General features: G+C 40.3%; 1 protein-coding gene across 4 annotated transcripts; it reads left to right on the top strand.

Moving 5' to 3' along the window:
- The first annotated feature begins 31,549 nt into the window (after positions 1–31,549).
- On the top strand, positions 31,550–115,560 carry runx1t1 (RUNX1 partner transcriptional co-repressor 1). Of its 4 annotated transcripts, none has more exons than XM_084738534.1 (11): positions 31,550–32,698; positions 83,570–83,707; positions 86,985–87,226; positions 91,512–91,601; positions 97,414–97,595; positions 102,059–102,321; positions 103,768–103,856; positions 105,242–105,437; positions 106,147–106,215; positions 109,452–109,642; positions 111,239–115,560. In XM_084738534.1, the coding sequence occupies exons 1-11, from the start codon at positions 32,671–32,673 to the stop codon at positions 111,557–111,559; spliced, it is 1,809 nt and encodes a 602-aa protein (XP_084594660.1). In that variant the 5' UTR covers positions 31,550–32,670; the 3' UTR covers positions 111,560–115,560. The 4 variants fall into 4 exon arrangements, with proteins under 4 accessions (XP_084594660.1, XP_084594658.1, XP_084594657.1 ...); XM_084738532.1 differs by having other exon boundaries at positions 31,551–32,698; positions 103,768–103,865; XM_084738531.1 differs by having other exon boundaries at positions 31,552–32,698; positions 109,410–109,642.
- Positions 115,561–144,179: the final 28,619 nt, after the last annotated feature.

The following is a 144,179-nucleotide window of genomic DNA, read 5'->3' as shown; positions in this document are numbered from 1 at the left end:
GAACTTTACTAAACACTTACTTCCAAAAGCCAAGTTTTTTTATTCTTAGTTTTCCAGAGCTGAGACAACAACAACAAATACCAGCAGAGCAGAAGCATTTTTAGACCACAAACCCTAATAATAAGAAGTTAAATTTAGCAAAAATGTGTAAATATGATAACATAACATATAGACTTTGCACAAAAACTGATGTGTTAATACATGTGCAACACTTGGTGTGTGTGTGTGTGTGTGTGTGTGTGTGTGTGTGTGTGTGTGTGTGTGTGTGTGTGTGTGTGTGTATCAGTTTTTATGGTCTGTGTTCTGACATCTGTTTTGGGTGAGAGGGCTAAATGGCTCCTGGACGGGCTCAATGACCAACTGTCTGTCCCAGAGCGCAGAGAGCTTGACTCTGTGACCGCTAAATCAGCCCAGCTGAAAAGCTGCCATCCAGGCTGGACTATGCATGTGTGTGTGTATGTGTGCGTGTGTGTGTGTGTGTGTGTGTGTGTGTGTGTGTGTGTGTGTGTGTATTTTATGCATTTATCATGTTGTGGGGACAAAAATCTGTTCACATCATCTATAGTGACTAACTTACCTCCCACGTGGGCTACAAAATCTGGTCGCTATGAGAATAAACATCTCATATGTTAACAGGTTAAGGTTTCAAGCCTGGATGAAAACATGAGGAGGGTTGTGTCTGCAAGGGCACTCAGAAAAAAGCCTATGTCAAATCAAATATGCAGATCATAAAATCTGATCCACTGTGGACAGATGATCCACTGTTATGACCCCTAACTGAGAGCCAGGAAAAAAGAAGCAGAAGATGCAAGTGTTATATTGAAGGCTGGGGTTTATGTTATGAGCAGCAAATACTGCTTAGTTTAGATTTAATTTTATTGTTATTGCACAACAAATACTGGGACAACAAAAAGCAGTTTAACGTCTAACAGAAGAGCAAAAAGCAGCAAAGTGCATAGCATATACAAATGTATAGGGTCAATAAATATAATAAACAGTGAGGGGAAGAGAAGAATATGTTAGGATACAATATGAACAGTTTTATTTGAATATGCTAAAATGCATACTAGGTTTGTCGCAATGCCAGAATTTAAGATGAAATACATGTAAAAAATGTTTGATACCTCTTTTGACACCAAGGCAAAAAGAAACAAAAGTCCTAAGCGCACTAAAGAGGATGTTCTTTTTCTTTTTTTTTCATTAACAACCTGTACACAGTACTGGTCCAGAAAAAGTCACTGAACACTGTCTGGTTTTGCTGCAAGTCAAATTCAGGCAGGACAATATGGAGACAGAACTGAACTGAGGTCTTGAGTGTGAATCTTTTTTTTAGCACTTGAGTACTTATTAAATGTGGTATTGAAAAAATATTTATGTGCGATACTTATCTTGCCTTAATACAAACAGTATAAACATCTGAAGCTGTTCTGAGCATACAGTTTACGTGGCTCAATGACTAAGTGAAGGCACTCAGGTAAAAATGGTCTTAAACGTAGAGAGCACTTACTGAGAAATGTTTTTGTTGTGGCTCAGTGTTCGTTCTTGATCTTGAATGGCTTAATGAATTAAAAACACTTTGACCTCAAGGTAAATTTATTAGCTGTTGTGAGGCTCATATAATGTGATATTCGTCTTGTGATATGATCGAAAGCTCCACAGCAGCTACTACATGGACCTTGAGGTGAGATTGTTTTGTCAACTGTTGCTTTCAAGGTCAAGAACGAACAACAAATCAATAGACCAGAATCAATGTTCCACTACGGGGTTCAGTGAGCCCCCTGAACCAATGCAAACTACGCCCATGACCAAATGTACATCACAAAAAGCATACAAGACAAAAGAAAGAGATACAAAACACGCTGACATACTAAAAAAGAATCATGGCAAATTATGGCACCTGTTAGAAGCAATGAACGTCCAAACAGATTTTAAAGTATTATTGAACCTGTCAGGTGAGGGTAAAAACCCCAAGTTAAGTGATTGCTGAGCTCAAGCTCCATAAAAGCTAATAAATGGACCTTGAGATGATATATATTTTATCTTCTAAGATTTTGTGGGATAGTTTATTTGTTGGTACTGTAGCATGGTGAAAATATGACGTTGACAGTAGCCTGATTTGCCCTACAAATTATCACGTTATGATAAAAGAAATGTGTGTGTGTACAACTCGCATGGTTATATGATACCATAAAGATTTGAATACAAATACAGTGTGTATAGAAGGAAGTCAAATAAGGAAGAAACGGGAGAAAAGATAGGTTAAAGGGTCGAACGTGGTCATAAAGAAATAGTTATCTCTCTGCTTGAGTGGCACTTCCTTCTCTCTCTTATTTTCTCTCCTGTCTGCTCATTTTGCAGTGGGAGCCGCAGTGGTGGGAGAAAATGTGAGATCCAGATGTCGAGCCTTCACTGCAGATGTGTTCACTTAGAGGCCAAGAGACGCTAATCTGCCGTGCCGTGCACACACACACACACACACACGCACACATACAGACAACCCCACACACAAGCACACGCATTTACATAAAGCCATATTTTTCAGAAAGAAAATCACAGGACTGTTCAAACCAAATTTAAAACCAAAGGAACACAAAAGAAAAAAATGCATCAGACCCACTTAAATCTGTAGAGCAGAGTCACAAAAAGACGTCTAGATAGACCCTGCCTTCACCAAGCATCAAGGATTTTTGGTACAAAGACGACTCTCTGCTGCATTTTATTTACTTAACAGTCACTAACCTCTGACTACTTACCGGCCAAAATAAAACACACACACACACACACAGAGCAACCCTAATGGTTTTCAAAATGGCTGCAAATATTAATGTTTCCTCTGTTCACTACTTACATGCCTCGTAGCCCATTATTGTAGAAACAAGCTGCATTGGAGAGACCTCGGCTTGCCTTGTCCAAGGACTTGATGCTAATGAAATGAGTGGGGCATGGCAGCATTGAACCACTTGCATTAAGGCCATTACAGAGAAATAAAAAATGGGAACAACCAGGCACAGGAATCCAATTCCCACTTATGTTTTGTGACCCGTTTTCACTGTAACAAGCAATGGACTTGTTCTGGTGAATATGAAGATTCGAATGAATAAATGCTGTACCGGAAAAAGGCTTCATTCAACTGCAGCACAATCACATATTTAACATCTTACAGTGACTTTTAGTATAATGTGAACCTCTTTGTGTACTTCATGATGCTTTTACATGAGAAATATGTAATATATTTACTGTTCTAAATCATAAAATGAACATATGTCATCAGAGATTAAGGAAACATGCTAAATTGAACTACTGTCTTTTCTAAGAGCAATGTTACACAGTGGCTGTTAATGTTTGCTCATTTCATGTTTAGTAGAGTTAAAATTAATGCAGAATATTTGCTAAATAAGTGAATGTCTCTTTATGAGTTGCTACAAATAATCACTACTCTTTTAGAGGGAGTAGATGCTTGTAACAGTTAAATTGAGCAATATGTGAACAGAGTCTGGCAGGCAGTAGGAGAATATTGTAGAACCTAATAGAATTAAGGCTACAACATTTCTTTTCATTATCAATTACTCTCTCTTTTGTTTTTATGATCAATTTATTTGTCTAAAAAAATGTCGGAAAATTTAGATAAATATCTTTTGCAAGCCCAGGGTGATGTCTTCAAATAGCTTGTTTTGTCCGACCAACAGTAGATATTATGTTTCTACAGAAAAAACAAACAAACAAAAAAACAGTAAATTGTCACATTGGAGAATCTGGAACCACAGAACATTTGTCATCGATAAAGTACTTAAACAATTCACCTATAATCAAAATTATTGACAATTAACATAATCAGTCAGTCCATCAACTAATTATTACGCCGTAAATAGAATAAAACCATTTTCAATACCCTGTTACATCATTGTGAAGAACTTTTTAAGGTTTATTAGGATAAAAACTGCAAAAACATTTTAAATGTATCTGTTTCTGTTTGTTTCATTTAGTAGTATTTTGCCTTATTATTTGTTATGGCCTTTTTTGACAATAAAACTGCGTTGATAATCCAAGGCTCCGTTTTTCCTCAGTGTGCAGTGTATGGTTAGTGTGTGTGAGTGTGCTGGGGGTCATCAGTGTGCACCAACACATCAGTGTGTATGTGTGTATAGGGGTGAATGGGTGGAGTTATAGGGCAGCTTTGAAATATTCAGTAGAGAACAACAAATTGACATCAAGGAGAAAAAACTAATTCTCATGCATCTGTGCGTGTGTGTGTGCGTGTGTGTGTGTGTGTGTGTGTGTGTGTGTGTGTGTGTGTGTGTCCTCTGGGCCTGTTGCTCATTATTCATCCTTGTGTCCTCCCGGCCAATGATTATTGATCTGGCCATGTTAAGTATGGAGAAGGCACCTTATGGTGACAGCTTGACTGGTGCTGCAGAGCCTTGATCTCTACTGAAGGGAGCAGAGAGATGAAGGGAAGGATACGCTGCAGTGTGATCTTGGAGGAAGATATCTGGGGGTTAGAGGTGCTGAGAAGTGTTTCTGTATAGGGCGGTTAGTGTGGGACGACTTCAACCGCATGTGTTAGAGGGTCTCATAACTAGACTGTCGTGTATGAGTGCTTGCATTTCTGCTTTTTTGAATACATTGTACCTTCGTTGGTCAAACACTCCTTCGCACACATTTGTAGATATTACAGATGTCCTGAGCTGATTTACTGCAGCTACTCTACTGTGTTTTCTCCACCTCAACATGGTGGTGTTAAAGCACAACTTCCCGTTATCACAGGTGGCCCCAAACTGCAAGGATTTAACTGTACGAAATATGATTTGACTGTGGCAGTGAATGACGCTTAGGTTGGCAAAATACACAAGGTCACTAAAATCCAATGCTAATTATCATTAGTAAATTAAGAACAATGTCAAAAACATTCATTCAGCATTGTCATGTTTTAAGCAATAGCTAGCACAGTGGCTAAGAGCAAGAAGCTGCAGGTTACATGAACTTCAGCTAATTAACATTAATTCGGTGAGAAACCTGATAAGAGGCCAAAGTTAAATGTGTCTGTTGAATAGTTAAAGTGCTTTCTGCAGCTGATGTCTGCACTCAGCCAAAAAACATCTGTGTACTAACAGTATTTGGATCAAGTCACAGTTCTTACTGTTATGTGTAAGAGTGAAATAATTATTTCAATAAATAAATATAAATAAGTAAATGTAGAAGAACTTAGAATGTGTTGCCAAAACAACTTAGTACATACAGGACATTGCCATTGCCAAGTGTAGCAATGAGAATTTAGAAAGAGCCAAGGAGGCAGAATGAATTGACAGGGCTACAACAGGTACAACAGCAACAACAGCATAATTAAAGAGTGAGCACTTGTAATCTTATGTAGAGCGCCTCATTGTTTTCATGAAATGTGATTGGTGACATGTCAGTAAGTGATGATCAGCGGATGGAGACTTCTGCTCGAGTTACAGCGGTTCTCCACTCGATGTTTCATTTGTTGATTCAATTACTCGAGCCTTACAGCCTGGACTGCCTAATGAATGTGTTGTGAGTGCACGTCGTTCATGGACAGCTGAGCCTGAAATAATGTTTCTGATGAAATGAAATTTATCAGAGATACAACTCTAACAGCAAGCTATTGTGTTTCTTTCTCCTATTTATCACAATAATCAATTGCTTCTCATGAGGGACTGTGTCACAAGCCTGTCGGCTTCGTCATTCACCAAATGTCTTGGTCACCGGCTCACTCGCTGCCTACTCTGACACTGAACGGTTACTGCAGATGAGCCTCAAAAGGATGTGAAGCATAGTAACTTATTTGTGGCACTTTTAAAAAAAAAAAATGTTAGTTTAAAACTCCTTGTTTTTGCACATAACCTTTGTTAAGTTAAGTTTTCATTCTCGTTACAAACCCTGTTTGCCTCTCTGTTTTGTTCTGTTTTCACTTGGTGTTTCTCCGTAGCTGGATTCATTGAAGTACAACATGGCCATAATTACATATCTTATCTTCACTTGTAAATTTATTATTATTAGTTGTTGTTTACATGTGCAGCAGTTACCAGTGTTCCTTTCAAGACAATATTCCAAGCAAGGGCCCTTTAAAACCACCTAACCTCTGGAGTCCACAACATATCTTTTGATTTAAACAGTGGGTCCATTATTTTTTTTAAGTAATAATTTCTTTAAGACTTTCATATCATTCTCTTGCTTCTTTGTGGTGTTTTTCCATGTGACCTGCGTGATGATATAAACCCCGCGGGCAGAGGGAGGGGAGGGCACTTTAAATCTTTGTTTCAAACCCTGTTTGCTTCTTGTAGATATTTTTTCACTTGTTGTTTGCCCCGTAGCTGGATTCATTTAGGTATAACAAAACTATTTACTGAGTAATTCATATAGTTGCACATCTTGAATTGTTTTTGTTTTTATTATTGTTGTTGTTACATGTGCAGCAGTTTTGTTCTGTTTCTTTTCACTACAATGTACCAGTCAGGGATCTTTGAAACCACCCAACCTCTGGAGCCCAATAACACATCTTTTAAATTAAAGGAGGGGCACACAACTCCTTATGGCTAATAACTAAAACACAACCAGAGAGGGCTTGTCTTGTCTTTACCAAAGGGGACACACAACTTCATACTCATATTAGCAAACTGTGCAGGGAGTGAGAGGCTCACACAGGTAATATTGTCAAAGGGTTAGAACAAGATTTCATTGAAATGCATCGTACATGATGGTCTAGATCTACAACCACTGGTATACCCCAAACTTATCCAGCAACAAGAAGGGTTTTACTTTGAAGCAATTTCTTTTTACCCTGTGGAGAATCTGTTTTTAACTTAATCATTGCTGCTTTGAAAAGCTATGAGTCAGATCTCCTTTGAATTGTTTATGTCTGAGAAAAAGCTGAATCTATTTATGACATCTATTGAATCCATTTATTTCTCTCATTGTGGTTGGATTGCTACAGATAACAGCCCCACTATTCATTCTGTTGGTTTAGGATTTGGAGTGCCGCCCATTGGCTTGCATCAGTGCCCTCCTGTTTGTTTTCTCCACAAGAGTAGATGAGTCAACTGATTGGCAGTCAGAAGGCATGCTAGATGATAGCACTAAACCTTGGCTGGGGCTAGCTGTTCAATTATTCACAGAAAGAGAAAGGAAGAAAGAAAAAGAAAGAAAGGGGGAGTGTGGGTGTCTGTGTGCGTAAAACAGAAAAAATGAATGAGAGAGAAATAAAGAAAGGTGAAACAGGGCAATATAAATGCCGAACATCACCTGGTTTTAAAGTCCTAACTAGAACCATAAAGCGTTCTTTGGCTTGTCCCCACAGAAGAACCCTTTTCAGTTCCTGGTAGAATCTTTTATAAAGATTTCACTTGGAAGCTTTTCAGAGGATTCCCTGCTAACACAAAGCAATTTCAGAAACGTTGTTGTAACGTAACTTTGTGACTAATGTGACGTTGTAACAACCTATCAAGTGAAATTCCACAGTTTCGTCGCAATTGTGTTCTTTTAAAGTTTGTTGGTATGCTGTCCTGACGATTCCACCACTTTTTGGAGATGTGATGTTTTAGCAATGTTGCGGTAATGTCATTATTTGAAGTGCAAGAAACGTAATGCAGAGGATGTTCTTCAGCGCTCAGTGCTAGAGAAAGGTGGAAGAAGGGTGGACCTAAGCCCAGGATGCAGCAACTGCCCTGCAGCCCCGACAGTAAAATAAAATCTAAATCTAAATCCTTGCAAAAGAAAAAGTAATAGCTGTAGGCTTCTTTACATTTGGTGCTAATTTGCCATTTTCAGCGTGCAGGTTGCTATCTCAGAAGTTGTTGTTGTCTTCTATGGGTTCTACAAATGATGCAAAAATGATTGAATCCTATAGATTGTACATTGAGGTCATCCTCCATTTCAAGACTTTATCTATTACTAATGTTTAAATTATGAAAATCTTTTAATACTCATTCTTTCAATAATAACCAGAGAACTTTCTTTCAACAAGGACTCTCTGGATAAAGAGGGTTCCTGAAACAGTCTTTTTACAAGCCCTCTATCCAAAAGGGCTTATTCAGAAGCAAATGAATCTGGGTAAAATTCTTCTTCTGGAAGAACACGTTTGGGACTCTTATTTAAGAGTGTGCCAACTGAAAGAGATCTGTTTCTTTTTATCACCCACCTTCATTGGTGCAAGCACTGCCTAATGCCTTAATCTAGCTGCTAGCCACTGCCACCCACCACAGCATGAGGAGGACACACAAACACAATAAAACAGCACTACCTCTGCCAACGCCACACACACATGCACCAACACACACTCCAAGCAGCACTCCAGCATATGGGTCAGATCTAATCGCAATAATTTCATTTCCCCCCTCATCAGCTCCAAGCCAGATAGACTAAGTCCCATTTGTAACCACTGCAGCGCTACTGGAAGGAAATATGACAGATAAGAGGACTCTTGTAATAAGCCGGCTGTGTGGATCTGATAAATGAAGAGAGCTTTTGCCAGTTAGCTGGAGAAATATATTGTGGAGCGGCAGAAAACCAAGTGTGGTAGCTTGAGGATTCATAAAAATAAATGGGGAAACAAATTAACTTTGTTGATTAGCGGCAAGATGGAGGAAGCCGCTTGGAAATGACTCGACGCCGCTTGGGAAATCTGGAGAGTGCAAGGCGGCGTTCTGATATCAAGGAGAAAGAAAAAAACATAGATGTGTAAGATACAGTAAATCCTCGTAGGCATCTTTTTGACGACAGTCACTCCTCCTCTCTTTCAATAACGAATCTCTTTATCTCTCTTACACACACACACACACACACACACACACACACACACACACACACACACACACACCACACACTCATTCTGTTAAAGAAAATCCACCCTTTTCAGCTGTTCCTGGTTAAAAGACAGATGTGCGGCACTGCTTGTGACGGAAAGTGTAATATCTGTTTAGATCATGGGCCTGCATCGTGCCCATATGGTTTTTGGTGGGAGAGGTGGAGCCACTCAAGCGGAATTTGAAACGTAAATAGAACAAAGGATTGTGGGAGGTGGTTAATTTCAGCTGTTTCCATGGCAGGTAAGCTCCGTCGGCAAGGCTGTGACGTTTGTTTGTGTGCCTTTATTTCTCTACACAGCATGTAAAATTATGTTTGACATGCTTTTGCACAGTTCAAAATTATACATGAAAAAGGCTTTAAAAAACTGCAGTATCACTGCTAGATTTTAATAGCAGGGCTGGAGGAAACGAGGAATTGTTTGAATATTATTTTACAGCTCTGAACAGTCTCTGAAAAGGCTGTTTGTCTTTCATGCAGAGAGTTCCTCGATCTTTTCTGCAAAGAGTATTCCAATGAAAACAGGTCAAAAGGAAAGTTGAGGAAGTTGTCCTCGTGCCGGGCCTCTCTCTGGAGGAAATGCTTCAGTGCATCTCAGGGAATCATCCAAGCGAGACCCAACATATAAACAGTCACCTTGTCAGTCACCTTGTCAATCAGTCTGCCAGTCAGTCAGTAAACGAGAAGGCCAGTCCACCATCCAGCTTACCACCTATCCAGCGAACCATCTCCTTCCCTCATACTCAGCCATCCTCTGTTCTCCAAACTTCCCAACCTCAACCAATCCCGTGTCTCCTCCACTTACTGATGCTTGGTAGAGCTGCAGGTCAGGACCTCCTCCCTCCCTCTCTAGACATGGAGCTCTGCATTGCTGGGTGATGGTGATTTCTTTTTAAATTTTCTTTATAAAATCAGATTGTGTTAACACAGCTCTGTTTAAAAGAAAATGCATTTTTATGCAATAAATCTGCAACTGCAAATTACTTTACATAATGCTGACAAAAATAACATTTTCTGTTTACATAATAAGGAATTCTTACTGTTCACATGAGGTCAAAATCTATGTTTAAGTATTTTTATCACATATGTATTGTGCTATATGTGACCTACACACCATTATCTGACAGAAAAGTAATTTTGTAGGTTAGGTAGTTTAATGGTATTTCAGAGATTTTCTTTTCCTGGAAAACGATTAAAAACTGTTGATGACTCATCCTGCACTCGGGGATATGCACCGAATTAGCGTCCACCATTTTCTCATTTATGACACAGTGGAGCATGAAGGGAGAATACATCCATTTACCAAAGTGGACTGAAGAGTTTCTTCTTTCAGAAGCTGAACTTTAAAAATGTATTCACTGATTTGGGTGACACTGGATCATATTTCTACAGAGAAAATATTTTCTGGTTCCCCTCTGATGTCCACTAACTGCTCATCTTCACCTATCAGTGATTAAATTACAGAGCTTTCCTGAAGGACAGATGGCTTTAGCTTTCTTGCTAAAGTAGCTAACTGTAACTGTTAGCTGTCAGCTACTGTTAGTGGGCAACATAACTTGGCTCAGCAGCCACCATGACCACGTCCAGTCACCGGGATGAACACAGCCTCCGAGACGATACTGTACGGATGTTGTTTTTGGAGTCTGCTGATGGAAAGATAGCTTTCCTTGTTGCTGAAGTAAGTTAGCTAACTGCTAACTGCCATTAGCAGTTGACTCAGCACTGGGGCGCTGGCAGCCAAAATCAAACAAACTCAGTACTGTAGCCTTATTCCCCGTTGTCAAACTGACCTCCATTGGTCTCTGAGGCTGTTTCGGTCCTGGTGTGGTCGTGTTAACTCGGGGCTCCCAGTCCAGGAAGAGTTAGCTAATAGGACCACTCTCTTTCCTACATCCATGGACTGCTTTAGCTACATGGAGGGAGGGTGTAACGCACCGCACTATTGGCTACTGTAAACATTGATCAGTGTCTGCAACAAGTCCCTCCCTGGCTGCCTGTTTTTACAGGAAACATGTAAGTAATAAGCATTCACCTAGCTGTTCCTTAATGTACCTGGCAAGTCACAAAAATGTTGACGCTTTAAATGTTCACTGACAAAATATTTAATTTGCCAAAACAGGCAATCTAGCAATGTTCTATCCAGCCATAGTTAATGCCGAATTATTCAAAATTTGAGTGCCCCGGTAGCTCAGTTAGTTGAGTGCATGCTTCATATCCAGAGGCTAAGAGTCTTCAGCAGCAGCCATGGGTTCAATTCCAGCCTGCGGCCCTTTGCTGTGCGTCTTCCCTCTTCTGTCTCCCCCATTTCCTGTCTGTCTGAAGCTCTCCTAATCAAATGAAGGCTAAACTTCTCAAAAAAATCTTAAAAAATTATTCCAAAGTCAGCAGTGATTGAGACTTGACATTTGTTTTACTATTTTTAATTAAAATGAGGATCTTTCTCTTACCTCAAAGTGCTTTTGTTGCAGGAGTCTGGACACAAACCCCATAAGTCCTGCCCTTTGTACAGCTGCCATCCACCACAGCCACATCCTATATTGTTTCAAGGAACATCTGTGAACATACTTTAGGCAGGAATTACATTGTCACCACAACATAATAATGAAAACAATTTAGTTACGTATATACAAACAAGACAGCGCTGGTTGATGTAGTGACACTAATCTTTTTTTTCTTCATAATATACACTCAGATTTACCCAGAAAAGATCAGTGTTGCAGTTGAGTCTCAATTCTAATTGAACTGAGACTCAACTGTAATAATCTGATGATGAAAAGTATGAAAAAAAAAAACATTTGGAAAAATATTTATAATGTGTTGAATATTTTAAGCACTGATTTATCTTGACGTGAGCAATTAACTTGGAAATGCTAAAAAATTGCTCATATAATAATGATGTTTGTCAAACTTAATGATTAAAAAGCTCTGCCCTTTGGGGACATTATTTATTCTGCTGCATATTGACAGACATGTCGGTGTTTAGGTGCATAATTCTTATTACTTAACCATCAAGGCATATTTAGTCAGTAGGGAAGCTTAATGTTTTAACACATATCCATCTGATCAGCACCAGATATGTTTTTATATAAACTGCACATGGTATATATATTATTTAAGCCACTTCAACTCGCTGCATATCGATTCGGAATCAAATTAAGAAAAAGGAGAAATTGTTTCTGTCTCTTTTCTGCTCTTTTGAAAAAAAAAAAGTGAGTGTGCTTGTGAGGCCACTGAATTGGCATAATTACATGGGTTTAAATGCAAATTTACAATGTGCTTATTAATTCTATTCTGCACATTTCAAATGACTGACTGCACTTAATTAAATCAGATTGATTAGACCTTTTCTAGACTTTCCCTTTACAACCACATAATTATGACAAATAGAGCCACTTGACACCAAATCTACAGTAGAGGACTGAGCTTTCTTTCCTCTGCCATTCAGGGTCTTTCAAGTCCTGCGTGGGGATCTATGGGCAGGTCACAATAACATTGAAATGGGTTGCTGCGCTATCCTGAAAGAATACTGTTTGTTTCTAGAAGGGATTAAGGCCACTGACCTGTTGTTAGCATTTTAGCTAACCATACATGAAATTATTACATCAGCCATCTCCTCCACCCACACACAGCATTGTCATACCCCCACTCCAGCCTCAATCCTCTGGACGTATTGTGCTCGTTCCATTTCATGATGTTCCTCATCAACACACCCACATGTTCTGGTGAAATGGGTGACCGCACTGGTTAAAGGGATAGTTCAGGTTAGCTTAAGTAGGGTTGCATGACGTACTAATCAATAGTCAGCATATTAGCAACAGCAGATGCTGGTCGGCGCATCCCCAATTTGGAGAAGCAGAGAGGAGAACATGGAAGCTACTAAAAGGTTTTTTAGCGACTTTAAAAAGGTCAACCTAAAAAATATCACTATCAGATTAAGTGTATGGAATATTTTCACCAGTTTGCTTTGCCATCAGACAACCTTTTCTGATGGGAAACCGTCACTGCCGTCACTTTTTCCAAACCAACCAAACTCCATAGGTGAAATTATTATTTTTAACATGCAGAATACAGAAGTTTCTAGTCTACTGCTGCTTTGATCTGTTAGTTTGTTTGTGTCATTGTGTGACTTTGGTGTTTAAGAATGATTGTTCGGATTCACAAAAGTCACACAAGAGCACAAACAAATTAAGTGACCAAGGCAGCAGCAGACCAGCAACTCCCATGTTCTGCAAGGTAAAATGACTGATTTACCCTATGGAGTTTGGTTGGCTTGGAGAGAGCAATATTTGGCTTAAATAATGGCGGTTTCCAACATAAAGCAGTGAAAATATTCAAAATATACCAAATACTTAAAGTGATATTGATTTTTTTTAGGTGGACCTTTTTGAAGCGGTTTAAATATCTTTAATTGATGAACCCATCTATAGAAGTTTATCACTGAACTTCCAAGCTGGTTCTCCTTACATCAAACAGTCAAAACCCGCAATGGATAGTGGTTGTATGATACTGAGTTTCCTAAACTGAGGCCAAAATATCTAAAATGATAAACATTAGCATTTAGAGTCAAAAACTAAGCAGTTTCTTCAGCTGGATATGATTTCTCACTGTTGCATACAACAATGGTAACTCTTTTAAGGTGTGTCCTTAATGACATTGGCTGTTTGGGCTGGTTGTATTTGCTCCAACTTGTATTTCCTGCAGTGTAATGAGCATACATCATGTGTGTACATCACAGCGTCCTTCTCAGTGTGAGACAAAGGAAAACGCCCCAAACTAGCAGCTTTCTCATGATTGTGGTCCTTTGTCTAACACAGTCTTGCAAGGTCTAGTATATCCAAATGGATTTGGGGGGGGAAAAAGGTTAAGTGCATAAACTTTTTAATATTCTTTTGTCAATGCAGTTACACAGCTTGAATATTAATAATTCCCAAACACTGCTAATGGTGAGTTGAAGACAAAGAGAAATACGAATAATAATTAAGTAGAAGAAAAAAAACAATATGCAGAAAACACATTCAAAGAAATGTAATATTTAAAAAGCAGCGCCCCAGGACCTGGCGAGTTAATGGCTGAAAGGGCTCCTGCTCCTCAAGTGTTTTTCTGAGCTTTGATTGCAATTTGGAGAAGGAATTATCTCATCGGGGTGCGTGGGTGGAGGGAGGTCGGATCTGGCTGTGAAGTGCTTGTCATTACCAAGATCTCTCCCCTTCTATTTTCCCTCGTTCCCTTTGTCTAACTCTTTTCTCTTCCACCCTTTGTCTAAATCCTCCAGTTGTGGTTGTTCTGCAACTGCAGCTCGACAGTGTCAAAATATTAGCGAGTGTGTAACACAACACACATACAGTATTCCGGCTTTGTGTTTTTATATTGAAGGGATAGCTTGGATTATTTCATGTATGAGGTACTTGGTAGTCAGTGTGTTAACGACAGTAGATGACAATCAATGTCAGTTAGTTAAAGTGTATGCTATATTCAGAATATTTTCACCACTTTACTTTGCCATCAGACTGCTGTTGTTTGCTGGAAACTGCTGTTATAAAGACTACCATATATCGCTCTCTCCAAACCAACGAAACTTCATGGGCAAAATCAGTCATTTCACGTTGCAGAAACACAGGAGTTGCTGATCAACCACTGCCTCGAGCATGGAAGCTAAGCAATGAACTACTGTGGACAAAGTCAGGAACAAGATGGATTTTAGACACTTGGAAAACTTCCATCTAAATAAATGCAATGTCAGTTTAAGTGTTTTCTACATTTATATTTTTTAAGTATTTACCTGATTGCCAGAAAGTCTTTTCTGGTGGGAAAATATAATTCCCTCCAAACCAACAAAACTGACAGAACAAGGCAGCTGCAGGCCAGACACTCCGATGTTCTATGAAGTAAAATTGATAATTTGGCCTAGTTGGTTTAAATAAAGCAAATTTTGGCTAATATAATGATTGTCTCCCATCAGAAAAAGCTATCTGTTAGCAGAGTAAAGCAGTGAAATTAAATATTGCACACATTTAAACCAATATAGATTTTTCTTTAGATGGGCATTTTTTTAACTGGCTTAAATATTTTTCCGTTGACCCTGTAGTCAGCAGTACATAACAGTTTCCATGCTGGTGCTGCCTCTGTTTCTCCAAACTGGGCCATGCCATGTACCTCATACAACCCCACTTCAAATAATCCAGACTATCCCCTTTAACTAATATGCTAAAAGACATGTAAGTTTGCAGGCCCCAGGATATTTAAATACCATCAATTTCCTCTTCTCGTGCAGGAAATCTAATTATTGAATTTATTAATAAATTATAGGGAAATACAAGCAGGAACATAAATCCATGTATCTACACACACACACTGTCACGGTCACACACACATGCGAACGTGTACATGCATACAGAACCTGTCTCTTTCATCACCGATGCACCCCATCAAGACAGGTTCATTTTCCACATTTCTTCCCCCTCCCTCTACTCCATTGATTTGACAATCACTGTGTAATCTCGGGCTTAAATGACTCTTTTTAAAAATGCCGTGGGCACTAGGGTCATGATATTTCCCCTTAATTACTGTGCCACATTATCACCATAAAGCACTTTCCACCTCTCTCGCACTTCTAATTACATTGTTCCGATTGCCGTGACACATCCTTTCATTCGCTGATGCACTTTGCAAGCGAATGTGTGTGTGAGCGAGAAAGGAGAGAAAGAGCAAAAGAGGAAGAGAGACAGCACCACTGAACGCCTCACCATAATGCAAGCAACATGTCTTCATTAAAGAAAATCGTGTCCACACTCACTGAGCGCTTGTGATTCAAAGCCCTGACAGTTGCAATAAAATAAATATTTATCTGAATAATCAGGAAACAGAAATATTTTTCTGAATACTACAACTGAAGACACACACGGCGTGCACAAAAAAGGCTAAATTATGAATAATCAAAGAAAATAAACATCTACCAACAAAACACTGTGGCTGTAAATCTGCATTGCTGGATATGTGTGAGTAACAATTCTGATCTTATTCTTATTGTAGTAATCTCATTTCTCATTCAAGATGATTTCTGTGATTTTTGCTTCATTCCTCAGCACAGCATAGTAGAAACTGGCAGGAGAAGCAGGAGAGAGACTGAAGGCTTAATGTGCGACTGTAATGTAGATCTCCCAGGAATACAGCCATACCTGTCTAATATCATCAAATGAATGACATGTTCAGACAATGAAACTGTAAACACGATATCCACAAACAAATAATTAGAGTGTCAATATGTGAATTGATAATGTGAGCGGATGGATTTTTCACAATGAATTGGTTCCTCTGAGTGTTCCTGTAATTTTAGTTTTTTTGAGATGCATCACATCCAGTAAGCAGTTTGAGCAGTTACAAGGGTGATGTTATCCCCCTCTCAATTACTTAACAGCACAGAGAGTGCAGGGTCCAAGGGGTTCTTTAGCTGAATATGTTGGTCTAGTCTGTGTGACTCATTGATCCTTTATCTGACTGAGGTCTGTGCGAGTTAGAACCTACGGTTCCGACCACGGCTCTGAAATATCAGCAGCCTGTGAATTGATAAATCCATTATGCTGCCTGTGGTGCTGAAGTGGCAGGGGGATTTGTAACTGTGCCTTTTTCAGTTCTGCACTTCTGTCAATGTAGTCTTGGATCTTAAATATTCTCAAAACTATATACTATAAATACTTATTTCTGCACTATACTATATAATTATAAAGATTCACCTTCATGATCAAAGTGGCAAATATCACTGTGTACAGGCAGGGGGCACTTCTATTGGGCAAAAATGAACCAGTACATTTAAGTGAAGGAGGGACTTATGTCCAAATCTGCCTCCTATTATTTCCCCAAATCAAATCAAGTATTTGAGTTGTTTTAATCTTCATAAATCATAAATTAAACCAGTGGTAACCAAACCAAACTTTGTTTGACCCCATATCCTCGTCAAACACACTCGAGTAGCCTTTCACTGACACCACCTCCTGTGTTCCAGATTTGTTTTATCAAGTTTATTTTAAACTGGATGTTATTTAACATTATAAATTATATAAAGATAGATATTCTTACAATATACACTCAAGTTAGTTATTAAGCCTGTCCTAATCGATGTAAATGAGGTGAGCAAAATAACAGAAACACCTGTCGAGCTGCAGCCTGCAAAATGATCATAAAATTAATCAATGCCTCTCAAAACAGTTTCAGCCAAAATTGAACATTATAATCTTAAGGTAGGATTCATAGGAGGACTGTTATATTAGATTGCATTACAGTTAGCTAATATTGTTTAATTAATATACTGGCAATTGAGAGTATTTTATCTACAAGACATAGTGTAGTTCAGTATGTTTGGCCAGGTTTATATTTGTACTGCTGCTACTTGGAATAACAGATGCGGCGTGCTTTAACCATTTATCTGTTACTTTTAGCTGTCCGCTGCTTAATTGTTTTCACTCACTCTCAATCACAGCATGTGGTGTTCAGGTGTCAGCTGACTCAGGATGGTGGGAGGCATGTTTCGTACAATCGTCTTATCATAGCTGCTAATTTACTGGTCACTGGGGGAAACTTGGGTGTTACAGCAGCCCAGAGACAGAAATAAGTACAGATAAATAAAGAAACTTACACAATAAATCATTATAAGTATATGAAATTTTAAAAAGGAGATAAAATACAAACTATACAATAGCAATTAAAGTCAATCTAAAACCAAAAGCAAGACATCAGTTTAAAAATAATTCCTGTGTTTATTTTCCTCCTTAACACAAATATGTTGATTTATAAAAAGAAATTGTTAATATTCTGTATTTATTTTATGAAATTAGCAGCTGTGGAAGTACCCCCTGTGGCACATGCAACCCTGGAGGAATCACTGATTTTTAAATTGTTAACCATAGAAATTATGTTCAAATTCATAATTTAAAACTAAGCTTTACAGTACAATAGAAATAACTACAGAGACTGCATGTTGGGCTGGGCCTTCCCATTTTAAACACCCCAACTCCCACCATCACCCAATTTTACTTGTCACGGTGTTCACAAACCATTATGAGGTCTTTGCCGTGGTTTCAGTGTGGGATGGGGGGAAGGGCTCGGGGGCTGTGCTTCCACCAGGTGGGCTCTTTGCTAAATGGCCGCTGTTCACTTAATGTGCCCATTAAAGTCAGTGAAGTGGTGATATTGCTGGACAACCCTTTCCTGTGTCAGTGCGGTGTGAACCCTGGTGCATTTCTTTTACTCTACTGCTCTGTCTGCCTGTCTGCCTGTCTGCCTGTCTGCCTGTCTGTCTGTCTGTGCGTCTCCCTCTTGAAACCAAACCTATTACGCACCGTCAGTACGAGTTCTGTTATATGTAACTCTTCAACACTTTGCATTTCCCCAGTGTGCTCAAAGTGCTATCACAGAGCAAAGTGTGGCTGGTTTATGTAGTGGGGAGCAAAGGAGATGGAGACATTTAAGATCATCTATTAAATGAAAAAAAAAAAGTGCAACACTTTAGGGGCTGTTTTAATGTAGAGTATACTGCATACAGTAGGTACACTGACAGACACAGACATGGGTATATATCTGTGTGTTAAAGGAAGAGGGCTGCAGGAAAAAACTTAAATGGAGGTTTGAGTGTTTTGTATTGAGCGAGAAATCAACAGGAGCAGGAAAACAGCAGATCGAATGATGTTTTGTGTGTTTAGAGTTGAAGGTCAGTGCATCAGAGCCATTAGAGTTTCCATTTAACATGTGAGCTAAAGGCTGTGCCTCAAGTAAAAGTAATATATGGTTACATGCAACAAAACCTGCCTTTCCACGTGTCTACATCTATTTCAACAACTAAATGGTCAAATGCAGTGGTCTCATATATACGCAATGTCTTCTCAATAAAAGATGACATAAGCTGCATTATTATTTTGCAATCTTTTATTCACAGCGTGAGCATGTGCATGCAGTTTAGGATTTTTTTTTTAATTGAAAACATTTGATGTTAGTATTGAAATCTTAAAATCTTACATATTAAAAGAAAACTCTCACTTGCTCACCTGCACAAATTACAAATTGTAAATTTGAAAAGTTATTTTACAAGGGGTTTGTGTGTGTTTGTGTGTGTGTGTGTGTGTGTGTGTGTGTGTGTGTGTGTGTGTGTGTGTGTGTGTGTGTGTGTATGACTTTTAAATTTGCAAAACCTAATTTGGTTTATCTGAATAATATTCAAATCTGTGCTTTTGCAGAAAAAAAGAATAAACAAACAGCAGTTTGATTAATAGTCCACTGAGTGCACAATAAAAAAAAAAGATTTATTTTTTTTATTTTATTTTATTTTTTAAAAAAAGAGGTATCTTATCAAAAAACAACCTAACACCATTTTGACTGATGTAAAAATTAACTAATTTAGGAAAATAAATAAAAACAGAGATATCTGGTTTTGCAAGTGAAGCCTTAATATATTTGCCATTAAAAGGGGCTGGATGATATGGGTGAAATGTATTATTATTGATATTTTTAGGCTATTCTGCGATATACAATATACATCTCAATATACATTAACTCTAAAATAACATAACAAATTATTTACAACAGCTGCTTTCACAAAATATTAACATAGTAAAATTTTTGATAAATACTGAGTAAAAGCATATGAGAGGAGAGCGACAACAGAAAATTACATCACTTCACTGTAATGCAGCCTTTAAAACCATGAAACAACAACACTTATGGTATATCACGATATATAACGATACCCAAAAGACATCTAGTCTCATATCACAATATTGATATAATACTGATGTATTGCCCAGCTCTACCATTAAATGCCTTGTGGGGTCTTTCCACTCAGTTAAACTGTGCTGCACTGATTGGCATTTCCATTACCACTTTTATAATACCAAGGTGTGCCGAGTCACACCAGAGACGGACTGAGTAGGGCGAAGCATCCCGGACCTGTCTCCACGCCAGCGGCAGTGTCTCCTCCCCCTCAAACAAGTCTGTGTTGTGACACTTAACTCATCTGTCTTTTAAAGGTGTCGGCTCTCAGTACTTTTATAGCTTGTAACTGAATCTCTGTTATGGTTTGTACTTTCAGGTATCCGCTTTATATTTACTGTGTCATGTTCACCTTCAGCTGTATACGAGTCATGTTAATTTACTGCTGATGAAAACCCAACATTTCAACTTTGCTGCTATATAAAAAAGGATTTTAGAAACAAAATAATAAGGGTCTTTTACACTGAAGAATTTACTGTAGGAAATTAAGTGTTTATTCCCCTTTTACCGCCAATTGACTCTAACTAAGCTGATCTTCAATTAAACAACACATATTCAAGCCGATAGCTCTGTTTTAATGGAGATGCAAAATCCTTGCTGCGCTGGGCTGACGTGCCAAGTGAAACCAAGTCAAGCCAAGCCAGCACGTGTTACACTGCAACAACAGAGACACATACAGAGCTACCAAAAAATGTGAATTCTATGCCCGCTATTTGGCGAATATCACAGAAAAATTTGGTCTAATATTTTAGTATAGTACTGGATGCCACAGTCAAGAAAAATGAGGCAGTAATCTGTCTGTTTTGGTTAATGAGCCTCAGGTCAACTATAATTAACCTAAATATGGAGTCAGTGCTGCGTGTTTTGGTCAATCGTTCTTGACCTGAAGATAAACAGATTAAATAGTTACAAACTAGCTAATTATCTCTGCATTGGGCCTTTTTTTTCTTTTTACAGCTTCAGTTCAATTTGATTAATTTGAAATAAAGTCTCAACATCCTCATACATTAAAAAACCCAACTTGTTTTATTTACCCCACAGGAAAAAAAGATATACAACCAATAATCTTTAAGCGTACGTAGATCTGAGTATCCTACATCATCATCAGGTGGATAATTGGCATTCATACATTCCCATTATTGACATGCTTTTGCCATATGCTATTACTCTCCTTTGAAATGGAAAATAAAGGTATATGGCTCTTTCATGTGTTACTATAGCTACCATATTGCAGCTAACCATCCACACTAACATGGTGTATGCATTACATGTATCATCATGCCATAGGTACTGTCCAAGGTCACATATATGCACAATATCCCCTCATATAATACAAGTCTTCACTTACCATGATGACTTTTTCAACGTATGCGATGATGTGGAAGGAGATGGATCGCTTGAAAGGGACGAGAAATAGATGGATGTGGGGTGAGGTGGCAGAGTGTGTCCATTTGTCAGTGTGTGATTGCATCAGTGTGTGTGTGTGTTTAAGTGTGTGCATGTTGGAAGCATCAAAACAGGGGTGAAAATAAATAGAGGTGTGTGTGTGTGGTTAGTGTGTGCCTCCGCGCCTACGTTTGAGCGTGCGTCGCTCTCAGCCTTTGATGACCTTTGCGTGTTGCCGCTGTGAGCAGAGTGACCCGGCTGTACTCATTAAAACCAATGGAACGGATCGTTCCCCGCTAATTGTTTTCCACTGACAAATGGCTCCTCTGACTCCTGAAGACTGCTGCAGGGGCCCTGCCCGCCTCGAGCACACTGACTTCACTAATGAGAACCGCCGGTCTGTGAGTGTGTGTGTGCGAGAGTGTGTGTGTGCATTTGTGTATATTGTATTTGTGCTGCCAGCCTCCCTCGCTGTGCACTGGCATGTGTAAAGTCGGAAACACTGCTACATTAGGCTCAACATAAGCCATTAAGGCATTTTTCTCTTGTCAATCACCCTAACACCGAGATATTGTTAACACATTAAGTATTGTATCTAACTGCTTAAAAAGTCATTATTTACAGCAGAATACTTTCCATAGAGTGTAGAGACGGCAATTATTTTAGTGAGCTAAAGGTAATTTTGTCCTCATTTAGACTTTAGGTAAAAAATTTCTACTGTGTCAGCTTTAGTTTGACTGTGATCATTAAAAATCAGGTAAAAACAATCTGTCCTCACAGTGTAACTGCATTCAAATTCAATAGTTTTGTTTCAGTCATGAAAAAACATGTACAGGATTATCTTCTGTCCAACACATCCTGCAAGTTGGACTCACAAGTCAGTCTCTAAATACTTTGTTCAATAGAGACTGAGGACAATCTCCCAACTTTTGTTGCATAAACAATTAGAGTTTTAAGACAAACTCCGTTGCCAAACCAATCCAGAGTCTTTCAGGTGGTCATACTGGGGCGTTGACTTGTACATAGTACTGAGAAGAATGGGGGAAACATTGTATCTGGTACTCCAAGTTAATGGAAATACATTATCATGTCCTCTGCAGTGACACATATTATCTGACGTCCCTATCAGCGGGGCTACATCACCGCTAAAAATCACTGATGCAAAAATAAAACTAAAAAACTAAATAAAACAGTTCTGACACCACTCTGGCTGAGGTTTGGTTAGGTTTAGGCAAAAAAAACAAGTTGGTTAGAGAACGATTTTTTTAATTATAGGGAAAATCATTGTCATGGTAAGAAGAAACCAGAGTCAACAAGCATTCAAATATTAAATGACATTGTTTGTCCACAGCCCATGGTTGGGCTTCAGAGTGACTAATGATCTGCAGAGGCATTAGTGCTGCCAAATAGTTAGAGTAAATTTATCATTATTCTGATATGTATTATTACTTTTATTTTTTTTGTAGATATTTTCATATGTAAATGTGCCCAAAACTTCACATTAATAAATCAATCAAATTAGAAAATGCATAATTTTGTAGATATTTACATGTGAATATAACCATACCAATCTCACACTTCAGGTAGAGACAAACATGACACAAGATGGATCTTTTTTTCTAAAACAAGAGATTCTCGAGACAACACTGCACCCGTAAAAGCTCCAAAGCATGTGGAGAGGAAATATGAATACAGTAAATCCATGTGTGCTGAATGTGTTAAAGGCCACAGCCGAATTTATGTTTTATCCTTTTGTGACTTTTTTTTTTTTTTTCATTTATTTGGAAAGGTGGAAATTTTTCAACAATCAGAAGTGGGCTTTAAGTAACAAAAGGTTGAGCACACAGATGCATTTTCTGATCTGGCCAAGGCCGTCACAAATCACTGTTGAAAAATAAATCTGTTTTTTGATGTGACAACATTAAGGTTAATGTTTGGTTAGATGTAGGCACAAAAACAACTTGGTTAGGAGTAGGACTTTGTTAAGGTTAGAGAAACATTGTACTTGGGGTTTAAATGACTAGTTCATTAAGGATACGGGACCTTCATCGTCATGGTTACAATAATAACCACGTGGTTAAAGCCGCTATGAGGAGCTTTCACGTTGTGTTGATCTTGGAGGCCCCTGTGGACAAAAGCAGAAGTGTTTTCACCGCCATAACCACAAAATATAGCATCAAAAATAAATTATCTAAAGCAAGTCTTCTCTTTTATGGGTAATGTACTTTTCACAGTGCCTGAGGAAATATAACTCAGGCTCTACTGCTTTGCATTGCGTAAATAATTTCATCTGATTTCAAGGTGAAATAGCCAATCTTCTCGCTGATGGTCTGATTAAGTTATATAGGTTATACAGACGCATCAGTATTAAACTGAGGCTGTTTCATAACCAGTTAAAATCTCCTTGTAGTATATTTAAGGTTCCATCGTTTTCTAATCTTTACATCGCTGCCACCTCTTTCATTTATGCTCCATCTCTTTGTGCTGCATCCCACCACACACGCGTCTCTTTCTCCCTGTTGTCCCTCTCTCTGCTTCCACCTGTTCCATGGTCCACTGGATGACTGTGAATCCTATTAGGGGACACCCCCCCAGCCCCTCCCCAGCCACACTACCTGGCACTAATCCATCAGAGGGGCAGTCAGCCTGTGCACCGCGCTGCCGCCACCCATCCCTGATACCCGCCAGTGCCCAGTGCTGCAGCAGAGGCCCCAGCTGGGGGACCGCCAAAGCTCGGTCGTTATCAGATGACGGATAGCTTCATATCAGGTGTGTAAAGCGGGTGAGCGTTGGCGAGGGCCATCTGGACGATGATTTGGGGGAAGTTGGGAAGTCGGGTCCGCAAGCGAGATATAGCAAGGTGGGTGATGATGATGGATGGGGCCAGGAGCATTGCCGCCAATCACAGCAGCCTTTGGCAGCTATTATACATATGTGCGTAGAAGAACTGTTTCACAACCACATGACTATGCAGGCATGGTTGGACACTAGTGGTGATATAGCTATTTATTTCTCATGTGCACACAATCTCACTAACTTCACCTCCATTCCACTCTTCTGCTCACAATAATCATTCCTTCTCTTTCTTCCCTTTATCTCTCCTATTACAAGCTCTTCCTTCCCCTGTCTGTATAGTGCATTTGCTGCTCTCGATCCAAGAAAAAAAGTCCTAAATCTCATTCTAACATGCTGTGGCGTTATTGTAAATTCAACATCTGAAGTGTGAATATTCCCTCTGTACCTTTACATGAAGTCTGGGGAATGTAACAGGCTCCCTTAGAGGAAATCTTATTTGGTTAGGCAGTGTGAGGATATAATAACTTAAGGACACACTGACTTTTTATCCATTGGCAGATCAAGAGCTCAGACTCTTTGTTGTCAGCTCATTTAGTATGCATTTGGGATGAATTGCTGTTTCCCAGGAGCCTCTGGTGCAGCAGTTTAACAGGTAGATACTAGACAACACAAGACATAAAATATGCAACATAATATAAGGACACGACGAAGACACAAACTGACCCTTTGCTAAGCCCCTGCTCTGGGCAGCAACTGTCCAATTATAGATTAGCAACTATAACTAAGCATCACAGGGCTGTCGAGCTTTTTCTCCACATGTCGAAGCTGTGTGCGTGGCATCTTTTTTGCCGTCTTTAAAACATGTAAAAACATAAGCTCCAGCCAAACTTGTGTGAGATACCACTGCATACAGCAAACTTATGGCTTATTCCCAGGAGGTTACATTTGGATTTGTTGTGTGGTGGGTTTGCGGGCCGACGATGATGCGTCTCTCTTTGGCTCACTCTCTGTCTAAACCAGGTTATCTTAGCTCTTACCCCAGCTCTCTTCCTGGTGCAGTTGCAGTCTGGCTGGTCTTGCTGGCTGATCATCTCAAGATCTGCTGCACTTGTTTCTATTCCTGCACATCCTTTTCTGACGCAGCTGTTAAGTAACTTAACATATTTCAGACCCTTTTCGGCTACAAATGGGAAGCTGCTTTTGTTTACTTCTCTGGAATCAAATACCTCGTGTTTCAGCAATTACTGCCAATTTACATGTTAAATCTGCCACAGTTATCACTGCAAACTGCATGTGTGCAGTGCAAGAATGGAAAGTTTGACAGGCATAGCAACAGTAACTAAGGAGGGCAGGGTTTATTGAAGGGTCAATTCCTCAACGCTGTGCGTCACTGTCATTTTAATTTGAACATAGTGCTGTTGTAGACTACAATTTAGTTTGTATGTACTTACCTGTGGCAGCATGTCAGTCTGTTTGAATCTACAGTATAATACAGTTATCATATCACCACACAAAAATAGGGGAAATGAATTTGTCATGCAAGAAAACATCACTTTCTCACCATTGTTATGACGATCTTGTGAAATGTAAATGAATGCAACCTTTTCCATTACGTGCATACGTGTAAAGGCATTAAATGTGTCCTTGTGTGACAAGAATAAACACTGAAAGTGTGCTCTGAAGTCGGTGAAAGAACACACTTATGTTTCTCAAGACAAAGGAGTAACGTTAGGTGGTTAATTACTTTCTGAGCTGACAAGTATAGTTACATCAATTGAATTCCACTGTACATTTGTTTTGCCAACATCAAGAGGCTCAGAAGATGATTCATCAGCTGGGTGACATTATAACAAAGGGATTAGCACAGCTGTCGAAAGGAAGCTACAAGGGTAGGAATTACAAAGGGCAGAACCTTCACAGAAAAGGAAATGCCCATATTGCATTTTCATAAATGAAAACTATGGGTATGGTGGGAGCTCCTGAACAATTTATGTGTATGAGCAGTTAATTTTACATGCCTTTCTGTGTTGTGTATAAAACCCCAAGGATGCATAAAGTATACCTGGCTTCTTAATTCACCCATGCTATTGGAAAACCCTCCTGAGATGTGTTGTAAAGGTCTCATTGACTGAGTACACTTCCAGTTGTTAAAACATGGCCTCGTCTTGGCAAATTAATTCACTTCATCATCCCCGGTGTAAAATCAGGACTCAACTTTCAGAGGTTCTGCTCACTTCAAATAAAAAAAGCAGACTTTCTTCCAGACCAACTGACGAGGAAAGCAACAGAACACTTTTCGCATCTTGGCTGTCAACTTTTTTTCTCTCTCACGACCAGAGGGAATGCAGGAGTGACGAGACGGGGAGGAGAGGGACAGGGACACAAAGAGGCGGCGCAGTGTGCAAGCAAACAGGGAGATGTGTTTTTCACGTGTTCACTTCATATGCACTTGGAAAACTACAGCACCTCAAAGGATTGTGGGATACCCTCCAGGCCCCAGCACAGAGGCAATGACAGACATATATATGTCTGCCATTTTGGGATTTGATGTACACACAGACAATACAGTGGGGATTTTTCTGTTTTCATCTTTTTTTCTCTACTTTCACATCAATTCTACATCATATATAAATGTGATAAATGAGATGACACCCTATGTGTTCGCTGACGATCACTCATTAGACATGGATTTTGTCCTGTGACATAATAAGACGTCCTTATCGGCAGTGTGATTTGAAAGTCATTGTCTCACATGTTTGCATGCTGTCAGGATATTTAGCCAGTCGTCTTCAGAAGTTGCAGAGACTCATTTACATGCTTATGGAGGAAGGCAGGGTTGTCAGTTTTCGCCCACTTAGTTCTTCTCCTTTGCTACGAGCCAGACGGTGGGTTGAATTCCATAATACCCCAGTGTGTGAGTAAGATCCCTCTCCAGACACCGTACCTGCATAAGATGCTGCACTGCAGCTGCTATCCCATCATGCAGCTCTGTCTCTATTCCTCCCTCCCACAGTCCCTCTCCATCTCTATCTCTATCAGAGGAGGGTAGGAGATGTTGTTTGATAAGTTGACTTTAATTTACTGCTTTTCAGACTTTCTCCATGAGTTGTAGAATAATGTGTGGGATTTTCTATTTATATTCAAACATTTTATTATTTAATGACAGGAAAAATGACTGTATTTTATTATATGAATTATTATATTATATGGATATCAATGATGGACAGTACCAAAATGTACTTAAAGCTAATGTAGTAACATTCCTGCATTAAAATGTCCAAAATGCATTATAGAAAAGAATAGAATAGAAAAACACTTTATTGTCTACTATTTATGTACAAATGGCAGAGATTTGTCTTTGCTTACATGTGCAGAAAAAGGCGAGCACATTTAAAACATAACATATCCCATCCAAACAGAATACATTAAAAAACATTTACATATAGGTAGCACCAGGTGTTTGATGGTGAGGACTGAGTTGAGATTAGGAGATAATAGATGTTAAGTGCTGCGTGCTGAGGTCATAGGCTGACTTCAAAAACTGCCTGTTCTTCCTGATAAAGATATTTTATGCCAACTGTAGATGCTTTTCTTTGCACAGGGGACCCAGCACCTTTGCCCTGATGGCAGTAGCTGAAGGTGGTGATTTGTAGGATGGCGGTAGACATCTAAACTTTCTTATTTCTTGGACTGCTCTGCCATGGTGACAGGACAGTCGGGTTTGTTTGCAGCCTGTAACTGTTCTGCCCAGTTGAACTTTACATATATTTTGTTGAGTTGTGTACATTATCTCAGATGTTTCCATCAATGTTCATAAACAGATAAATCCATAATTTATTCAAGGTAGTTGGTACTAGCTGCAACTTCTAGGAAAACACAGGATACGCCAAAGAGTGAGTCAGCAAGTCCGCGACCGTGATTTAATCTTTAATATTACCTCATCCATTAACATTATTTCTGCCTGAGTCACAATCAGATTTTCAGCAATGGTGGTTGTTTAAAAGTGAAAATAACAACTCCCATGATCCCACGCCACATCACAAAGTCATCAAACTACGTCTTTTGTAGTGTTTTAATGTAAGAAAGACCCTAAACTGTCCCTGTGAGTGTTTTACTTTTCAATATTATTTGGTTATTTTTGCTGATGCATTAATGTGTTAGCATTTTACGGTTGCAGATTTCAAGACCCTACAATTATACTCATATATACAAAGACAAACTTTTGGACTCAAAAGCACGAGCCAGAGTTAAAAGTTCAGTCTTACTCAAGGTCACAAACAGGCAGAAGAGAGGGGCAAATTTATGTACTCAGTGATCAAGCAAAGACCAAAATGCAGGCAGAAATGATGGATGGCTGGAATGCTAAATTGAAAGCACATAAGATGATCCAGTGGAGAGAGAGTGAGAACAGACTGGTATGTATATATACTAATCTGACTACTGGGGAAGAGGGAACAGGTGTGCAGGTGGTGGTGGTGGGGTGGGGTCATCATTTTCATACAAACCTTCCTGGGTTCAACTCCACTTCTTCACTATTGATGTCTTAATCCAAATGCTCCTCACAGATCAGAACATACAGCCCTAATAATCTGCTTTTCCTCCGTTGTCTCTTGTCTTACCCTGTTGCTTTTGATGTTGATGGTCGGCTGCTTCAGACTTCAGGCTACGTTGATCCAGTGCCAGATAATTATGGGGGTTCGAATGGCGCTTGTTTACTGTCAACTCCCAGCTTATATTTGCCTCATTCTGGCTTTGTCCCCATGAATGTAATATGAGTGCATGTGTGTGTTGTGTGTGTGCGAGACTGTTACAGGTGGCCGCCCAGTAGGTGGGAAAATGCAGGAAGTCTGCTTGTCTGTGTCCACATGTATCAGACGCAGCATGTTTTTCCCTTTCAGAGGCGAGGTATCCTGTGTGTGTGTGTGTGTGTGTCCTCACATGTGTGTGTGTGTGTATGTCGCCGATCACACTGGGCGGCTGACTTCCAGGAACCCCTGCAGCAAAAACAGGCACTGTGTGTTTCCTGCTCTCACGCACCGTTATCACAGGACACACACACACACACACACACACACACGGATCATTGCCCTATTCTCTTTTCCCTTGCAGGTTTCCTCAACGCCTATCCTTATGCCTCCGGCCGTCAAGATGTTTCGTTGTGATTGTCATGAGAGAACTTGAACAAACCAGAGGACACAAATAGGCGAGGAGTGACGGCATCCTCGCAGCCCCGCTGGCTTCTCTGACCGCGTGAGGTTGCTCAGTTGTTACCTCTGCGCCCACTCTGACCTTTCTCATGTCTGATTCAGGGACCACTTTTCCTCTCAGACGTGTACTCAATCCTTCCTCCTTCGTTTCATTGTGAATCGTGTTTCTTCTCCTTTTTTCTTATCTTTCAAAATTCCCTCCCTCCCTTTCCATCCCTCACCTTCTCCCTCTCATATCTATTCACACATCCTGTGTAGCCCACTGCCTTTGTCAGAGAGTGACAAAAGAACCCAGACTGGAAAATGGAAGTAGAGCACAGGGTCCTTGCTCTGCGCTTGTGAGAGTGCCAGAGACTGTATCTATCCATATTCCCTTTGAGAGCACAATGCAACCCACCCTGCTGAAGCACTCCAGATAGGGAGAGATGTAAGGGAGAGAAAGATGAAGTGAAAGAAAGAGGAGAAATGCACAATGGCACTGTTGCAAACAATTGCCATTAATGGCATCATCTTTTCCCCACAGAGATTGCATTGAGGGAACAATGAGCTCCACGCTGATGCTACGCTAACAACCCACTGGATGTTTTACATACAGTACAAGACAGACAAAAGCAGAAGATGTTACTTTAGTTGTGATTAAGTATATTACAGTAAAAATATCATTTTGTTGGTAAAAACACAGAGTTAGTTGTTGTTTTTCAGGTGTATTAGAGAACATATAACTTGCAGTGGGCTGTTTTTAAAGGGATTATTTGATATGGGGTTGTATGAGGTATTTATCCATAGCCAGTGTATTACCTACAGTAGATGGCACTCGACATAGCCCCGGTTAGGAGAAGCATGGAGGGACACCAGCATGGAAGTTAAGCAATGTACTGCTGTGGACAGGGTCAGCAACCCTGATTCTACTGCTATCTCTTAGTTCGTTTTTGTTATTCTGTGACATTGGTGAATCCGAACTGAACTGTTTAAAACACACAAGTCAAATAACAACGCAAAGAAACTAAAATGTTGAGCCAGCGGTAGTTTGGTTGGTTTAGAGAGCGCAAAATTTGGCTCATATAACAAGGTTTTCTTGTCAGAAAAGGCTCTCTGATGGCAAAGTAAAGCAAGAGCCATATTCTAAATATAGCATACACTTAGCCAATATTGAATTTTTTAAATGAACCAGTTTTTAAATGGCTAAAATACCATTTGTTGCTGACCGTGACCACAGCAGTACACTGCTGCTCAGCTTCCATGCTGGTACTCCTCTCTGCTTCTTCTAACTGGGGGCATGTAAACCGCAATCATCAAAAGAGACCACTTTAAAAAACCTGAACAATGACAAAGGTCATGTGTTGCAAAAGATATGTTTCGTCCTTGTTGATAACACCACCATGATCTTAATCTGTTTTAACAAAAGGCTTACAAGTATATTAGCATTGCAGAATAGAAAAGAATAGAATATTTGAATTTACGAGATGTTATGAACGGGCTATGGTGCATGACTTGTTCAACCATGCAGTTCAAGTGGACCGGTTGTTATCACCGAGTTGTAAACGTAGCTTCTGCTCTGTGCTTTCACTGGCTCTGCGGGCGAGATGACTTCCAGATGGTCCCGGGAAAGTGTTTGCCTTAGGTTACTGCAGGCCAGCCTGCCTGTGCCTTTTTCAGCTGAGGAAAAGATAGAGATACAGTCTGTGTGTGTGTGTGGGTGAGTTCAAACATGCATCATGCAGTTCTACTTTTTGTGTGTGCGCGCACACACACACACACACACACACACACACACACACACACACACACACACACACAAAAGCCAACCACCTCCTCAAGCACTCAGCTGGCTGGTTCTTGTCCATGACACTCCACTGCTGTCTATGAGAGGGGTTCTCAAAGCAGGGTCCATGGACCATTAGGGTTCCATTAGGACACTCCAGAGGGTCCAAAATAAAAATAGATGAGTAAACTAATTTATTCTATGTAGCTGAATGGATAGGCATGAGTATTTCAATGTTTAGTATACAGTACTTAGGAAGAAGGTGCAGATAACACCACTGAAAGAATCTACTTGTAGTCTTTATTTTGAGCAAAAACACATTCCAAACTTTATCTACAGCAATATGAGGTTTCATCTGTTAGAGTAAGACAAATCAAGTGGCTATCTTCCAAAGTTACCACCTTTTTTGTGCAAAATTCCCGTTCAGTGGCTGATTTCACCGAGCATGGCTGCTTCGAATCCCGGCTGGACACTATTTGTGATTCCGCCAGTAGTACCGCGGCCCGTGTCAGAAGTGTCACGGAAGGAGCTGTCCACTCCGCTCCCTAGAGAAGAAGTCAAATGTAGGAACGGCATAAAGAGTCAATTTCAAAAATAAAATACCCTGTGCAGACGTTACACAACTGACACAGACTCACTGACAATTATTAACAGTCAAATACCAACTGCACTTTGAAGGAACAACCGCTAACTGATTCCATGCAGTCCACACAGATCTGATGTTTTCATCTCCTCAGGGGACGTTTAGTCAAATGTAAAAATTTAGTAAGACAAACTGTCATATTCAGACCCATCACTTCTGTATTAAGTGCAGCCATTAGTGACAAGAGAAACAAGTAGTGAGCATGCAGATTGCAAACCCCTTGTCTCCCTCTTCTCTTCCAAGTGTGCAGGAGAGCTTAAAGTGGCTGCAAAACTCACAAAAATGCAGGAGTGTTTGGATTGTCCATTCTGGGCTACTGTAGAAACATGGTGGCTCAACATGGCAGCCTCCACGGAAGAAGACCCACTCAATCTAAGATAACGAAAACATACCAGTTCTTGTTTTCAGATGATTATTCCCTGATGAAAACACACTTATATAATATAATATTCGATTTCTGTCATTTTCTCAAATCTAGACACTGGACCTTTAATCCTTCACTAATATGCGATGACACACATTCTGTCTCGCCCTTGGATAAAATCCTCAGGGGTAGATAATCTCCCTGGGAGCCCTTGACGTGAAAAAGCTTTGGGAGCCAGTGGCACAGTAAAAACACTTCGACTTGACCTGACCCTGCGTTTTTCCAACCTGTTTTAGGACACACACAGATGCTGCTGCTGGCTGCTCGGCTGCTGCCCAGTCGCCGCCTCCTCCTCCTCAGCAGCTTCAGTCCCGCCCACCGCCACCTGGCTCTGCTGCGCACCGCCGACTGGAGGCAGAGTGCCGCTACTCCTCTCCTCTTCCCCACTGACACGGAGAAAGAAGCAGAAAACAAGGAGCCCCGTGACCGAGGGTGTGTGCATGAATTCTCCTCGTATTCACAAAACACGATTTGTGCGAGCCAGACCGACTCGACGTTTGAAGGATTTTGGAGGAAAAGTGGGAAAGACGAGTGCCCTGCGCACTATTACTGCATCCTCCCTCTCCATCTCTGTCTCCTCTCTCCTCCTTCTCTTCTCTTGCCTCTGCGCTTTTTACACTCCCGGCTCTCCCATCCTGAACATCCACACTGACTGATCACTTATTGCGAGGCGTGAGCTGAACCTTCTTCTTCTTTTTGTCGGAGTTTGAACCTCATTTCCCAGCTGCTGGAAGTATACACCGCAGAAGCCGCGGAGAGCTGGCCGGACTCTGTAGCAGCTTTCGTCCTCCCGATACGAGCGGATCATCGAGGAGGGGACCCTGCGCGGAGTCAAAAGGACTGGAAATTATTTAGCCCTCTCACATCAACGTACCGCATGGTGGGAATTTCTGCCTCTTTTCAGTGTAAGTGGCCTCTTTCTTACTATAGTCTATTTCCCTAATAACGCCTTGGCTTGGAGTGTTTTTGACCTTATATAGACATGTGTGCGCAAAATTAAGAGGAGAAAAATTTGAAAAGGCAGCTGATACAACTTGACATTTATGATTTGTGCTTTGTTTTATTTATTTGAATAAAGCATGGTGCCTTAGAATAACAGATGTGAAGCGAATTGTGCAAAAACCCACCGTGCATATAGTCAACAATTAGATTTTTTGCTTTAAATATTTGTTTTTGTTTTATTTTTATTGCCTGAGATGATAAAGCAAACGCAGAAGCGAACAATGCGTGTTGTGCTGTGCGTGATAGTGTATGTTATGGTTACAAACACATTTGATTCTAATGGACCAGAGGCTGAGCAGTGAACATTGATTTTTCTTTTAATGAATTTACAGCCATTAAAGAAATTGGAGTTGAAGATCGACTATATATCCAAACATTACATCCTATCAATTAAAATTCAGAACATTAAAATACAGAAACTATTATTGTACCTTAACGGACAACGAGTAATTTATTCATTTTTGTGTTATCAGAGGAAGAATTAGCTCCGTTTGTTTAATCAGTGACACCAACCTGCAGCTGTCTCCGTCTCAGTAAAAAGCAGATATCATTTCATGAGCTTGTACGCAGGATGGGGAGTTGTTTTCGGGCAACAGGCAACTTGAGATCACGGATGAAGTTTGGTGACTTCCTTTCGATCTTGTCGTCACCTTTTTCTGGGGGCGAAGCAGCAATCACATCAGCGAAAAAAACCTGCAGAAAGCGTGAACACTCAGACTTTAGTTTAACAGGTTTACAGCGAGGAGAGTATCACCTCTCTTCAGTACGGGATAGTCAATAATGTGCCACGGAGCGCAGAGAGCATGCACGTTTTTACATCAGAAATTTAATGAAGTCCTTTCTCGATATTACTGAACCTGCTGGCAAATTTTCACTAGTTTCTAAAAGAAATAAATTAATATTTTGCCATAAATCATTTTATTCAGATAAATTGGTTGTTGATGTTTTCAGTTTCGGTGGAAAGCTGTTTTTGGATGCATCCCTCAGTATTTAGTGCAGATCCTCTCCTCCTGCTCCCTCCTCGCTTCAGACTTTGTATTTCAGAGTTTGCATTTGAAAACATCCTCCGGAGCTCTGTCACAACTGTCAAACGCATATTCTCAAATCCATGTGAAGTTTCCATCTCCACCCGCTGCGACTTTGTCATCATCATAACCTTTAAGCGCAAGAAAAAAAAAACAGAAGCAGATTCTTTTTTTTTAATGGAGTGGCGTAGGGTTGAAATTAAAGGGTTTGGGCTATATTTTAAGTCCAGTGGGAATCTTTTCCCCCGACTGGGAAAAGAGCAGACATGCGGGTTGTAGGGAGGGAGGCTGCTGGGGCACAACCTGCTGTCGATGCCGCGACTGTTCTCACGGCTCGGATTAAAGAGGGAGGAAAATATCTCCTGGAAACCCACAGAGCTTTGGACATTTTTTACGCATGCCAAATAGTCCCCATGCAAAGCTTTGGAGGCATGCAAGAGAGTGATTGTTAACTCCCCTCAAACCCAAGTTAAATACTATATAGTAGGTAAAAGGGAGAATTGTTTGTGTGCATTTTGCAAGAAAAAAAAAAAACAGTAGGGGAGACTGGGGTTAATTGTAACATGCTTAATTTCTGCAGTCAGAAACTGTTTTTGAGGTTGACTACAAACCTACTTTTAGATGTACAGTGTTTTTCTTCTACTATCTAAAGTTTGGAGCACAGTAAAAATACATTTGCATGAATTATCTACAGGTTGTTGATTAAAGCTTAACATGAATAAACTATTCTAATTAAGGTGTTGCTAGGCAAGATTTTATCATGGCTACAAGATGGGAGCAATCGCAGCACTGTGTTACAATTGGCCCTGAGCCACATGGCCCAGTGAAATGTTTATCTGTGTTGACATACTTTTGATTTTTCACATAATTTAAATGTAAACTTATTATTAACTCAATTCAAATAATTATAAATCTAGTTGCAGCTACAGTAGTTTGCTTTGAATGCATACAATGTCTGACATCTAAAAAAACAGAACCTATAAAATCAAAACTTAAGTAACATTATTAGATACATCAGCAGTAATGTGATTACTTCGAGGTGTGCAGTTGCCCCAACGACTGCTACGATTAACCCCACAAAGAGGGCAATTTTAATACTCTGACGTCTTGCATTAAATTCAATATTTATTTTATTAGTGTTTTTTATTATTTGCATATATGACTGGGACAATGCACAGCTCCTTAGCTTTACCAGAGTTAGCTACAAGCTCATTTTCATCTGTAGTTCCTGAGCAGGAAACAGAGAATAACATCTCTGCTAAAAAAAAAAAAAAAGAAAGAAAAGACGAGAAATGCTAACACTGTAGTATAAAAATACATTTACAAGACAGAACATTTTCACAACGACAGTGACAAGATTTCACAACATTTAGACACCACAGCAACAAGAACAAAATTTTACAGCATTAATATTAATAGTCTTGTACTTATCAGTGACACTATATCAATTTTATCATTAATTAGTTCACATATAAATGTGTCTTATATCAAAAGATGACAAGTGTTTCAAGTAGTCTGTGAATTATGAATGAAATGTTAAAATGTTACAAATGCACCTGGTCTCCCCTATATGATTATTTTAAAATAGGACCTCTGTGAATCTGTGAGTATTTTTGTTGGGCTGTTATGATGCAGTTTACAGGATGTTTTTGATTAATTGAAGTGATCCAAATGGAGATTCAGTATTATCAAGTTTTATTAGTTTTCATTATTATTTAATGATACATGCAGTGGTTGGAATTGGTTGCCCTGGCCATCATTTATTGTGTCATCTGTTGTTTTTCCCCCATCTTGAACCACTGGGACTTCCATTAAAGTAGTGACTTGACTGAAAAGACCATTACCTGGAGTGTGTGTGTTTACAGAGATAAAGACAGAGAGAGACAGACGGAGGGAGGGAGAGAAGGAGTAAATGAAAGGTAAACAAAGCTGGTGATGAGGGGAGAGTAAATGATAAGTGCTGTTTGCAGGTTATCACTGTGTTTGTGTGTGCGGTTGTACATGTGTGTGTGTCCGTGCACACTGTATAAACAGGCTTGTATTAACGTTAGCTACTAACTCTCTGTGGTCCGGGCTCTGCAGCATCAGCTAGCACTTCCAGGGGCCATCTGCCCAGCCACCAGCCTGCCTCACACCTGTTCTCCCTCCCCCTCTCCCCCCCCCCCCCCCCCCCCCCCCCCCCCTTCCTCCTCTTCCTCCCAGTTCTCAGGCTATAGGGTCAAATGCATCAGACCGCTGCTCACAGACACGGACATGGCCTTGCAAAAATGATGGCAACCATTTTATTCTGGCTTTCACACACTCACACACACAGAAACACACAAACACTCACATACTCCTGTTTGACAGGTTGAGAAAGTGACGCTGAAAAAGACTGTGTGTGTCGTCTGTCAGTGACACACACAAACACACACACACACTTTAGCTTGATTATGTGCATTTTTTCCTTTAGTGCTTTCTGATGCTAACCACTGATAATAGCTTTCTAGTGGTTTATGTAGCATCCAAACACAGCTTTTAGATCAGAGCCTCAAACAATGAATCACTATTATTTCAAAGGAAAAAAAAAACACTGGTTTTCCCTTTAGCAGAAAGTCATATTGATGCTACGGTGCTATGATGTAATTACAAAGCATTTCTTTTAAGTATGACACAGAGGCGTTTGGATGCAGTCCAGGTTTTCTATACAGTGAATAAGTGATGATGACTCAACAGAGTTAATATGCTGGCTACATCATGAAGCCCCCCTGCGTACTTCTGTATCAGCTGGGAGGCTCTACTTTCTCATGGCTATACAAATATTCTTCCACCAAAAGGGAGAAAATTTGAGCACAAAACGATCAGTTAAATCATCTATCTTTTTTTTTTTTCCAAATCAGTTTTGTCAGTTTAGATTCTAGTCTGCAGATCACAAGCTTCTTCATTTAATGACTGGAAACACTATAGGTTATAAATGATGTATGCTCTCAAGTAGGGCTGCAACTAACGATTGTTTTAATTATCGATCAATCTGCCATTTTTTTATTGTAAATCGAAATTCTAAATCGAAAATCGATCACCAGTTCTCTCAGTATTTTTTTTTTCTCTCACTTTATCAGTTAGTGGATGTCTGCTTGCTACATTAAGAGTTTCTGCAGATTTCAACACATTAAAATAAAGACTGTTTGAGACCTTTTTAAGACCATTATAAATGTCATTTAAGACCTATTTCAGGACCATAGAAGCAAAAAAGCACATGTGCCATTTGCATTGGTGTTTATTGGTTCAGTGTTGGCCTTGTTTGTAACTGTTACAGCATTATCAATACAGTTCATATCAAAATTGTATTTTAACAAGGCATTTTAAGGTCTAAAATTCTTAGACTTATATTTAAGACCTGCAGAAACCCTGTGTATAATTAAGATTATGGAACAAGTGAACTGAGTTGAGTTCAGTCTGTAGGGATTTTTGATATATCACTCAATGAAAAACAAGAAAAACATGCAATGTTCATTACTTTGGTTTTGTTTTCAAACAATCAAACAAACCCCAGTAACTGTCAATTGCATAAATGCGTCTGAAGATAAAGATGACACTTGATGGAGTGTTTTGAAATACGGACAGGTTGCATTTGAGGCTAATGTGCAGTCAGGGGGCAAATGTCAGCAGCAGAATTGGATACTAAAACCACTGTTCCGTGCACTCCTTCAAGATGTATAGATCTGTTCTGATTATTCAGAGCTGTCTCTTACCAAGTCCCAGAGTGAATTATAGATGGAATCTGTGTGTGTGTGTGTGTGTGCAGGCACGTATATAGACACACGCACATGCCCTTGTAGATCGATAGGCCCATTGATGGTTATCAGCGAGAGGGCAGTTCTCTTCACTGCTTATTGAATTTCATCACCCATGAAAGAGCAGCAGTGGTATAAAAGGAGTGCGTGTGTGTGTTTCTAAGGTTGTATATGTGGGGTGTGTGTGTGTGTGTGTGACAGAGAGAGAGTGTGCAGGCTCTCCGGCAGGCATTCACAAAAGCAAGAGGTCTTTGTTTTATTGTAGTTGTGAGTTGGCCTTTACAGGGGCTTATTTAATGTCAAAGTCAACAGTGAGCACTACAAACTGATTTTATTGGCCTTGTTCGTATTTTTACTCCAGATAACATGAGACTTATAGGGCGAGTGGAGAAGAGGCCAACAGGGCACAGTCGGGCAATTCATCAAGTTTCATGGACGATGTTAATTCTTCATAGGTTTTTACACTTGAAGACATTTAGGAAACAAAAGGGAAATCATATCAGTTCCTGAGTACGACCGAAGCTGACTTCTTCTTCTTCTTCCCAGTGTGCACCAACTGGAATTTCAACATTGATTTCTAGCTGAATTCAGTCAGAAGGTCTCAGCCTTCTTTTCACCCTCTTTTCAGCCAGCTAAAAATGTGTGTCACAAAACAGAAATTTGTTTAATCGGTCTGATCAGTTGTTCAGCTGTGGGCTGAAACAGAGACGACATTCATCAGTGTAAAGACATTTCTCCAAAGTCATTGGTGAAATCTGGTCTAGATGAAGAGATGTCAACGCTTTTAATGTTTCATATTAAATGCCATAACATACAGAACAATATAGGCTTTGTGCTGCTGAAGTTTCCAGGACACTGTAATGGGAGAATTTGTCTCTGTTGCAAATCCTGGTGAAAAGTCATTCACTTTTCAACCTGTTCTGAACACGATATCTCAACAATGCCTTGACAGAATTTCTTCAAATTTTGTACAAATGACTCTCACTTGGACCAAAAAAAGACTTGATTAGATTTTGGTGGTTGAAGGTCAAACATCAAGGTCATCTCTGGAATACCTGCAAGGAATCTCTTCAGTTTTGAGACAAACATCCACACTGACTCAAAGATGAAGTGATTAGATGTTGGTGGTCGAATGTCAAGGTTACTGTGACCTGACATAACATGTTTATGGCCATAACTCAAGAATACATGTGACAAAATTTAACACAAATGTCTAATAGAATGAATGAATGGTCATTTTATATTTTGCATCCAGTAGGTCAAAGGTCAACTTCACTGTGACATCATAATGTTCAGCTCTCTGCCCTCCTCTGTAAAAATAGTGAAGACAGCATGTTTCTCACTGGAATTGATAAGCTGAAATCATACATGTCAATACAGTGATAAAAATACACTTAATACATTTTAATTAATTCCTTTAAAGTCCTCAACACACATATGATATGAGTCTGGACAGACATGGTTGTAAACTGCAACTTGACCGGTTGGCGGAGGCACACAGCCGCGAGGTGGTAATTCTAGTTTAAACATTTTTTCAACTGAAAAATGCTCCCTGGGTTCCTTTCCTCAGCTGAGACAGAGACAGCTGTCCTAGCAGTGTCGTTAAAGACGGACAGCTGGGAAATGTAGTTTTTCAGTTGTTTAGGTAGACAGCTCACTGTATCTACATTATAGTTCCTAGAATAAAACACACTGATAGACGTGCGGGACAACATGAAGACAAACACACACACACACACTCTCCCTCTCTCTCTCTCTGTCTCTCTCTCTCTCTCTCTCACACACACACACACACACACAGTGCTTTCTCAGTCTTCTGTATATAGACTGGGATTGAGTTGCTAATTAACTTCACTTTCTCAAACTGTATCGCACACAGGCAGACTGCCACACACGTACACACACACACACACACTCACACACACGCACACACACACAGAATCTCTCTCTTAGGCTCCTTCTCATGATGTCTTCCCCTCGCGCTCTGTCTCTCTCTCTCCCACTGTTTATTTTCCTGCCTCCATCTGGAGTCGGCTGATATTGTAATCGCCCTAATGCACATTGCCTTCCCCTCACACACACACACACACACACACAAACACGCACAACACACACATACGTACAATGTGCCATCCTGACAAGCCCCTTTTCTTATTCCAAAAGATAAGCCACTGGATGTGATTCTGTGACTGTGTGTGTGAGTGTAAGTGCACATGCAGGTGTCTATACGGTGTGTCTAATGAATACAAAAGGACACACACAAAAGTGTGTCTCCTCCTGCACTCCTGCCAAAGGTAACCGTATTGAATAGGCACTTCTTAGTGATGTGGAGCGGCGATAATGTGGCCGAGTGAAGATGTTACCCGTTATCGCTCACCTCCTCGATATTCACCTGTCACCCAATTTACATTTAAAAATTAGACACAAGAGAAGGGAAAGGGGTGGTAGAGGAAGTGTGTGTGTGTGTGTTTATATCCGTGTGTTTTCATGTCTATTGTGAAGGTTTGTATGAAAAGGAAACGTGTGTACGTGTGTGGGCACATGTGGAAAGAGATTACTGCACTGCCATCTCTAATGGCTTTTGTTTTGTGATTCAGGAGAGGTTTGGGGATGTTAGAAGGTGCACACACACACACACACACATGCACACACGCTTGCACACAAATGGGGAGGACACACAGACAGACAGGTTTGATTGATGGCGAGTATGAGCTGTGAAACTGTGCGATTAGGAGCCTTTTTTCTCTCTGGTTCACGAGAGGACGACTGTTGAAGAATGGACCAGCTTGCTTTGCTACCAGTCCATAAAACCTGACCATAAAAGTCTTTTTTTTTTTTGTCCTTGTGTGTGTGCGTGTGTGTGTGAGAGAGAGGCTGAGAGGTGGGCGCAGACAGACAGCTCTTAAAACAAACAAACAGGCAAGCAGAAAATCAGACAAATTGACAAAGAAAGAGACAAAGAAAGAGGAACTAGGGGAGAAAGAGGGAGCGTGAGGGTGGGGAGAAACCTCACCTCAGCTCCGTCATGCTTTAGCGGTTTTAATCACCTCAACCGAGGTTGCTTCCTCCATAAAAATTCTACATTGTTAACGTTAACCTGCATGAGCATGTGAAAATAATTCTCTTTCTACCCTTCTGAAATGGTTTCTTTAAAAAAAAAAAAAAGACATAATTTACGATCGCCATCCCTGCTTATCAGCTCGGATAGCCCCGATGTTTGATTTACAGCTCGGTTCTCTCTCATTAATTTTGATGTATGGATTTGGACGGTACACTTTATGAAAAGGGCAGCCGCTGGAGTGCAGCCCCGGCTAGCCTGGTAAAAAGAAGTGTAATTAAGATCAGCAGACAGGGAGAAGGAGAAAGACAGAGAAGCGCGGATCAATAGATGCAGACAGTGGACCCTCTGTTTTTTTTCCTCCTCCGAGTATTGACGTGTTCAGTCAATTACAGCCAGAGAGAGAAGGTGGAGAGAGACGGGGAGTGTGTGTGTTCAGATGTGTGCGTTAGCAGATGGGAGCATGCGTTTGTTCACATACTGTTAATGTCTACACCTGATTAAATCATGGTTCTAACTTTAAATTATGTGGCACCAGACTCTTAAACTACCTTAAAATTAAGAAAGATTAAATCAACTTTAAAATTGCACTTGAGGACAGTTAACTAAAATGGCTGCCTTTTTGAGATGGATTGATTAAATAATAAAGTTCCTCAAAGAAAGTAAATGGACTCAACCCAAGTGAGTTTTATGATGTGCCTCCCTTGTCCTTACTGTGCTGTTGTCTGTTTTTCTTCTTTCAGTTATTAGGGTAAGCAAGCATCTCCGCACTGATTAAACTCAACCACTTTAATTTTGATTTACATCAATAAACTTGGATTTACTGAACAGATATCAGTTATACATTGTGCAACAGTTCTGTGCTAAATGCTAAATCTGAATTTCTTCATTTTAAACCCTGTTTTGCAAAACATTGATTAAGACTAATCTCAGATTCAATGAATCTTTGGTGTTGAAAGCCAGACTTTATTTGTGTCAGTACATGAGTTTATGTATGAGTGGGTGCAAACAGCCAGCACACATCTGCGTTTAAGATGCGTTTCTTTAATATTCATAATAAAATTCAGTTGACAACTGCGGGCTGGACACATGCACTGTCGTTTTAGGACTTCCAGTTGTTCCAAGCCTTTTATCTACCATCAGCGGACACAACTAAATCATTGTTTCTTCTCTTTGCTGGTTAAAATCACACCACTGCAGCCAAATAATGAGGCCCTTTTCTTTTGTGGTTGAATTTGACTTGCATGATGGGTATTGTAGGAGGAGAGGGCTTCCAGCTGTTGTCAGTTAGTGTCACACACAAACAGGGAGACGGGACAATGGGACGACGGCCGCTCGCTCCGTCCGATTGTCTTGTTGTCAAACCGACAGCAGGTGCCTCAAATGATAAACGCAGAGTGTCAATTATTTCGAGGAAGGGCCATTTCAGAAATTGGTTCAAAGAGAAAGAGGGAGAGTGGCAGTGGAGACAGTGGGGGTTACATAAAGAAATGGAAGGAGCTGGTTCATTTTCCCAAAATGGGGCCAAGTAAAAGCCTCATTTTGTTTAACTTCTAGTGCATCCTGTCCCCAGCGTTCCTCTCCCTACATGCCCAGCCCCCCCCCTCCCCACCCATCTCCATCCAGCCTGAATTGTTGCCCGCCACCCCGCTAAGTGTTTGTGTGCTCACAGTCGATACAGTCTTTGCCGGGAACAAAATTACAGTCCATTTTATCTCAACAAAAATGATATTTGATGGCATTTCCACCTCCCAAAAAAGAAGATTATGCTTAGAATAATCATACTGAGTGGGTTTTTTCCTTAAAGGGGAGAAAAAAAAGTCTTGGTTTTCTCACTGAAAATGGTGGTTAAGTTAAAAAAAAAAAAAAGGCGTGTGTGTGTTTGAGGATTAGGTGTGAGGCTGTGTATCAATGAATAGACAGATCTCGAGAGCTGTCTGAAAAATTACGGTTTTAACTAGACCAATAAAGGGGTTTTTGGCTTGTCCCCATGGGAGACCCCTTTTTGGTTCCTGGTAAAAACCTCCACCCTTTCAGAGAGTTCTACCTAGAACCCAACTCATCTGTGAAAGGTTCCACCCAGAACCTCCGTATGAGATGTTTTACAGAGGACATTTATGTGTTGTAATGGTTCCATGGTTCCACCTAAAACCTTCCATGAGGATTCTATCAAGAACCTTTCAACTTCTATCTATCTATCTATCTATCTATCTATCTATCTATCTATCTATCTATCTATCTATCTGTTTATCTGTGTATCTGTCTGTCTGTGACTGTCTGTCTGTCTGTCCGTCTGTCTGTCTATCTATGTCTGCCTCTGTGTCATCTGATATACATTCATGACCCCAGCTGGTCTTATGGATTTGCGATTGACAGCCCTTTCATCAAAGCATCTGTTCTTCCCCTCTGTCGTACTCTCACCATATGGACATGTCATCCTCAGCTGCGCGTTTCATAGTAGCGTAGATGATGTGTCTCCATGGTAACCAAACTCCACTTTTAGAAATATGATATGAATTATGTTTTTTGGCCCCGTGTGTGCAGGATCTACACACACTGGTGTCTGTATCTCAATGTACCTTGACATTTATTGTGTTTCATATCGGGCTCGACGGTGGACTTGTGTGAAGACTCGACGCTGCGGCGCTCTCTCTGAAGTTTTATGGCTCCTACAGTGTTCGACCGTGTTTGTCTTCCCTACATGATAAAGCCATTTGTGGAAGAATCTGAGGTTTTTCCAGGATTTAAACAGCTCCAGATTGCGGCGAAACTCTTTAGTCCTGGTAACGCTGGGAGAAGACGCAGAGCACAGGAGGGAGAAGGGCTCTCACGGAGCAATAAAAATCCAGGAGAGAGCATAAATCCATCTCCCCTTGTAAGGTCCGAAATTTTTTTGCAGATGTTTCAAGATGTTTGGCCCAAGTGACGGTAATTTCTTGCCCATCTGTCTTCTCTCCTCCCCCTATGTCTCTTTATCAACATCTGGTTTTCGGTGCGGCAGGGAAACAAGTATCCTTTATAAGCCAAGGGTTCCCAGTTCCCCTCTGCTTGTGCTATTAACTTAGCCTCAACTACTGCTCTCTCTCTGCACACACATATTCACATGTGCTAACCATTAGAAAGTCATACCATTCAGAAAATGTAATAACTTTCAGTTAGAGGGGGAGATAAAGTATTTTGGCTTTTTTTTTTGTTCTCTCTTCACTTTTTCCATAACTGCAAAGAATTTGGGGTTCTGGTTTTTATGCCTCCCCTGTGAGAGGACAAATTACTGCCGAGCTGTTATTTTGAGGATGCTTTAGTGAGAGGAAAGCCCCTTCCCCTTCAGCTTTTGAGTAGGACCCTTGGGTCTCCGTCTGCACCTCTACTGCACATTGAGGAGTGAAGAGTGTAAAGCTGCCACTCGTGGTGCTGGGATCAGAGCTGTATCGCATCAGCTCACTTGTAGGAAGAAGAAGACATGTTTATATGGGAATGAATTTTGCTGCACACTTTAGCAGTGCAGCAAAGCTAAGATCTTAATTTGCTATTTCCTCTTTGGCAATATTAAATTGTCCACATAATAATTCACAGCTGCGCAGGGATCACGTATTGTGGCGCAGCTGCAACTTTATGTTTGCGAATTTAACCATCTCGCACACACACACACACACACACACATCTACAAAGAGACACACAGGTGTGCACTCACAAAATCACTCTCACACGCTCAGACAGTAAGAAGTTGAATATGCAGACAAAGACGTGCTGCTCAACACCATATGGCAGGGCTGTCAATCTAAAATGAAGCATGCAGTGCTCTGTGTGTGCCATGTAAGGTGTTTGATAGGGTGAGCAGTGTTTTGAGAGTTTTATAGCATGTCTCACACACGTAACACACGAGATCGCAAATACTAATTTCTGCCTCTGTATCTTTTTGTGCATGAACACAACATACACACACTCTCAATCCATCACATACCCTTGTCCTACTTTTCGTCATTTAGCGGTTTAACAAAAGCATGCTGAGCTCATTGTTACTGCCAATTATGTTCTATTAAATCAGTGTTGTTACTGTAACACAACACAGCCTCATAGTTTTGTGAAATGAGCATTAACAGTAAAATGCAGCATGGAAATACTTTGTGAGACCACAGCGAGCCATTTTTACCAGCTCGACAGAGTGAAGGGTTTCCCTAAACATTAACATTAAGCAAGTAAAGCTGAGCTGCAACGATTCGATCAAAAGAAAACTAGTTGCCAGCTATTGTTTCAGTCATCTTTCAAGCAAAAATGTCAAACATTTCCTGGTTCACATTTCTTAAATGTTTGTATGACAGTAAATGAAGAGTGTTTGGGTTTGAACTGTTGGTTGGACAAAAGAAGCAATTGGAAGATGTCACTTTGGACTCTGGGAAATTGTGGTGAGCATTTGTTGTTTTCAAGTTTTGGACATTAGGTAGGTAGGTAGCTCTTTATTTATCTATGTGGGGACATTTTGGCCTCATAATAACAGAGATATAAAGAGACAGGAGAAAAGTATATTAGATAAGGAAAATAAATACTGGGCAGTAGTATTAAGATACTAACAATACTATGACAACAGTGTACACAAATGTACATAGTAAAGTATAAATTAATATTTATTAAGTTAAAAAGTGTAGAATAATGCAAGCAATGTATAGACTGTATGCATCAATAAAACTGAAAGTGTGAAATGTGCAAAACAGTGCAAAAATATAAAAAAGCGGCCCATATGTATAGTTATTATTAGTATGTATAAAACACAGCAGTCCACATGACTTAGACTAAAGGATTACTTGCTCAATCATGAAAATAATTGACAGATTAGTTGGGGTACTTCTAAAACTATAATGTTTTTTTTTTTTTTTTGTGGCTAAGTAGCAAAATCATGTGCAGGCAAATCTGCATCAGTCCTACCGCACGCACAGGCTCTGTACTTGAACATAACAAGTCTTTGGTTTTGCCACTTTGCCCAAGGCTAAAAGACACAATCACACACATGTACCCACACGCGACAGATGCCCCTAACTGCCAGAGACACTAATGCATTAGTCGTGCACTGCCCCGGGCTTTTGCCTGCTAGGACAATAACAAGACTAAGTCACCAGCTGATCAGGGGTGGCGGCGACACACACACACACACACAATGGTTGAAGCACATGTGTGTGTTTACTCTGATCCCATGTTTGTTTACCATTACCATATGAAAGGGATTACACTTGTAGCCAAATTGTATTCAGCTGGGTTTAATGATTTAATACACATTTACCTGTTGTCTGCTTTCATACAACTCATCTGATTTTTAATCAGAAATGTTTGAATATGTCAGTAATTTAAGTGGTTTTGGTGAAATAAGCATATTATGTCTGTGTTTGCAACCGCAGTGTCACTGAAAACCATCTGTTTGTAGGAAATAGAGTGTTGAGATGAGGACTGAGTCTGTTGTTTGCTGCTTTTGTGTCTTGAAGACCTCTGTTTGCTCACTGGGTTGGATGTGTACGTGAGCAGCATGTGTGTATGTTGGGGGCGGGTGGCATTCATGGGGAATTGATTGCAAAAGGATTAGATTGTGATTACGAGCAGAAAGTAGAGACTGGGGATGGAGGAAGGTGACTGGGAACAAGGTGAGAGGTGTACGAGAGGTGTGACGAGATGGGAAAGAGATGAAGATTTGTTTCAAAATAAGATATCCATCATATCAGTGGTGCAGATGTCACTGCTAGAATGAAACTGAGATATAAACATCTGAAAATTTTGAATAAATTGAGGACACAGACTGTCCAGTGACCAGTGGGAACGATCCAAAATTAGATTCACCATTTTCACGCAGTGGCCATTTTTCTCTGACATCATGCTCAGGGTGGGAAGGCTGTTATCAAAAGCCTCATGTGTCCCTCATGTGTCAAAAGGATAACGTTGTACTGCTAAGTTTTATAAATGTGCAAAATCGTACAAACTGTTGTCATGTCAATAACATTTAATAACCCATTATCTACTGTTAGACAACAACTAACATTAGCATTAACCGCCTATTAGCTAACATCACCGTTTGATAGTGTTAGATGATACAAGTGTCACGTCAGATGAACATGGCTGCCGTGTGAATATGGTGACTTCATGTGTTTTGAAATAAAAACCAGATTATTAGGCAGGGTTAGTGAGGTCTGTGTGTTTGTGGCTCTGATGTAAGCCTGTTTGTCTGCGCCAGTTGGAGAACAAGACCCCGAAAATGGGGAAGTGGGAAACAGAGAGAGAGAAGAGGGACACATTTGTGAGTGACTATAAACCGCTGGAGACCGACGCCAGAGGCCACAGAGTTGAGCAGCAGAAGGAGCTGGAGGTAGTGACAAGACAACAGAATGAAAAAGAGGAGAGAGAAATACTCCGCACAAGATGTTAAACAACACTTATGGGTTTCCAAATTGCTGAGCTTCAGCTTTCAGACCTCTAATGTGTTTTTGAGATTCTCTGTCTCTCTTTTAGACAGCCACTAATGCTAAACTGCCTCAACGCTGGCAGCTTTTCAGCATTTTGGGGGAAAAATAACATATGAAATCAGTCAACCTATATTTAACTAGTCCATGTCAAGGAGTTCACACAACAAGTCTTAACCACAGCTACATGCAAGCTGCAGTATACACTATATATAGCCGCTCTACTGTAATAGAAAATTATAGTGCAACAGGGGATTAAGAGGTTTGGGGAAAAAAATGCTGTATTCATGGTATGTGGCAGAAAGCTTGTAAAATGTGACACAGCCTGCAGCTAAAAGAACTTCTTGCTTTTCAGATGATTGCCAGTGTGGGGCCGCCTTATTTAACCAAGATGGATAGAGAGGCTTACAGATTTTTTTTTTTTTTTTTTTTTTTCAATATGTGAGCAAAGACAACAGCTCCTGCGTGTGGAGCAATTTTAAATGTATCGCTTCTTCTCATTTGAAATGTGCCAGTGTTTTCATTCACACCCTGCAAATTAAATCAGAATCTGGAATATCAATGTGACAGCGTAAGAAAATTAAATTCTGTGAATTCGCAGAACTGAATCTCACTACAGTCCTTCAAAAATGACAGCAACAGTAGGGACTAGAGCTGTCACAATAGCAGAATTTTAAACTTCAATACAATACCTGTGTAAAAAAAAAGAAAAAAAAAAGAAAAAAGATACTTGATATTTCTTTCTATACCACAACAAAAAGGAAAAAGTCCTTGGCACACAAAATGGGATAACTTTTTTATTATTAACCTGCACAGAGTGCTGGTATAAAAAAAATCACTGCACACTGTCTGGTTTTGCGATGCTGCAAGCCAAATTTCAGGCAGGACTGAACTGACATCTTAAATGAGCACTAAGATCATCATTGTTTATATAGCTTCTGTACTTTAGATGTTATAATTAAGAGATACTGTATCTGTTTAAACATTTGGAATCGAAAAAGTACCAATACTTAATCACTATATAATGGACATGTGATGTGTGCACCACATACACAATTTTAGGTATAGATGGATGTAGAACCACAAATACGTGAACACATTCACACACACACGCATGCACTCTGACATCCCTCCATCCCTGCGACAACCATTAATTCTGACTCTGCTGAGTGGTTTTGATTTAGGAAACGTCGTACAGTCTCTCTCTCTCTCCAGTGTCTGAGAACAAGGACACAGCATTTTTTTTTTACCAGCCAGACACACGATCAGTCTGGTTCAGGTCAAAACAGGTGAAGTACATCAGTTACTGAGAAAAGAGATGCTGTACTTTAAAGCACAGATCAAAATGTATAAAAATGCTTGACCCATGTAATATATTTTGTTGAGTTGTGTATTTATATTGTCCCAAATGTTTCCAGCAATGGTCAAACAAAGAGAAATCCATCATTTATTTGTGGTAATAATGTATTTCCTACCAGCCTCCAGTTCCTGTAACTTCCAGGAATACACTGGATAGACCTCCAGGTAATGGTGGATAAGGGGTAGACATGTTACCCTTTGGCTCCCACTCTTTTGGATATTTATACTTTAAACCCCATAATTCTAATTCTAACTTTTTGCAACACAAAGCAACTGACCTAAAGATGAAGTGGCATCCACAAATCAGACAAAGAAAGACCTCATGCCCAAGGATGATATAGCGACTCGCGAAGTTACCATGTTTGCATTAGCCAGTTTACTAGTAAATCAAAAGGCGGCTCCTTCGGAAGAATTAAAGCAAGCCATCTCCACCCTTGAGACTAAAATCGACCTGGTGCAAACACCGGCAGCATATTACTTCTCTGGAGTCTAAGCCACTAGCAATGCTAAGCTAAAGGCCAAATCCACGTACCTAATCCCAAAGTTGTCATAACAATGTCTGCATCACTGGACTCCCAGAGTTGATTGTTGTTTTACAGTAAAGACAACAATTCCCATGATCCTACACTACTTTATGATGTAATTTTGTTATTTTAATGTGACAGAGACTCCCAGCAGCAGAACCTGTATGTGTATTTATTTTAATAGCCACCTGTATGTCAGTTGAAAGAGTTATTGATCACCCTTTATAGTACAACTGCACTATAAGTAATAAGGTAGAAAATCCTCATTCTCTTCCTACTTTCTTTGCCTTTTTCTCTCTTTCCTTTCTGCTGTCTGACATTGTCTCTTTTTCTTTCAGTTACTTCCTCTCTCTCTGTCATTCCAGTGATGACAGCATCACTTTAACGCTCAACTCTCTTTGCGCTGTGTGTTTATTTGTACGTGCATATGTGCGCACATATGTGTGCGGATATATGTCCTTTGACAGTTGAGCGAGTGTATCTGCTCCACTTGTTGTCATGGAAACAGTGGGTATTGGTGTGTCTTTGTGTGTGTGTGTTTCACTGGAGACCCCCAAAATAGAGCAGGGAACAGGTCTGGCCAGGAGGACCGGGGCCACATTCAAACCTCTTTCTCATTTAATTCGCCTTTTCCACTTTTTAATGTTTGTCTCAGTCACACTCTGAGGCTGCTCTGCTTTGACTCACTGTTTGATGCTCCGGGCAGTGTGTGAAGAAGCCAGATAGGACAGTCAGCTTACCCAGGGCAGAAGCCAGGACGGTGGGGTCAGGCCCAGGGCCATTAGTCCCTCCACCACCACCTCCCCTACTCCCCTTCCCTCCTCCATCAACTGTCCTCCATCCGCCTTCCATCCAACAATTTGCTGTTCCAACTTTAATTACCTGAAAACAAGCAAAAACATCCTGGCAGTAGAATGTGTGTGCGTGTTACTGCGTGTGCATGTTTTTTGCACGGGAACAAGACATTTATCTGAACAGCTCAATACTATCTGTCACACACACACACACACACTGTCCCCTCACACACATCCTGACCCCGACCAACCAGCCATCCCCACCCTCCTCCTCTCCCTTGCTCCCTGGGTTCCCATCCTCTGGACTCCCATCCTCCCCCTCCCCCCTCCCAGATTCCTTCTGGTTCCCTTTCTGGTTCCTGACCAGCGGGGCTATCTCTGGATGGCCGGCGGTTCCTCTCATTCTGCCGGCCCATTGTGTGGTGACTTGGGCTGGGCCCTGGGCCCCGGGGGCCGGGAGGGGAGCCAGGAATGGTCTGGTTCCTGTTGCTGTACGAGTTAAAGGAACTGTGGCACCATTTCCATTAGTGCATCATAACTGCTGTGAAACTGATTTCTGGGGCTATTTTCGTGGAAACAGTTACATCCATGTAAGTTGTTTCCCTCGCTTTTTGGAGAGCAGTGGCTTTGATAAGGAGAATCTGGTAGTCTAATTGGATGCCTTGGGTGTTAAAATAACTTAATAACACAATTTGTTCCACAGCTGTTGCAGGACAGATCTGTGTTTTACATGTAGAAAATGCAATGGTTCCCATCATGGTCTGGATTTGACAAGAAAGAGACGGACAAGGGACATTGTAAAGATATTTTCACTAGATAATGCCACTGTCAAAATAATTTTTATTCAACCCTTTTCAAAAGTTAAGGCACTGGTGTGCAGGACGTCATCCATCATGCTTTCAACAAACTGAATTCTTTAAAAATGACTCTTTTCATTGAATACTTACTAATATGGATGCAGTGTTTCTTTAGATTACTTGGTACCTTTGCCCAGACTTAAAGAGATAGATTATTTGTGGTGAGGCTGTATGAGGATAGTCAGTGTATTATTATTAGTTGATGAAGGAGAGAGGAGTACCAGTATGGAAGCTAAGCAATGTGCTGCTGTGTGTAACAAAGCTATTTTAGACACTTATAAAAAAGTCCACCTAAAAAAAAAATTAATAAGTGTGTGCTATATTTAGAATATTTTCACCACTTTACTTGGCTGCCAGACAACTTTCTCTGACAGGAAACCCCCCATTAAAAAGTCCAAATATTGCTCTCTCAAAACCAACCAGCCAAACTCTGTATGTGAAATCAGTAATTTTACTTTGCAGGACACAGGAGTTTTGCTGCCTTGGTCTGTTAGATTTTTTTGTGTTATTGTGTGATTTTGGTGACGCAAAACTGTCCTTTTAAAACACTAAAGCCACTCAGTAACACAAACTAACAGACGAGGCAGTGGTAGACCAGCAACCCCCGTATTCTGCAAGGTAAAATTACTGATTTGGTTTACCACCAGTAAGCGCTGTCTGACTGCAAAGTAAAGCAATGAAAACATTGTAAATATAGCCTATTCTTAAAAGTGATATTAATTTTTTCAGTACATTGCTTAGCTTTCATACTCACACATAAAAAAATCCCTTTAAGAATATGTTAAGGTACAATAAAACATCCTCATTATGTTTGTCACTGAACTGACAATGTGATTAAAACACACAATTTAACACATATATGTCTGCTTTAAACATCTGCACAGTGTCCTCTGGTTCAAAGGAACGCACACATAATTCATCACACGCTCGCAGCCACGATGGTCGTACCTCGTGGCAGCTCTCACTGTGAGCTCAGTCCAGTCTGTGCCTTGTGAGTTCCTCCCTTTGAGACTTCTTGTTGCTCGCTGTGGTGTGTTGAGTGCTACACTAGCTAGTGCACTCGGTTAATTATGACTGCCAAGCCTGGCTGTCACAGTGATTCACTATGGAAAGAGAGAGAGGAAGAGGAGAAGGGAGAGAGAGTTGGCAGGTGTACAGATGTATCGTTAGCGCCACCCAGTGATGCAAAGAGAAGAGGAGAATAGCAACTCCTACTCAAGAAAGACTTGAAGGGGAGTTTATTTTGATAAACTGTACGTCATTCTGTCTGTATTGCTACACATTTTTCCACCTCTATCTATCCTTCGCTCTTCTCTCCATCTCCTATCTCGCACCTCAATCTTTCAACACCCCAGTGCTGCCTTTTCTTGCCTGCTTGCTCTTTATTTTTTCTCCCTGTCGCCACTTTTCTCACCAGTGTCAGTTGTGCTGTCTCGTGTGCTGTTGCGACAAATCAAGCGCCCCATTCATCTCGTGTCATCCGTGTTACAGAGAGCTGGAAACGTGCGCTCTCTCCTCTCCTCTCCTCTGTCTCCAGTGACAGCCACCTCTCCACTTTATCATCGCCTAGCAGATCAGATCGGAACTGGGCCAAGTAACTCAGTGCTGGATGAATGGAAGGTGGCCACGGGTGAGGATTTATAGGCCTGGTCGAAGTTGCCCAAGCTGAAAAGAATCAGGGTAGTGTCCTATTATGATCATATGGTTTATTTGCCATTGAGGCAAAGTGGGAAGTGCTTTCAAATTACAGCGCCTTAGACTCTGCATTCGTAGAAGTAAGGATTTGAACATGGCTCTTCCTGAAGGGTGAGGGTTCTACCTACAACCATTTGCTTTTGAAGAACCCCTTACGAAGGTCTAAAGGTTCTGTAAGAGTCCTTTTCATCCTTTTTGGAAAAAACCCTGGTTGAGTTATTGCCAGCACGCTCAGACAGCAGAAAGGTTCTGAATAGAACCTCCAGAGAGTGTACTGTGTGGAGCCATTATACCATAGAAGGGTTCTCTGTAGACCCCAGGGCTCTTTTGAACATGAACCACCCTTCAGTTCAAGAACCTAATGTTTAATCATTCATGAGCATTTCCACCAAAAATGAGTTGTTCTGGAACCTGAAATGTTTTCCAGATGGAATCAAAAATAGCAGGTTTTCCTTGGGAACCAAAGTGGGTGTGTCATATTCTGTAGGTCTTTGTGCATTGTGTAACACCCTCTGTTGAGGACATCCTTGATTGCAGTGGTTCCACTCACAACTGGTGGAAATGAGGGCTGGTTCAAAAGATAGAACCAAGGTTCCAAGAATCTTGAGCTGAACCAGTTCAAAATCCAGGGCTTATTTGGTGGAAGTGGGCCCTCATAGGGGCTCTGAGTAGAACCATTCACAGATGGTACAGGGTCTAACCCTTTATGTTGGGTTCTATGAAGAACCCCCTGAATGGGTTCAAGGTGGAACTTTTATAAAGGTTCTCCTAGGCAACAAAAGGGGTTCTCCTATGGGGAGAAGCTGAAGCGTGTGTCTGAAAAGGGTGACTGGATATATTGGAGAGTTTACTGTTTTCGGTGTGTGTGTGTGTGCACAAAGATCTGAGATCATGTGTCAGTAATCTGCAGCTATTTTGTGCCGTCAGGTGAGAAAACAAAAATGGGTTCTGCATAACCATTAACAACTCTTACGGCAGTTAAGCGGGTGGTTTGGTAGCAAGCAGCTGAGATTGGAAGAATTCAGCAACCCGTCCACCCACACATACATACACACACACACACACACACGCACGCACGCACGCACACACACGCACACACACACACACACACACACACACACACACACGCACGCACACTCACACGCACACACACACATACGCAGGCCCGCACACATGCATGCACCCACAGCAAAAAAGTCATTTGTTCTACCTCATTAGCATGTATTGTGGCGAGCGGGCGTAACACACTGAAAGGTGAAATGGGTCCGCCATGAATAGCACACCAGTCGGCAGAGGAGAGGAGAGGAAAAGGAGGGGGGAGGAGGGGGATGGAGGGAGGGAGGGAGGGAGGAGAGTGTCCAGATGGCTGGGGACCTGCCGCACACACAGGGAGTCTCTCGCTCGCTTTTTTACTCCGCTGATTGCACCGTTTCGACTACACTCACTTTCACTTGCTCTCCTTCTGCAGCATTTTTTTCACATTCCCATCAGCACACACACACACACACAAAGGCCAAGCCCATATGTAACCTCCCTCCCTCCAGAGTTGTTGTTCACATGCAGCCGGTGCACACACACACACACACACACACACACACACACACACACATGTATATACTCTCACAGCCAATATGTGACCAGAGTGCAGTTGAGTGCAGCCCAGTGGAGCGCCTGTTGTGGCCCATTTCACTTTTACACAAACTGGTCTTTCCTCCTTCATGTCTCTTTCAACCTCCTCCTCGTCCGCTCTTCATCTGTCCTTCTACCCTCCGCCTTGTCGTTTGACCTTCCCTCTTCTACAGGTGTCTCCTTTAAAGGGATAGTTCAGATTATTTGATGTGGGGTTGCATGAGGTGCTTGAGATGCATCAGCACGGAAGCTAAGCAACATACTGCTGTGGACAGGGTCAGCATCAAAAGGTATTTTAGCCACTTAAAAAGGTTCACCAAAAAAAAAATCTATATCAGTGTAAGTGCACACTATATTTAGAATATTTCTACTTCTACTTTTGCACCAGACAGTCTTTTCTACAAGGAATTGCCAAGTGTCGCTAAACCCCTTTGGCAAAAACAGTCACAGGAGTTGAGATTAATTGGGAGCTGGTCTACCATTGTCTTGATTGGTTAGTGTGTTTGTGGTATTGCATGACTGATCGAAGCAACTGCAGAGCAGAAACTCTTGTGGTCTTCAAGGCAAAATTACTGATTTCTTCTATGGAGTTTGGTTGGTTTGGTTGGCTTACATAATGGTGGTTTCCTGTCAGAAAAGGCCGTCCGACAGCAAAGTAAAGCGCTCAAAATATTCTAAATATAGTATAAACTAAAACTGGTATTGAATTTTTAGGTGGACCTTTAGGTGGACCTTTTTGAAGTGGATAAAATACCTTTGGTTGCTCATCCTGTCCACAGCAGTTCATCTTCTCTTCTCCTCTCTTCTCTTCTCTTCTCTTCTCTTCTCTTCTCTTCTCTTCTCTTCTCTTCTCTTCTCTTCTCTTCTCTTCTCTTCTCCATAAATTACACATTTACTGAACAACAAGATTTTTAATATAACCTTAATTAATGCCTTACAAGGACTGGAGTTTGTTCAGTACATTAACTGTCCATAAAGTCTGACATATTTTGGATTGATTACACAAAGTGTCTTCCTTCAGCTTGATGACTGGGGTATGACTATGTTTGATATGCAGTATTGAGACTCTGTTTCTGGCGAGTTACATCAGATTGCACTAAAGCTTAGGCCATCTTTGGTCGATCCTTTGACTACGAAAGAGGAGAGAGAGGAAGAGTACTGACGTTTGCCCTGATGTTCCCTTTCCCTTTTCTCTCAGCATTGTGTAGCTCTGCCAGAATATCTGTTCATTTATCTTCCCATCTGTGTGTGTCTGTATATCAGTCTGCCAGTCTGTCACTGACTCTCTCTTCCTCTCATCCTTCTTCTCTTGATTCTGTCTCCCTCCCCCTCTCCTCTACACTTTTGCCTCTTTTTCCTGCGTCTCTCTCAGACTATGTCTTCCCTGAGTGTCTGGTGGAGAATCACTAATGGTCTCCACTGGGGTGTAAACTGTGTGGGGGTCTGTTGTGTTCTGTAGGCTGTGCACACACAGATACCCACACATCAATTTCAGACAGCACACAAGCAGGGGTTAGTGGGAGAAGAAGACAGGAGAGGGAATAGAGGGAAGGAGGCAGACATGTCTGGGTGTACTGCTGTGTCATTCCAAACACAACCCTGTATTTACATCCTTTTGCATGTCCACTCATTTTGCAAACACAATAAACCTTACCTTACCTTAATGTCAATATTCAAGTTTTATTTGTTCAAGTTAAACTCAGAACACTTCACCTATAAACACGAGTTCCTCTAGTTTGAACTCTTTTGACTTGAAATGATAAATTGAATAAATGTACTGTACAGAGTCCAATCACCTAACTAAAATGAGTTTCTAAAGAAATATCATCAGCATATTAGTAGACCTCCCAGCATGCATTGTTTGGGTTAAACCTCCCCTGAGACCCTTTTTTTAATAGTTCTAAGAAATCATGATTTCTTAGAACTATTAAAATGATGAAAACTTGCTGTGTGTCTCTAACAAACTCAGTTATTTGCTTTCGGTTTTGTCTTGCACTAGGCTTAGCTTTCTTTCCAGCTTACCAAGGGGAAATGGCAGCTTAACTGCAGGGTAAAAATCTGGAAAAAACATAGAAGTCACAACGTCAGGTGCAGAGAAACCGAACTTATCCACTTTTACAGATTTAAGAATAGCAGGTTAAGGGGAGAGATGTCATTTCAGGTTGTTATAATCCACAAAAATAGACTGTCATCACTAAAGAGGAGTGAGTCTCGTTAAAAACATTACATTACTTCCACTACTTGTGAAATACACTTTTTACAGTGAGGTCGCTTGTCTTCAGAATAATGAAAACACTGTCAGTCATGATAAAGGTGAAATTTCACTTATTGTCACATATTGTAACTTCTTTGTGTGAAATGAAGTACTGAGAATATGTAGAAGGAAATCAATTTTGTTTGTAATGAATCATTGCAAAATTACCTTTTCAAATTTAGTCAACTTCAAATTTCAAGGCAACACTTTTTTTTTTTACAGATGTTTTTTTGCAGTGTATAGCTGGCTTCCTCTTTTCTCTCTCACATGTTGCTCTGTGCCATTAAACCTACAGAGTGGCTGGAGGCGGTCTCATGAGACTTCAGTGTGTGTGTGTGTGTGTGTGTGTGTGTGTGTGTTCGTGTGTGTGAGAGAGAGAGAAAGAGAGCATTTAGTGTGTGTGTGTCTCACTCCATCACCCCCACTATTCAAGTCCACCTCATTGACTCATCATTGAGTGGGCCCTCCAAAGCTCTATTGAGTTTATCAAGTCTTCCACAAAAAAGTCACTCCCATTCTTTCTTATTGAAGCCAGTCACCCTCCCCACCCTCCTTACACACACACACACACACACACACTGGCTGATACACACAGGATGGCTCCATCCCACACAAAACAGCCTCGCCGCTCCATTGAAATCCCCTTAGCAAAACGTTTTCTCCTCATCAGCATTGTGAGACTATTCAGTTTGTTAATGCGCCTGTATGAAGAAACCCTTTTATTTGCCTGTTTTGAATTTAAGCATATATATTAACCCATATATATTGAGAATGACTCTTTAATAGCCTGAATAGGAGGTGAAGGTGGTGGTGGTGGAGGAGACGAGGAGAGGGAGATGCAGCGAGCTTACTTACTGACACAATGTTGCAGCTTCTTGACAAGTTGACTTGTTTAATACTTGAATAAAGTGAGCCCTTGATGCTCATTCACAGACACACTCACACAGAGAGAGTAATTTAACACAGCACGGCTCATATCCCAGCATACAATTGTAAATGTGGTATTTGCAATGCGAGTGCCTCAGATGTATTTGTCCCTTTTTAACAAAAGTGTTCAAATGGCAGTGAATGCCATTATAACAAACAGGTTGAAATTATAGGAATTACAAAAACGCAGACCAATGCAAACAATCATCAGTATTTGGAGTTTTTGCTAAGCTTTTGTTGCCGTCAGTTGGATTATGTGTTTTGGCAAGCCTCTCGCTAAAGTATTTGTTTGTTTGCCTGCGTCTGTTGCTGTTATTACATGTTTTTGTTGCGGATGAGATGGTGAAAGTGGGACTGATTCCAAGCAATCTGGGACAGAGGAGTGAGAACAAATTACTTGAAAAGAGGCAACGCCGTGCTTCCACACATATGAAAAAATGATTTCATTGGTGCTGCGAGCCAATAAATCCTTATCAGGTAAAAAAGCCTCCACACACTCCACCACACTCAGGGTTCCTACACCTTTTCCAAAGTCACATTCAAGCACCTTTCGAGCATTTTCAGTCCACATTTTCAAGCTATTCCAGCACCTAAAAGCTTATTGTTGGACCAGTTCAGGACTTCTACACGAGTTGTCCTGACTGAATAAAGGAGTAAAGTAATACTGGAATCAACTAATCCTTTCTCATTAACTTAACATACATATTTAAGTTTTATTGACTTCAAGTTAATTCAGCTTAAAATTTCTAGTATTTATTTTCAGACCTTATAAACATTAGATAACTTTGAACTAATTAACCCAAGTTCAGTCATTTTGTGAGAGAATTCTACACATTTCCTGGTTAACCTGCATTAAAAATAAAATGTATTTTTCTGTACCTGTTAAAGGAGAAATCTCTAATACATTAAATGTAATAAATCATAAAGTGATCCTGACATGTCATCAGAGATCAAGAAAACATGTTAAGTTGAAATACTCGCTTTTGCTGACAACAACGCTACAGCCACATTGAGATTTTGTATTTCAGGCTGGAATAACTGTTTTTGTTTGCCTCTTTCATGTTAATTAGAGCTCAAAATAATGCAAAGCAACAACTCACCTCAACCATACATCATATATTGAATAGGGTTTCAACCTATTTATTATACCGTCAGTGGCTCCACCTCACTATTTGGATGCATATTGTTCCTTTACAGTTCAAGTATTTTCAAGGATTTCCAGCACCAGAACGCTGCACACTGGCTGATCACATTATTGGAATAGCATTGGCTGGTGCTGCTTTGGCCTTCCTGGCACCACTGCTGATAATAATCAATAGCAGATCTCTCATTACAATAACTGCAAGAAGGTGGGATGCGAAGTTAAACTCCCAACTGCTGTTTATTGAATAAACTAAATCCATCGTATCAATGTCTGCTTATGAAAGGAAATATGAGCTTAAAGACAGAGACTACGTGAATGTGAGTAATTTTCGGGGGCCACGAGTCTCGAGGGGAGCTGCTGGAGCTATTGCTGTTGTATATGAACGCACACACACACACATACACACGCACATTTTCACTCTCATCTGTCTTTATCTTGTCTCTCTCTGTGTCTTATTATATCACTTTATCCCTTTCTCTCGCTCCTCCATTACTGGCATTTTAAGCAGCTCACTAGGGAACATGAGGCTTGTTGGCAATAATGTTAAGATGCTTTGTCTCTCATCCTCGCACACACACAAACACACACACAAACACACACACAAAGGGAGGCAAATGCAGTCAAAAATGAGGTTCAGGGGAATTTTTGTGCCTTTTTTTTTTCTTGTCTTCTACCTTCCCGAACATGAGACATGATGCATGAGTGTGAATGTGTGTGCTTGTGTGGGTGTGCATGTGTGCAGATGCCTGCAAGCTGACAGGGAGTGAAAGCCCAGACATATGTTAATCAGATGTTGTGATGATGGCAGAGCAGAAGGAGAGAGCGGAGAGAGGGAGACAGAGCACTGGAGGGAGGAACGAGGGGTGAAAAAGAAACGAAGAGCTTTTAAAAGACACGGCGGAGGAGGGGGGGGGCAGAAAAAAGGGAGCCGTGGTAGAAGACGAGGAGAGGAGAGGGAAGAAATGAGGAGGAGAAATGAGAAAATGACAGGAAGTGGTGCAGTGATTCATTTTCTAACTGCAAGAACCACTGCTGAGAATCGATCCAATCCATTAGTTTAACTGAATGGACCTACACGACAAGTTTGAGGTCACTAAACAAAAATGATAAATGTTTCCTGTAGGCACTGGATATATCATCCATACACAATGTGATTTTTCGTTTTCTTTTTCAGAATTTAGTATGACATGGCTACCCCGTTTTAGCCTCGCAGCAACATCTGATATCTGTATCATATAAATGTGGTGTGGTGGCTGATATTCCAGTATTAAAACTGGTATAATCATTATGCTCATTTTAACAATGTATTAAATGGCAGGGTCACTCGTAGTGATGAACCCATAGAGAATTAACAGAAACTCTCCCTTTAGCACTAGAAAGCATTTTAGCATCTTCTAGCACCTTTCAGCACATTGTTGTGATTTTATGGCTCACGACTTTACTGTACTGTTCACTCTCACTGCTCTCATCAATGTTGTTTCCAGCTGCATGAGGCAGCTGTTTTCAGTGAAAAAGCTCTAATACATTGAGCATTATCAGCCCCACACATCAAACAGACAATGTTGGAGGCAAGTTAGTGAACATAGCGGCCCATTTAGCTGCTAAATAGCCAGATATTTTCCTCAGGAGTTTGGTGGAAAACAAAACAGAGCGAAAAGGAGACCGAGGAGGCAGCTGTTTTGAGTTACTGAACACTATCAGCAAAAATGTCAAACAGACAAAGCTGGTGACTAACTGGTGAACATAGCTAACCATGTTGCTGGTAAAGGGACAGATGTTACCCTCAGGTGGCTTGCATTCATCAGATGAACACTTGACTCTTAACAAATGCAAATGTTGCTTTGTATTTCTAAAGTATTTCTATTTATATGGTGGAAAGTTATCTCAGGGTACTTTTCATATAAACTAGTCTAGACTGTATTTTTTTTTATAATATTACTTACAATGACCCAACACTTTCCACCATGAGTAGGCATTTGGCTTGACAGTGGTGAGGAAAAACTCTCACTCTAACAGGCAGATCTGTCATCTGCCTCCACCAGTTGGGCTGAGAGAAGAAGAGGGAGGGGCAGAGGGGAGAAAAAAGAAACGGCAGGAGAGAGAACATATGCTATATGACCATTATAAGGTGAAATTATGTCAATTTTGTGTTTATAGTTTGTTTCCACTGCCCCCAAGTGGCCAGCTAATTACGTAATGATATTGAATTAATATTAATTGACTCTCAGTGTAAATATTTCTTTTTGATTGTATGATCATATTGTTGTCATTGTCTTTATTTTGCAATGTAATCACAACCTGAGGCAGTAAGGTATTAATCTTTTAGTTTAAACTGTGGAGAGAGTTTTTGCCCAATGTAATATATAACCCTGGAAACAATTAATTTCTGCAGCATTAAAGCTGGGGTAGCCAATTTATTTTTAGCATCACTGAGCAAAAGTCCCACTATAACTATATTCAGCATAATGTAATTCCAGAGGACTGGAGGGAAACTAGACTTTTACCAAAACAAGAATGAGACTCAACAAGCAACTGACTTCCCTCAGAATCGCTGCAGCATCTTTAAGTTTCTAATTATTTATGACATTACTTTGCACGTATTTACCTGGCTAATGTTGTATCTCAAGTAACAGATAAAACAGGGAACAGAGAGAAATAATTAGAAGGAAGGGAGATCCAAGTGGGAGAGAAGATAAGAAGAGAACTGGAAAGGGGAGAGATGTGGGGCATTTCTTCTCTGGAGAGTTCAGAGGGGGGCAGAGAAACAGCAGACGGCTGCTCCAAATGGATTTTCCTTGTTTGTAATGAGGCTACTTCTTCTGCCGCTGCCAGAGCATGTGGTGTTTTCGGGGGGCTTGGATGGGGAGAAGAATGGAGAGGCGTACGGAGATAGAGGAGGATGAGTGGCGAAAATGGGTAGAAGTGGTAAAGAGAGAGAGCAGGATGCAGTTTGCCAGAGGGAGGGAGGGGGGTGGAAAGGATGTGGTGGGAGAAACAATCAGTTATTGCAGGTAGCGGTGGTGGCCAGTGAGAGGGAAAGAAATAAATGGAGCAAGGAATAGGAAGAGAAGGGGAGATCTGTGATTGAAAATATGACAGCTGTTGTGTTTTAGAGGAGGAAAGTAATAGCTTGGTGGTATTCCAAGACTCAAGCTGTTAAACTGTGATGTAGGGAAGCAAATATTAAGATAAATAGAACGGCATCTGCAAAAGTAACATTTTTTTCGACGCTCTGTTCAGCAAACTACACGCGAACGAAAAAGGACATGGACTACGTGTATTGTGCTTGTATCTCTCCTTGGCCTTCATTTTCAAACAGTGGTTCAGAGGCTTTAAATGAGAAACATATGAGAGAGAGCTTCACCCAAGGCAAAACTCTGGTAAAGACAGTGACCTGTTTTAGCTTTTCTTTGATGTGAATTCCACGGTTCTGAACTCATATTACCTTCCCACTTCTCTTCTCCTCCTCCTCTTTATTTTCCCCTCTCCTCTCCTCTCATTTAAACTGCTGTTGTCACCCTATTTCTCTCTCTTTCTATTGGTTTTCCCCGCTTTTGTTCTCATTTTCACTCACTCTGCTCTGAAGAGGAACACTGTGTTATATGACCGAGATGGAGGGATGTTTTATTTTTTACTTTACTACCTTACATTCTCACCTTTTGTTCAAGTGTTTTTCATCTTTCTATCAGGTTTTCATAGCTCTTGTGTGATGTTTTCAGGGTAATCTGACATTGTGTTTTATGTGTGCATGACTGAGTTGGTGGTAACTGCATTCACACATCTATTTCAGTTTGTCTAAACCACTTAAAGGGATAGTTGAGATTATTTGATGTAGAGTTGCATGATGCACCACTTTACCTTGCTGTCAGACAGCCTTTTCTGGCAGAAAACTGACTTTATACAAAACAAATATCACCCTGTCTAAACTAACCAAACTCCGTAAGTATCATCAGTAATTTTACCATGCAGAACACAGGAGTTCTGGTCTGCTGCTGCCTAACCAATCAAGGTTGCAGTAGGCCAGCAGCTCTCATGCTCTGCAAGGTAAAACAATTGATTTCACCTTTGGAGAAAGTGATATTTTGCTTATATAAGATCTGATGGCAAGTCACAGCGGTGAAAATATTCTAAATATAGTGTACATGTGCACTGATATTGATTTTATTTAGATGGACTTTTTTAAGTGGATAAAATACCTTTTATTTTCTGTCCTCAGCAGTACATTGCTTAGCTTCCTCCCTGCTTCTCCTGAGGGTGAGTCAAACTGTACCTACTGTAGCTAATATGCAACAATCGGACCCCACTTCAGCTAATCCGAACTATCCCTTTAAGAACACCTCTATGGTCTTTCATCTCATCTCATCTGATAGTGAGAGACTAAGAGGACAAAGGGTTCAAACAAGAGCCTCTGTGGACTTCGTCTGTCTTGCTCAATTCCAGGTAACCTGAATAAGACCTGTCAAGCATCAACACATCTTAATGTTATATGCCGTGATATAAAAAATACATGTAAAGTGTCAATACACAGGTGGTTATGACATAACGCAGGAATCCGTGGCTTGGAAATTACACCGATAAGATGAGACGTGATGAGAGAATGCGAGGAAGGAGAGAAGAGAGGGGGAGAGGGAGAGTTTACGAAAGCAAAAACAAGGGCAGAGAACGAAGCAGAGGGAGAAGTCAGAGGCAGCGCACAGATGGTGAGCTGTCAGCGGCCGGCTGTGAGTGTATGTGCGCCTTTACCAGTGTGTGTGTGTGTGTGCACTGCTCATACCATGCATATGTGTGCATGCTGCATGTATGTGGAGTGCTTCTCTTACCCTCGCTTTCTTGTGTGCATCCATGCGTCTGTGTGTGTGCGTGTGTGTGTGTGTCTGTGCCCTCTGAGCTGAGGAGAGGTACTGTATGTGCGCAGAGCTGTTCTTCCCAGATGGCACTGGCAAACAGACACTGCAAGGCTGGCAGAGTTGGCACGACTACCCAGTGCACAGTTGGCACTGCCAGCCACCATGCTCTCCCCTATGTACCGGGGCGAGAGTACCTGCTGCCAGCCGCCTAAGCTCATTGACTGACTGGCAGGCTGTCTACCAACTGACTCACTCAGTTGTTAAAGTTTCTCCGTCTTTGTTTGATCCTCAGAGATCACCCTTTCACCCTAAATGGATACGAAACCTCCTGGGGCTGCCTGCTGAAAGTTAGGATTTTCATTAACGATAGAGTTAAGGTTTCATTAAAATAAAATTGGTTGCACAATTTCCTTAAAATGCTAACTAAGAAAATGCAAACAAAATTAAAGGCATTTTACTCATTATAGAGATGCTTGCTTACCAAAATGTATACTTGAAAAATGCTTTTGATTGCTGTTGGGACCTAGTAAAGGAGGGGAGAAACAAAATGTTACACTAGCTAGATAAACAGTTAACAAAATATTGTATTGTTTGCAGCTACCTTAAAGTTCAAAGAGAAGTTTAAATTGAATCCTTAATTTTAAGCTAGCTTTTAAGATTGGTCCAAAACAATTTAAAGTTAAACCATGATGTTGGTGCAACCCAACCTTAGTTTTCTAAAAAAAAAAAAAAAAAAAAAAAGTTTTTCTTTTCAATGTTTTCTCCTTATCTTGGGATTATAACTTTATGATATTTATGGCAGTTTTTTTTTTTTTTTTTTTTTTTTTTTTAGATTCCAGGTAATTATTGAGCATTTTTTGGCCAGAACAGTGCAATAATTTTTTGAACCTCTTGGGCAGATGCAGAAACAGGTATAACAAAGTGTCAGTGCAAGCAAACAAATGGTCTCAGTGGAAACTGTAGAACTTTACCGTTGTAAAATCTCTTTCGATGAAATAAATACCTTAAGATTTTTCCCTAATCAAGGAAAACTTTTAAGGGATTCTGTGCAACACCCTTAAGTAAATCTCTCAACTAAAGAGAAAGTAAGCCTTATGTGTCATAGTTAAGGAGAAGCCTGTGTTGTGCAACCAAACCCTACTTTTTCTAGAATGCATTGTTCAGAAGCAGCACTTTGTGAATCAGTTACCACACAGCCGCATCTGATGACAAAACACAGAGTCAAAGCATGAAGTGACATCAGATCGCCTGTCACATGGATTCACGTCACACTTCAAGCATTAAAACAGATTCAGCTGTACACAGCTGCATTCTAATTACATTCTGTTGATGCTATTGTTCCAGCACGAGCTTTCATGTCTTAATTTCATTGTCAAATCATTAAACAGTGATGTGTCTTAACACACTCCTATGATCATGCTGATCTATAGGCCTCTGCTGGCAGTCAGCCAGTGCTGGAGGCTTTCCAACCGAGTGCCTTGATGTTTTCTCTCTGTGTGTTGAGAAAACAAGCAGATACACACAAGGTTGAATAGCTACTGAGGATAAAGCATCCTATTAGTGTGTGCTTGTGTTTCTGTGTGTGTGTGTGTGTGGCAGATGCACAGGAATGCATACGTCTGTCTGCGTGTGTGTGGGCTTTGGTGCTGTGGAAGTGGTGGTGACAGTGTGTGTGTGAGGACAGTGTACTTCCCATGCCTTAAACAGGAAGTATAAACTAAGCACAGATGTATGTGTGTGTGTGCGCGCGTGTGACTGCAATCCTCTGCTGTGTGTACACTGTGTGTGTGAGTGAGTCTATAAGTGTGTGTGCCTCTGAGGAAGCAGCTGTGCAAGCGGCAGCATGTGCCAGGTCGGGAACACTTAAGCAGAACCGAGACAGTGTGTGTGTGTGTGTGTGTGTGTGTGTGTGTGTGCCTGCATGTGTGTCTCCATTCTGGAGCATATGCGTGTGCATGTGTGTATGTGCATGTGTCTGTTTTCTTGTGTGTTTGTGTGTGTGCAGGGGGGAGGGGGGAGGGGGGGGTGATATTTTGGCCACCCATCTGCACTAGGCTATTTCGCTACTGTTTCTGCGGGCACACACACACACACTCGCAGTCACACACATACACACACACAGAGCGCTGTGCCAGGCAAGCTGTTCACTAGCTGGCGCTGGCATCGCTCCAGAGAGAGTGGTGGCATCCATCTGTAGCACTGGAGAGCGGTTAGGCTGTGTGTCTGAGCCTGTGTGAGTGTGTGTGTGTGTGTGTGTGTGTGTGTGTGTGTGTGTGTGTGTGTGTGTGTGTGTGTGTGTGTGTGTGTGTGTGTGTTTATGCCGCAGAAAAACAAAACAATGGGATTGTCGTGATGATGCTATTAGTAGTGTTGGTGGTGGGTGTGTGGACAGAGTTCAGAGTTGTGCTGGTTGTTGTTTGATGGACGGTGGGAGGTGGATGTGGGGAGGACAGCGATCCGTTGCGCCTCCTGCAGAACAAAGACTGCAACATGTGTCCCACAGTGAGGAGTGAACTTTCATGAAGTCTGAGCAAAGTTTCAGCATTCTGTAGTACAGAGGATTCTGGGTAGTTAGGGCTCCCAGCAGGCAAGAAGAAAGAGCTGATACCCCCCACACATTTCAGATAAATTAACAGATTGTCACTGACTTGGAGGAGCTACATTTGTTTTTTATTAAACTGAAGGTGAAAATGGTTTTAGAGTTGATCAGATTGTATTTACATATGGCACACACAGTATCATAACTGAAGTTATCTCAGATCTAGATTATACTTATTATCATTTACAGAGACCCAACAATACCCACTATGAGCATGCACTAAGGCAACAGTGGTACAGAGGAACTTACTTCTAAGACTTCATATTTACTTTAAATGTAAGGTTAATCAATTCCTTTCTTTTACCAAATTCCACTAATAATTACCTCTTTATTATATTGTATACAGACCCAACAATTCCCACCATGAGCAAACACTAAGGCGACTGGTGAGGAAAAACTTAATTTTTACTGTAAATAATGACTTTCTTTCTTCTTTCTACTAAAACACTTCTAGTTTCTCCAAAGGAGCAAGTCAGTAGTTTAGCTCGTTTTAGGGCTTGATTTGTTGATTTTATATTCCAGTTGACTTATGTTTATTGCAAGGGATGGGTATCAAGAACAGATACTAAACTGATACCTCTTTCTGATGGGTCAGCATTGAAATACCAAAAAGCTCCTGCACAAATGATACTGCTATTGGTATTTATGTCTGTTTAACATTACAAGATCAGCTGACAGAGCAAAATGTTCCAAAGTGTAGACTTGTTGCTTCAGCAAAAAAATACCTTTTTTTTTTTTTTTTTGGACCAGTTTGTGGAAAGTAGTATAAATAATGGTACTACAGTGTTTGACTGGAAAATGTTGTATCTTTACCCTCTTTTTTGTATTATTCTTGTTTTCAATTGATGTAAACATTTTTAATATTAAACAAACACACACATCAGTATCAAAAGTACTGAAGATGTAAAAGTGCAGTCAGTCCAGATCCTATTTTGTGTGCTTAGGACTTTGTTTTCTTTTTGCCATGGTATCAATAGAGGTATAAGTATGTTTTTTTTAATACTAGTATTGTATTGAAGTGTAAAATCCTGGTATTACGATAACTGTAGTGCACATCGCATGTACTTTATCTGGAGTACAGACCATATGAATCCAGGCAGCAGCTCTCTGGTCGACTCATCTCTGTCACAGTGATGTTTCACAGGTCAGTGTGTGTCAAAGCTTTGTTGTGAACTGGTATTCTTGCCCGTTCTCCCCTCCTCTTGTTTGTCAGTGGACTCAGATGGCTGTGGGCTGACAGGGAGGTGAGACAGTGAAAGGTGAAACGATGGGGAAGAAAGAGCTGAGGAGAAAGTGCGTAATGGTTAGATGAAAGGAGACAAAGACACATCACTGACCTGGAATGGTCGCGGTGATACTGCATGTGTGTGAGTGTGTGTGTGTGTGTGTGTGTGTGGGTGTGAGCGTGTGTGCCGAGGCCATCCCTCTGCCGCCTTCGCCTCCAGCCATACTCCACTCTCAGCCACTCAGAGCCATTAGCAAACCATGGTCACCATATCACACACAAACACACACAGGTACGCGCACACACACACCATGTAAGCCTGGAAATACCCTCATGCGAGGTCACACCAACCACCACTCTCTGGCTCCCTGCTCGCCAGATGTGACTAAGACCCCGTTTTTAAACATCTTCTCCTGCAGGGGAAAGCAGGGAGGGAGGGAGGAGTGGAGGAGAGCGTAAAAAGAAAAGAGAGTAGCGGTTTTCAGAGCAGGGGCGGCGAGGGGTAAAGGTTTTTTTTTTTTTCTGTTTTGCAAATCTGGTTCTACTTAGCAGAGCCCTGGAACACATTTCAGAAATTGCAGACATATTTTTTCGGAGCGGTTTTTGGGGAAGATAGTTAACCGGCAGTAATTTCCAACACATGGCAGCCGTCATGTGATATTTTGAAAACACCAGGCAGACAGGCTGGTTCCCTCCTCCCCCCCTCACTGTTAGCCTCTGCCCTCTTTTTTCTGCACTCGTCCTCTGCCTCTCGCGTTTGATTTCCCCATCTGTCTCTCACAGGCGCTTAATGTTATCTCTCGTTTTCAGTCTTCAGCGTCCTCACCTCCCTTCTCCTATCTCTGGCTTCTTTCTAGATCTCCACATCTGTTTCACCCTTTCATCCCTGTCTGTTTTCCTACCCATCATGCTCAGTAGATGCACTCTCTCCCTCAGCCTGCATCGCATATCACTCCATCCATCCATCCTCCCTCTGAGCCTCCGTCTCTCTGCACATAGTAAACGGTAACTGTCATGTAAAACACGAGGGCCTTTACTGTCTGTTGAAAATTGATTTCGCTCCCGAAGACAGTTATATGATCCCTTTAAGCATGGACACACACACACACCCACAAATTGGCTGAGAGAAATGGCTCCATGTAGCTTAAGGAGATATAACAGGGAAAAAGATACAAATTGCCACTTGGGCATGTGTGTGTAGTGGTGTGTATCAATGTGTTTGTGTTTAGAGATTGAGTGGATGCATCAGTGATTTTAAATTGTGCTTGTGCCACAAGGGTCCAGCAGTTCATTGTGGGTGTGTGTGTGTGTGTATGTAGCTTTTTTCTCAGCACTGACAGCAGAAAAGCTTTGTGTTTATAGACCCACAAATGCAAAAGTACACAGCCTACAATGCGATTCACAAAGTGAGGTTGTTGTTGTTGTTGTTGTTGTGTACTATAACACTATGAAAACTGACCTCCCGTGTGCAGCCCCTACCAGACGCAACAGATCATTTGCATGATCCCATTTAAATCAATCTAAAATAAAAACCACGACAGTCAGAGCATTCATTCTTTTTGCAGCATACACTCATAATGATGTCATTACTTTTCATTAGGTTAAGTTAAGTTTCATTAGTTACATTAAGCTGCATTAGGTTATATAAGGTTACATTAGGTCAGCTAACTTAAGTCATGTCACGTTGCTGCTACTTTACGTTACACCATGTTACATTACATTATGTTGTGTTATGTTACCCGACTTTACGTTACATTACAGAACTTTCTAAAAATTGTCACTGAATAATAATAAGACCGTTTGTCATTATTTTAAGAAACTAACTCACTACTGTCATTATAATGACTGACAGGATCTTTTTCGTCACATTAGTGGTAATGGGCTAGTGAGAGACAATGAACATACAGACTTTTCATAGTGGTGATGGGCGTATTAATACAGATCTAGCTGTTAACAGAGTCTCCGGTCTGCAGTGTAAACCACTGAACTGTAGGGTCGCATTACGCTTCATAGTCAAAGACAGTTCATATCAAGTAAACACTTGTATCCATACGCATGCTCCCTTTCTCACTCTTGTCCTGAACATGCTGTCTCTGCTTCAAGTCGGCTGCATCACACTGAAAAAGGCAGAGGAGAAAACTGCGAAATCAGCTGGGGAAGTGTGGGCCGGTGTCAAGGCTACTGTGGCAGCAGGGCGTATAATTTTTTGAGGGGCATGAGGCCAAACTGAGAGTAATAAGATTAAGTCAGTAGTATTGAGCTTAGGTTGTATGTATTTTAGGGGTATGATTATCAAGGAAATTACATCAAAATGAGCAAAAAATACCAATATAGATTCTGGGAAATACTATATTTCTATTGCAGATGAACCTATCAATCCCATCTTTGCACTCGTCAAAAACGTCAAACGTTATTGTCAAAAACTAGAGTGTTAACAATTTTGTTCATGTTTCCACATTCAGAAGACCTTTTGATCAGTTTGTTTTGGGTGTATGTTAAGCGATATGTGATGAAAAAAAAGATTTTTGTATTTTTCAATTCATGACACAATTTAGATACTTTTATCAGTCATCATAGTTTATTCACTTACATAAACTTTTAGTTTAGGCTGTATAGATTTTAGGGACATAAAGCCTTTGAAGATACTCCATCACAATAAGGAAAAATACCAGTGTAGGTGGTTGCTGACCATTTCTATTGCAGAATTCAACAGTGTTATCTTATACAGTATGCTTCAACAATATTAATCCGTAGCCACACAGCAGATATATTTTACCGCATCACAATGGCAAGAAAGGTAACCTGCTGTCTGTGCAGGAAGCTTAGGAAAATAAAGCCATGTGTCGTCAGCATTAGGAGTGTGTGTGGAGTGTTTTGTGTGAGTCCTTCTCTGCTGGCGGAGAGTCTAGCCTGGGAAAACACCCAGATCCATTTGGGTTCACTTGGCTCGGTGTCAGCATGGCATCAGAAATGAACCAAACTGTATACAGAAAGCAATTTTCAATAGGCTGGCTTCCAGCAGAAGGCCAAACAAGGCTCACCACGGCTTACATCTGATTTGTATCGCTCAAAAAGCAACATTTATATCATTATTTTGACATCGTGTTAATGGCAATGATGGGCTAGATTTATATAAATAAACAATGCTTTTGATAGTTTTCTAAATATGTTGAGCCCGGCTCGGCTCTGCTGTGGAAAAATGTCTGATGGCAATATGTTTCTAGTTCAGCTGTTCCTATAATAATGGTAATCTCTCCCTATGCTGTCTCGCTCCGTCACACTGTACATATCCCTGTGTTTTCTTTACCTTTACCTCTCCCTGACCCACTTCTTTCCCTCCTCCACCCTCTTTCTGTATTTTTTTCCACCAGCCATTCCCATTGCCTGTCTTTATTTTACAAGACCCTGTAGCTCAATTTTGCCTGGCAACAAGATGTGGCAGGAATCGGTTCGATTTGAGAGGACGCATAATGGGCACTGTGAATCATTTTTATTGTTCCTTAACACTTGCTTCCCCTCTCTGCAAGAGAGACTTTATTTCAACAGATGGGTAAAACAGACATTACAATAAATCTATTTTTTTGAAATAGAGTAAAAGACTTCTAAAGTTATACACCACATATGTTTTATTGTCCGGTGTGTGCAAGTGTTTGTGTGTAGTCGGGGGTGTTTTGCAGGATTTGTGTGTTTAGTTTATGTATTTTTGTGTTTGTGTGCATATGTGTGTGTGCGTGTTAACGTTTGTGTGATGGAACAGATGGTGTTCAGACCTTTGTGTGCAATTGAGAAATCTCCTTATGTCTTTGCTGGCTTGACAAAGTGTAAACACACGATGTTACACTGAGAGAAAAATACAGATATGGTGGGAGATGCAAAGGACTGTCAGCACTGATCAGGAGCAGATCTGTTTGAAATGCTTCAGTGCTCCACTGTGCCATCACTCTTTCACTCTGTAACTCTACAAACAGTCTCTTACATATAATATCATGCCAGGAAAGTGTCACAATTAGTTGAAATGAAGGCAAAGTACACTTGAAACTCAAAACATTAAGCTTAATTCCAAGAAAGAAAAGACATGTTTTTGGATACTGCAGTTTCTCTGAATAAAATCCTGCATTCTTCTGAGTTGTTCTGATCACTACTGGGTGTTGTACTATGTTAAAATAAAAAAAACAAACAAACAAGATGCACTTAAGGTCCTTTTTTCTCATGACACAAATACACACATACAACGACCTTTAACCAGAACATTCCTCCAGTATTAGCTGGTCTCCCAGAGAAACTCCAACCAAGTGAGTCATTTTTCAGATAACCAAATCGCCAGCGTATTTCTACATTATGACTCGTGGCTGGAGAAGAAAAATGTAATGATGTTCAGATGAGTGGATTCCACTAAACTATTAAACTGCTCCACCAGCTGGACAGTCAGTGACATCATAAGGTGGTTAAAGTACACAGAAATAGATTTTTTTTTTCTAGTAGCTTGCAGTGTGACAAATTATTTCAGTAGATCAGTAACTTAGAACAAAAATTATTACTATTACTAAAGCCTCCAGATTACTTTCAAGTTTTTTTGCTTTTTCTTGATGATTTTTTTTTTCAAGCTACCCAAATTCTATAGACCAATCACATAACAGACCAGTCACACCTGCCCTTATGACCTCTGACTACTACAGTAAATGTTCTTTTTGCAAGACATTTTTTGGCCACTTCTTTTTCTAATTTTGTGTTTTAGTTTTTAAATTTGGCTCATGGCATCAAATCTTCATTAAAAGCATGCTGAAATGCCAGCAACTGTATTTGAGCTCTAATTCTGCAATTTATTTTCTGTGACTCAACTAATTAATTTATGTATCAATTAATTAACAACTAGTGTGTCACATCTTAATCGACTTATTGTTTCAGCTGCACTTTTATTGTATTGTACTTGTTTAAAAGGTAATAGAGCACCAACATTGGAGGTGTGATAGAGACTACAAATTCCAGGTAACCAGCTGGTCAAAGTAGTGATCCCGTGGTGTAATACGTGAAGGAATGATAGTAGCATTGAATGCATGATGAGTAACATAACGTGCTGATTTCTTGAATAACAAGGCCATCATTGCCCCGCATCATTTAATGTTGCTGGGAGATGTGAAGTCACTGGGAACCTTCAGGAGGAAAGTGTGTGACAGGAGGAGGAAAAGAAGGTCGGAGTAGAGCTGAAATATTTAGTCAGTTAATCTTTTAAGTGACTGAAAGAAAATAAGATGCCAGCTATTTAATCAATTAATTGTTCCAGTCATTTTTCAAGCAAATATGTCAAATATTTGGAGGTTTCGGCATCTTATATGTGAGGATTTGCAGCTTTTCTTTGTCATTAATGATAGTACATGAATAGTCTATGGGTTTTTGAATGTTGGTTGGACAAAAGAAGCAATTTCAAGATGTGGGCTCTGGGAAATTGTAGCGAGCATTTTTCACATTTCTTTATTTTACATTTAATAGACTAAACGATTAACCAATAATGAAAATAATCGTTACTTGTAGCCTCGACAGAGAGATAGAGACAGATGGTAGAAAAAAGCCAGGAAGAGCAAGAATGAGAGGGTGAGAAGGAGAAAAGAGGAAAAAAAAGAGAGAGAAAGGTCTAAAGGGACACATGGATGGTGGTGCTGCTCTCCTCTGCATCCTGCATCTGCTGGTGAGGGAAATAAATAAGATGATGGAAATCAGATCCGTGTGTGTGTGTGTGTGTTGTTTGCAATTTGTGCATCCTTGCAGCTGTGTGTGTATATATATATATTTGTGTGTTTGTGGTGGGGCGTTGCATCCATACATCTTCTTGACAAGCGGGTGGAGTTTGATGGGACATGCTCTGCATACTGCTCCATCTGGCTGCCGATGACTCTGTGTGTGTGTGTGTGTGTGTGTGTGTGTGTGTGTGTGTGTGTGTGTGTGTGTGTGTGTGCGTGTGTGTGTGTGTGTGTGCATGGTCTAGAGGAGAGGGATGATGGAAAGAGAAGAGGGGTTACTGCACTTGCATACCGATAGATTTCTCTTGTTCCTCTGCTTATGTACGCCGCCTGAATCTCAATCGTTCCCACCTGTCCCTCAGTGGTGTTCTTTAACACATCCGTCCTCTCATTCTCTCCATCTTTATCCCTCTCTTGTGTCTGTCCCCTGCTCCCTCTCTCCACATCTGTACCCAGCACGCAGAGCAATCACCACAAGCCACTATCACACCATCTCTGTATCGCTTCATCTATTCCATTACCTATCTGTCTCGCTCCCTCTCCTCACACATTATTGTGTACTCTATGTGTGTGTGTGTCTGTGCGTGTGCGGTATAACACACCCAGAGGCACCATTTTGCACAGGCATTGGTATGTTGTGGACATTAGTGCTCAATTCACAGGCTTCCTGCGGCTTCACTGCGTCATGGTTTTCACCTCAGCACCTACATATCAATGCGAGCACTGGAGATTTTATACACGTGTAGATTATATGTTTACCTGTGTGTGTGCAGGTCGGGCCACACGCTTACAAATAAAGGTGCTTACTAGAACCATCAAGGGTTCTTTGGAGTGTTGCCGGACGGGAACTGTTTCCTGGTGGAAGTTTTAACCTGGAACTCTTTCAGAGGGTTCCTGCTTAGAACCTAACAGAAAGGGTTATACCTAGAACCTTCTGTGAAAGGTTTCACCCAGCAGGGCTCTGTTCAATCAGATAAGCTCTGGTTCTTGAACTGGCTCCATTCAAGATCCTTAGAACCTTGCTGCAAGCTGAGGGGGGTTCTACCAAGAACCTTCTTATATCACGGTACAAAGAACCCTTGACGAAAGAGTTCTTCAATGATTTTTTTTTTATATCCCAAAGGTTTTATCTAGAACCAACTCAGATGGTTCTACAGACAACATTTTATACTCTAAAGGTTTATGTAGAACCCACCTAGGGGGTTCTAACAAGAACCCTTTTGTACCATACAGTGGACCATTGATTTCAACAGTACTTAAAGAACTCTTTCTTCCAAAAAGGGTTCTTTGGATAAAAAGGACTCCTAGTCTTACAACCCTTGACAATCCTTTTCTCCAAATAAGGGTTCTTCAGAAGCAAATGGTTCTGTGTAGGACCTCAGCCCTTCACGAAGAATCCTTCTGGAACCTTTATTTCTAGGAGTGCGTATGCATTTTTCCATTTAACTCCATAATGATGATATCTTATGTCTGACTAATACAATCTTGCGCTCACACAGGCGCCAGCGCACCGTAAATTGTTTATGTCACAGCCACCAACTCTCGAAAATTCACCCAGCGTGATTGAAATCCATTGTCATTTTGAAGAATGGGATTTGCCTGTGTGAAGTACTCTCGAGTGGCATATTACCGCCACTGTTATCACATCATTTTCTGGGTCTCCAACTGTACGATCACACACACACTCACGCAAACACACACATGGCAGTGGCAGTTCTAGCTTATGAAGTGTGTAATTGAGATTGTTTGACTCTATCTCCTGATGATAGACTTTGAAGTCATTGTAGCCTCTATGAATAATCTAAAATATCAAGGTTAGGCAGTGTTGTCCCCATTTCGCAAGGTGATTTGAATACAAAATGACCTCATGGCTCAGTGTGTGATGATGAAATGTATAAGGTTTTCATACAACATTGTATTTTTTGCCTTGAGTTGTGGGTTAGCAAAGTCCTCTCTGTAACATATTGAACTGTTTCTCAGGGACTGCGTTCCTTCTAGATATCGTTCATTGCAACAACCTTGTTTTAGGCGAGTGATGTAACTTGCATGTAACCTTAGAAAAGGCGTGTATCACAAGTCAGCGGGGGGATAAAAATCTCCTTTCTTTGAGCTCGGCTGAAAGACGAGCGAGAGGGAGAGAAAGGCGAAGAAAGAAAGAAAGAGAGATTTTGCAAACATTGAGGATCACGTAATCACGGACGATGCAAACGGGTGATGTAAGTGTGAAGACATCCCTGTGAGTGGCAGGTAGTAGTCCAGGGTTCTGCCTCATTTCTAGGATTGGCGTGTGAGTCAGAAGGATAGATTGTGAAGAGATTAAAGAAGTAACAAACAAGAGCAAATCAACTTCTGCTTTGTTATTTTAACAGGGAGCCTCTGAGCGGGTGTTTGAGAGACGTGAGGGTGGTTTGAGTATTCAAATTCTGATATTTTAGTCTCAAATGAAAACAAAGAGCACATGAAAGCCTGAAATATGGTGGTTTATACATACTTCCAGTGGCTTGAAAAAAAATCTTAGGCATTGAAAAATGATTATCCAAATAAGAACAAAAACAACAAACAATTGCAAACAATGTTTTGCTTGTTTGTTTTTTGTGACTTTTCACAAATCTATGCATAAGTTGTACCTCTGCAGTCATCTAAAGACTGTTAAACTGAAACAAGGATGAAACTGCTCACAGCTCAAAGACATATGTAAGCAGGTGCTGTCTGGCTATTAAAATTATAGTCTGGGCTGTTTGAAGTGGGGTTGTATGAGATCTTTATTGATAATCAATGTATTAACTACAACTAAGAAGGAGAACAAGAGAGGAGTATCAGCAGGCGAGCTAAGCAATAGCAAAAGTATTTTAGCCACTTGAAAAAGGTCCACCTAAAAATATTAATATCAGTTTAAGTTTATGTTACATCTAGCATTTTTCACCACTTTGCTGTCAGACAGCCTTTTCTGACAGAAAGCCTTGGGTGTATAAGCCAAACATCGCTCTCTCTAAACTATAGGCGAAATCAATCATTTACCTCACAGAGTACCGAAGTTGCTGGTCTACTGCTGCCTCTATCTGTTTGTTTGTTTGTGTCATTGTGTGATTTCTGAGTTTTAAAACGATGGTTTGGATCGAAGGTGCCATAGACCAGCAGCTCCCATGTCTGCAAGGTAAAAATATTGATTCCGCTTTTGGAGTTTGGTTGCTTTTGAGAGAGCGTTATTCGGCTCGTATAACAACAGTTTCCCATCAGAAAAGTTTGTCTGACGGCAAATTAAATTAGTGAAAATATTCTAAATATAGCGTACACCAACTATCAATAAGTAGATCAATGAGTGCCTCATACAACCCCCACATCAAATAATCTGAACTATCCCTTTAAGGGTCACAAGCCAAAAATTTTGCAAACTTTATTTTAAAAGATTTCACACTACACAGCATTGTAACAGCACGTCTGTTAGTATTCTAATCCCAACTTAATGTAGACAAAACAAATACAACCCTCATCCCTCCTGAGAGCTCATAATTCAGTCAGATATCAGCGTAATTATCTGTGACACAGACGATATGATAGCTGGGTAACAATATACCAAATACATTTAATCAGGCCTCACTGGAGCCCTGATATTCTCATGGGTTTGAGTCTCCTTCAGTCTACTCGTACTACAAATATTTGCGCTGAGAGCTCCTTTATGATGCTTTGGATAAAACCACACACCAAGTGGTTGTTGTGAGACATTAATCACTGTCATCCGTAGGCATGATCGTCAATAGGTTTGGCACCTCTGCCTGTGCCGAGTGCACGAGTGAATCAACACACATTTTGAAAGAGCTCTTCTGTTCCTTTATGGCTAATTGCTGCCTCTTCAACAACCGTCCTCATCCTCTTCAATCCATTAATCCCTGGACAACAGCACTTCTGAGAAGTCGTAAAGCGAGTTAGGCAAAGTCAAAGCACTCATCACCCCTTTCCATTAGAGCTCCGCACATCAATACCTGTCCAGTCCTGGAATACCATTCATCCGCCAGCCACATATCTGCTGCTTTGCTTCCCAACATGCAACTGGCGGGGCAGTAACAGGGCTAATAAATGGACAATGGATGTGCATTAAGTTCAGCCATTAACTTTTAACAGATGTATTAGACTGAAGGAGACACCCGACTTTGTTTTCAAGGTTGTTTAAGGTTGCTGGTTGAGGTGGTGCTTTTTGAACTGAATTATGCATGAGGTAGTGAGCACTCGCTATTGTTCTGCCGCCTTCTACTGCTGTAATAAAATGAGAGCTTGTCTGACTGTCATCTGCACAAACAGTGTATTTTTATTTTAAAATATGCACTCTTAGAAATAAAGATGCTACCTAGAGCCGTAAATGGTTCTTCAGCTTGCTCCTGTAAGAACCCTTTTTTGGTTCCTGGTAGAAACTTTTACAGAGGTTCCGCTTGCAGCTCTTTCTACCTAGAACCCAACATAAAGCGTTCTAACTGGAAAGATCTGTAAAAGGATTCACCCAGAACCCCCTGTGAGAGGCTCCACAGAGAACCCTCTCTGGGCTTTTATCCAGAATCTTTCTACCTTCTAAGGGTTTATCTAGAACCCACCAAGGGGGTTCTACCAAGAATCCTCTTATATTTCAATGCTTTTATCTAGAACTCACACAGGGGTTTCTAATGAGAACATTTCTTTATATTATAAGGGTTTTATCTAGAACACACAGGGGTTTCTAATGAGAACCTTTCTTTATATTATAAGGGTTTTATCTAGAACACACTAAGGGGGTTCTACCGAAAGCCTTTATCATATTCCAAGGTTTTACTCAAGAACCCACCAATGGAATTCTACCGAGAACCCTTTTATATATCAAGGCTTTTATCTAGAACCCAAAAGGTTTAACTGAGAACCCTTATATTACAATAAAAAGAACCCCCGACAAAAGAGTTCTTCAAGGATTTCAACAATCCCTGAAGGACTTTTTCTTCCCAATAAGTTCCTTTGGATGAAAAGGACACTTACGTTTTACAGAGAACCCTTGACAAACCCTTTCTTCTAAAGGGGCTCTTCAGAAGCAAACTGATCCGATTAGAACCTCAACCCCCGAAAAAGAACACTTGGAACCCTTATTTGTAAGAGCGTCCGTACGATATTTGCCCATGAAAATGGATAGCACGCACATAAGCCGGGAGCTGTTTTCAATAATGTGCTTCAGTTGTGAGATGTATTTTTATTTTTCCCAAAGACTGGGTAAATTACCTTGTAGGGGGAGCGCTGCTATTGATTCAAGTGGCAGAGTAACTGCTGAGTGAATGGTCGGGTGCAGCCCTTGTTGGTTAGTATGAAGCCATTGATTTTATTCTGCTTATATGCTTTGCAGTGCTCTCAATCAAATCAGAAACAGAGAAGATGCTGTTTATACATCACAAAAGTGTGTGTGTGAGCATGTTACTGCCTGGATACATGTGCATGTATTTGCTGTGTACATGGATTTCACACTAATTCATTCCTTATCCGTTTTCTTTTTCCCCGAGGGACTGTCGAGTTTCAAATGCTTTCAGGGTTTATGTTTCTCTCATCTTCACCCGACGACTGCCGTCCAATCATAACACTGACCCAGGTGTTAATCCCCAATTACAAGCCTGTAACCAAACTCATCTTTTCATACTGCTGCAGGGCTCACAGTGCCACGCAAGAGTTCAGGTGCATCTCGAGTTCAGACTTATGTGCTTTTTTTTTCCCCTTTATGTATTTTATATGTGAGCATCAAATTTTGGGAAAAGCATTTCTCTGTCCTTTTTAAAGCAGAAATATGTGATATATTTACTGCACTGAAACATAAAGTGACCATGATATGTCATAAGAGATTAAGGAAACATGCTCAATTGAAGTACTGGCTTCTCTGACAATAATACTACAGCCAACATGATCTCCTTTTGAAAATTTCTGCCACTGTCACATTTATTCAATTTACATGGAGCTAAAATGAATCTTGAATGTTCACTGAATGAGTAAGTGCCTGTTTATAAGTCATAAGAGATCATATAATAATCTTTTAGAGGGAGTAGATGTTTATAACGGTTAAATTGAGCAAAATGTTAATGGAGTCTTGCAGTCACTGAACTCCCAGAGTGTGTATTTTCAGAGCAGTGGGCTGTTGTTTTCAGCTTTACAATGACAGGCAACTGACAGTTATAAACAGCTGATCAGCTTACAGTATAGGACACAGCGTCTAATATTAAACCATCTTACATCTTCTTTTTTGATGCCTCCAACTCACTATTTGGACTTCAGTACTAATTTCTGAATGCTTTGGTCTGACATATTCTATCTTTAAATGTGTAATACCCAGAGGAATAATACCCCAGTCTTCTTTTACAGCACCCCACTTCGCTATAAATTGATTTTTTTTAAAAAGGATTACATTGTATGTGTGGCACTCTGGGGACAGCTGGAGGTCACTATTTGACTTCAGATTGCATTGCGGTGACGTGAGTCATTTGCATGATCCGGTCCCCTATCTGGTAACAAAGATTAAGGTAATTATAAGATGACTGAATCCTAATTTGATGTCCTTCTATCTAACAATGGATCAAGAAACTGGGCCAAAAATTACCACCCAATTAGAAAAGCCAATATACAGAACCATGAGCTCAAAGATCCAGTGGAACTGGATAAGTAGAACCATGTGTTATATGGTAACTTGTCTCTATTTAACTTGGGCTCGTTAAGCATATACATGTAGGGTCTTTGTGTTTGACTGCAAAATGATGAATTACCTTGGGTCCTGTCACCCGGCCGTCTTTTTTTTAAAGACCTTGTATTTTTGTAGATCATATTTTAGGCAGGCATACAGGATATGATAGCTGGCAGCTAGAGGTAAGACTATATGTTTCCACTACCTATTCTGCTATAGCCTGACTTTATAAAATAAATAGTCAGGTCCAGACTTTTTTACTGTGGTGAAATTAGAGTAGTAAACCTTTCTCAGTGTGGCCAGGTTGGGAGGATGGAGAGAAGGGTTTTGTGTGTGTGTGCAGAAATGCAGCTCAGTTAATAGACAGTTAAAGGTTTGGACTCTCTCTGTGTTTTCTCTTCACACTGACTCTTCTTTCACCTCCATTCCTCTATTCTCTGCTTTCCTAATCACACAGCTTTTTTTCCACTAATCTCTGCTCTGTAGCCATTCATGCTGCTCTCTGCAATTTATCTCTTTTTTTTCTCAGCACTCGCTGAGCTAAAACTTGTTTTATCGATGATTAACTTGCATGAATTCTTTCATTTTAACTATATAATTGAATAAAATTTTGAATTAAACCCAACCCAAATTTCAAAACTGGAGTGATTCAACCAGAACTCAACATATCCCCAGTCACCTTAAAAGATCTCAGGCTTAAAGGGAGAGTTCAGATTTTTTGAAGGGGGTTTATATGAAGTACTTATCAATGGTCAGTATTTTACCTACAATAGATGGCAGTCGACACACCCCCAGTTTGGAGAAGGCGAGAGGAGTACCAGCACAGAAGCTAAACAATGTACCACTTTGGACAGGGTCAGCAGCAAAAAGTATTTTAGCCACTTAAAAAGGACTACCTAAAAAAAATGAATATCAGTTTAAGTGTATGCTATATTTGCCATCAAAACGCCTTTTTCGATGGGACAACACAAATTAACAAAAGCAGCAGTAGACCAACAACTCTTGTGTTGTGGGAGGTAGAATGACTGATTTAGCCCATGGACTTTGGTTGGTTGGGGAGAGCGATATTTGGCTCATATAACGGTGCTTTCCCATAAGAAAAGGCCATTTTTTTAAGTGGTCTGAACTGTCCCTCCAGATTTAGACCAAAATGGACCTAACACATAATCCTCAAAGGTTTTAGGCTCAAGGTCTGTTGTGTTCTGGTTCTCAGTCTTGGTCTGGACCTCCCAGTTCAATCTAAAAGTCACCCCAGGCTTCGTACCAGTGAGTCTGCTGGGAGCCTGATAAATCCAACCTTCCCAGTGACTTTATCAGTTAATGCCTCCTCGAGCAGATCCAGAGTGTGCTCGGTTAGGGAGATGGTTAGTCCTCTGATAGTGTCTGGGTTGGGATCTGTTTGCCTCGAGGGTCTGTAGAAGCTCCTGGAGACGCTGAAATTGACCATTTCTCAACATTTAACAACAAGGGAATGTCTTGGAAAGAGCATATAATGGTCAGTCTAAGAATTGCAGTGTCGGTGAATAAGTTAGTTCAAATCTTTTCAGTGGTAAGAGGTACTGTGGCTTTAATACTTTTGCTTGTTTTTTTTCTGGAAAACTAAAGAAATTAGTCTTCACTTTCTTGTATATCACATTTCTCCCCAGCAAACCTTTAAAGCTTTAAAAAAAAAGAAGAAGAAGTAATCATTACTGTCATAACTGAACATGTTGAAGTTTGTGGTGTAATCACTATGTAATATAAGTTGTGTATTTCTTCTGATTGTTTCATTCATTTACATCATTTTCCCTTCGCTTGTTTCTCAAAGGGTCAACATGAAGAATAAACAAAACAACCCAAACTTTCAATACAGAGACACAGCTACGGTGCCCTCTCTATTTAGACTTTCACTGACGTCTCCATCTCTCACTTGCCCGCCCGCTAAAGCCGAGCTAGCGTGACTAAAATACTTAGTCACAGTGCACCTCGGCAGCAGCGAGCAGCCGGAGAGCTACTGAGGCTCGGGCCTCTAGCTAACAGGCTTAGGCTATCCTGTCTCTCTCACGTCAGTATTTCTCTTTCATTTCATCTAAACGTCACACTATGGAGGAACAGTAACATTTATATAGGCTGCAGTGTATGCATGGGAATACACAAACACCGAGGGAAAATGTGCACATAAACATGATGTGTACAATATAAGATTACATAACAGCGTACATATTCATCATGCAAAAACACACAAACACACTCGAGGGTCTTGAGAAAAATGTGTGACAGGGAACACCCTTTTACTGGAACATGCACCCTGATTACAATGTGTGTGTGTGCCTTTAGCGTGCATGTGTTTGAGTCAAAGCACATACCCGCTCCATGATTACAGCTATAAGTTCAAGTCACAGATAGTACTTTTGTTTCTCTTGCAGCTCCTCCCTTCCCTCCTTTCTTCCTTTTTTTTTATAATCTCCTCTTCACAATGTGCCACAGAGGCGGCTGATAACACTCTGTTAACTCTGTGATAGGCTCGTCACTGCTTTTGCTGAGGGAAGTCGTGTATCTCATCCTGCTCAGCCCTCACGCCAGTGCAGGACTCTGATAATGTCTTGTTGCTGTTCTCATATATTTGATTATCTGCTGAGCACAAGCCAACTGAATTAGGTGAAAATAGGTATGTCACAAATCCTAAATACTTTGGAAAACTTTTGGAATACTGAACTGAATACGGAATACTATTAGTCTGAGTCACTCTGAATGTACTTAACACTTGCTTTTAGGAATAACATCACTGCAGAGATCTCTGCTGTTTTCTCTTGGTCACATAGAGCAGTGGTTCTCAACCCTGGGGGGTAATTTCTGGAGGGGCCACCAGAGGGTTGTGGAGAACAAAATTCTGGGGGGCCATGACTCACAAAGGTTCAGAACCACAGACAGAGCACAGACGTTACTAAATAAAGGCAGGTGCTGCCATCCTTTGACCACAAACAGTAGGGCAGCTCATGCACGCCGCACATCCAAAAAATATACAGTGAATCATATGTTAAATAAACGGATCGTATTTGTGGCTAATTAGTGATAAGATAATTAGCCAAACTAACATGCAAGACAATTTAAATTTTACTTATTTATGGCCCCAAACCACACTAATTATCATCCCTTTTTGGTGGAGGCATTCAAGGCTTGTCAAAGTACAAACAGCGATGTAAGAGAGAAACTTCAAACAACAGAGATTCAGTCAGAAGCTACAAAAGCAGTGAGAGCTGAACACACAGAGACTTCTAAAATGTCTTTCTCTCTGCTCTCCTGCACAGACATGACTTGAATCTCAGCTTTCCAGCAAACATCAGAAAAAAAAACTCAGCAAACTCATCTACTAGCAATGGGGCTTTAGTAACAAAAACACTGCATATGTACACAAATTTAGGCATAAAAACAGTATAACTGCATTCAGAATGCCACCGATATAAACTGTGACTGTAATGGAATACAATTACTCATGTTTTGTATTTTAAATACATTACTTCTATTCCATTACTCTCCAACCCTGTTAATGCTTTATCTCTCAAAGCTCAAAGTAGCATCATATAATATCAAAGGTGAAAGACAAGCTAACAGTTAGTTTGTGTGTCTATGTGTTTTTTTTTTTTTTTTCTGCATCTTAATTTAGTTCATTGACCAGTTGGTGTTGTGCCGTGTCCCAGTCCTGAACAGATGTGAATGTAGCATCCAGAGATACAAGCATTAGGACAGTGCGTGTGTGTGTGTGTGTGCGTGTGTGTGTGTGTGTAATGAGTACTGCAGTCGTTAGCAGGGGGTGGGGGGGTTGCTGTGTCTCCGTTCTGTACAGCGGGCATGCAGGATGGCACAGATGGTGGTGGAATGAGACCTGTGCTCGCTGCAGATTTACGCTCCTCTCTCGGGTGTCTGTCTGTGTGTCTGTGCGTCCCACTCATTTCTCATTTGACAGTCGGAGCATATGCATCAGTGTCACTGTGGCAAGACACGCAGACATATGATGTGGTGAGCCATCTATTTCCAGAACCAGTCTGTCTGGCTTTGTTATCAAATTAAATCCTGCTGCTGTTTATGTGCACATTATAATATAGTTCCTTTCGAGGAGGCACACAGATGTGAAATTTGTCGCTCTGTGCTGGTGTTTATTTCTTGCCTTAAACTCAGCATCAGCATGTCAGCATGTTGTTATTGGTATTTTATTACAATCTTGTCTTCCTTTGTCTTCCTTCAGATCGCACTGGGAAGCCCTCCACCATGCCCGACTCACCTGCGGACGTCAAGACACAGTCCAGGTTGACCCCCCCCACCATGCCGCCCCCACCCAGCACACAAGGAGCACCCCGCAACAGCTCCTACACCCCCACCACATGTGAGTAAAGCCAGGCTTACAGTCCTATGTTAACTCTTCAAAGCCCCAGCAACATACATGTTTGATGAAGTTAAAGAAAGGCGCAGTAATCTTCTTGTCAGTAACATCCTGCAAACCTTCTACCTCCTGCAATCAATGCTCTCTGTTATAAAGTAAATTAATGAATTCAAAGATGATTGGTTTCTCTATTAATGAACAGGGTGCTACTGAGTAGGAAGGAAGACAGACCATCCCATCAGTCCTCTATATCGTCAAATGATCGAAATATTATCAACAAGATTAATGAGCACTTTAATTTAATTGTTTTCCTCATTCATTCACTCATAATATTATACAAGACACTTAAAGGACTATCATCTTCCATATTGTCAAATTTCCCTTAACCAATACATGTTGAAATATAGAGGAGCATCTGTTTGGAATAATCTACCTACATCACTGCAATCAACATCTACATTAAAATTAAAAAAGACAACATCTAAAAAAAATCATTATCTAGCAAAGATTTGTTGCATTTTTTGAATCTCATTGTAATACATCTTAACGTGTAAACTTATAAAGTAAATTGGCCATTCTTTTTAAAAACAATTTCATATTACTACTTAGTCTTGACACTTTGACACTTTTATACGGACAAAATGTGCAAATAAAATAAAATAAAACTAAATAAACTAAACTAAATGATTCATGTTTAGTATATAATTAAAGAACAAATGATGTGGGCTGAGTTTCATATAGTGTGGTATGAACAGAGCAGTGCTGCTGGATCACTTCACAGTTTGAACAGATACACTAAGTTGTGGTATCATGTTGTACAGAGGTGGTTGTATCAACAGCTGCAATGTGATGCTGAACGGTAACTCAGTTCTCAGGTAATGATGGGGTGGCTGTACATCAGACCAAAGAAGTATAATTCCAGTGGTGTAGTGCCATTTGTTTAAGTACCAGAGCGCCCCCACGACACGCACGTGCATGCACTCGCACAATTAAAATGTGGCTTGGTTGAGGCCACATAACCACTGTGTCTGTACATCAGTCAACTATAACTGAGCACACAAATGTTAGACTGACTTTATGAATAATTTCATCATGTTGAGAATATTACACAGCAGTCAGTCCACATGAGTTTCTCTCTGCTCACATTTAATCTACATTAAATGTCAATATGACAACTGGCTCTCTTGCATGTGGATGACAAGAGAACTCTGGTTGCTCTTTGTCATGCAAGGGACGATTTTCTGACCAATCAGTGGTCTACAGGATTTTCACTGCACTGTTTAGTACTGGTACGACAGCAACGTAAATCCAGTGCTGTATGGCTCAGAATACTGGCGAGTGACAACATGCGACATGAAAAAGATCAATGTTTTCCACAAAGGATGCCTCAGGAAATGCATGATGCATTTTCTGGCCTGGGAAAATCTCAAACATACAAGACGACTTAGTCAAACAGCAATATGCTTGTGAATAGACTCCATCAGGGAAAAGTAAGCAAGGTCGGCCCAAAATAACTTGGCAGTGTACTGTGACAGCTGAGTTAATGGAGATGGACCTAATAAGAGGTCTCGATGGAGGCGGATTGTCAAAGCCTTATGTTTGATTAGGGACGAAGCAATTTGAGTTCTTGGAACATCAACCAATGTGATACCAAAAAAAGTACCAGTTACTATTCACAACTTTTGACAATGGAAAACCATAGAGTGAATAGAGTTGGGCTGAGCTGTACCATGCGGTGGAAACATAGCATTACAAACCGTTGGATCTTTGCCATGACGTGAACATAGCCTTTGACAAGCAAATTACACCCTGGTATTCACTTAGAAGTGCATACTTAACCACTTGCATGAAGAGCACTAGAATCAAAGAATCGAAGGCCCTGCGGTTCAAAGTGCTCAGAGCACTCAAGTCTATATTAGTGGTGCTGGTTCTCTGCAACAGAAAGAGGCATTATTTTGTTCTCTTTCAATCACTCATACTCTCCTGTTCTCCATCTCTGGTATTTACTTTCTCCCTCTCTCTTTGTATCTGTCCCTCCTTTGCAAACGCTCACACACTCCACAATTAACATTGGGGCTTCCGTGCGATGAGGGAGGAAAGGCCCGGCTCTCTCATTACGCATGCCGAAGGTTTTAACAAAGCAGTATGCTTTGATTTCCACCCGACGTAATTGTTACCAGATGCAGTTTGAGTATCTCGTCTCTCTCCTCACTTTACAGTGGCGGCTTTGGACGCCGGCCAGAGGGGGAGTGAGTGGATCACTAGTCAAAACCTAATCTCATTAGAGAGAAAGCTTTATGCCGCCTTGTATCTCTTTGTATACCAACTCCCTCAACATACACACACACACACTGCTCGCGTGTTCTGGAGCGGCGGGGGGTCACACTGTCCCCGCTTGTTTAGACTGCACGGAAGGAGGGAAGGAGAGAAGGAGGTGCAGGGAGGCAACATGTCGCAGAAATATGTTTTTTATGAGAGGATGCCGCAGGATCAAACGAGCCTCCATGATTGGAAACAAATGTTGAGGATTGTGAATGTTTTCAGGGGAATGTAAATCATTGGTTTGGTCTCGATGAAGCTGACGTATGTTGTTTCCTTTGTTGATGTTTGTTAAAGGCAACGTCAGAGATTTTAGGTTATTTTTGATGATTTTTATATGACTGTAAATGAAAAATGTGAGAAAGAATTTCTGGGCAATTTACTTAAATAAATCTTTTGCATTTTGAGCCCAAACTCAAACTCAAACAACTATTTCTTTTGCTTTTTTGCTTTTTTTTTTTTTTTTGATAATGTACTTTTCTTCTTTAGATAAACTCAAATCATTGAATTTTAGATTGTGGAAACTCTCCAAAAATATTGCTGAGTAAACTTTTTTTTTATCTTTGTAACCCTTTAATTTTAAAATATACAAATACAATCACAAATCAACAAAAGATTATGGGTCAAAACTTTGTTTAGTTCATTTCAGATTAGTTTGATTCTGGTGAAGGCAGTTCTCTTGAATTTTTTTTTTCCGTATATACTTTTATAAAGCTGCTCTGTACTTAATTTAATCTGACTGTGGCTAAGATGCTGCATTCATCAGGCCTGGTAAATTTTTTGTTGCATGAAATTTGTATATGGACGATGACAACACCCTTAGCATATTTACTGTTACCTGTCTTTAAGAAGTAAAAAAATATATATGATTCTTTTACAGTTTAAAAAGCAAAAAAAAAGGCCAAACTGTTTTGCTCTTCTTAACATTATGTCTTTGTATCTGTGTCCTTGTGTCATGCAGTAACCAATGGCAGTAGTCACTCTCCTACAGCGCTCAACGGCGCTCCATCTCCTCCAAACGGCTACAGCAACGGTCCTAGCTCCTCCTCCTCATCCTCGCTGGCCAACCAGCAGCTGCCGCCGGCCTGTGGCGCCCGGCAGCTCAGCAAGCTCAAGCGTTTCCTCACAACTCTGCAGCAGTTTGGCAACGACATCTCACCTGAAATCGGCGAGCGGGTCCGCACATTAGTGCTGGGACTAGTGGTGAGTGGCTACTGTGGATGTGAGCTCTGGTTCAAAGAGTGAAAGTCGACACTGTGTGCTTTGAGTTAGCAGGAATAACTGAATCCATTAGTGGGCGATTTGAGAGTAATTCTTAGCATTTGTTCAGCATGCATGAAGTACCAGATGGAGCGGGTTTACTGAATCAGAAAGTTGAAATAGTGTCAGGTTAGTTGTCAGTCACAGAGATGAAAACTTCAAATACTTTGAAATACTTACTAGTGATTATAAAAAGCCTCAGGGGTATTTTTCATTTTCTTATGTCAGAAACCTCACCCATCTGGTCTTTCAGGCCTAAGTGTAAAATAAACACTTTGAGAGATTTGAAGATTTCTGCCTCCAGGATTGACATCCATCAGTGGTTTGCAGCACATTATTCAGTGTAACACAATGCAAAGAAAACAATGGCAGCATGTTGTCCTCTGGGACCAAAAGCAACATCAAAGCAGGTGACTGACGGCCGTCTTTATACACCTGATCCACTTTGGATTTAATTGCATAGCATTTATTTCAATTTGAATACGAAACATAACAACATGGAAAACCAGATGTACAGGGTGATAAGGATCAGACTGGATCTTTGTGCAGGTGTCTCAAAACCTAACATAACTCAGGCAGTGGCAATATAAAATCCTAATTCATGCATTAGCTAATAAATAAATGGAATTGCAGAAAAATTAGTGTGGTTTTAAGAGGGTGCACTCATCGGTCTAGTACTGATAATCACACTTCTCAGAAGGGCTGTCAAGATATTAGATTTTGACTGTGAATATCATGGCCAAAAGAATTCACGAAAAACAACATTATCACAATATCTATAGAAAATGTGAAAAAAATGCCAATGCTATCAGTCAATTTTATCTTTAACGTGGTTTATTGTGCCTTCTGTCTCTTGTTTAGCAAATTAATTACACTCAAAATGCAGGTGTAGGGAGGTGGAGAGAGTCTGTAACCACACAAAAGTGCAATTACATTTAATAGATAGTCAACAGGCAACCAGATGAACTGAAAAGCAAAAGAAACAGAAATGATTCAAGAACGTACATGTTTAAGGTGCTGGTTTATTTACACTATATTATCACGTGTTATTACCATGATATCGATATTATAGTCAAACTGGTATATTGTATAACTTCTACTTCTAACCCAAATTTAAGGGGAAATTAAGGAGAACTTAGCATTCAGAACTGAGTGCTACAGTCCAAACAGTGTATTGGAGTGATAAACAGTATTTCAAATGGTTGAATCCCTGTTTAGTAATCAATCAGTGGATGAAGTGTTTTCCACTCAGTCCATCCTCAGCAGACTCAAAGTTCAGACAGCTTGCCTGCAGGCTGCAGAGACACCGAACAGGAAGTTGAGTGCAACATTATATTTTGAAAATAACAAGCAAGGATGAGTCCTACACTGTATGTTCATAAGCTGACTGTCTGGTCTGTCAGTGCAAATCCAAGCCCATTATACTGAAAACAAAAGCCCACTGCTCTGAAAATACACATCCTGGAGACCCCACTAACAAGTTGCTCAGTTTAACCAGTAAAAGTATTTACTCCTTCTAAAAGATTATTGATGATCTCTTATGACTCATAAACAGATAATAACTCATTCAGTGAACATTCAGCATTAATTTGAACTGTAACAAACATGAAACAGACAAAAAAAACTGTAAATTACATATTTTTCATTTAGGATTCAGCACATAAAGTGATTTACTAATAATACAGTATATAAACAGCAAAAGCAACGTGTTCCTCAGCAGATTCCTGCATTAGTAATATTGCAAAAATACAAATCTAGCCTGCTAACATCCAAATACATTTGAGATTCAATAAGACAGATGTGTTATGTTCCTCTGACTCAAATACGAAGGCTGTATAAAATACATGTGCAAATCTTAAGATTTACCACACGTCTATGTGATGTTAGAAAATGTGAGCATAACGAGCAGGGGAATACAGAAATAGTGATTGAATGTTGTGCTGAAAGGAGGAGGCGGAGGAGATGGAGGGAGGAATTTTTTTTAATTAGCCTCACAGAGCATAGCCTCCTTTTGGCTTCACTATGTTTATTTTTCTCACCGTCTGCGTATGCACATGCCTCTCCTGTGTCGTTTTGGCTCGCGTACCCCCCCTACCCCCCACACCCCCCACCCCTCTTCCTCGTCTTCCTCTCCCGCTCGGTGTCTCTCTGTCCCTCCCCCTGCCTTATTGAAAAGAGTGACACCGTTAATTAGCTAGTTGTGTGCTGGGGAGAGGGAGAGAGGGAGACTCAGGAGGTTTCACTAGCTGTCAAGAACAGCCCCTACGCAATCTGGGCGAACAGATGTAAGGCTGAATGTAACAAAATTCAGGTCTGGGAAATAACGCTGAGAGTGTTGGGAGGAAAAATAATATCTGGCTGCCTTTTTTATGTTCTCTGTCTCTCTTGATTTTTTTCTTTTTTCCTTGTTTGTATTTTTGCTTGTTATAGAGCAGATTCTTCTCCCATGTGCATGTTCACCTCTTCCTCCTTCTCTTCTTCACTCCTTCTCTCTGCTGCATCTTGGGAAGAGTTCATGTTGAAAATTAAAAATAGTGTCACCGCTGTCTTGTCAGCCATTAATGTGAGTTACAGGCAACCACAGACGCAGAGACAGAAGCGAGACGTTGTTGGGTGTGGAGGGTTGACAAACTGAAATGTGTAACCTACTTTGGACCCCCCACTTCTTCAAACACACACTCCCTCCTGTTTGCAACCACAAACACACTCTCACTCTAAATATACTACTCCCTCCCTGTCTACTGCACATTTGCTTGGTCCATTTTGGTCGCCTTGGTCTTATCTGGTCTGTGAAAAGAGACAGACAGTTATACGTTTGGCACTGATGGAGAAAGGTGATGCAGGCATGGGGCATTATGGCACCAGCATGACGGGCTCATGTGCTGTGATGATAAGGACGTGGGTTCCATGCATGTACATGCATACAGCAGAACGCATGTGTGAACATTACAGGCAAGAAGAAGAAGAAAAACATCCTTTGCAAACCTGCAAAAATCCTATTATTTTTTTGGTCATAAATTACTTAATGTACTCAGTCACAGCTGTCTTTACAATCTATAATTTGTCCCTTCTTTTTTCACTTTCTCCTCATAATAACAAACAATATAGATATAGAAGCATATATACCTCAGACTGCTACTGTATGTCTACGCTGTGCATCTGCATGGTTGCCAGATTGGAGAGGTCAGGTACAATGTTTATTGAGAAATTACAGATTTCGCTATAAAATTGAGAGTAACTCGCTTCATTCTTCACTGATTTTCATAAAATTTGACTTGTTATAAAGATGATAAATTGAACATGATACCAGTTACTGGGGATGATCTCATCAGCTCTATATCAAAACATTAACCTTCCAAATAGCCATGACTTCCACTGGGACATGCATGTTCAGACTTGTGAGTGGGCAACATCAAGTGTAAATTAGCCACCTGGTTGCGTGTTATTGGATTAATAATTAAATAAGTTTGTTATTAAAATAAGACATTTTTTTGTCATCTATACGGTTCATCTGTAGTCACCTGAAACACAACTCAACTTGCAACTGCAGGCTGCACAGCTGCCATTAGACAAACAATGTCACAAATATCACAAATCTCAAATGTTTTGTTTTCATTTATTCACTGTAGACACTGACACATACAGTACAACTTTTAGAGAAACTCACAAAAGCTGAATATCTAAATAATTTATACTTGTTGTGGTGAAATCTGTATTTCTCAATGCACATTGTATTGTTTACTGGCTGGTCTTCACCTCTCCAATATGGCGGAAGGCCAGATGTACATAAAATCATGTAACAAACAAGCAGAAGTGAGAAAAAGGGGAAATACAGTAAAGTGCTAGAACCACAATTCAACTTAACATAAAGGGTAACATAAAATGAGCCATTAATTATCAAAAGTGTATTATAAAGTCTCATATTCAAGCCCATGTTCAAAAAGAGCACATTTGGTAGAAATAATTAAGCACATTTCTCCCTCTCACAGCATATTTTTTTGATGATGTGACTCCTGCATGTGTATTTGTTTTCTTAATTGAACGGGATGTGTGTCTTTGTTTTCTGTGGCTCCTTTCACTGTGGCTTGCCCCCATATGCTTCCTATTACAAAACCCGAAACATTCACTCCAGGCCAGGATATAGCTTAGCGTCCAATAAGTAATATTATCACTTAATGCCTTCCACATGGATTCATGTGTTTTCTCTCTGTCTCTCCCTCTTCTCCAGAATTCCACGCTAACCATTGAAGAATTTCACTCCAAGCTCCAAGAAGCCACCAACTTCCCTCTGCGACCTTTCGTCATACCCTTTCTGAAGGTAGATATTTAAATATACGTTTACCACAGAAGGGTTGACTCTGCTGGATCGACCAAATCTGGAAAACATTTAGCCAGCCCAGATCCAGATGTGCATACTTATGTTCATGAATTTTCTCCCTATTTTTGGAGTCTCTCTGAAACTGTATTTCTCTCTCATATCTAGACCTAACCTGTTTCTTTTCTCTTCATTCTCTTGGCTCAATCTGTCCATTTCTTTCTCTTCCAAAATAAATAATGTGTAAGTAATTTAAATACTGAAGTTGATCTCACTTTTTTAGGTTCATTCTGTTTAACCCAAAGCTAGTAACTTATTACAGAAACGCCCTAACTTCCAGATAACTAGTAGTAACAGCTAGTAGTAACCTGTAGTACTAGCTAATTTACTAACTAGCTAACAGTCGATAATGGTAGTGTTCACTAAAAGTAGCTAAAGGTAGTACTTATTAACAGTAGCTAACGGTAGAGTTTACTAACAGTAGTTAACAGTAGAGTTTAGCTAACAGAGGGGTAGTGTTTGCTAACAATAGATACGGGTACTGTTTCTCAAAAGTTGCTAACAGTAGTGTTAACATTTGTGGTGTTCACTAACAGTAGCTAAAGGTAGTGCTTATTAACAGTAGAGTTTACTAACAGTAGTGAATGGTAGCTTTAGCTAACAGAGGGGTAGTGTTTGCTAACAATAGATAAGGGTACTGTTTCTCAAAAGTTGCTAACGGTAGTGTTAGCTAACAGTTGCGGTGTTTACTAACAGTACAGTTTACTAACAGTAGAGTTTACTAACAGTAGTTAATGGTAGCTTTAGCTAACAGAGGGTTAGTGTTTGCTAACAATAGATAAGGGTACTGTTTCTCAAAAGTAGCTAACGGTAGTGTTAGCTAACAGTGGTAGTGTTCGCTTAGAGTAGCTAAAGGTAGTGTTCCCTAACAGTAACTAATCAAACTTTAGATAACATAGGACGACGTAAGATAAGATGGGATTCCTAAAGTTAGCTGGGATTTGCTTCTGTAATGCCAAATTGGGAAAAATCCTATCTTAGACTCTTCCTGTAATATAGGCACTTTACAATAATTAAACTAGAAATAAGTTGTTTTTAAGAAACTTACTTAAGGTGTGCTGGAGCAGAGCGCAGTGAAGGTGGTTTTGGCCTGAGGATAACATCCTCTTTCACGTTCTCTCCTCCACCTTTTTCTCTCAGGCTTGTTTGGTGATCAAGTCTTCATCCCACTAAGCCACATCTTCAGCGAGTATTTCCCATTTTCAGCCATTACCATGGTATATAACCAGAGAAAAGAGCACTCATTTAAACATCCGGCCGTGCCCTTGCTTCAGCCCATTTGTCACCGGTTGTCTTGTTTCACTTCACATCTCAGTCCGGGGCATAAAAATGAAGAGGGATGGTGGTTTTTCTGTTTGTATCTACAGGTGAAATTGTGGCCATTTATGTACATTAGGGTTGTTTGTGTGACAAAGGTACATATTCTGAATGTGTGCAGGATTTGAGGAGCTAAAGCAGTTTTGAGGTGAGATTGTTTTGGTAGTCAAAGATGACAAACGGGACTGGGGTGTATATATTGAGGGATGCACTGTAGCAGCAGCAGTTCAGATCATGTTATCGGGTCTAGGTGAAGCCGAGATCAATATCAGTGTGGTACTGAGAGACGACGAGCAGGGACGGGTGTAACATTTACCACAGAGCTCATTTGTTTCTATTACACACCTCTGAAAAGGCTCTGTTTTGTTTTCTCACTTTCTTTTAACTCGTTTTTTGTAGTCCCCTCACCTCAATCCTTCTTGATTTCTCTGTCTACCTCTTCCTCTCTATCTATTCTCCGTCCCTCCCCTGCTCGATCTGTTTGTGTCTGAGTGACAGTCATGAGCTAAATGTTATTTATGAAAACAAGACAGTTGGTTCTCCCTGAGCACAGCATCACCTCACTTCACTCTGTGAGTCTGTTCATGTGTGCATTTGCAGTAGGGCCAGAATGATACATTTATATCCTGACTATCATGGTAGTTTGGTGCCGATTCGATATGTATTGCGATTCTTAAGTATTGCAAATCAATAGTATGATGTGTTGTAATTTTTGTGCCTGTATGTCATTAGTCATATTTCTGAAAACAGTGTACATTACATGTCAGTCAGTCTTTTTTTATTTTTATTTAAACAGTATAATTTCTATACTGCATATAAACATAGTAAATAAAATACCTAGCAATGTGAAATCAGCAGCTTTTAGTTCGTTTCCACAGAGCAGAGGAAATATATACCTGAAAGTCTGCACGTGGTTTTATGTTAAAATATATGTTTGTTAAAAATATGTTACATATTTTGTTGAGTTGTGTACTTACATCATCCAAAATGTTTCCAACAATGTTCAAATGCAGAGAAATCTGTAACTTATTCAAGGTAATGGTGCATTTCCTGCTAGCTGGTGCAACAAAGTTGCTAGTTGCTATAACGTTCAGGAAAACACTGGATTCAACAGATACATCACAGAGTGAAGAAGGAAGTTGGTGCATGTGACTAAACGTAGCATAAATAAAACTTTGATACATTATCTCGTCCATGAACATGATTTCTTCCCGAGCCATATCTGTGCTGTGATTCGCTACTACCACTGTGCTCTGATTGGTTGTAAGTGTAGATATTGGCAATTGGGGAAAAAATTTGCAAGCCAATTGCAGTCTATAAATGTATCAAACACAGGACTCTAACTCAGGAAACTGGGAAAATCTACATTTTCAGTTTTCAGTCACAGTTTGATTGTGTTTAGGAACAGAAACTACTTGAATAGGTTTAAGGATAAGATCATGATTTAGAGTTAATATAGACCCTTCACAACATTGGAAAGGCTTCCTGGTGATCACAAGGATGTGTCGTTGAGGCGGCAATCACAGCACAGTAGGGCGTGACAAGGTGGAACAATCTGTGAGCTGTGAGCACGCGTGAACTGACATTCACAAGCCTATATTATCCACTGAGGTGTGCGTGGATGTGGGCAACAGAATTTGGTCCCACTTGAAACGCCATTACTGGCTGTTAATGACACAAGCAGGGACTTTGTGCGCTGGCTGTCTCCTTCCTTATCGCTCCCTTATCCTTAAGCCGTCTTCATCTTTTTCTTCTTTGACTCACCTTCTCATTTGTTCTCCCTCCATATCTTCATCCCTTTCCTGTCTCTGTTTACTGTTCCCCGTCTATCCATCCTCCGGTCCCTCCTTCCCCTCTCCTCTCCTCTCCTCGCCAGATGGTTAGTGTATCACTGGGATGGCTGCGGAATCAAAGATGCAACTCTTTTTTTTTTTCTCCTCCATCGCTCCTTCTCTGCCTCTCCCTCTCCCCAGTCTAATTTTAGTGTCTTCCCACTGCGGGGCCTTTAATGCCAGCTACCATATGGTAGCGGAGAGCATTTGGAGGTGTAGGGGAGCTTTTATAGGTGCGTCGAAGCACAGCTGCAACAATGCGCGTCAGGGCTCAGATTTTTCATTACGCTAATGTTAGACCGCGCCGACCCCTCCAACCCCCACCCCCACCCCTATCCCCATCCAAACCCACTCAACTCCTTTCCCCTTCTCTTAATACTAAACCGCAAATTGGTTGGGAGTCTTTACTGGAAGGAGGCAATCATAAACCACACAGCGCCAGTGACGTGATATGTTGGCGGGACGCCCGCCACACGAGACAACAGGCTTACAAAGTAACAGTGTTTCTCTGTTTTCGAGTTAAAGTTGTGCTTTTTTTTCAAGTTTGCTCTCGTCTTAGCTGTCAAGTGTTTTGTTTTTCTTGTGTCGAGCTGAAATGAGACGAGGGAATAAACACATTTAGCTAAAGAGAAACAGAAAGAGCGCTGTGACAGGAAATAATTGAAATAGGACAATATGGACGTGTAGAAACTAAGTCACCTAGATTCTCCTCCAACTGCAAATTACACGGAAACAGAAAGTTGATGAAGTGCAGCATATCCTGAATGTGGCATATTCTGAATTGTTTTTTGGCACCGTTTGACAAAATGACAGATCCAGTATTTTCACAATAAATCATCCTGGGCGCATTTTAGCTGCGGCTGCTGCTGAGCTCTACTTGAAATTTTCCCTTTTATGCAAGTGCAGATGTTGCTTACCATAACTGCACAGAAGCAAAGCACCACACTTTATCACATGAAAAATGATCCAGTCCCTTCAGCGGTCTGCATTTCTTGACTCAGTCTTTTTGTTAATGCATCCCACATCTCTGGCAATTAGGATGACCTCTAATTAATGAAAGATGAGTTCAGCGGGGTCAAAGCAATCTATTTTATGCTCTTTTTTCAGAGGGTAATTACGATCATAAACTATTAACGGACCATTAACTCGAGCAGGTAAAGCGAAGGCCAGCGTTTGGCATTTCTTTTACTACAGCCAATTACTGGAGAGGGATTTTTGAATGATTATGAAACATAAATACCACTAAACAAATCAGGTTTTTGCAAGTATTATTTCTGTATGCAGTTGGTGAGAACAAGATCGGAAGGTCAAAGAAATGGAGGCAAATTCTTCAGCTAATGTAGGCCAGGAGGAAGGAAAGGCTGAATAAAAGCTTATAGATTATAAAACAAGGAAAGGAAAAACACAAAGCAGGAGACTTACGGGAAGATTATGTTCTTGAGGACAAAACAAAGATTAACAGACCTAAAACTTACAAAGATGGCCCCTCCAAAGGCTCTTGTGATGTACCTCGCCAAAATAGCCCCCACTCTCATTCTGAACCTGCCTGACGCAACACTTTCATCTTCTTGCTTCAAAATGCACCCCATCAGATGTCTTTGAAGTCAATGCGCACATACCTGCATGACCCTGTAACTCCACACAAGAAAGCAGACCCCCTTGTTATGTCAAAGAGATTGAAAATAGCTGCTGTTTCTTTAAAAAGTGTGTGGCATACAGAAACTCTTTGGGTGTTAATGCACTCTGGGTCACAGGAAGTGATGGTGGTTCAGCGATAATGAGCAAACTAGGGTGAGATGACATGGAAGAAATGGAGCTCTTGTTACCTGAAATTGGTGTTTTTGGACTGTAAAGGCAGGGGAAAGCTCCTGTTATAACATATTTTTATGTTAAAGCTTGGAGGTTTCTGTGAGATAATCTACATGTGTTATGTTGGAAGGAAAAAGGCCAATGTGATATATATATTTTTGTCTAAAAGATATTTTTGAAATGGGGGTACTTTGGAGTATAGCAAAGAATACATGAGATTTTTTAAAAATATTAGCCAGTTTAAGAAATATCGGTCATGCATAATTCCTAAAATAATTATACTATAATACGTTCAATAAAACATGTAAATGTAAGTTTGATTAAACCACATTTATATTCGACATTCCCATTTTCAGTGCAATCATTATTTGCTGTTAACTGTCAACTGCTTTACAGCCTCACAGAAGAAGAAAGCAATAAACACAATCATGTCCACTGTGAGCGGAAAGCCAGTTTCAGTAGTGAATGATGGAGAAAAATGAGGAAATGGATTTGTGGTTGAAATGAAGCAGTAATACACAGAGAAAGAAGTGAAAAGAAAGCAAAAAATGGACTCAACAAAATACTGTCAGCATCAGGCAGAATATGTTTTACCTCAGCAGGCTGACGCTGATGGCAGGGTGCTGTATTGTACCTCTTCATGGACTTTTTTTTTATCTAAGAAAAATGTTTTGCATTGGTTTTGGGGTACTTGGCGGGTACATTACTAAAAAAAAAGTTCAAGAATCTCTGGTCTAAATCATTCTGTACAGTTACTGAATTTCCCCCTGGTAATACAGTGCTGGTTCTTTCTCTAGGCCAACTTGCCGCTCCTTCAGAGGGAGCTGCTGCACTGTGCCAGGCTGGCCAAGCAGAACCCAGCTCAGTACCTGGCCCAGCACGAGCAGCTGCTCCTGGACACCAGCACCACCTCCCCAGTGGACTCCTCTGAACTCCTGCTGGATGTCAACGAGAACGGCAAACGAAGGACACCGGACAGGTGAGTGAAGCAGGAAGTCGGAACATTATTCAGCCGCTATTGGTTTTGAATTATCACATAAATTCAGACCAATCAAGTTTGTGAAAGCACCAGCATCAATCATTGAAGCAGCAGAGGCTTTTTTTTACTTGTCTATTATTTGATCTCATGCATAAATCCCTTTGAGTCTGCCTGCATTCCCATGAACCCAAACACGACTCCACAGACACGAGCTGAGCCAACGCAAGGCAATAGTGTGATGTGTTAATGTATGTATGGGAAGTGTCTGTCAGTGCGCCACCGGGCCTCATGACGTGCTCCGTTGGACATCTCAGCTCCCAGCTCCTGCTCTTAATGGACCAGAACTGAGGAGAGGAAGAGATGGGAAAAGTAGACCTGGCACCCAGACACACAGATACACACACACACATCCCGAGGACAGAACAAAGATGGAAGACAGCTGCGTCCAAATGAAAACTGTGAATGTGTCAGTGTGTATGAATATGTGTTCTGTGCATATTTGTGATTCCTAAGTTATCATTTACGTCCATGCTTGATTGGATGTGTAAGTGTGTGTGTGTATGTGTGTGTCTCCCCCACTTCCAGGCAAATCATTACATCCATTTGTTGTCACGGACTTTGGTAATGACTCAGTGTTCCCCGCTCTAATGGACAGGCATTGAGACGTGACGTCCAGGAACACACAGCACTGTAAAACCTATAGTCCTCTGTCCAACAGTCTTCCCCCAAAGCTGCCGAAACGGAAGCAAGCACCAAACCTGTCCAGACCAACGGCGAGTGTGTGTGCATGTTTAAGACTGTGGAGCACTTCCAGCCTAATAAAGTACATTTTACGAGGCAGAGCCGTAACATTACTAAAAAATAACATCACAGTCTATATATGGATTTGTATACATTTTCTCCCAAAATGGCTTTACAGAAGGATTTTACCAAACTGAATAATAACTGAGACTAACAAGCAGAGCTTGAAATTAAAGTCTTTCAGCTGTCCCAAACTATTGTCCCAAATTGAAGTTGTTTCTATTTTCATTCTGAACTTGCTGCTCATTCAACTTTTTCTCAAGACAAGAACAACTCTATGATCAGATATTTGCATATGAATGCTAAATTGTGATCAAAATTTAGTGATACAGGTTCCTGGGTGCACTTTATAACAAATGCACCTACGTGAGAGGCTGACCGTGAATGACTGAATGAGCAAGAGATCACTTACACTTTGCTGTACAACTAAAAATACGTCACTTTATTAAGTTTCAGGGGTGAAAGTAAGATTCCCAACATGTGGTCGGTTTATCCAAGTAACGCCTATCTGGAAAATTGCTCTTTTTGTAATGATAAGTTTAAGCTTCTCTCCCAGATACCGTATCTTTTTGTCCAAGGTTCTGTTTTTATAATCCCTGAGACAACCGAACGTCCTTAATTCCATATACTGCCAACAAGCCTTTAAATAATTACAACTAGATACGCACAGATGAAGCATTTTTACCTTCTTGGACATAAGTTTTTGTGGGCATTTGTGTTTTTGTTGTGAGTTTGTGTGCCTGTGCTGTAAGTACAATGTCTTTTGAAATAAAGAGTAATTCCCAAGGGTTCTAAAATTTTTAATACAGGCAGGGGAGAGGAAAATGTACTTTTTATATTTGCTGAGGGACAAAAATGCCAAATGCGATATTAATAATTCTCACCTCTCTTTTCCCCCAGCAGTCAGATAGGCAGACTTTTTCTGTAATACCTGCATATTTGCAGGCCGTCTGGTGCATAGGGGAGTGAGCTTAGGGGAAAAGGTGTATGTGTAAATGTGAGAGAGAGAAAAGTAAGTAGGCATCTGTACTCAGTGAAAAAAAAAAAGCGGTCTGTTTGTGTGAATGTGTGTGTGTGCATGATTCTCTATCCAGTGTGAAAGCGTGAGTATGGTTCATATGTGAGCACCTCTGTGTGCGTGTGTGTGTGTGTGTGCGTGTGTGTGTGTGTGTAGATGTGTGTGTGTGTGCCTGCCTAGGGAGATGGGCTGATAACACGTACAGATGAGGCTCCAGCACCAATACGGCTGGCTAAGCACCTCTGGTTTCTGCTTACCTCTGCTCTGTATTCCCGCTTATTGAAGCCCTGAGTCGGAATATTGGAATTTGAATGGGAATCCTTAATTACAGACAACAATGCACTATCACTGCATCCTGATTAATACCATGGTCTGCAGGAACCAGACCAGGAATATCACAGTATGCATATAAGAAAAAAAAAACCTGCGTACATACAGTGTGTACCATAATTTCTCTAACAAAAGCAGATATTTAAATAATAGCTGGGAGAGCAAAATTACCGGTACCTGTACTCTAATGGCTTGCATGGTCAGTTCTGTGTAATTCAGCATATTTTCACAGCATGAATTCCATCAATGGCATACAACATAATTAAACCAGACAAAATTACGCTGATCCACTCTGCTTTTGTTAATGTATGTCAACACTTAATGCAGGTGTTTCACAATAAAAGTCTTACAGGGAAATGAAACCTGAAAAACTGAAAGATTTGAGAACACTTCATAATAACCATCATTAATACACTGGTAATTTAGCCAATAGTTATTTTATTATTAACAAACACTAAAAAATGTGTATATTCTTTATGTAGTGTTTATTAATCAGTTGTAAAAATTTACCTTTACAATCCACATAATGTTTATAGATGCACTACACACTATTTATTAACCATTTACAAACTATTATAAGCAACACATGCAACTTTATAATGGCCAAAGTGTCACCAAAGGATTTTAATGTTAAATCGGGAACTGTTGAATTTGTGTAACAACGAAGGGGAATAGATCAAAAAACAGGGAGGGTCTTTCCTAAAAAAGAAAAAAAAAGAAGAAGAAGAAGAAAGTGTTATTATTATTAAACAAAAAGAATTAAGAATTAAAAGCCTCTCATCGGCCAGTCTCAAATTAAGGCATGGGCCTTTCATCAGTTAAGGAAAAAAAATCTAACATCCTATTTGATAATTTCCAGTATTTACACATAATAGTTACTCATGCAATTTTTTGTCACTTTCTTAAATCTTAAATCTTTACATGTGCACGTAAATTGGGCATGTATGCATCTACAGTAGGTAAATTGTCATTGTATCATATAGGTGATTGTGAAAGTGTGTGCATGCATGTGTGCACCAGCGCCCATAGATATAAACATTGTTGCAGCAGGAAGGCTGGGGAGATAAGAGTGTGGTTGGGGGGGGTAGAAGAATGGATGGATGAGTTGAGGGAGGCAGCGAGAGACGGACGGATGGAGGGAAAGAGCATATGGAGAGCTGTGGATGAGCATTAGGAGCCCATAAAAACAGCTCATTAAGAAGTTCAATCTGTTCATCGGAGAGAGAGATGGGGAGGAAGAGGAGAGAGAGAGAGAGGAAAGTGGAGGATTGCAGATAGGAGGGGGCGGTCGGGGGGGGGGGGGGGTTGGCAAGATTTAACTGTGAACTGACAAAGCTGAGAACACACACACAGACACACATGTGCAAGCGTGCGCACACACAAACACACCTGGCCACATTAATCTTTGGAAGCAGGCTAACAAAAATCCACCTGATCCCCTGGAAGCTACTTGAGCGAGTATGTATGTATGTGTGTGTGTGTGTGTGTGTGTGTGTGTGTGTGTGTGTGTGTGTGTGTGTGTGTGTGTGTGTGTGTGTGTGTGTGTGTGTGAGTGAGTGTCTGTAATTTGTGTTGGAGCTTTAGTTGTGTATGTGTGCATATGTATGAATGGAGAAGAAGCATTCCAGGATGATTCCTGGAAAAACAGGCTTTCACTGCAGTTCTTTAGTCTCTTAGCAGGTTAACTTGGGCCTTTACTGCAGCACAAACTGGTGGAACAGTTGTGATGATATGTTTCAAGTTTGGCTTTGTGTTCAAAAACTGTAAAAACAAATTCTGAATCAGAGATTTTTTACAAACAAGGTGTGATATCACCATCAAACTGATTTGTGCCTGTGTCCCCTCTTCTCTCCGTCTTTTATTTCCCCTTCATTTTCTGCTGATCCACCCTGCCTCAAGTGGTCTTGTTATTTGCTTTCACTGTAAGAAGAATGTGTTCAAGTCTGGCAACAACAGCAAACATTTCAGCCATATTTGGTCTCATTTTCATTTTGACTCATGTTACTTGGAACAAGTTAAAAATGTTGCAAGTCGGTTGAAATAATTCTGCATGTTCCTAAACAAGTGTCACTTATATCAGGATTCTTTCAGAATAGTCCATTAAAAAAAGAAAATGAAATCAGATTAGATGCTTCACAGTAGACAAAGCCAGTTATATGCTTATTAATTTGATTTTATCTGATTCCTTTTATTTAGCATCCATGTAGACTTAAGTTGGAATTTCGAATCAGAATTATTTCCATCGGATTTAAGAAATAGGTAGGTAATGAAATGCAAACTAAAAATGTGCCTCTTTCTTTCTCTCTCCACCCAGAACCAAAGAGAATGGCTTCGAGCGAGACAGCGCCCTGCACCCAGATGTTCACCCTAGCAAGCGGCCCTGTACCATAAGCCCCGCCCAGCGCTTCAGCCCGTCCAACGGGCTCTCCTACCAGCCCAATGGCCTGCCTCATCCGGGTCCACTCCCTCCGCAGCACTACAGGCTGGACGACATGGCCATCGCCCATCACTACCGTGACACCTACAGACACCCCGCCTCCAATCATCGGGAGATCCGGGAGAGAGCCAGGCCTATTGGTGTGTTAAATACTTGATTCTGATTGGTCAACCACAGCATTCTAAGTTCTGATCATAGACTGTGGAGGGGTTGTGTCCGGAAGGGAACCCTAGATTTACGAGATCTGTACTAGTCCCGCCCTAATGTGCTGTGATTGGCTACCACTGCTGTGCTGCGATTGGCTAGTACTCGCTGTCTCAACAACACATCCTTGTGATTGCCAGAAAGCCTTTCTAATGCTGGGAAAGGGTCTATTTTGACCTTAAACTATGCTCTTTTTTCCCCAAATCTACCCAAGTAGTTTTTGTACTTGAAACTAATTAAACTGCATTTGAAAACTGACAGTATTTTTTTTTAAAAACTAAAAATAAATAAAGTCATTCAAGTCTAAGGAAGTGCCATTGAGTGCTACTGAATCAAGTGAGCGTACATGAGAGTTTCACAAATTTAGGGTTCCCCTCCAGACACGACCCTCTGGGGAGCAATAAAATAATTTTTAAATCAATAAAATATATTTTAAGTCAATGAGATCCTTTTTAAAGTAATATTTTGAGTCAAATTATTGTTTTTTCAAAGTAAATAGTTGTGTAATAAGCGGGATAATGTGCTACGAGTTGGTCATTATTGTGAAATAAATCTTGACAGGGTGGTGCAGGACCCTTTTGCAACTTGCTCATTGTACATTATTCCTTATTTGTGTAAATGTCTGTATCTATGCATTCAGATTCTGAGACACAAGCCAATCCCACTATGTGGCGTACTGTCAAAGCTTTTCCTCTGTTGTAGTACCAAGAAAAACATAAAGAGGATTTTACATACAAAGGTAAACAGTTACAACAGTTACATCATTTTTACATCATTTCTTAGGGTTCTCAGCTCTTTATATACCACAGAGATCTGTAATTTTACTAACAGTGATCATCAGTCAGTGCCCACTTCAGCCTGGTGGATGCTTGTTGGTACAGCGGACAAACAGTCTCTCAGACCACAAAGCCATCAAACCAAAGCTGAGGCCGCCGCTACCTGACGGCCGTCTGACGTACTCCACTGTGAGATGTATGAGCGCACAACATAAGCACATTTAGACACAGTGTCGTCGTATTAGGGACATTTTTCTGTGCAGACCGGGGCCTTGATGAAGCTGTAATGACGACTTTGGCTCAGTTCTAAAAATAGGAGAGACATTTACCATGTCTCGCCCTGTGATGGATGTTTATTGGACTGGAAGCTCAGTCATTTGCGTCCTGCCCTCCGGGTGGGGGAGAGATATGGAGACAGCAAAGAAAAAAAAAGGGGGAGTGAGGGAGGAGGAGAAAGAAATGGATGAAGAGAGAGTTTTAACCAGGGACCAAAAAAAAAAGGGGGAGTAAGGGAGTGATGGAGTATTGTCACATTGATCCTGTGTGTCATACTGACTTGCCCTTTATTTATCTCTCTATCTGTCTGTCCATCTTTCTTTCTCACAGGTATGCATACAGGGACCAGGCAGGAGGAGGTGATCGACCACAGGCTGACAGACAGAGAGTGGGCGGAGGAGTGGAAGCACCTTGACCATGTAAGAAAAGTAATAACATTTTTTATTACTATACTTTACAGTTCTGTCTCTGTAAGTAACAGATAAGCCAAGTCGTCATTTTAGTAATATTAAATTGGTATATATCACATTGTACTGTAAGTCTTTGCTACACTATTAAAAGAAAACTTGTGTTTGTTAACTGCAGTACACAAATAAGAGTGGCTTTTTTGTGTTATATGTTGTGTGAGATTAATCTAAGGAAATCTCTGACTTTACTTGTATATCAGGACTAACAGGCTTTTAAAATAGATGTGTATTTGTATGCTTGCATGTAAATATGTTTGCCTACAGTGTAGCAAACATACAATGTAAATGGTGATAAACTGTTGTTTGCGCGTTCACCTTCAGTGTTGTTAATCCACTTCCCTTTAAAGCTGCCGTCTGTAACTTTCTGCATGTTCAAACTACATGAAATGCAGCGCTGCAGCAATGAGTCCTAAAACCTAGAAATTAGTTAGCAACTTAGCACCTCCAGTTCCCTCCTTGCAAAGTCAGTGGGTTTTCCTTCTTTTGGTTATTGGGGTGAAATAAGGTCTGTGATTAACAGAAGCTTTAGAAATCTTCACGTTCTGTCCCACGACATGAAACATGTCAGTAAATCCCCCGCCTGTGAAATTTGAAGCTTTTACGTGTCTTACAAAAGGCGGTTGCTAACAAATGGCTAAATGAGACTACAGCGTATGTCATGGCCATAGCACATCATCACACCAAACACGTGTCACTTACTGGCTGTGACGCTGAAGTCATGCGACTGTTGTGTAGTTCATTTATAGCCTAATGTTGGCTTTTTACTTCTGGCAATTATATTATACTTCAGAAGTAAAGTGGTGTCCATTTGTGAAAATTATTGAACAAAACATGCAGTTATCATAAACTTTTATTTGCCACAGAGCTTATTTTCTGCAGTAATCTAAAATACAATGGAAAAATCCCTCGGCTTTTGTCGAGGGAACCAGAGCGATGCTAACTTCTGGTTTTATTTACAAAAGTACGTCATCCCTGCAGCACTCTATATTACAGAACATCTAGTGTCACATTTGTGTTTCACCTCAAGTTTAATCAACCAATCAATTAATGCAAACACAAAATGTATTATTGACTTAAGTGATTAAGTAGGATGTCAACCAGAGAGGTGTGACCTGACAAACCAGATCAATATTTCAAGGGTAAAAGTGTCTCACCTACCTCCACTACCTCCTCAATGCTGATGAAAAAAAAAGTGATACACTAACTTAAATAACATAATAGTTGTCACCTTTAATTCAGAACCCCACCCTCCATGACTATAGTCTTGCTGAATTTAAATCAATCAGTCCACGTCTATGTGTAAACTCAGCGCCTCTCCCACTCCCTGTCACCTGCAGCTGCTGAACTGTATCATGGACATGGTGGAGAAGACGAGGCGCTCACTGACAGTACTGCGGCGGTGCCAGGAGGCCGACCGCGAGGAGCTCAACTACTGGATCCGACGATACAGCGACGCTGAAGAGCTGAAGAAGGGCGCCGCTAGTGGGCAGTCAAGGCAGCAGAGCCCGGCAGCACAGGAAAACACAACTTCAGGTAGGAGATCGCACATACAGTATTAGACCCTAACCTTCTCCTTGTATCTGCTTACAGACATCTTCCAGTAAGTTTGGTGTCAAAGATGCCATTTCAACGTCTCTTAGGAACGCTTCTGTTGGAAGACAACACGTCTCCACTGGTCTTTCTGTTATTCTTTCTTTGTGTTTATATGATAAAAATCTAAAACATTAACACCATATTTTTTAAGGTGAACTTTTGCTGGTCTAACTAATATAAATCTATTCAATCTGACCTTCTTAGCTCCACAGTTTTCAAATTACCCTACCAAATTCTATAATTAATCATTATTAGCTGATCTAAATCTGAGCTAGTTTGCATCATGGCGGGGTGTGAAATGATGGGACCTTTTTCATCTCCAGCATTTTTATGTCCAGAAAGGCTGAACGTGGAGTTCCTCAGGGTTCAATTCAAGGTCCTCTACCATTAAGTTTATACATGCTGCCACTAGGCCATATCATCTATATTTGAGTGACAGTCAGTTGTCACTGAAAACCTGAGCCTTTTTATATTTTGCTAGTTTATTGCATCAGTGACAAAAACCAAAATGTTTTCCTTTATTCTTTAAACCTTTTAGAGAAAAAGAAGTATAACCAAAAGGTTTATACAATGTGCTGATTTCCTCTATAATCTTTTTATGATGTCCTGCAAAACAGTGGTTAATCTCTGTGTCTTTGTGTCTCCTCAGAAATTCACAGGGAGCTGCTGCACCGGCCCGTGTCTGGCTACGTCCCTGAAGAGATCTGGAAGAAAGCTGGTGAGTCTGCCATCATCACACGCACACTTTCTCGTTCTCTCTCCTCAGTTTTAAGACATTTCGCTCAGTAGAAATCAAGGCCGTGTTTTTCACCCAGATGACTCCAGGCTGGAAGTGGATGAGAGGCGCTCCTTTAAACCCCATTCTCCCCTCTCATCCCAGTGTAGTCTGCTGTCTGAAACTTCCTCCCCTGCTAGATTTGAATTAATTTGTCAGGCTGCTCTTAGAAAATCATTTATATTTGATACAGTAGGAAGTTAAAAAATAAGAGTCACCACCGCACTCTGCACACTCCAAATATGATGTCAGGTTGTAAAACGATTTTACTGCGCCAGTCAAATAAGGGACATAAGTAGCTTTTATGGCTGGTCCAGTGGTGCTGCTGTTAAAAGTACAGTAGCAAGACTCGGTATCTTTTTTGCTTTTGGCGCTTCTGTAATCCCTTTAGTGACAGACATTGCAGCTATTCTATTTAACCAAAGTGTTGTAAAATTGTGGACGGAAATTTGTAGAGCCAGTTAAGATCAAGTATTGAAACTAATTTGTTGCTTTAACAGCTTTCATTAGTTGCCATTAAATTTTTAGAGTACACAAACAGCGTTCTTTAAACTCGTGAGCGCAGCTGCAATCACCATTATCGCCGTCCTGAAAAACTGAGAGAATTTTCCGCCGAGGGTTCAATGCTCGAGGAATCCACTTTGTATTCACCGTCAGTGATACAGTATATCTGCTTTTTAAACCCCTTGGAGAAAAGAAATTGTCCCCTTGCTTGACCAAGCATGATGTGTGAGATACTCAGAACAAGTAATATGCATTTAAATTGAATTGAGTATCACCATCGGGACTCTGCTCTGCTCTCCAGTACTCTCCTCCCCTCGCCAGCTTTGATCGATCTTCCATCTAAGGCATTTGGTGTGTAATCACAATTCCATGCACAAGGCATATATCACACGGCACCAGGGCAATTTCCATGACTTCAGGCAGCACAGTAGGTTAAAGACAAAACCACCCTGGTTTAAAAATGTAGCTCAATCACGATGGAGAGAAAACGTCTCTGTTTTTATAAAAGCATAAAATATCGCAAACAGATTTTACATCTGTAATACAAGTGTAATGTGTGCAAAGGAATTGAGGTAAAGTCAAGCATATTTGTCAGCTGTATCTATCTTATGTCTGCAGGATAAATGGTGCCCACTATTTTTTATTCTCTCAGCATTCTTCTCAGTATTTCTGGCATCCTTTTCCCTTCAGCCGCATATATTCTGGCTGAAGTGAGGCTGATCTAAATATGACCCGGCGAGGATTGCAAAATAGGATTTTTAACACAATGGAGTGCAGCGGCGAATACATCTGTTTGAAATGGGCAAAATGTTTACAGTTGGTGATAAATATTCAAGCACCTTGCACGGTGTCCTACCGGTTTCCCACTTCCCCTCACCACATGGGCCTCTGGGATCACAATGGAAATGCATAATTTAAATATAAATTGCCTGATTTGCATACACAATTAGTCAAGTTACAGGCTTGATGGGAGCAAACAAAAAGCCCTCCTTTTGCTTTGACGTGTAGTTGGAATTCCACCGCTTAACACCCGTGCGGCAAGGTTATTCATTCCACAAAAAGAGTTTAAAATAACACACCGCTCCAGCTAAAGCAGGTTTTCTGATTGATTAATTTGCTCATGCTGTTGTCTCAAGGATATTTTTCAAGTTAAAAGGAAAAAAAAAGGATTTTGCTGGCTCACCTTCAAATAAGATCATTTTAATTTTTAAGTTAAAACGCTGCACATTGATGCATTAGAGGATCTACAGTAACTGATTAAACATGCCTCAGTCCCGTAAGAGTGTAATGATTAGATAGCAGTATGCAAAAGTGATTAGTTATTACTTCCTGAATGCCTTAATGATTAAAATGAAAGCAATCAATGCGTCATGTGTCAGTGTACCCACCATCCCATATTCATCACATTTAAGAAATATTACTGTGTATGCAGCTGATGTCGGAATACAAAATGCTAATAACTGCAAAAGTGGAATTAGTTTTCTTTGTCATGTGACTTCATTCAATACAGAAGAGTATTAAAAAAATAAATCAGAGGATCAAGATTTTTTTTTTTGTTGTTGTTATTTTGCATTTTGAGAATAAAGTCAAACACAGTATTAGTGTCAGGCATTAGAAAAAAATAAACAAGGGGACTAAAGTTTTTTTTTTTTTAATTTGCATTTTGAAAATAAAGTTGTCAAAATGTCAAGAATAAAGTCAAATTGTTGAGAATAAATTATCTTGAATAAAGACAAAATATTGAGAATAAATTTGAAATATGAAGAATAAAGCAGAAATGGGGGGGGCGTGAAATACGATTTCAACTTTATTCCCAACATTTTGGCTATTCTCGAAATCCAAAGTTAAAAGAAAATCTTCCTCCTGTCTCCGTTCTATAATTCTCATCATCAACACAACTGCAAAGAAAGTCTCTGATTTTGTCCTCAGATAATAAATGTGTGAAATCAGTTGTATGGTTACAGTTTCTGTTGTGCAGATGCAGGACAGATTTTACCATAAAACTTTCAGAAGGCCCAATCTTAGATTTCACGGTTGTCGAAGTTTAGTCATTTCACTGAAATGTTATTGTGTTTAGGATGGCAGGTGCACATTTCTTAAACAACAGTAGTTTTGAATGAGTTTCAAAGAATCTGACTTTATGCAACATATTTTTTTTACCATGTTAATTCAAAAGAGAGACACCACTCTACATAAAAGATCCCATTATGAAATTAGATTATATGCTACACAAGTTCCCTTCCTTTGTGTGAGAGATGTTTATATTCATAAATGTTTGTATCCCAGACAAAAGTAAAATACTTGAAAACCAGTTACAACAGAACAATGTCCCTGCTACTGAATGTTTTGTGTGTGTTTCTCTGGATTTGGTATATTTTTGTGATTGTTTTTTTTTTCTGTGCTTTATTATCTGTTGTTTGTACTTTTATATGAAAGCTTTTTATTTTATTTTTTACTGCCCATCTTTGTCAGGAACCCCTGGCAGAAGAGATATTGTACTTCAGTGGGACTTTTCTGGTTAAATAAAGGATATATAAAAATGTTGAAACATCTGTGAATTCTTAGATTCAGGAGCATGCTCACTGTAAATGAACTTCCAACGGCAGGATGATATAATACACATTATATTGCAGGTACGGGAGGCTTGACTTCCTCTGTCTCCACACTCTTTCCAGAAGAGGCAGTGAATGAGGTGAAGCGTCAGGCCATGTCGGAGCTGCAGAAGGCTGTGTCGGAGGCCGAGCGCAAGGCTCACGAGATGATCAGCAGCGAGCGCGCCAAGATGGAGCGTACGGTAGCCGAGGCCAAACGGCAGGCGGCCGAGGACGCTCTCTCCATAATCAACCAACAGGAGGACTCGAGCGAGGTAGGTACAGAACATCAAAGGTTCTTTCCTCAATCTTTCAAACACCTCACGGAAACTGACATCGCCGTCCTCTTTCTCTTTCACTGTTGTCACTTTGACTATACTTTCGTCACCAGCTGTTCTAGTGACTCCCAAATGACACAGATGATAAGATCGTCTCTTACAAAGAAGTTTCTGTTGTGTTTTATCAGCGCGTTAGTAAAAGCAAATCATTGTATGTTATCTCTCAAATATCAAAGAGGTTGCTGATTATTCTCCGCTTTAAAAGTGTTTCAGCAAATAGAAGTCATTTTATAGTCAGGAGATAGTGGGAGGGAGAGTAAAATAAAGCAAAGCAAGGTCAATCAGGCGTATATTAACCTCACTTTCCTCCTTCCTCTTTAGTTTTCCGACAGAGCAGCTAGCATGTTTAGAAAGGTGTTACCAATTCAGCTGAGAGGAAATAAGGGGAGCTTTCATTTGCTAATCACCATTGGAGACCTTGACGTTTAATCAGTTAAGTGAGAGGGAAATATGGCTCACATCTGTCATTAATTGCAGCAGTGATGTTTATGAGAGAGAAGCGCCCCAGAGGAGAACTTTCAGAAGCTGTTTGTAACCTTGTTCTCCTGTTTCCTGTGGATATGCAGCCGCCCTGACACACTCTCCCTGCGGTTTCCAAGATATATAAGAGGCCCTGAGTGTAATCATAGATGGGTTTTTGATCTGTCTGCGGTTTGTTTTAAGCTTAAGTGTTGTAAAAGCAGAGGCTAGTTCTGTTAATGTGCACACTCGTGTACAGATGCCATATCTGTTGCTAATCTTCATGTCGTGTTCGCTAGTTCTCCACTTCATGCGGCATTTGAACGTCAGACTAGACTCTGAGAAACAATTTGTGGCCAGGCACAGGAAATATAGACACAATTAAACATAAAGACACATTAAAAGCACATCAGACAAAAGAAACAGTAAATGAAGATCATCTGTAGCAGCCATCATAAATGTCATCACAGTCCGGACAGGAATTAAACTGCATGTCAAACACATGCACAGTAAATAGTGAGATTACTGCACATCCTCCACACCATGAATTTCACATCCCCTGGTTCATGTATTTCCCCCAAGCTCACCCCAACTATTGCGTCTTGTTTTGTCATGATTATCTTTTAGTGTGAATAGATGCATGTAATCAGTCTCACCCCTTTCTGTTCTGTGCTCCAATAAGTTGAGCAAGCTTGCTACATAAGTCAGCTTTATTTTTTTCCTGTAAAAGTGACATAAATCCACGAAGTTATCTTATGTGGTGTGGTGTGTTGTGTGGAGAAGTGTGTGTGTCTTGTAGTCTGTGAGGACACAGATAGACCCTTTTCATTGATGCCGATTAGATAACTATTTAGTTAGCTTTTTGCTAACATTAGCTATCAGATGTAACTCACTTTTTTTTATCTAAGTACATGAAACAGGAAAAAGAAAGTTCATCGAGGAGCCAAGCTCGCTCAACTGTTGTTGAACCACAGAGCAAAAAGGGGTGGGCTTTAGGAAGGGTCAATTGTCTTGACTGTAAATCCTGCTGCAGTGTGTTTGTGTTAGTTAATTTTGTCTCTATCTGTCTGTCAGAGTTGCTGGAACTGTGGCCGCAAAGCCAGTGAGACGTGCAGCGGCTGCAACACGGCACGCTACTGCGGCTCCTTCTGCCAGCATAAGGACTGGGAGAAGCATCATCACGTCTGCGGTCAGACCCTCCAGGCCCAGCAGCAGCAGGCCAGCCAGCAGCAGGGAAACGTCCCAGGGTCAGAGACCCCTGCTCCCATCAGCTCCTCCGCCTGCACCCCGAGCAGCGGAACTGGGAGTCCGGCTGCCACCCCGCCTGCTGCTACCCCTCGCTCCTCCACCCCCAGCACCCCGTCCTCCTCCGCCCTGGATGGCACACCGCGCTAAGAGACTCACACAGAGGATGGAGGCCAACGCCTCCGGGGCTTCACAGCCAGCCCTCGACCCCACAAACAGCATGACTGTCTACATTGCCTTGCAAAGATGCTAAGCTAACGTGGCTAACAGAAAGAGATGGCAATGCTTCTGTCTATCTTGCAGCGTAGTCATAGAAGGAGGAGGAGGTCCATAATCAGGTCATATTGACTTGCCATGACTTTAAAGAAACACAAAGATATTCTTTGTTTTGAATGAATGAATTTAAATATTGACATCCTTTTATCGTTACACTTGCTATTCTTGTTGTCTGTTTGTCGTCGTGCCTGTTGTTGTTACTGTTGTTGTCATTGTAGCTTATCTTATTTTTTCTGTAAATATTAAGAGACTGAGCAGAGATAGCCGTGAACTCCAGACAAGTATATCTGACCTCCCCCTTTTTTTTTTAAATGTTTTTATTTTCCATCCTTGAATTAATGCTTATTTCCTTCCTGTACCTGGGACATGAGATTAGTCAACCTCATCTTACCAAACAGCATACCAAGGGAACGTATCTAGCTAGCAGAATGACTGAAGTCCTCAGTAGTCTTTGTAAAGAAAGATATTAGATTTAAATACCCTGAGAGACACGCTGATGACGGATGGATAGATAAACAAGTTTTCTGCCTGGAGAGAGGAGAGGGATGGACTGAATCTCTGGCCCACAGACCGCCATGAAATGGGCAGATGTGCAGCAGATTGCGAGCAGAGCCAGCTGTTCAACCAATGTTATTTCCCTCTCACTTGTAATAATATCCAGGTCAGTGGGCTGGGAAATACAAATCCATCTCCCTGAAGGATGTAAAAGGAAGAATTCTTGGACAAGATACAAAACTTTGCCCACTGCACATGTGGAGGATGTACTGACTACAAGTCGCACGTGCATGCTTGGTGGGTCAAACAGGAAGTGAAGTCATCGTCCCGCCAGTGAGACTGTCGGATCACAACGACAGCGAGAGCTCCCAGACGCTCCCCTCCTGTCTCAAATCTGAAAAACATTCTCATCTTTCTTCATGTTCTTATTCTTTTTCTGTAGATGTCATGGTGTTTAAGACTTCTGTCCTGTGGTGTCACCGATGGTTATTTATTGTATATGTGTTGGACAAATTGTGACAATGCATAGTACTTCAACCAGTCACAACTCTAAGTCCTTCATAACTCTCTCTAGCTGGTGCAAAAAGAGATAAAAAAAAAAAAACAAAAAGAAGAAGTGTTATCTTTTTTTCAAGCTGCTTTTCTATTCTGTGTGTAGGTGGTAGATTCCCTTGTAGTTCTCTAAGTTTTACTTCCCCTTCGTCCTCAAGAAAAGACACAAGCTATATCTCAGAGCTGCTACTTGAGTCCGACCCAGATCTTTTCTGAGAACTAGCATGTTGCGCGGAATGCTAACCTAAATGTTTTGTACAAGGGACATACATAAATGTATTTGCACTGTCACAGAGGTTATTTCGGCATGCTTCTTTTCAGCATACTTGTGTTGTCAGTATAGAGCCATAACTCATCAACCATTTTGTATGTAGTGATAGCATTATCGTTTTTACACTCTTTGGGATGGGGGGAGTTTGAAAAATGTAAAATCACCAAACTCACTTTTTTTGTTTCCTTCCTCTTCTCAACATGCTAACAAAAGCGGCCATAACATTTTTTTTTTGGAATTGTTACAGACAGTGCATGCACATTACTGAACGTTTGTTAAATATTTGTTATTTTTTAGAAAAAAAAATGGAAAAACAACCAAAAAAAAGTTAAAAAATACAAAAAAAATATTCTAACAAACTAACTTTCCAAATGCAGAGGTGTAGACTCCGATTGACAGCTTTAACACTGCAAAGCACCAGGTAACACACAGTATTAACACAAGAGATAAACAAAAATAAACACCAAAAACAGCCAAAGACTGACACCAAGGACCAAAATCCTGATTTAAACGATTTTCAAAAGAGGTTTGTTCACATTAATATTTGGATATTTATTTCTGCAGGTTTTTGTTCACATGTTCACGGAACAAAAAACAACTTCAGTGTCATAAAAGTTGTTTATTTTCATCCTTTCTGGCACTCATCTCGCATTGTGAAATGAGAAGGTGTGAATTAAACATAATAAACATTTCACAGCAGTGTTACATTATAACTGGAGCAATAATACCTAATGTGACATGAACACTGATGACTTCTGTAACCATTTTTCAAAGAAATTTTTGAGATATTTTTTGATCTTGTTTGTGCATTTTCTCATTCCACAAATGTCAGATTAAGTGCCCATTTCAGCTTTAAGCAGTTAAGTTCTTTATTGTTAAAGAGGTGAATGTGAGACTGGGCTTTCACGCCAATGCCAGTGGCAGTTGTTTTATATTTATTTATATCAAAATATGTCTCTTTTTTTTTGCTGTTGGGATAGATAATCAGTCGCAGCTTTGTCGTAAAACCTTCAAACAAACCTCTCATTCGCAGTAAGAGAGCACTTAACCCTGACGCACACAAAGGCTCTTCACCCCAAACACCTTGGTGCTACACAGAAGCGCGTTACAAATTCTGACCTCAAGGAACAAGTGGAGACCCACAAAGGTTCTGGGCTGTTTGCTCCCTCTGTACTTCCTCATCTCTCCCTCTTCTTCTTCGTCTAAATAAAACACACACCTGCATTCTTGACTCTAAAGGGTTAAAACAATCCAAAAAGGTGTCTGACACCCTACTAGCGACTCCTCAGAAGCTGTGAAGAAGCAGCCAAGCTGTTTTAACACTAGTGTATTTGAAAGTATACAACAGATAACGTGTGTTCATCATTATCAGGGCAAAACCTGGGTTTAAAAAAAAAAAAAAAGGAAAAAACGAACATTATCGCTCGATGATTCTTTGAGAAGCTCTATTTTTTTCTTTCTTCCCTCCTCTACGTGTGTTTTGCTACAAATTCCTCGGTGGCAAACAAGTCTCACTCTACCTCTTACAGCACGATAAGAGCATCAGTCGCGGCGCTGATACTGGTCTAGTCTAAACCAAATGGGCACAAGAGCAGAACAGGAAAAATAAAAAACCCAAAGTCGAAGCTCATACAGCTGCAAAACCATATCACTACTTGGTAACAATGCAGACCTCATAAATAAATGAAACATAAATGAATAGAAATGAGAAAAAAAAAAAAACTTTTGTTATGTTCCTTTATGCCTGTGGCGTTTCTAGAGTACATCAAGAGTTTGAATTGTTTGAACAGATTTTAAAAAATTGTGCTAATTTTAAAGAAAAGTGTTGTCGATTCATATTTCGATGACACAAGCTTAAGGTCACAGATAAGAAATGTTGTTTCTCTCTTTTTCTCTCCTGTTTCCCCTCCACCTTTTTCTCCTCTTCTCTTCTCTGTTGTTGAAGACATGCTAAAGTGCTTGTCGACTTGTCAGCGGGGGTAAATTCAAAAAGGGGGGATATACGAAAGGCTTGTAAAATCTAAAATAAGACAAAAAAAAACATAAGGCTATGAATTTAGGCATGCCTGTTTTTCACAATAGGGGAAATGTTATTTAAATTTCCTACTTATCAAGAAACGTTGTGGGAAATGTGTGTGGCCGACAGTGAACAGCGAAGGCCGTAGCATTAATCTGGGGGAGTGAGTTGAACTTCAGGGGTGGGAGGGTTTTATTTTTTGCGTTCTCTTGAGAAAATTTATTGTGAAAAAAAAAGAGCTCAAATGATTTGAAGTTGTTGTGCAATACTTAATTGAGACATGAAAACCACAGGTTAGTGGTAGGCTGACGCTGGGCGGTCTCTCCATCGCCTAGAGTCAGTGTCCTCTAGAGAGCTTTCCAGTCTACTATGTCAGAACTGTGGTTTCTTGTTGATTTTTTTTCTTTTTGTTTCTTTTTTTAAAAAAAATCTTTTTTTGGGCTGTAAACTATGGTCTGTCAGTCTGTGAAACTTTGCAGTATAATTCTGGTATTGTTGTTCTCTTAACGGTGTAATAAATATGTTAATACCTGCCTCTGAGACTTGGGCTTGTGTTCTTTCATTACAGCAGATGAAGACCAGCATGTCCAAAATGAAAGGGACGCTCCACTGGTTTTACAGTTAGAAGTTCAGTTTACATGTCACAAGGGGTACCACTCAATTTATGAAAGCAGTTGTATGTCCTCTGTGGCTTTGGAGGGAGGTTAAAAAAATAACCCTGATTATCTCAGCTTGGATTTGAGACTTTTACAGAAAGCCTGTGTTACAAAGAGTAGGTGGGAGGTTTGAAAGAAACGGGCTTTTAGGAGGGCAAAGGTGGTCTAATGAAAGATGCATTCTGTGAAATGTAGGATCCAGTGGCTAAAGTTTTTAGGATATCATAGCCTCTGTCTCTTGTGATTCCCCCAACATGATGGAAGTGCAATACTAAAATAGTGGGAATACCCTTTTAATATCTGGAATGTTCTTGTGGCAAAAGCCGTGTTCTCGACAAGACAAAAGTCAGAACTGGAAAATTATTATTGTTACACATTTTTTACCCTTTATTTCCGCATAATAACAAGCAACTTCAGGAGAGGAAATATGTTTCCATCACATTTTTCGTGCTTTCCCAAACAACGTATTCAGATTCGGGTGCATTCCTCGGACACTTGCCAAAGAAACTCATCAGTTTGCCATGTTCGGCCATGTTGTTTGTTTACATGTGGTATTGTGCAGCTGGAACGCTTGGAGGTTGAGAGCTGGAAATTTCAGACGGGAAATTCCAACCTCGGACTTTGACTGGAACGAACGTAGCAATATGCACATAAATGCAAGGTCAGATGAGATATTATTTATAATGTTGAAAACAGCAAGATGTAGGTTGTTTTAGCAAAGTTTAAGCAAAAAGCTGGTGGCAGTGCTGATGGGCAGGATTATAAAGCTGAAGAAGCTCTCTAAAAAAAAAAAAAGGAAAGAAAATGCAGTACAGACTGCAAATAAAACTATTTCAGACAAGGTTGCATATGAACAAGTCCAAGTATGACATAATAGACTCATGCCTATAAGTCAGTTTAATGGGAATATGATTGAAAGTATTACATAATAAGCAAGTTTAAGATGTGGCTATCTTGTTCTAGTTTGACTATATTCAGCTGTTGGTTCTGCAGAGTGGACATCCAGACAGTAAGAAGTGGAAAATCTGTCAATGGTCATGAAAGCTGTGTAGCTGAAACCCAAAGTATGACTTAAGTACAAATACAGCCGCCTCATTTTTCCACATCGCTGGCTCTTTTTCCAGACTTTCTATCTCACTGTCTTTATTAAAGCAGTTTTCTAGTGTTCTTAATGCCTCGTTCATCCTTCAGCTAGATCAGTGGTTCCAAAACTTTTTCTATATATATGGATTGCAGTGAGTTTTTTTTTTGTTTTAAGTAAGGATGTGATAGTGCTTCATCATTTTAAGATCAAAACAAAACCGGACGTTACTGAAGAGTTTTTACAGTAATCACTGACACAGTAATTTGATAATCACAGACTTGAAATGTGCTTCTCTCTCTTTCCCATGACTCCTTAATTTCCTGTGACTGACTGTCTGTTTGTGTCATCGTCTCATCTTCTCACATTGCCCACAGTGAGTGTGGCAACAGATACTGTTTGAACAAAACTTACTGTATCTGTAAGATAAGATCTAGTTTGGAAGATGTCTTGACAAACATGTAAAAAATACAGCATGATAAAAGGGAAGCGCCTGATTTTTTTTTTCATTAATACATTAGCTAGGTGTAATATTGATTTGATGTCATGTGGGATGGAAGATACTGATGGAAAGAGGTTCCCATGTTTCCAAAGTTCAAGTCATCAGACAACTCGATTTCTGTGCGCTGACAACATACTGCTGCATTATATGCGTAAGGTTTGAGTTTATTTGCCAATTCCAATTCTTACTGTACAGGTAAATTGTCTGTGACGTAAAGCCAAAGCTCACAATTTGTGTGCTCATTCATGTGTTCATCATCAAGCCACGACTTGAGTGCTCACACTGTAAGTATAAAATGCCAAACAAAACATCCTGACAGCCCCTGATGACGCTTCAGACTATTGACGATTGAAAATTTGTTTGAAAGCTGTGAGACTGTGAGACAGTTGACACAGATGTTGATGTGAACTGGTTGGAAACAGGCGTGGAAACTGAATGCGCAATACGACAGTAACACATGTCAGGACGTCTTAAGGTTTCCTGATCCTGTCTGACTCACTGTGAACTATTTCATTGCCTGTTTTAAGTCAGTATTAGTCTTAAAATGTCTGCTGCAGACAATTAAACAAAATGATGATGATGATTCTTTAAACAACCAGATAGAGCCTGTGTGTGACCTTTTCAATTGTTATTATCTTTTCATCATCTGTTTTCCACACGTCTGACTAATTGCTTACTAATATAAGAACCAAATCAGCCTGCTGACTCCATCAGAGACAAGCTGTATCTCAGACGCTGGACAGACTGATAATTTTTAGTGCAACAACTTTACCCTATGACTCTAAATGTTACCAAGCATGGCGACAGGACGAGCAGAACTGTTAAAATTAAGGAGAGTAATATACATTACAACAAAGCTGTTAAGATGTGAGACTTTGATGGAGCTATTTATATGCTGCTCCGTCACCAGTACAATTAACCTCCGCACTAACCTCCAGGTTTTTGCCTGACAAGATTGTATTGGACCTCAAAGAGCCGGGATCAGCTGCTCCCTTTCAGAACGAATGACAGTGAAGCCATAAAGCAGCTCGTCAGCGCTGCCTTTTTATGACCCCCCCCCCTCCACCTCCCCTCCCCTCCCTCCATCTTTATCTCTGTGTTGAACCACTTTGGAGTTGATAAAGCTCAGGGATGAGTTGGACCGCTGTGATATTCGTGCCACATTCTTCTACATAAAGTTCATTGTGGCCGGGGCTCTTTTCTTCTCCCCCCCCTCATCTCCCCCTCTCTCCCTGTCTTTTCTCACTCTGTCTTATCAAGCCAGGCAGAAGCAGACAGCGACTTGAATTAAGCGCTGGTCGGGGGGGAGCTGCTTGGAGCCGATAACAATACAAAATGGATTTTCTCAAACAGAGAAAAACAGCTGTCTCCATTATTTGAATGCTTCACCTTTCCCCGCTCCATTAATTGGCTCTTTGATCACAGGCAGAGGTGCACGGTGACTGATAAGGAATAGGTTATTAGTAAAGTAGCCTGGAGGACCGAGAGGCGGCCGGCCGTGCCGGGCTGCAGCAGATGAGATAAAGGCGTGGTAATGCCGGTGTGAGGGAGTGCCGGTGAGTGATAGGGCCGTGCCGTCTGGCCCTCTGGCTCACGGGCGACGTAGAGAAAGAGCAGCGGCAGGACGAAGTGTGATATAGCAGCTAATGCAGGATTGTGATTCAGCTTGTGGGGGATAGAGCGTAGGATTTGATTCCACAACGGCTTGGTCCTTTAAGTGCCAGATCCCTCTCTCTGCTTTCTCTCTCCCTTCCAGTCGGGTACTGCTGCTCTCACCCACTCTTACAGAAAACAAACTGATATACAGTGATGAGAACAAACAAAGTACAAATACTCTGTATTTCAGTAGATTTTTCAGATATCGGTATTTTACTTGAGTATTTAATTTTTTCACAACTTTTACTTTTACGCCCAACAGTTTAACACAATTATCTGTACTTTCTACTCCTCACATTTTCAAGCATTTGAGGGGAATTATTGAAATGATATTGATATTGATATTTTCATTTTGCTTCATTGCACACCACCTCCCAACATCTAGGCCAATTTCAACTTAAATGGATGAGACAGCAACGCATGATGATTCCTTCCTGTATCCATCAGTCCACATCACGCAGGACAGATATAACAAGGCAAAAAACAACATGAAAATGCAACAAGACAAAAACGACATAGATGTAACAAGATGTAAAAGATGTAACAAGACAAAAAAAAGGTGAAAAACAATGTAAGTCATAAGATGAATAATTATGAAAAAGATGGCAAATTACGCAACAAGACAAAACAGACAGAAAGGGAGACTCGACTGTGAAGAAAAGGTGAGGTTCAGTTATCTAAGCACTGAAACGGCGAGTAGAACTGTCCTTCAAAGGGCTGAGTACAAAATATCTGTACTTCTGCTTGAGTAAACGTAAACGCTGGGCCTACGATAGCCTGTGAGGAGAAAAACCAGAAGGAGGGGGAAATGACATTACCCCATCGAGGGCTTTTTAAAGAGATGGGCGGCTCCTTTGATGTTGCGCTGAGCTAAATTCACTGCATTAAATCTGATGGAATTTTCACTATAAGCCTGTTTATGTATTTTCTCACATCCGTGGACAAGGGGCGATTTGCCACACTTCTCAGCGGAGGAAAGGAATCTTCAAGAAGTCACTATCTTGTAATCCTCCCTCTCCCTCTCCCTCTCTCCCTCTCTCTTCAAGAAATAGGACCGGAGGGGACAAGCAGGGTATTTGTGTGTTGTAAAGCGTGGTAAGAAAAGAGGGGAAGTGTTGATATTAAATTACCGAACACAAGGTTATCTAGTTCCTGCACATGGCTAGGCTGCCCTGGGCCAAGGGTAATCTGCTAATAGCGTTCACACCGAATGACATTATTAAGGAACTGGGCCCATGTGTCAGGCCTCTCTCTGTCTCCCTCTCTATCCGTCTCTCTCTCTCACACTGGGAACAGTAGAGAGGAAAAGAAAAAAAAAAAATAGCAAAAGAGACAGGGGGGCAGAGATGGATGAGGAGAGCTGGAGGAAGAGATAGGAGTGGAGGAACCAGACTGAGAAAGAATGAGGCGAAGAACGAGGAAGTCAGGGGTAAAGGATATGAGGCTGTAATGCTTTCTTTTTTATTAGTAACGTTTATTAAAAAACGCCCTGCAAATATCAAAGTTCAAAGTGATTTATGACTCGCTGAAAAACACTTGTATGTAGGGAATAGTGACCCACTAAACTACTTTGATTCCCTCCTGATCTGAGGGAGGTCATGCTCCAGAGTTGCATTAGGGGTAGTTAGTTACAACACAGTGTAATGAAGGGATACTGTTAACTTAATGGCTAAGATGCTGTTAATGTTGTGTCTTACACTGACATTATCGCCTGTGATTAATGGATACCTGAGTATGCATTATTAAAGAAGATCTCTGTTGGCTCAAGCAACACTGATGATGAGCATGTGAGGTTATTCCTCTGTGAAATATTTGTGATTCGGCCATGTTTTTCTGACAGCACCAACAGGTTAGGGTTATGGGCGACTGGAGGCTATTAGTTTTTGTCGGTTTTTGATTTTTCCGATCCGATTTATGAGCTAAAACTGGTTTAATTTTAAGCAAGTCAACTAAACTGACTTTTCTTGTTATGAAAAGTTGAAATGTTTTCCAAAACAAAATGTTTTCCAAAACAAAAAGTTACTCTGAAGTGTAAGTAATGGATTATCATGCAAAGCAAAAACCCCAAAAACACTCCTGTTTATAAAATAACACTGAGGTCATGAAATGTGACAGCTGCCTCAGTCATGGTTACAATGATAAACCAGCACAGAAATGACAATTACCAACAAAAACCACCATTTCCAAACACACACATTACAAATACTAAAAAAAATTGCATTTTGAAACACAAAACAGCAAACAACTGGGGCATCATGGGAAATGTGGGCAGTCTCTGCAGCAGCTGAAGCAGCGTGCGCATCACAGCTGAGCAGACGGTGGTGCAGAGCTACAGTCGGTCACCAGCAAGCTTGTAAAATACATTGCTGGAAAATTAATAAACGACCTTGAGTCTGTTTATTGTTTATATTCTATTGGATGCAGTGTTCCTGTTTTTAGAGTTTTTAATAATTCCTTTTGTTTATAGTTGTTTTGTTTAGTTTGTCAGTGTAGTCAGTAACATAGCAGAAAGGTAAATCTGAAGCCTTGTTTTGTTCCACTCTGTATTGGTTCCTAACAAATCTTGGATTGCGAAATATTTACGGGAACTTGTGCTAAACTGATGGCCTTGTCTCGAAGGGAACCCCAGACCCGCAAAAGAGTAATTATTTTAACCTAAACATTAATTTTGTCTAACCCTAACCAACTGTTTTCTGTCTGTGACCCTACCCAGATTTTCATCACAGCATTGTCACATTATAAATCATAATTCATTTATACATGGCTCACAATGAAGAAACAACGCTTCGTGAGAGTTTCACAAATCAAGGGTTCCCTTCTAGATGCAACCCTTACTGACCTGCAACTCCACTCAAAACAGCCTTGTTCATGGACTCTCATTTTGTTCCATCTGTTTGGCTTAATATCAAACCGGTTTGAAAAGGTTTACATCAGCCAAACCCTGGAGCCAGGGTGGCGGTGGTTATGTTTCCGTGGAGATGAAAAATTATGGGAGACAAAGTTTTTGGGCCACCTGCAGATGCTGAGGCTGAAGAGATTATATTGAACGAGCCAGAGCCAAACGAGGATGAAGAGAGAGAGGGTGCTTCGAAAAATGGAGAAACCCACCTTGAATTGACACGGCTCTCCCTGATTATGAAAGATGCAGTGGACTACAGGAGAAAAGTGGTGCAGATATTGAGAGCCTCTACACAGAGGTAACATCTCTCCAGAAAGCCACCAACTAACACATTACAGATGACATCATTCTTGCAGAGACAGCAATTACAGCACTAAGAAATGCAACAACAGACAAAATCATATGTGAACTTGCAATTACACCACAAAAACCCTGCACCTTGCTGTGCGAGTAGCGCTCTGCAACCTTACATCTCCTCAGCAGCACAGTACAATGTAGTCAGCTGTGGCATATACAGGCCAAGGACAAAAGCCCATGCAGCTATCAATGTCAAGTAATGGCCTCTATACACTGCCCAGCAGGTGAGTGGAGAGAAAAATACACTACGCTTCCTTACGCCCCTGGGGGACGGTGAAAACTCACAGAGAGGATTCAGGAGAAAAAAAAATCTTTCTCCTTTTCTTTACACTCGCTCCCACCCACCTCCTCCAATCTCACCCTTAGCCACAGCAGCATCCTGTAATCCAGCGTGCAGTTGTTCTTGTTGAAACAGCCACAGTTGTTTCACACAAATGGAAATTCAAGCATACTAGTCACAGACACACACGCTTGTTCAACGTGGACAAAAAGCCCGGAAATTAAGATCACATTCGAAGTGGAGCCACGTGTGTGTGCGGAAGTCAGAGACGCTGTTAAATGTAACCGCTTTTATCTCATTGTTTTGTAAAACTCTGCATACTTATAGCATTTTCAATTCTGTGATGTAATATCAGAGTCTACCACACAAAACAAGCACAAATTCACAATATCTGCAACCAGCTATTGTGACGTACATGGATGCATCCAAATCTTATGCAAGGCTCTAGTTCATGAGTTATGTAAAGGGGCATGAATAAAGTGGGAGAGGTAAATTGTCACCATTGAAAAATTAAAGGTTAAACCAATGATGACTCCCACCAACACCTAAAATAAACAGTTAAAGGAGGCTTGGCTGAAGTATAGGCTAACCATCAAAAATTAAAAAAGAACTCTGCTCAGTCCAGTCAAGTCTTTTGATGTTTACAGTGATGTACTGATGTTTAGAAGTTATGCTCCGTTTTTGTTAGAGCCCACTCTCTCCCTCTTTGCCTTTCTTTTGTCTGTCTGTGAATCCATTTGGAAGTTATGCTACTTTTTCCAGGGTGCCCAAAAACTTTAAGATGACTGAATCTGAAAACTTTTTGAGTCAAACAAATGTGATATAAATTCAGTTGTACTTGAGAAAACATGTTACGTAAGTTTAAGATATTAAGTTGAACCGACAATTCTTCAATCACACTGACCAAACATTACAAACAATCTGATTTCCTTTTATATTTTTTTTTATATATATATATTTTCTAAGTTTATAAAGTCCATTTTACATTTCACACAAAGAATTTACAATTTTTACTGTTCTGAAAATTAATACTATAAATGTTAAGTTAAATTAACTTGAATAAATAAAGCATGTATATTTCTATTATCTTAAGTAATTTAGAAAATAGATTAGTTGATTCAGCTAAATTCTTGTATGATTATTTTACAGTGTAAAGACAATAAATCTTGCACCAGTAAGAAATAAGTTGGCAATCCATAAATTTCATCATTAAAAATAGCTGTGAGTCATTTTAAAATGGAAAAATGCTGCCCTTTTGCAGTGCTGATAGCAGTCACTAAGGACTCTCTTTGACATTTTCAAATTCTCATCAAAACTGTTCCGGATAAACAAGATATTTAACTTCCAGAACTGGCAAATAACCAGCACTGCATTCTCACAGCGACTAACCTCTCAGTAAGTAAGCATTTCTCTCAACCTCCATATTTGACATTGACTTCATGAGGCGAGCAAGTGTATGTTTTCGCTATCGTGCACGTGTGTGTGTGTTTTAAAGTGTGTGTGTGGGTGTTTAAGTGCCAAAGTGAACATCTTGCTAGGACGTGAAGTCAGGAGGTCTCTTCCCATGCAGGCAGCCAGTAGAGGGGAGGTGATTGATGGCTAATGAGGGCTGAGCGAGGAGCCGAGGCCAAACATGCTGTATACTGCCTACTGTGGCTTTACCACATGATGGATGACACGCTGAGATACAGTACCCACACATGCACATGATCCTGATCAGTGTATGCGGAGATGCAGTACGTGGGGTCTGTATAAAAGTATAGATGTAAGACAACTGATTTGTATGTGCATCAGTGAGTGTTCGTCATTTACCAGGTAATACACTTTAGTCTGACTGTGCAAACTACACTCCATACAGTAACTTTGCTGCAGTTATCTCGTGTTGTATTTTCTCTCACAAGCCATTCTGTTCCACTCTAAACCCACTGAGCCAAATCACTTCCAAAAACAGTTTACCATGACACTCTGTGGGACATCACACTCCATCAGTCATCTCAAACCCCACTGTTTCCTGCTCTGTGGCTCCATCCCGTACCACTCAAACGCCACACAGACTCATCCTATAGACGCTGCGTGAAGCCTCGTATAAACCCCGCAGCATATGGATAGGTGAGAAATCGTATTTTATCTTCCAGGTCAGCTTGATCAGTGATAAATTGGTGCGTTCGTTAGAGCCTCACCTTGACTGTGATGTTTGTGCATGCAAGAAAAACATACACGACTTAAAACAGAGAAATGATTAGGGATTATTTTCATCATTGTTTTCTTTGTTGTTTTGGCTAATAAATGCTACCTGCCACAATTTGGCAGAGCCCAAGGTAAAAGATTCTAATCTCCTCTTTTGTTTGAATAATGGTAATAAATTACAATTCAGGGGTAGATGCTAATACATTTAAACACAAGCCCCATGGGCCACCAAGCCCCTAACTCTGGTGGCCATAGGCAACTTATGTAAAAACAATACAGGGAAGGTCATTCAAGGCAAATTAACACAGCCTTCTTTAACTGTGAAGCTCGTGTTGTCCATTTCCCCATGATTTGTGATGTGATGATTTCTGACAGCTTTGTTTCTGATTAATAATGAGCTATACTTCTGGACAAGTTGAGGAAACTGGCTGCACGAACCACAGTACCTTATATCTTTAGAGGTGTCATATTATAGCCACCTGCCATTCATTAACTGGAGACAAGTTCTGTTTGCTGTTTTTGTAGAATGTTAAACTAAAAGGCGCAAAAGAATCATGATGTTTGTGGAACTGCAACGCCGTGTTGGAAGAGGCTCAGAGTATGGTGATAAAACTTGTACCCCTTCTCCATACCCCTGTGCTGGCTTGGTTTTACTTGGATTGGCTCGGCACGTCAGCCCAGCATGCCAGGGAAGTCAAACATGAAACACTCAAACAAAGCAGATACCTGAAAGTACAAACAGCGACACAGGAAAGAAACTAAACTTCACACCACAGAGATTCAGCTAGAAGCCCCATTGGTAGCCAAAAAGTACCAGCTACATGGAATATTTAGTGGCCACAGATTAACTAATGTTGAACCCTGCGAATCTGTTTTAATAATTAATCAGTTATCAAAATTGTTGGTGCAATTTTCTGTCAGCTGACTTATTGATTATTTGACTAACTATTTCAACTGTACAAGTGATGAAGGTGAACTTTCATAAACATAAATGTTATGTGATTATGACAGTGTAATAACAGACTGAAATAAGACAAAATAAAAAGTTATATAAATTGTACATTATCAAGGTCAAATACAAGGGATAACAAAATAACAAAATGTTTTAAATATAAGTGGGTAACATCGGTAGTGTCTAATCTAATAATCAATAAATGTCATAATAAAAAATTTCAGTCATGGATTGTTTTCTTTGCCTGTGACCTCAAGCAGTAGTTTATTTCTTGACATTATTCAGCATATTTAATCTTTCTGTCTGCATTCTGAACAGTAATAAATAACCCACTCATCCATGTCCATTAATGTGATACACAGAGAAGGGTTGTGTGTTTCCAGTAACTCATTCTGGAGACACTGAGAGTCCACTGTTAGACATTAGTTGCATACTTCAGGCTAAATCATGCACTTGAAACATATATCAAAAAGTGACTGACTGTTGGCCACATTGAACATTTAGAGAATACGTGACTACGGAGTGCATGTGATGTATCTTTCACAATCCTAAATGAAGCCGAAGCAGGGTCGTAAATCAGTAGGAACGTCTTTCTTCATTCAACACTTGTCTCTCAGTCTCTACCTTTTTTATTCTCTCTCCTGTGTACAACTACTTTCTCCTGACACACTCAGATATATCCTCTACTGTTTATCAAAAGCCAGCAGAGAGCACAAGACTAAAGCTTATGCTAAATAAAAAAAAAAGTGACCAAGTGTGCCTGATGAAACTAGGCTCACAACCACGGCAACCACCATGGATCAGCACTCCTGTCCGGACAGACAAGGAGACGCCATAAGCACCCGGAGCGTTCCTGAGGAAATTTATAGCTTATTCCTGAGCATCCTTTACACCCCCTGGCCCCACTTCCATCCACCCATCGCTGGTCCTCCTCTGTCTCCCCCATCCCTCCTCACCCAGCACCCTCCCTCTGGCTTCCCCAGCTGTTGTGCACCTGGATGCTGGCCGAGGAGAGGGATGGGAATACATGCCATCCATCTCTCTGAGGGGGCATAGGAGGTGTGTGTATTTGTGTGTGTGAGTGTGTATGTGTGTTGGGGGTTGCTGGAGCTTTCAGGAAGCAGAGGGATGTCGGGGGAGTTGGATCATGGATAAAACTAAATGATATAGGTTTGGACTGGAGCTGCTGCATCGGCCCCGCATTTAATTGTAGTGTTTAATCCTAAATAAATGTCATCATGACTATCAGACATGAGCTAAAATGTAGAATATGCTAATGCATGCAAAGAAGTCAGTTTTCACCTCCAATCTGAGTGTGAAGGAGACGACTGAACCAAAATCCATGGGATGGTGTGGTTTAGTTTCATAAATAAGCCCTAAAGTCTACTGGCACTTCACCAATACACTTAAAAAAGTTAGTGAACACAAAACTGTCATCTCTGAGATATAAAGCAGTAATTATTTTGGTGGATTATTAAATATTTATCACTTACTGTTACTATGACCATCTAGATGCAACTCAACACCTTTAAGCAAATTTGTATCAGGACTGAACAGATTCAGAAGTGTGCTGTTTCTTATAGATATACACATATAAGCTCTGTTAAAAACCCACTGAACTTTCCTTTAAATTATAGTCAATGTCATGGTTACTTTTTCAGAAAATACTATACTATACTATATAAAATATTAGGGGTTGACAGATACAGGTTTTTCAGTGGCTGTTTTGACCTATCCATGTCTTATTTATTCAGATAAACTGTAGAATATAGTACATCACTTGCTTTAGTTGGTCATATTGTGTCATACCGTTTTTTTGGGTTTTGGCACAGAGTTTTGATGTAGCCATAGTATAGTTCACTCACTGTACTTCAGAAGAGATGTCATTCAACTGCATTATTCTGGACATTATAACATAAAATAGATTACATGCTTGCCACTTGCTGTTTTAGATTGGGAGAAACGTTTAGAACATCCAGAACAGACATTCAGATGATGGTGACTGACCAAATTTAGGTAAACATATACAGTAGGATGCATGAGAGCTAAAGTGCAGGGCTCAAAACAACTTTTTCATCATCTTCCCAAAACCCGCAAGCACAAACGTATCAGCAGACATGTTTTTTGTTTATCAGCTTTGTAAGTGCAGGGATAGACCAGTGCATATTATCTTAAAAATCGGGCCATCAAGCCAGTCAGGGAGCACCAAGATATGTCATGCCTTCAGGTTCCACATCCCTGAATCTCAGCAGACATTTATTTTTCAGCACTTCAACGAATGAAGGAAAATGAAATGGCAATTCAGTCTAATTATCAGGCTACATCCCTCCTTGTTGTAAGTTTAAAATTTTGTCCAGTGCAGTTTCTTATCTGTGGGACATGTTTTCACCATTCAAAAGTTTAAACTGGTATCAAGCAGTTTTAATGTTGTATCAAGAAGACAACACTGTGGAGGTTAATTTCTCTTGTTTGGATGTATTGCACAAAATTACACTAAAATGAATCTTTGTCAAACAAAACTAAAATAAATTCATTAAAAACAGAACTATTTTTTTTTCAGTTTGTTTCCTGCTGTCTGTTAGGGAAATGCATTAACAGTATTTCCAATAAACATTTCCCTTGAGTGCTGGAAAAAGAAAGTTATCATATTAATGAGTTGACAAAAGTTGAAGAAAGTATGACAGAGCCAATGGAATATTTATATTGAAGCACTTCATGAGGTCGTCCCAGTGGACAACATAAAATGGATTTATTCCACTGCCATGTATTAATAAAAACGTTAAAATGTGATGGAGGCACCGCAGGCACATCAAGCCATCATCTTGATTAAAAGCTATTTATTGGTGAATGGTTTGTTTGTGAAATCAATTTTTCATTCTAAATGTCACATTTACAGTTTTGCAATGCAGATTGGCTGAGATATTTTGTTGAAATATACATGGGACTTCTTTGCTTTCCCATGGCACACAAATTTGATTGGTGTGAGCTGGGAGGAAGATGGATGAAGATTGTCTGGGGTTGGTTGTCAGGAGACCAAGGGAGGCTGCAACGTTGTTCTATATCTGCGTGAAATGTCTCAGATCGGAAATGGCAGCTCCCATATGGATTCAAATCCAGACACAACCTGCATACTAATAAACTAACTGCACACGGACAGAGACACACTTAGGAGATGTGTGTATAGCAGCAACAGACATTTACCCTTATGGAAACAAAAAAAGAAGGCCCATAAATACTCTAAAGATTGTGGCCATGCTGATCTTTAAATTCTAAATGTGTTATGCTTAAAAATATACATGCATAAATGCATGTAACCCTAGCCCTAACCCATAAGAAATACATATAGTATTTTTTATTAAATGCAGTTTGAATAGACAAAATGACTCATACAACACAGCTGCAATGATCAGTTGTCAAGCAATAAATTAATCACCAATTGTTTTGATTTTTTTTTTAAGTTAAAATTCTGATTCCATACTCTTAAATGTTTTTTATTTACTCCTTTACTACAGTAAATTTAATATCCCTGGGTTGTGACAAAACAAGACATTTGATGACATCATTTGGGCTTTTCAAAAGCACTGATAGACATTTTTCACCATTTTTTAACATTTTATAGGCCAAACGATTAATTGATTAATTGAAAAAATAATCAACCATAAAAAAAATACACTCCAAATTTCAGTCATGGGGATTTGGGGATTCCTACATTAAAATGTCTAAAAACACTAGACATATTTGTTGAATTGTGTATTTACATCATCTTAAATGTTTCCAACAATGTTCAAACTCTGAGAAAACCATCATTTATCAAAGGTGGCAATGTGTTTCCCACTGGCTGAGTGTTGCTGTACTTCTGGGAAAACAAATAGAGTAAATTAGATGATTTCTATAGGGGAGATGTTCTGTTAGTGTCACGCTCTAAGTTAAAATAACAGCACTCTTGAAGGTCTAAGACAAGTTTGTGGAGACTAATACATTAATGAATCGATTAATGTCTTCATCTAGCTAACACATCAAGGCTTGTTTCTTTTACAGTCTATTTTTTTTTTTGCTGTGCATTTGTCAAAACTCACTTAATGCAGCATTCAGTATATTAAGGCCTTGTTCAGACTGCAGCCAAAATCCATTTTTTGGCATATCCAGATTACATGCAGATTGATTTTAGAAAATCTGGACAGCTTTAAAAAAAAAAAACACATGAAATGCATTTTTTTATTGGATCAAAGCCACATTTGGAGGTGGTGTGAAATGCAGTTCCAATTGGATTTTTACAGATTCCTACATCTTAGTCTGGACGCTATGGATGCTTAAATCAGATTTCAAAGTGTCTTTTGCATCAGTTGCGATAGGACACACTGCTATTACGTCTAATTCAGAGTGACAGGAGTGCATTAGTGCAGCTGAGCAAAACATTACCACAGCAACCAATGTAGATGAGTTAGTGATGTCTGGACGATCTGTCCACTTGCAAATAACAGTGTGGAAAATCTGTCTTAAAGAACTGATTTAAGAAACAAATATGATTTTCCCACAGTCAGAACAAAGCTTAAGCAGTGTGAATAGATCTCAGCTTAGTAGTCAAACCCCCAACTTGTAAATTCAGTCCTGGTCACTTCGTCAATTTTATAGACAATAAGTGATCTAATTAACTTTTTGGTGTGTGCTGTTGTGATGTGTGGCTTAGCTTAGTTTACACAGAGTGATCAAGCTGACATAATGACAAGACCGAGGTGAAAAAAAAAACTGTTTTCTATTTTGTAAGGGAACCATTCTCTTAGAAACTTAATACACAAACATTTGAAAGGAGTTAATACAAGAGAATTATTTGTCTGTCTAACTCTATTTAGAACTCAAGTCTCTCAGATACTCTTTGCACCACTCAGTCAGCTAAGAATTGTTAGCCTTCTTTTAATCAGACATATCCCTGCCAGTCAAACTTTTTGAACTTTTGTTCTTCTGTCTCCCACACACACCCACACAATATACTGCTGTCAGGATTTTATCATCATTTAAGCTCACATCAGTATACAACTTAAACTTTCCTCCAAATGGTAATATCCTCAGACTGAGCTACAGCGGGTCCCAGTGAGTCCTGGTTCCAGCTCATCAGTGCTCGGCTGTATTAGGTCAAATAGCTACTGGCAGACCATCATGAAACTATTTCCTCTACCAGACCTTTCCACTCTGTCTGTCTCTCTGTCTCTCTTTCCTCTGACATCTTAAATCCATCTCTCCTCGCTGCTCATCTTTCTTCTCTCTCCTGCAACATCTTGTATTTATCATTTCATCGGTTGATTTCGCTTCTGCTATCACTCTTTGTCAAACGACATCTTGCATTTATAAGTCCATCCCTTACTGTTCTAACATGTTGGACTCATCTGTCCTGTCTCTCTTTGTCTCTCTCAGATCTACAACAAATGTTTGACCAAGCTGTTCCACACTGTATTATTCAGCGCTGTGTGTGAGCCGGCGTCATCAGACATGTATGCCTGACATGATGCATTGGCTCTGTTTAATTATAGAGATGCTGAATAAATATTTACAGATGGCCGATCCGTCTTCTCCCGGCCAGGCCCACAAGTGTGATTTATGAACCGTCAGTTAATGCAGTAGAAACGGCTGTCATTGTTTCTGTATGGAGGCTGGATATTACGCGCTGCATGTATGTATTAGAAGTAGCTCTATGGTAATTCAGGTCTTATAATGCTGATTTAATGCATGCAAGTGGCTGCTACTATGAGCCTGGATGGAATTTGCTCAGATTAAACAGGTTCTTGAGACTACATTAACCTGTGAAGATATTGCCGTGGCATTTGCTTCAAAAGCTGTCGGGTCTTGTCAGATAAGGTGGATAGCGGCAAGGGTGGAAGAGCAAATAGAATATATTTAAGTTTTAAAACTCTGGCCTGAAATAACCCCACTTGACCAGGTGTGGATTTTGCTTTACCTAACCTGAACTGAACTTTATTGAAAAGTCACTTCAACCCTGACGTTATAAATTATTCTAAAATGACCTTGTTAGTGAAGTAAGAGGCATTTCATAAATTAATTATCCTCAATAGGATGATGGCGGGGACAAGTTTAGTATTATGAATAAATTCACTCAATAGTAACAATTAGAGGCTTGTGCATAAGACATCCTTCACTTTTCCAGTTCCAATCCACTTCGGATATCTGAATTTGGATATCTACTGATGCTATTCATGACACACTGATAACAGTGTCATGACAGTCAGTGCTAAACCAACCACCTATGACAGTATAATATAATATTTAAACATCAGGCTTAACAGTTTATTTAAGTTTGATAATGTCAAGTTATCATAACAAAGATACTAACAGGTTATGTTGTCTTGGTTAATTTCAGATGTCATTACAAGCACATCTCAGTCAATGTTAATGTCAAGTTGTCATGACAAAGATTTCTCAAACTATGTCTACTTTGCATTAAAAATGACACAATTGACCAAAGGATTGACAGCAAACATAGATATTCATAGACCCCTTCATATTAATGACAGGTGTCATGGCATCATTATGACAGTTTAATAACATCCCTTCAATTAGTGTCAAATAGTGTTTGTGTGACGACAAACTTTGGCATGAAAAACTACAGCATAAGATGAGGAATGCTGTCAGATTCAGTCAAACTATACTTGTATGAGTTTAAAATTACTACACACAAATAAATTGTGCTCCAATTTAGGGGGAAATGATGAATAAAATTAAACCTGACCTAATTCAAGCCAGAGGGAATTAGATCCTGAACCAAGCCAAACCCAAAGAGTCAGGCTAATCGCGTTTGGGCTGAGATTCAAAGCTCTAGATTAACAACCCCTGGAACCAAGGCACTCTATTACCAGCGTGGGCGGCTGTGTGGAAACAGAGGAGCTGCAAGGCTAGTTATGATGAACTACTGGTATGCAAATACTGTTCCTTTATATACAAAATGCTTGGAGAACTCTCATATGATGAAAAAATAAGACTTGTGGCAAAACTCGTGGTTGATCTTCAGCCACTTTTACTCAACACTTGTGCTCAAAAGGCTTGGAAAGACTCGATTTGCATAGAAATCTTTAGATACAGCAAATGAAAAAATGTCAAGCCATATTAGATCAGGTTTCACACAGTATGGCATGGTTATACACATATATACTGTACATACTAACAGATCAATCATTAACAAACCCATATTTTAAGAAAAGCATATTTTTTTTGTTTAGATTATCTCTTCAAATTGTTGAAAAGTGTTCCATTAGTAGCTTACCTCGCATGCCAAAGTGTGTTTTTAAGCACCATACTGGAGTCCCATAAAGTCTTGAAAATTCATCCTGATCTAGTCCAGCTTTAGACTTTATGAGTGACGTTTATGTGAGCTCGGAGGTTGAGTGAGTTGTATATCGCTGTGTTGTGCATGACTTAGAACCCGTGCCACTGGGAGAGAAGTACAGTAAAAACACATTAAGCATTTCACTTCGAAACTCACCGGAGGGCTGCAATCTTTCCTAATGCTCTTTTTATGGCGCACAACAGTGTCGGCGTGAGTGCACGTATATCTGAAGTGTGTGCGAGAAACGTCCACTTGCATGAGTAGCTGTGTGTGTGTTCTTGTGTGTGAGCGCCGGTGTGCTTGCCTGCCTGCTGGTGCTCCGCAGCCATCTGGTATCTGGTCAGTCTAGCGAGCCTCTGGAGGGCACCTGGCCAGCAGCTTGCTCACCTGGCTCTGCTAGCCCCTGCCAACCAGCACACCTGGCCTGGCCAGCACACAGGGAGAGGGAACAGATTGCAGAGTGCAGCCAAAAGCAGCTCGACACTGCAGCATGAAATAATGCAGTGATACAGGATAAATTTGCTGCTATGGACAAAGATCTGCATTTACACCATGAATGTGATATTTAAGGCACTACATGAGATGACATAACTGAAGGAAATGTTGTTGTTTTTTTACCAGTTTTGGTTAATTAAACCTAAGATTTCTACACAGTAAATCATTTTAAGCAGGTTCAACTTAAAAACAGAAGTTCAAATGCTGCCTTAAAAATGTAAGATGACTGAATTTAAGTTTGTTGGTCTTAATTAATGAGAAGTTAATGAGAAAATAATGGTTCAGAGTTTAAGTTTACTTGATGTATTGAAGTGCATTATTTTACTTATTTTGACTTGAAATGATGAGCTGAATGGATGTACTATTCAGACTTAAATCAACTCAAGTTTCTTCATGATCAGCATAGTAGCAGACTTCCCTCCATGCATTGTTTGAGAGTTAAAACTCTCCTTGAAGAAAACATACGACTAAAAACTCTCTAGACTTTAAGATAAGTCATGGTTGTTTGTTTTCACAATAGTGAAAACTCCACGAACAATGATGAAGGCTAGTATTGAATTCAGTCTCTACTCCCTTACACTTCACATATTGTCTTTGTGTCAATGCTAAAACAAAGTAGCTCCAGCAGGAGAAGCTGCAGCTGGAAGTTCTTTGTGTGAAACGAAGTACTGACTTTTCAAACAGAAAAAATATAAAAAGAAATCAAATTTGTTTGTAATGTTCTTCAATGTGACTAAACTGCTGTTGGTTCCACTTTATATCTTAAGCTTATTTACTGAAAAAAACAAAAAGGTTTAAAAAAAAGTTTATCATCTAATAGTGTTTTGCACTCAAATAATGACAAATCAGGTTCTCAACTCAGTGTGGGTGGGGTTCTAAAACTCAAGATCAAGTCGATCTAAAAAGAAAAGTAAAATTTCAAACAAAAGTCAGTTTTCTCAACCTTTTTACAGTGTTCAACATGTTTTCTCAAGCACAACTGAAACATTGCTTATGTGACTAGAAAAGTTTATTTGTTTTGAATCATTACAGAATTAACTAACTTGTCTCTTCAAATTTAGACAACTTAAATTTTTAAGACAGCCTGGGCACCAACTTTTTAGTGTTTTTACTTATTTATTTATTTATTTCACAGCAAATGCTCCCCTCCTCATTTGAGACTCTCAACATGCTCATATAAGATTTCATAATGAGTTATGTTGACTTCTGCTGCATCTGTCCCAACAGTTTGTGCCAGTCTGTGCCAACCCATCCATTTAGCATACGATGGCACTTCCTTCCTGCAGGTTGTCCTCTGCTATCAATTACACTCTCCTCTCCCTGCAAGAAAGATGCTCTTTGTCCCCCTGTCGCACACACATTAACACACACACACACACACATAAAACCCGCACACACACCGCGGACGCAGAGGGACAGACACCTGCAGAGTGTTTGTCACCTCTTCTGTTGGCATCTGCGACCGCACGGCATTGTGGGAGAGACGGCCATCTGTTGTCGGCAAGGCTGGATTGGAAGGGGGCAAGCGGGCACGATGCATCATGCTGCTCTTTTCTGTTGGTCTGAGCTGTGTGAAGTGTTGTGCTGTTAAAGTGTTTTTTTGTTGTTCTCGCTCTTATTGGTGTTACTCAGCTAAAACAATATAGCCACGAGAAAAAGTTAAACTTGAATTTGCATTTAATAAGCTACAAATGCAACTATGAAGTCGTTGCTACGATGTTAAACGTAATTGTGGCTTCTCTCGAGGGCACTAACACTTCTTTTTTTTCAAGAAATTCAACATGTGCTAATTACACAAAAGCAATGTCCCATACAAAATGTTTTGGATTCATTAAAACCGCATGCAAACGGTTGCCTTTTGTCAAATTGAACTCTCTCCTAATTATCTTGGAAATGTTTACCTCTCTTCACAGGGAGACAGCACATGAATGCTTGATTGACATGACAGTGGCTGCAAAGTTTCTTCAATTATCCTGGCAAGGTTACGATTGCTGCCTCTTGATTCACAGCAGGTCCTTGTCATTCTGAGCACAGAAATACTAAACTCTTCTCTCTACCTACGCTGCTGTAACCTATGAATTTTAAGTCTGCAGAGACTGTATATAAAAGATGGACAGGGAGTTGCAATGATTAAAAATGATTGTGGTATTTAAAATGTGGAGTCAGCTGAGGGCGGCTTTCACTTTGATTTTGTTGGACTGTCAGTTTGTCCTTCACTTCGACCCAGACTGAAGGATCTCAACAGTGTTCAGACAAACAGCCGTGAGATTTTGCACAGCCATTCAAGGTCCCCAGATTAAGAATCTTGCTGACTTTAAGCGATACCCTCACCTTTCTTCCAGCATCACCATGTTTTTTTTTTTTTGGCGTTTAGTGAAAGGTCTCCACAGCTGTTGAATGGGTTACCATGCAATCTGGTTTAACAGAATGAATCCTAACAAATTTGGTGATCCCTTAACTTTTCATCAAACAACATCATTATTAGTCCAGCTCTCTTCTTGCTCAATTTAGAGTGAAGTATATCTGTTTTACAAGCTGTACGTCAGATTACTTCCTGTCAATGCTGTAAAGTTGGCTTGCTTACAAGATTAGTAATTTTTCATCCTAAAGTTGATTACTTTGTTTTCCACAGTTAGCTTGGTACATATTTTTAATAATGTTCACCATTTGTCTTTGTATATAGTGTTTTTGAGCATTTTGATAATCACCTCAGTGCCTTACATAACCATTAGTAAGTAGCTACCTAGCTAGCATCATTGTCTTCGTTCAAACTTGACAGAAACAAAATAAAACTCACCAAAAAGGTCTAGTTGCCCCTATAGCTCAGTTTGTAGAGCATGCGCCCCATGAACTGAGGCTGTCTGTCCTCTGCAGCTGCTGCCAGTTCGACTCCCGCCTGCGTCCCAGCTGCATGTCGTCCCTCTCTGTCCACCGGCTTTCCTGTCATATCTTCAGCTGTCTCTGTCAAAAAATAAAGGTAGAAGATAGATGTGAAAACATTCTGGCTCTGCATGCTGGTTCTCCTCACCACTGCTCCGAGTTTTATTTTGTTTCTGTTGAGTCGGAATGAAGATTCAAGTTAGCTAGCTCACATTGATGACGCACTGAAAAGATTATCAAGACCCTCAAAAACACTGTATTAAAAAAAAACAAAGGGTAAATACTATAAACAAATCCAAACCAGTCCCTACCCACTACCACTTCACTACAAGTGTCACTCCAAATCAAGTCACACTCGAGTAGCTGTGGAGGGCACTTCTGATGAACGGCAGGGCAGAAAAAGGAAGTGGAATTATGGGACACCCTTTGCTCTCTAACTGAAGAGGGAAGCAACCATAACCATAGCAATGGATAGACGCGCTGCTTACACAGCAGCTACGAGAGGCTAGGATAACCACTTGCAGAAGACATAGGCGTCTAAAATGTATTGCAGTATTGCTGAATCAGCAAGAGGTAAACTAACTTACTGCATTGCATTCGCTGTTGTGTATTTCATTGAATAAGCCTGTTGGATAAGATTAAATGTGACTGTAGTGACTCCTGTAGGTAACACACAAACCACAAGCAGGCATCATTACCATTTCACAAATATCTCCCAACCCGCCGTAGGCTAGTTAATTGTCTCTCCCTACTGCAACAGATCTGAATAACCAGTTCTGGTATCATTCACATTTCGGCTATGAAGTGATGAAGCGATGAAGTGATGAAAGTCCTAATATATAAATACAACATGGTCACTGTTTACAGTACAATTACCTACCTAATTATTTGTATTTACCTCTCTGATGTAGGCTAGATTATCAATACAGTAAGCGCAATATACAAGGCTATGTGCTTAATGATAAATGAAACATAAACGAAATATACAAATCAAATATATGTAGCAATAATTAATTTATTATGTATGTGATGTACAGAGTCAAATTGTCACTACAGTGTATATTAGCTGTTTGGATTCAGAAATCGATGACATTAGGATATGAAAAAGGATGTCCTGTCTTTTCCAATCCCATAGTCATATGGACAGTTTTTAATTTATTTTTGTGTAGGTTATGCATGCAAACAGTTCCATCTTTTACTACCTTTAACACATTGTGTGATTTTGTTTGAGACTGTAAAGTCAGTGTGAGGAAAACAAAAGTTTGAGTGCTTAACCTAAAATACTTGACAAAGTAGAAAGACAGGACTCTTACATTTGTATGTTGTTTCCTCCATTCTCCTGATTTATCAGTCCACTTATACTTCGCTACAACTACTTCTAATTGTTTTGGGACGGCCCTTAGTTTGGCAAACCTCTGTGTGAACATGTGAACGTGGATAGTGCGAGGGGATAGGTGCTGGTTTGGGATTGAGCCTATTTACCAGGCAAGCTGTGAAAGGTGAAGTAACTAACTGAAGGATGAAGGTAACATTACTATAGCGCTGAAGAAGTAAACAGATGTGCAGCTCGTAACCTAGATCTACGTCTCACTACATTGTGCACGTAGAAAATACTTTTGTTTAAAATCAAATACCGGCAAAGCTAGTGGCAATCCATCAGTCTCAGCTGCAGTTTGTGTTATGTGCTATTTAAGAAATATTAGCATGCTAACATGTGAAGCACATAGGCTAAACATTACACTTGCTAAACATCCCAATGTTGTCATTGTGAGCATGCTGCTTGCTGGCTGCATCTTTGGACAGCTTTACAAAGCCGCTAGTGTGGCGGTAGACTGTTTTTCAATTGTACGTACAAAGAAAAGTTAGACTATACATTCTCAAGTATGTATGCATGCAGTGTCTGTGTCCACATTCATTGTCCTGACAAAATTCATTCTTGTCATGTCTCTGTTTACAAAACCAAGTGTGCTTGAAATGGCAAACAAATTGGCTAGAGGGTGAGAAAATACAGCTGAGCGACAAAAGCACTGTTCTTATTTCCAGCATTGTGTAAAATGACTGAATGGTACAACTTATGAATATACATGGCATCTTACTATAATAAAACAGACAAGTGTGCAGTTGAAACTTGCCTGACATATTTTGTTTCAGTTTTGTCAGCAGCTACTGTGTGATGTTAGAAGAAAACAAGATGCTTAATAAGAAATTAAGGATTAATAAACGTGGAACTTTAGAGGATGTGGTGTTTTTCATGAGGACAGAATGAAGAACAAAGAATGACATAAGCTTTTTGGGGTAAAAAACAAAAGAAAAAACACAGACAGGAATGGGCAGTGTCAGATTGAGATATTAACCCACATATTCCTGAAGGACGTTCACTTGTGCAGGACGTTCATTTGGCTGGTTGGCTGGGTTGTGGGTCTGCTCATCCAGCCGGCCTGCACATCGCAGACAGATGTTCGGCCAGCCAAGCCTGCAGCGCCACAGGCAGTGTGTGTTCTAGAAAAACCCGGAGACCAGATGCTGCTACCTGGTGTCCCACCCGCCTGCCGCTATGCTATACTGGGCATGCTCCAGTGGCCATCACATGACCTCAAACTGGGTTTTGAGATTGTGTGCCGTCAATCATATTGATGATAGAGTAGAGTGGAGCTGGAAGTGAAAGCCTTCGTAGGGTTGGCTCAGCAGGTTCACTACTGTGTGTCTGACAGGCTGAATTCATATGCCAGATTGTTTTGAGTAATGAATCAAATAAGGTGGCTATAAGAAAGAGTGAAATACTTCTGAATGTGTGTCAAAGGATATACATTTTCTAACTGAGAAGTCAACTACAGTGTAAAACAGGGGTGTCAAACATAGGGCCCGTGAGCCAGAACTGGCCTGACAAAGGGTCCAGTCCAGCTCAGTGGATGCCAGTGGTGACAGAATTGCAGACATGCCATTAATTCCAGTTTTTCAATAAAATGCACTGCTATTCCTGATTTATATTGTTGAAATTGCACTTATGTACCTTAAGACATCTCAGGCATTTCATCATCTGTTTTGTAAACTCTATCTTAGTGAATATTTTACTGCTTTACACTAAAAAAGGGGGAACATTTTGAGGTAATGTTACTTATGAATTAATATGCAATGGCTTTACAGACCAGGCTCACTTGACTTTAAAATGGGCTGTAAGTGGCCTATGAAGTAAAATGGGTTGAGTAATATCAAACCTTAGGATGATAGAAATTAATATGACACAATAAAGGATTATTTGGGGAAAATGAAAGCTTCAGAACACATCATAAAACACCACATGGCATCCCACTGAGTGAGCTATCTGAAATAACATCAAAAGATATAATGCAGGCAGCATCTACATCTTTCAGCCAGATTCTCCCCCCAGTTTTGTTCGCCAAATAAATAAACAGTCACTGCCTCCCGAACAAACAGAGACACAGATTCTTCGTCCCTCTCCGCAGTCTCTGTCATTACCAAACCCGAGGAAACTTTCGAAGAGATTCAAAGACACTCAAGATTAAAGATTTATTTGTTCTTTTGAAGTTCCAGCAGTGTTTTTGTCTTATTTCTTCGACAAATGCGGCGTGGTAATGGTGTTTTCGCAGCATGGTTGAGGCTGACCCAGAACTGCCAGAGAGAGGTTGCTGGCCTGACGGCCAGGCTCGAGTCTCAAAACTCCCCTAATGAGGAATGGCTCAGTAATGGCATCACTTCCTTGTAACCTCAAAGGACACACAGTTTACTTGCTTGTATTCCAACTGTTATTTATATATTATCTTGCGGTGTGATAAAGAAAAGACTGGGAGGAAGCTTATTAGACTGGTACATCTGGGTGGCTTTGTTTTGTCTTTTTATAGTCTACTGCACTTCAAATCCAGCTTTTCTAGATTATATTTTCCCACCTAATCTATATCAAGGATGCTCTTTTGTTGAATTGTGTTAATTCTGATGAAGAGATGGGGCAGTTATTGTCTTGTACATCTGGTGTCTTTTCCCCCTTTTTTTCTATTTATATGCATCAGTGAGTGCAAGCAAACTTTCACCTTTTCTCATATTTTGGTTGCACTTTTTAGATTTAATAGTCACACATGAGTTACAGTGCTCTGATCTGATGCTTAAATTTCAATTAAGCTTTGAATTCCAGTGAAAGCTCATTGTTCTCGCTTTTATTAGCTGCTCTATCTCTTAGATTCATCAGGCATATCTCAGTGTGCCCTGCATCAGTGCATCTCTCTCCTCATCTTGCTCGAGAGCCAGCAGAGAATCACACTGCCCCCTAGTGCCCACAGTCATTAGTGACACAACAGAATTGATTGTGCAGCCGTCAAGCAGACAATACCCTGGTACTCTGCCAGTGGCTCGATACCAAGATCTGTCATGGGCAGCGATGCACAACAATAGATTCTACTGATTGGAGTGGTGCACACTCCTGGCTATGACACTGGCCTACCGCTCGCTATCGAATGGCTGTTTTTCTCCCTCTCTCCAGTCACACAGCCCCTAATTCAGCAATCAATGCTACTCATTTTAATAGCACCTCTGCTGATGCCCCGAGGAGGGAAGGGGAGAAATCAGGGTGAGCCAGTGTCAAATCATTCTTCCGCAATCATGGCTTTGATGGATCTGTGAAAATGACTAAACATGCAACACACAGTGCTGCAGAGGGGATATCATGCCGGACAGCGTTTGTTAATGGAACCAGTCGCACAGACTTGTTTAAGCACAAGACTATAAAACTTTAAAGTGTGGATTCATGTACAACCACTGATAGCCATGCAAACGATGTATTACGTCCAAACATACGGTGGCCCTGAAGGTCAAAACACAGCAACACACAAAACACAACAACAATGCAGAAAACAACAAATCACAAAACACAACATATCACAAAACAACATTTCACAAATCACAATGACATTAGTTGTATTTTGTGGAATGATATGTTTAGTGAAATGTCGAATTTCATGAAATCTTATTGTGTTGTCTGAATTGTTGTATTTGACCTTCAGGGCCACCGTACGAACACATAATACTGAGAATTAAGAAAAAATAAGGAGTGCTGCACAGGGTCACAAAAGTGGTATTGGCAAAGCAGAAGATGAAAAAATCAGGTGCTCTTCAAGAATGGGACCAAAAAATGAAACTAAAACAAGCTTGACTGTCCAATTTAATGACGAGTGTAAATGTGAATTAATAAAGTGTGATGGCAGTCTGCAATGATCCGAGGCACTCTGATAATAAGTTTAAAAATCCTTTATCAACTCATAGATACACATCTGTAATTCTGACACTGCATGCTACACAGAGTGTAAAATCAAAACAACAACAGTCAACAGTATAGAGACAAGGCTGCATATGACCTTCAGCTGCAAACACTCACATTTTCATCATATCCATTACAATAAAAGCTTGCATTCAGCATCCTTTATTCTGCTTTTAGTGAACATATCACTTGCCTCTTCAGCCCTGAGATGCAATGTGAGCTCCAGCAGCCATAGGCTCTTCTAAAGACATCCTAAGTAAGTGCTCCAAATGACAAGACAGACTAAATACCCCCTAACAAACGATACAAGACTGCAGAAAGCGCTTTAACAAAGGAGGTATGTAATGAACCCCAGGTGCCTTCTCCCCAATACATCATCCTGAGTGAATTTGCCAACATCACTCTCTTTACCTCCAAGCATGGTAAATGAGAATTTATGCGCCTGCTACTTTATCATTCTTTACTTTTTTCACCCCCATGAGGTAGCCATGCCATGCGAGACAGATATTTCCACCAAAGGCAATATCCCCTCGTAGTAATTATATCAGAGCGAGAGAATGGCTCATTAACATATGCTAGGCATGTCAGGAATTTACAAGCGCCTTTTGTAGATGCCTCTCGTCAGTGTGCTGCTCCCATCCGTATGGTGTCTCCTTTGAGGATGCAACCTCCTCATTTCCATACACGTCAATCAAGCCGGTGCGTGGTTTTTAGAATTATTCTGTGCAAAAACACAGGGCTCTCTGAATGTGGCAATCATAAGGGACAGCTCAGTGATATGGAAAAAGTGTGTGTGTGTGCACATGTGTGGGGGTGCGACTATGTGTTTTGTGAAACGACATGATGAAAACAAAGCGATGGGGGCAAAATTATCTTGATGATGTGTCATCAATGCAGAGTGGGTGGAGTGATTGTATTTGCTCTTCTGCGGTGTGTTAAAGAGGCATGTGCGTACGTGTGAGTACATGCAGAAAGCTTGACACCAGACACCAGACAGACTAACAGACAAGTCCTGAGGCCACTGAGCTAGTGGCAGCGCTGCTGCTGCTTCACTGCTTCAGGACCCAACATCTGCTGCCTTTAAGAAGACACATACTGTTGGCCTTTCACCCATTAGCACAGTGCCAGCAGAGTGAAATGACCTATTTATTAGTCGTGTTCATATACATATACATACAACCCTTAAAACAATTTCTGAATTTTCCACTGTGAGGTCATGATGTAAATCCAGTGAATATATTCTGAAATTATAGATAATTTATGGCAAAATTCATCCTAGAACAAAATGGTGTCTCTGTAACCTTAGTAATGGAAATTAAGTCTTTAAAAAGTTTGAATGTAAATGTGTGAACAAACAGCTCTCTTTCAGTGCCAGAGGCAGGACAGCAAAGTCTGTAGTGATATAACCAAGCAGCATTTCCCTGTGAAGTGCCGTGTATTTATAACAAACCAAAGCTGGACTTAATGGAAAACTACTACTAATTTTGGGTGTACAATATCCTTGTGGATGCAATGGTAAGATTGTGGGAAATGCATTTTTTTGCTTTTTTGCCAAGAGCAAGGTGAGAAGATCGATACAACTATTGTGTCTATACGGTAATTATGAAGCTACCATCAGTAGCAAGTTAGCTTAGCTTAGCATAAAGACTGGAAACAAGGAAGACAGACAGCTAAGAAAATCCACCGAGCAATAATAAGCTCCCTGAGTAACACATTGTATCTTGTTTCTTTCTTTCTGGTCTCTGTTTCTTCCCTTTATGATGTCAATATTAACATTATTTAAATTTTACATTATAGTTAAACATTAGTTGTGACAGTTCCCAGAAATGGATAATAGAGAAGAGAAAAAATGGACCACCTCCACCACATTAAAGTGATGAAGTACTGTGTAACATACTATATTAATATATATATATGAATTCATATTTTACATCAGGTATTCAAGATTTTCAGGAACAAAGTTTCTGTCTGTTAGTGTCTTTGTTCAATTTCTGGTGGTCCTTTGTACAGCCAGTGAATCTATGTAGAATGTATGGTCTCGGACAGCGGCACTCTTCATGAAGGAAGGTTTGTGTATTCTGCATTCCATTTTTTTCCCCAAAGGTCATGAAAAAACCCTTACATTAAAAAGTACAGAGAAAAGTAGAAAATTGTAAAATTCTTATGGCAGCAATGGCATCGTGTCCATGGTGCTGAAGTAGTAGTCAGATTTGTAATTGTGCCGTTTTGTCTTGGATCGATAATATTCACTGTTATAAATTCAATTTAAGACATTTTTAAAATCCATTTAGTCAAAGAATATGCCTACACAAAATATATAAATACATCCTTTGGGAGGTATACATGGGTGTGTGTATGTGTTGGTTGGTTGGTGGAAGGGGGCTGCTCCCACTGGACCAACCCACCAGTTAAAAATGAACAAATCATTGACTGTATATACTTATATGTCAGAGACAATGTTAATGACATGACATGATTTCTGTTTTTGGGTGGATCATTCATGTGTGTGTGTGTTGAGAACATATATTATGATGTAGTCATAATTTACTGAATCTTTTGGGAAAAAAAACTGTAATAAAATAAAATACAAACAAAGAAGGGCACTAATGCAGGAG

This window comes from Lutjanus erythropterus, chromosome 16 (assembly GCF_056507025.1).
Source record: "Lutjanus erythropterus isolate fLutEry1 chromosome 16, fLutEry1.hap2, whole genome shotgun sequence".
NCBI classification, from domain to species: Eukaryota; Metazoa; Chordata; class Actinopteri; order Lutjaniformes; family Lutjanidae; genus Lutjanus; species Lutjanus erythropterus.
Note: the sequence above shows the minus strand (reverse complement) of the source record. Positions and strands in the feature narration are given on the sequence as shown.

Excerpts from the sequence above, each read along its gene's own strand:
- runx1t1 (XM_084738530.1), top strand. The coding sequence starts at position 32,671 with ATGGTGGGAATTTCTGCCTCTTTTCAGT. Across the intron at positions 83,708-86,984 it reads CTCCTACACCCCCACCACAT|TAACCAATGGCAGTAGTCAC; the intron begins GTGAGTAAAGCC and ends TGTGTCATGCAG. Across the intron at positions 109,643-111,238 it reads AACAGGAGGACTCGAGCGAG|AGTTGCTGGAACTGTGGCCG; the intron begins GTAGGTACAGAA and ends TCTGTCTGTCAG.